The sequence below is a fragment of the Tenrec ecaudatus genome, chromosome 8 (assembly GCF_050624435.1).
Source record: "Tenrec ecaudatus isolate mTenEca1 chromosome 8, mTenEca1.hap1, whole genome shotgun sequence".
NCBI classification, from domain to species: domain Eukaryota; kingdom Metazoa; phylum Chordata; class Mammalia; order Afrosoricida; family Tenrecidae; genus Tenrec; species Tenrec ecaudatus.
In genome coordinates, this window is record NC_134537.1 from 2,974,314 (window position 1) to 3,118,492 (window position 144,179).

The following is a 144,179-nucleotide window of genomic DNA, read 5'->3' on the forward strand; positions in this document are numbered from 1 at the left end:
TCTAATCACACCGTCTGTAGAGTTTTAGGTTGGCCTTTTCTACTTGGTGCGTTCTCTGTAAGGAGCTGTGGCGGGGCAGTGGGTCACATGTTGGACTGTTAATCCCAAGGCCACTTGGAACCCCAGCCGCTCCCCCCAGGAGAAAGATGAGGCTTTCTGCCCCCACAGAGTGGCAGCCCTGGAAACTTAACACGTGGCTTCTCCGGGGTCTCCTTGTGCAGCTCCGGGTGATCAGGTTCCTGTGGGTTCTTTCTGGCAAGGTCCACGTATCTAGTCATTTCCAACATTTGTTGAAAAGTTATTTGCAATGATTAAGTTGTTAATTTTTCAAAACTCTATCATAAATTTCCAGTGCCATTTCTCTCACCAAAGTTATAGTTTCCAAATGCTGATCCTCTTCCTTTGCTTCCTTTTTTATGTTTTATTTAATCTTTTTTGACATGCTCTTATCTGTGGTCAGATGGTGTCCAAATTAATGTTAAGTGTCATTCATGACACATATCTGTTTTCCAAGTTTCACTGTTGTTTAATTATAAGTTTTTCAATATGATTTAATAATATAATTTTTTAAATCCCTAATTGAGTAGATTTTGACTCATAATGACACTATAGTTCATATGATTTTGATATATTTAAATTGACTAAGATTCGGTTTAGAGATTAGCATAGATCCTGGAAAATGTCCAGTGTGTGCTTGAGAATCATATACATTCTGTTGTTTTGAGGTAAATTATTCTGTTGATATTTGTTAAGTGTGCGTAGTTTACACTGTTGTTTGAGTCTTTTGTTTATTTGTGATCTTCTGCTTAGTTATTTTGTTTATTATTGAAAGTGAAATATTAAAATTTTCAACTCTAATTGTCAAACAGGCTATTTCTCCCTTCCATACTTACTAAGTATGTCATCAATTTTACATGGAACAATTCATACACATATTATTTCATGTCACTCATTGAAATTCTCGCAGTGCAGCATCATTTATAACACGCCTTATTCCCATCCCTCAGAAGGATGCTACCACATGGAAGGGACAATTTGGTCCTCTTCCACTCCCTTCTTGATGAGAAGCTGTACCCCGATGAGGCAAGCTTACCCTGGAGAAATGGCCTTTGTGATACTCACATGAGGAAGGTATACGTTGGAGTCCATATTGAATGACTACATGGCCCGAGAGTCACTCTCTCTTATTGTCTTGGCGTTTGTCTTTGAAGCAGTGGTCTCCTACACTGTGTGACTTTCTGTGATTGATGAACTTCGCTCAACATAATCCTCTCCAGGTCCTGCCATGTCATGAGTTGCTTCCTGGTTTCATCGTTGTTTTCCAGCAATGCAAACTATTCCACTGTTTGAACATACCTGAGGTTCTTCCTCCATCTGTCTACTGATGCGCGGTTTCCAACTTCTTGCTACATAAACTTATTATAATGAACACCAGCATTCCTACCTGTTTGTGTTACGTCTCTTACTTCTTTAGGGTGTAATCCCAACAAAGGTATAGCTGAATCTCATGGGAGTTCCATTCCCAGTTGTTTTAGGAAGCACCATGTCACGTTGAACGACGGCTATCCGTGTTTATAGAGCCATCAGCAGTCTATGAGAATTCCAATCTCTCCGCTTCCTCTCCAGCATTTTTTATGAACAATAAATAAAAACAAAATAATAAAGTTTTTGTTTTAATTGGGTTGTCGTTGTTGGTGTGAAGTGCACCTCCAGATGGCTATTACCCTGAGAATATGAGTGCATTGGCTGCGGGAGCGAACTGTCTCCTCATGTCTTTTTCCCACTTTTGATCGGGCCTTTATATTTTCCTTGTTAAGGTAGTGCATTCTTCTATAGGTTTTGTCCATTGTGTTATTGAAGATTTTATTCCCAGTCTGTATGCTCTCTTTTTACTCCTTTGGTGTCTATTAAGTGCCTCATTTTTAGTAGGTCTCTCATCGATTTTGCTTTTCTGTGTTTCCTTCATTGTATTTGGTGTTATGCCTGTGGATGCCTTGCAATAGGGCACTTGAGTTTACCCCTGTCTTTTCACCCCTGCTGATCACCGTAGCTCTGAGGTTTACATGTAGGTCTTTGCTCCATCTTGTACATGGGGGACACATGGAGCCTTTTCATGCTTCTGCAGATGGAGATCCCATGTTGTTAATACCGTTTGCTAAAAAGATTATTTCGCTCCCATATTTTCTGTTCCTTTGCCAAGGATCAGTTGTCTATGGGTGGATGGATTTATTTTGGAGATTTCTTTATTTCTGTCATGATCCAATGTATCTATCATTGTTCCAGTCCCAGACTGTCTTGAGTACTCGTGCTCTGTAATAGGATTTGAAGTCAAGAAGTGTGAAACATCCTACTCTATGCAGCTTCTAAGGAGTTCCTTGCTTATGCTAGGTCTCTTCCTTCACCATATACTGTTGGTGATTGCTTTATCAGCTCCTTAAGGAATGGGCAAATTTGGATCAGAATGCATTTGGGCAACGCGCTTGGTAAAGTAGAAGAGCTGTGAAAAAGAGGTAGACCCTGCACCGGGTGGATTGCCACAGTGTCCGCTGCGATGGGTTCAAACATGACCATGATAATGACAGGGGTCAGAGCTAGCAGTGTGGAGGAGGAGCGTCCACCCACCACAAAACATACTTTATTCCAACAAGTATGAAAGCCTAGAAGAAACTCAGCAGAGTGTGCATGTCTGCCGGTGGCAAGGGTCACAGGAGAAATAAGGAATTAGGAGGAAAAAGAGAAAGGGGGAAAAAAGGAGAAAGCATTGGGACTTCTGCCTGGAGCAATCAGCTCAGTCTATTCTCCCCATCAGGCTACCAGAGGATGGGTCATTGAGGGATTCTGCACAGAATTGGCTCAGACTGCTGGTTCGTGGTGAAGAGATGTGTACCTGCCTCTTCCCCTTGCTCTAGCCTTGCCTACAAACTCTGGCTTTCCGAACTGTCGGTCTACTTGGCTGTAAAGTTGTCTTTCTGGCTTCCGGGGATGCAGGGTCTCCTTCTTGCTGGGGTGTTTTTGGTCATTGTCGGGGAGGTCTTGCAGTGCTTGTTACCTGGTGGCCATGTTCCCCCACAAAGTCTACTTTCACACTTTTTGAACTGAAGGAAAGAACATAAACCATGCAAATGCAGAAAACCATACTGCCAAGAAAAGGACAGCTCTTTTTTTCACCCTTTATGACTGACAAAATCTCTACTTTGGCCCACTACTGGCTCTCAGTACTGTGGCAGGACACTTGTTCTGCCTTCCAAGTGAGCCTCATAGACTCCTGGCGGCCGCACCTGCTCCCATGGGTGTAAATAGTGAAAGTCTTATACTTTCCTTCCATTGAACAAGAGATAACCATTTTCAAGTACGTTAGAACAAAACCCTTTCAAAATAATGTCAGGTATAAGTGAAAGTAAAGCTCCAGGGCAGCGGTTCTCAACCTGTGGGGCACAACCCCTTTGGGGGTCAAACCACCCTTTCACAGGGGTCACTCGATTCATAACAGTAGCAAAATTAAAGTTATGAGGTAGCAACAAAAATAATTTTATGGTTGGGGGGGTCATCACAACATGAGGAACTATATTAAAGGGTCGTGACATTAGGGAGGCTGAGAAGCACTATTCTAGGGGAATATTTCAAATGTCACAATGAGCTAGGTCTTTCATAGAAAATGAGCTCCCTCCCGGGCATTAATTTTTTACTTTAATTAGTAACAAGGTCCTTATAAGATTTTCACCATTCATTCATAATAAATGATGTGGTCTTAAGTATATGTGGGTAGTATATTCATATACCATAAGCACATGAAAGTAAAAATGACAAAAATAAGACTGCCATGAATATCAGATCATTTGATGACGTCTTAATCCTTAGTCTGTATTCCTAGTCCATTGAAAAGGCATCAGATCCATGTCTCATGACACAGACTCATCTAGCCACTCGCAGTGTTTTCCTTGCAGTGCTGTTTTCATTCTTTAAATAATCATGACAGGGCAGTGAATTTTTTAATGTGATTTTTCTAGCCATCGTCTCTGTAACTGCAACCAAATGACTTTTTTTTCTGATAAGCCTTGGTCGGAGAAAACGCCACTCACTGCCACTGAGTCCCTGCCAGCCCCTAGTGACCTACAGGACAGAGTCAAGCTGTCCCTGGGCATGTCGCAGACCACAGTTCTTTACAGGAGTGTGAAGCCTCATCTGTTCCCTCTGGGTAGGGGGAGGGGAGGGGAGATACTAATAGGCTGCAGTTGTGCATGCCGCCATCCTGTTGCCCATAACGTCAGCACCCTCCGCAGCAGAACAAGGGATCGCTCTTCCTGAAAGAGCCAGGATTTGGGTGCGCCTTTTGGACCATGGGATCCCTGCACAGTGAATCTCCGATTCATGAGAGACCGTTGTGACATCAGTAGAGTGGCAGACAAGCAGCAGCAGTAGCAAAACCAAGAGCCAGAGCTTGAGACAGAGTGGCTGCCTTCCCAGCCCACAGAGCCAGGAAGGCTGAGCGGTTGGGGGCGTGTGGCTGATTTATAGGGGGCTTCATGTAGGCGCTTCATTGAAGAATCTGGATTTGCTGGCCCACAGAGCTGGATCTGAACATCTTTGGGTTGAGGGTTTCAGTAGAGTGGCGTGGTCTTTAGGCGTTTATTTGCAACCCTGAGAGAACTTTGTAGCATGTTCCGACTGAACAAACCTAGCCTGACGGATCTCCGCCTGAACTGTTACCTGTTCCCTTCCACAGTCAGCCCTCGAAGTGGTGGCCCTTGCCTGCAAGCTCGGTGTGACCACTGCAAGGAGCTGCCAAACTCCGTCGCTGAAAAAGTAGAGGGCTGAGCATGGCGGAGCAATCCCCCATTATAAAATCCAAAAAAAAAAAAAAAAAGAATTTATTATCCTCTTCTTAGTACCTGAGAAGGGAAACTAATTAATGTCAAACTTGTTTTACTTCAAAGGATTTATTTATTTTGCAATTTCAGGCTACAACTTCCAGAAAAGGGGCCAAAGTAAACTGCTCACTTGGAGTTGATTAGCATGACTCCTTGTTTTTAAATTGAGAAAAGTGTGTACAAATGAACTCATGCAATTTAGGCCTGTGTTGCTCAGAAGTCAACTGTGTAGCACACTGAATTGATATATTTGCAAAATGTATTCTGATCATACCTACCTTTCTCTCTCTCTCTCTTGTCACTCTGTTCATAAAACATTCACAACTCTAATAACAGCCTCAAAGATCCATTGCTTAGGAATTTCATAATCTGAAATGTTAGTCATGCTATGGAATTTTGCTACAGTGAACAATGTAAACTCATTTGCACAATATTTATATAACATCTATACAGAGTCATAAACACCTATACAGAGTATTTCCAGAGTCTACATCTATTTACTGAAAATCCATATAAATGACTAGATAGATACTTGGAGTCTGATTTTATGAAGATAAATAAAGTGAAACCTCTACCTTTGACAAGATAGACTTCTAACTTTCTCTATGCACAGATGATAAGATTCTATAGCGTAGAAAACTCCAAAGAATCTAAATACTATCGAAGATAATGAAAAAATACACGCCCAACAGAATAGATACATGCTGTTCTTGTTATTAGTTGCTGTCCATTCAGTTCTGGCTCATAGCAACCCTATGTACAACAGAACAAGAGCCTGCCAAGTCCAAGGCCATCCTCACAGTTGTTACTATGCTGGAGCCCATTTTGCAGCTACAATGTTAATTCATCCCACGAAGGCCTTCCTCTTTTATCTTTTATATAAAGTCCCTCCACTTTACCAAACATACTGTTCTTCTCCAGCGACCAGTCTCTCCTGACAATATGTCCAATATATGTAAGACAAAGTCTTTCCATAGATAAATCGAATCTCCTAAAAATAAACTTGTGTGCATCGGCGGATTTTACCAACATAGGAAATGCACACACATACACACAGAGTCAGTGGGTAAAGACAGTGACATAAGAAACAAGGGGCCAATCTCTAAAATCTATAGGAAACCATAACACCTCAATAAGAAAAAGGGGAATATCATATATACTTGTGTATAAACCAAGTTTTTCAGCACATTTCTAATGCAGTTTTGTGGTAAAATTAGGTGCCTTGGCGGGAATCCTGATCGGCTTATTAAAAATGGGCAGTGGGCATGAACAGATGGCTTACCAAAGATGACACTCAGGCAGCCAACAAACGTGAAGAAATGCTCAAGATCACTAGCCATCCAAGAAATACAAATCAATACAAGCGCCAATGCTTTATCACCTTCCCCGACATTGATAAGTAAGGTTCTAAAAAGCAGGAAACAACAAATGCTGGAGATTGTGGGGTGTCTGTAAACACTCACACACTGCTGGAGTGAGAGCCTCAGTCCAACCACTGTGGAGAGCTCTTTGGTTCTTCCTGAAGCAATTGAGAACAGAAGCACCGTGTAGCCCAGTGGGAGTGACACCCAGCTAGAACGAGCGTAGCATGAATAGGTAGATGTCCACCCATGTTGCAGCATTATTCACAATAGCCAGGAAATGCAAATACCCTACGTACATTTCAGTATAAAAATGGATAAACCAGCTTGGTCCAGACACACATGGAATGCTCAGGATCACTACAGAGAAATGATGAAACTGGGGAACTCCTGATGACATGGATGAACTTAGAGGGTATTGTAAGGAGTGAAGTTCATCCTGAACAAAAGGGCTGAGGGGACATTCTGCTACAAGACCACTCTTTTAAAGAAGAGGAGGAGGAGGAGGAGGAGGAGGAGGAGAGATTTTCCTATCAAAAGGCCCCGAAGGGTGGGAGAGGAAGGATGGAAAGGGTAGGTGGATGTTTATTGTGATAAAGGGAAAGATAATACACTGGAGAAATACGAGGCGGGGAGTGTGTGAGCCTGGGCTGACGAGAGAAACAAGTGCATACACACTCCTATGTGTATAAGAAAGAGCTTCATATACAAGAGCAATTGAATATTGAGAAAACATCTCAGCCCTGTCCAGATCAAGTCCATAAATCCGATATTAACCCATATGTCCGATACCAATCTATAAAGTCCTCCTGATTCACAAACACATGCAATGATGCTGAATGCAGGAGGATCACAGGCCAGTGGGTGGGAAGTCTTGTGGATCCAGTGGCATTGTAAGCACTGGCAGGGGTCTCCACGTGGTTCCTTCAGCTCCAAGGCTCTGACCACCATCAGCATAGCCCCAGGTGTCTTCAGTAGAGAGCATCTCAGGGAGTGAGCTGATACAGAGAGAATGTCTCCCTCCTCCAAGGAGGAAGACAGGAGCTCCCAGAATCCTCAGGAGAAAGCCATTACCACACAGAGGCCCCATTGGCTACGATCTGATTGACAGGCTAGACTCCACCCCTACACTCTTAATCCTCAAATTGACACCAGATTATGTAACTACCACAGGGAGGGAAACAAAACTACCCACGGGGAAGTTTGATAAGTTGTTTAGAAGAATGGATGCAATAAAAAAAAAAGATCTGAGATATAAAAACTCCACCTAATTCCCAATAAATGAGGGCCGTCTAGTGGGTAAGACAAAGATGGCAGCCTGCCGCACAACGCGAACATTGCTAAACTCAAAACATGAAGTAAAAAAAGTTAACTGACCTAAAGCAGTTCTGAGTCTACTTTTATTTCATAGTCACTTCTGATATAATGTGACCTGATCTTTCCAAGATTTTCTTATCTCTGTAGCCACTCCTGATTTCTAAATAATTCCAGAAGCAAATCCAGTGTATGCAAATCAATGCAGAATTCACTGAAAGGAACAGCTTCTCACAGAAGTTATTAGCGTTTGTTGTGATTGACAGTAATTGACAGGGAAGGTGCATCCAGCATTTGGCTGGATGAAAAGGATTCCGGGCCATCAGATTGCTTGCTGCTGTATTTCCTTCTGTTTCTCACACATTGTCAATTCTCCTGAGGCCACGCCTGTAATATCTCAGAGTCAACAAGTCATGGCAGCATTTATGTATCCGGAGCTGCAATATGATCTGAAAATGAGGTGGACATTTTCAACAGGGCCAGATAGTTCCTGCAGCTAAAAAAAAAAAAAAAACTTCAAAGAGTAACCACCTTAAAGGCACAAAGCAAAAGCTTAGCTATTCTACAATGCAGAGAGCCGTTTTGACCTAGAAGATTTTTCAGAGCAGATTTGCAATGGTTTTCTATCATATGCAGAAGTCAGAAAAATAAGACTTAAAATAAGAATATTTTTATTCAATGTAGCTGCCATTTGAACACACATGCTGTGTCTACAAGAGAAAATTGAAGAACTAAATCAGGATTCTTTCTCTTAATGGCTGTTTTCCTTGGCCAGCGTTGACTCGAGGCCCAGATTGGATTTCACTTGTGGGCACCTTCATTTATCAGGATTCCAAAAGCAGGTACTGCGGCCATTTGGTTTTGTCACAAACAAGCTCTTGCTGGTCAGAGGTTATTTGTCTTAATGTCGTGTGTGGAAGGGGAAAAGTTATGCTAGTGGAGCTCTAATGGAAAGGTACTTCAATCAAAATTTTGAACTACTGGTAAAATGCTTGGCCAGGTAGTGCAGGTCATAAAAACAAGGTGTTTCAAAATACATGTGTTATTTCAGTACCAGTATTTTTGACCCGTCATGCTTGTTATGAGGCACCATATCCATATTGATGGTAATAAAGAGAAAACATTCAGCTAGAACTTTTGCGTGAAAAATGCATAGTTTCTGGAATGGCATATCCTTTGCTGTGTGTGTTTTAATTAAATTATTTTAAGTACTCATTGTTTAATTCTACTTTGTAAAACATATTTTGAAAATACATATTTGTGAGCCAATAGTGAGTTCCTCTCTCTGCCAAGCATTGTGCTAGGTGCTAGAAATATAGTAAGGTGCAACACAGACCTCATACTTTGTGTAGGCCATCGTGAAGATAGATGTAAACAGCACAGGTGATGGATAATTTAGAAAGGGAATAAAATGGATAAAATAGTACACAGATGTTTGTCCCCTGTAGCCTGGTACCTCAGAAGTCACTGGATGCCTTTAAAGGTCTCTGTGGCATGTTAGAATCTCATAAACTCCTAAAAACCAGACTCCCTGCCAACGAGTCAGTGACGACTCACAGTGACCCTCTTTACAGGGATAAAAGGCCCATCTTTCATCCAAGAAGTGGCTGGTAGTATCCAAATGGTGACCTTATGCATCACAGCCAAGCAGTTAACCACTACTCTACCAGGCCACCAGGGTGGCTTAGCATCTCTTAAGCAATGATCACTTGCAGTAAGGTATGGGAATCGAGTTTTGCATTTGTGATTCAGAATCCCCACTTACGGTGTGATTTGCAGCAATCACGTCCACTTTCTGGGCTCCATGGCCTCCATCATTAGTGGGAAATTGTGAAATGAAAAGAGGCAAGGTATTAGGAAGTACATTGTAAATGGGCAGGGTAGACTGTGGGCAAGTGAACCGTGCTATGGTTACTGTTGTTATTATTAATGAATCCTCTGGGCCAAATAAACCCTTTATAAAAAAAGTAAGCCATTTAAAGGGAAAGAAGCTATAAATCATGTGCAACAGAGCTTCCTGTCTGCCTTCCCATGAGAAAAATATATCAGAGCCCAGTTTGGGTCTCTCCCTGGCCATGTCAAGGCAAATAGACCTGACCCAATTCAACGCTGGAGAAACGTTTGCAGCAGGCCTTCTCTTCATGATTTGGGTCCAGTTTTTCCATCTTTCCGTCTAGATCTCCAGAACTGGGAACAAGGATGGAAGTGCTGTGCAGCCCAGCAGCACTCGGGAGACCAGCTGCGTTGGGGGTGGGCTGCAGAAGCCTGGAGCACTAGGTAGACCCTCCCTAAGCATTAATCACCAAAACAATAAAGGTCCTGAAATTATCATTAACTCTAATTTAATTAACCAATTACCCTTTACTATTGATGAGTTTTACACAAGTCAACTCAATCAGCATTTGCATTTTGACACTTTACTTTCTAATTATGTATAATTTGCTCTCTGAAAAAGGAATTTCAGGCATCAGCAAGTAGAGCAAGCGATTGCTTTCCTTTCCGGACACGGAAGGTCTGATCAGAAGCCGCTTCTGATTCTAGTTCCTTGTTTCTTTTAGCGCGGCTTCCTGACGGCTATTCCCTTGGAATCCCTGAACTTGTTGGAGGTTTATTTCTAGATTGTAATCCGAGTATAAAAGTGATACTACTGTCACCCATTTCTTCGGAATCTGGAAGCCCTTTGCTCTTGTGGTGGGACTTCCCCTAATTTTCTTTCCCTTTCCGCTTCCTAACCTTAGCTGAGCCCCTGCTTTTCTTTCCATGCAGTATCCGGATACTGGTCAGGGTTCAGTGGAAAACGGCAGATCTCTCAAGAAAGGCACGCACCGCCTTACTGGTAAATCATGTAAGGAACGCAGTCACTCGGCTAGCCGCTAACCAGAGATGGAAAGGTGACCGAGAAAAAAGGTCTGACGTGCTGCTCCCCCCAAAATCAGGCGTCGAAAACTCAATGGATCACAGTTCTTCTCCGACACAGGAGGATAAGGGAATACCTGTGAGTCAGGATCCGCTAGCCAGCCAGTTTTCCTAGTGACTGGGGCTACAGGATTGGGCTTTGGGAGAACCAACCCTGTAGGTGACTTTGAATCTTGCACACCTTGATTGGGGCAGGCAACCTGGCTGTGGTAGAAAGCGACTACTGTGTCATGCCATACACCTTAGTCCTGAGTCCAATTCCTGACAGAACCCGCCTGTTGGCAGAACTTAAGCACATCTGAAAAATCTGTCCACAAAGGTGTAATGGAAATACAATGGTCCACTCTCCGGCCTCTGTATGGAAGTATGGAAAGAAGCTCATCCTCTGACTCTGCCATGAAGCCACTAGAGACAAGTCATCTCTAGCAAGTATACACACATATTTGTGTTTTCATGACAAAAAAAATCAGCCTGCACTACTAGAACACACCCTCTTTGTTAATGATGTAGTACAATTAACAGCCATGAACTTGAAGTCAATGACTTGGAGTCTAGAGTTTTCTCTGCCACTAATTAGCTATTTGAACTTGAGTCAATTGATACACTTTTCAAAACCATCCTCTGTTGTACTCAAAATGAGACGATTACACTCAATTATAAAATCCTTTTAATAATAGGCTCATGTCTATAGTTTTGTTGCTGGCATAACTAAGTAACTTTATATTTGATTAAAAGTGATATGCCACCTCTTGGTATTTTTATCAAAACAAAGTCATTCCAATTAATGCCAACTGAGTGGTCTACAAGGGCAGAGAAGAACAAGCAGTGTTTTTTCCATGTGCTCCAGAGGTTTGTAAAAGCAGTTGCTTTAACTAAAGAACCCCTTTTAAATATTTTCTCTTTATTTCTAATCTTTCTAAGCCCGTTTGAAAAATTAATCAGCCTGTTTATTCCCTCTCTAACTTCCTCTGAGCTCTCATAGTAGATTTCGAGATGCTAAAGGGAATCATTTGCTGGAATTTCATGGTGTTTGGGAAGCCAAGGAAATGCCAGGAAACGGGTTCTCTGTCCCAGCAGGCTTCACAGTGCAGACACAGGCCTGGGCAGCAGCAAGACAGGTTTCCATGGCAACTCCAGGCTCTAACCCTTGCCTATAATCACCCATATGAATTCTTAAACTATGACAATAATACGCATTCGGCCCTTCCATGAATGCCATCTAAAGGCTTCCATGCCAAGATAGTTTAAGATAGATTAGATCACTGTGAACAAATTAATTTATTCTTTAGTTGGATTTTTAAAAAACAGTATCCCCAAACTCTCTGGACGTTTGCGCTACTTGAGACACAAAACCGATCATTTGAAAGGCAATTGGATTGTAGATAACAAAATATCATTTCTCAGTACACCTATCTAGAGTATATATTCATTGTGTTTCCTCCCACATCACGGCCACCAGGACTCCCAATGAAGTCCTTCAGGACAAGGACAATACAGTTGGAAGTGAGCATACATTCTCACTATTATATTTGTAGACGGATAAGGTTACAATGGTTAAATTACCCCCAGATAAACCATATTTTGAAGAAAATGCTAAATGGTGTCTCTCAGTAAACACTATTCTTCCCAGTATTTTGAAAGTGTCCACTTCAGCTCTTAGAACACTCTGTCTTCAGATTTTTCCCAATCAGAACTCAGTCGTTCATAGGCAGCTCTATGCCATTCTAAATGCCTGCTCTCAAAACCCAGCAATATTATCTCCTGCTTGAAAACTAAAACACACATAACGTTTTTCCTCAAGTACCAGTTTCCCGAACAGTAAACTCTTCAAAATCATAGTATAATACCACAAGGCTATTAACACATATGAATACAGCCACGTTACAAAACCTTCCATCGCCACAAGGACTCTCCTATTGGCCTTTCAGGACCACACCAACTTTTATCTTGCATCCTTCCACTGCCCTTACTCTGTTCCCCATTTCTATAATTTGGGCCTTTTGAGGATGCTATGTAAGTGTAACTATATACAAAATGTATCTTGTGTTATTGCTTTTCGCATCTGAATTTTATTATGTTCTTCCTTCTGTTTGGTTGGGCGCATAGCACCCTTTCTCTCAGGTGGGAGCTGAGAATACTGAGTGGAGAGGATTCCCTTTTCTTCGTGTTTGCAATCCATGCCATAAATTCCTCCCAACCTTGCTGTCACTGCACCGCATGCATGCTGACCTACCATCTTTTCTTCACCTCTCAGAGTCTTATCAAGTTGCTTTATAGATTATGTTTTTAGGTGTATTTAATGGTACTTGGTCCAAAAGAGAAGTAAAGAAAAGTAATTTTACTCCAAATTTGTATCGTGACCTCATTTTAAAGATTATTCAGAAGACCTAAACCCAGGCTTAAAACATAACAAAATTCTAGTTCAATGCCATTATCATTCTTGACATGTGTCCCACTATTTTGTCTCAAACGTTTATAAAGTAAATTACGCTTAGATTGGAAAGGTATTTGTTTTAAAGAAACTTATTTTTGAACTTTTTGTTGTGAAGTGAGTTCAACTTGACAGAACATATCACTTTCCAACTACTCACTCACAGTTTGTCCCAGCTCATTGATGACAATTCCCACAATGTAGCATCACTGACCTCCTTCTCTGTTTCTCGTTCCCATTCTTCCATTGTTCTACCCTTCTGAACTTTATGCTCGAGTAATGGCTGCCCGATTTCACCTCGAGTACGTTGATTGTTCTAAGGAGGGCCTAGCTCAACTCGTGTTCTTGTTCCCTCAAAGACTTGTCCATTATTTGGCTGAAAATTGTATCGTGGATTGAGATTTCATATCTGAGGAATAACAAAAGGCCTGAGGAGTTCTAGCAATTTCTATCAGGCAAGAAATCCCGATTTCTTATGATTTTGTGTTCTGTGCTACCCTTTTCCACAATTATATACCAGACCACCTAATGTGATCCTGTTCAGGGCAGCAGGTTCTGATATGCGGGTCATGGGGACTAATGTTCATAGGGTCCATTAGTCTTCTGGACCACTTGTTTATGAGTATCTTTGATTTTCATAACTCCCCCTCCTCCATGCCTTTGATTTTCATCACTTCTTATCCCCCTCCAGACAGGGCGCAAACAGAAGTTTCAAGTTAGATGACCACTCCCCAGCTTTCAAGAATCAGTGCTCACCACAGTAAGATGTACAGCATTGTCTTTGTGGGCCACAGTATGCTAATTGATCTTGCTGCACCCAAAGACCGTGGTCCTGAACTGCCATGCCCAGCAACCCAGTTCCTCAAGGTGTCCAGTGATGTTTAAGGGGTTTCATGACCTTTCCTCCTGTGTACTCTACTGCACAGATGGTATATTTGCAGCAAAACTAAATACTCACGTACAGATATCTTCTGTTGAACTTATAGCTATTTCTGGGTGCATACTCGCATTCCATCCTGTGCTCACTTAGTCCGTATGTCTATCCATGCATTTACTCTTAGATGACAGCTAGTTCAGGGTTGTACACACTAATAGTATTGACCTCTGTTTTCTTGAACTCTTGCGGACTTCCCAGTGCCTTCCCCTATCTCCCTCATTTTTTCCCAACTTCCCTCTTGTTTATATTACCATTTCCTTCAACCAAGTAACTTCCTGTCCCATACTTCAACATTTGGTAGCCAACAATGAGTTTCTTTTCTTGACTTTTTATACTAGTGATCATGGACAAAAGTTGTCCTTTTGTGGTTGAAGAATTTCACTCACAAGACCATTTGCCAAGTTCATTCATGTCATGAAGTGTTTTGCATATTCATTTTTATTCTTCAACTGAACCATATTTCACTGCATACACATACATACCATAGTTGGTGTACCGATCCATCCACTGCTGGACATTAGGTCATTTTCATCTTTTGCAATTGTGAGTAGTGTTGTGATGTACATGGGAAGGCATGTATCGGTTCATGCCATGCCTCCTAGTTTTCAAGGCACATATCAAGTAGAGGGACTGAGAGGTCATGTAGTGTTTCTATTTCCAACATTTTCAGGGTGCACCATTCAGTTTGCACAGTGGTTGTGCCATTTCACAGTGCTACCAGCAGTGTGGTGGTTCCATTCTTTCTACAACCACTCTAGAACTTGTTATTTTCTGTTTGTTTGACCTTTTCTATTAATGCCAAAGTGAGATGATATCTCATGGCTGTGTTAATTTGGAGCTCTGGTGGCACTGTCTCAAAAACATTGGACTACTAACAGCAAGGTCAGTGATTCAAACCCACCAGCTGCTCCAAGGCAGAAAGATGAGACTACTGGGCTTGTGAGGACCCATAGCTCTGGAAACCCAACATAGGGTCCTTTGAGTCAGAATCAACTGAGTAATCATGGAGTTTGGGGAATTGCTAGTGATCATGAGTATTCCTTCATAGGCTTGTTGTCCACCTAAATATCTCCTTTGTTAGAATATCTCTTCATGTAAGGATTCATTTTAACTCACTATTATTAAATACACACACACACACACACAACAAAAAAGGCATTGTCATGGAGTAGATGCTGACTCATAGACACCCTATACAGGATTTCTCAGGCTATAATTCCTTAAGGAACTGATAGCCTCAACTTGCCCCCATGGAGCAGCTGGTGGATCTGAACTGTTAACCTTGCAGTTAGCAGTCCAATGCTTCCCTTACATTTCTGTTATAAATAGAAGAATAAAATTAAACCTATTCAAAGAATGTAAGAACTGTCACATTAATATCTGTTGAAATATAATTCCTGCAAAAATGTGTGTGGGTGTGTTTTCCTGTGTGCCTATGTCTGTGTTTGTGTACTTAAGGAGAGTTGTTGCTTAAAGTTGTTATTGAATCACAAAGATTTGTAGAAAAAAAGTACTTCCTAGTACAGTAAAAATTGTGATCGTGCATCACCAGTGAAGCACAACAGCAAATCAGAGTAATTTATTTCTCAACGTACCAACTGTTAATTATGTATTAGAATGGACCTCTTTTATAGTATCAGGGTTGTAAATGCCCATGCTACAGATCAGTGCTTTGCAAGGTGTGGTCCAGGGAACCCTTAACCATCCCAGATAGTGAAAATTTATAGACTTACACCACATAAACACAAAAACTCTTGGGGGCTCTCTGCAAGTTTTTAGAGTATAAAGAGGACCTGAAACCCCCAACCCCAAATGGAGAACCATTGCTATCAGCAAACAGAAATCTCTACATGTTACTAGACTTGGTATCTAGTGTCTGACAGTTATAACACGGGTGGGGATGTTAGAGACATTGTTTCCATAAAGTTGGGTCGGTGTCACTGTTTGGGGAGTTTTCACATGCTTCTTGGAAACTGTCCTTTGACAGTTTCTCTGTTGAATCTTCTGCTTTCACTAATAAAGGAGCAATGCAGCCCAAAGAGATTCCCTTTGGGAAACCTTACAGAGCCCCACATACTTTCAATAAATAACAAATGTCTACTTGGTTTAGTGGGTTTAGATTGGTAAAGAAAAGACAGATACCTTTGCTTCCATGGACCTTATCCCTGAGTTGCAGGAAAAGAAAGGAAACAAATAATGATAAACTTTGAGCTCTAAAGAGTGAGTAAGCATGGAGATCCACAGCCTCTTGGGCACCCTCGCTTGCTCTGGAAGTAAGAAGCCCTGCGTGGGAAAGTACGTTCTGGAAATACAATCATAGAGAAAGCAGACTTCTACTCATAGGGCACAATAGCGAAACGATCATGTAGCTTATCCCTGTGTAACAGTCCTTTGCCTTGCTGTTCTTCCAAGTAACTCTGATCCAAACTTGGACTTTATAAGTCCTAAGATTTGCATGACTGCACTGGAGTGTGTTACTGACCGCTACTCTTCAGGGAGTTAGAAAAAAGGACGTTCACTTACATCAGGAAGTAATCCATCAACCTTTCCTTATTCTCTGATGGTTTTAATGATGATACAACAAACAGCCTCACATTTTTTAAAAAATATAAACAAAAATAGCATTTTTATGAAGAATGCATTTCCTGCTGACTGTGGGAAACGAGGTCCTAGGTGGCATGTTGGCCTTTATTTGTTCACATGTAGACTTCTCTGATTAAGCAAGATCCTGGAAGCCACTCCCGCTGCAGTTGACCTGGTCCAAGGTCTCAGCATGTAAACGCCATAAGAACAAGCAGTGGGGCAAAAGCCAAACCATGCAGAAGTCCTACTGGCTGGATAGGCCATTGCTTTCAATAACTCTTATGACATTATGTTTGTTTGTTTCTTTGTCATGTATACCCTACCATAATCATCTTTTTCATTTGTATTTATGGACAAGCCAGAGGAAAAACATATGTTTTTTAATGATAGTATAGTCTAAATGTATGGTTATTATGCTTATTATAAAAGTTTGCCTTCTCAGCTAATATTATCACTAAGCATTAGCATGTGCTCAATTGTGTGAGTGTCATATACTCAAGATTCTAGATTTATTTTTTGTTTGTGATGATGATGCATTATAACTATGCTTTTTTTTACATGACTGTCAAATTAATTCTCTACAAACTCTGTTTTCAAAATGGGCTTCTAGGGTCCCCCAGATTTATTCTGGTTCAGGGATAGAAATTCAAACACATTCAACTTCAACCTGTCCTTCCTCCAAATAGTACAGTACTTCAGTTTTCATTTTCAAATACTGAATTTCACGTAAGATTTTTGTTAAAAAGGGGCTATAAAGTTGATAGAAAAGGTCCCTCCTCTGCTTTAAAAAGAGCAACAAGGTAAAAATATATTTTCTTAAGATTAACTTATGTTTATTATTAACGGCAATATATTAGATAATAAAGTACTGGTAAACCAAAAAAATCATTTTAATAGAATTAGCCAAAAAGGAGAGACCCTCAGACATTTTATTTCAGGATATTAAAAGTTTGGTGAGGTTCCCAGTGATACTCTTTATGAGGGTATGTGTATCGATGTATTTAACATCAGAAGTTAAAACTTTTAAATAGTTAAAATTCATTCTTAAAAATACTAGCTATGTTACACATTAACATGCATAAAATGACTTTATTTCAAGTAGAGGAAAACAAGGTAACATTATTTTATATATTTCCAAATCACTCCATTGTGCGGTATAACAGAAGTATAATAGCTTCCTCTATCTCCTGTTATATCACATGTCATGGGGAACCTGGAAAACTCTCCCAAAAGACAAGTAACATCTTCCTAGTATTTTTAACAAAGCCTGGATCTTACCAAATCCCCGAATGTGCTTCAAAGATTCCTGTAACCAATCACACTTTGATTTGATGACATAAATGAGTTATCCATCAATGTAAACAGTACCAAGTATTTATAAGCTAAAAAAAAATGCTCTCCTATTTGCAGAAGGCATGACTTTCTGTGTAGAAAATTCCAAGGATTCTGCAGATAACAGAAACAACATGCACACTATGACTAAGTTAATTCGACAAATTTGCAGGATAAAAGAACAATGCAACAATAACAAAAAAATCAATCGCATATCTCTACACAATTCCACTTATGTTCATTACAAAATAATTAAATGCTTAATTATGAAATAATAAGATAAAATGTGGCATCTATAGCTAAAACAACAACAACAATAACAACAACAACAAATCAATGACCTAAATAAGTGGAGAGTTATCCGGAGTTCATAGATGGAAAGACTCAATTTAGTGAAGATGTTATTCCTTGTAGATAGATCTATAGGTTTATGCAACTGTTACCATAATCCCAACAGTGTTTGTTTGGTTTGGGGCGTTGTTGTTTATTTTTTGGTATATTTGGCCAACAATCTTAATCTTAGATGTATACTGAAATCTGTGTTATTCTGGGTAGACTAGAAAAACAAATCCATAGAAATTCATATGTGTATAAGAGAGAATTTTATATAAAGGGTAATTGTGCATTAGGAAAACATCCCAACCCAGTCCAGACCAAGCCTATAAGTCCGTTATTAGCCCATCTATCCCATACCAATCTATAAAGTCCTCTTCAGAGCCACAAAACACGTGTCATGACTCCGAATGCAAGACGATCAAAGGCCAGTGGGTCTTTGGATTCAGTGGCATTGTAAGCATCTCAGCACTGGCAGGGGCCTCCACATGGCTTCTCTGGCACCCAGGACTGCCTCAGGGTAGGACCATGAGGCTTCTCCTCAGGGATGTCTCACAGGGAGCCAGCAGAGAAAGAGAAATGTCATCTGTCTCTAAGGAGGAGAATACAGGAGGTTCCCAAATCCTCAGGGGAAGGCCACGCCCACACAACATCCTCATTGGCTGTAACCTGATTGACAGACTAGACTCCACCCCTTTACTCTTAATCCTCAAAGTGACACCAGATTGCATAATGATCACAAAATGGAAAAGATTCATAATCACTAAGATAATGATAAAAAGGAAGGTAGGCTAGATAACAAGTACAGTAAGAGCTCCTCAACAGCTATCAGCAGAGTTCCACGAGGAGAGAGAGCCTACATTTCCCAGCAGCAAGAAATTCAACTTAAAAGCTAAGTAGACCCAAGTTTCTTAAAGTGGGAGAGCAGCCAGGCCTGCTAGCAAACTCCCCTTTACCATTGACCAGCCCCTCAAGCCGCTTCTGTGAACCTGTTCCTCCCCAGCAGAGCTGGTTTTTCTCAGACACTGAGGAAACCCAGTCAGCCAAGTCTCTTCTCTGCAGGCCTTTGAGGGCTCTGCTGGAGAGGAGGTCACACGGCCCCGTGGTGTAGACGTACTCCCTCCCCAAGCCACGCTTTCCAGAATTTGTCCTCTCCCTTTCCTTTCCTGCTTTGTTCACCAGGCTCTCCCCTCCTCGTGCCCACCTCCCACAAGCAGCACGCACGTACACACCCCAGCACTACCAAAGGAACACGAATCCCCACCCACCAGGTAGTTTTCGATACTAGTAGTTTAATTTTTTATGATTTTTGTACTTTTGTTCGGTGATAATACTTTCGTTACTTTTTTCTAGTTCTCCATTTCCTACTCCTGTGGCCTCTTTTCTAGTGAGGACCCAACCTCTTCAGAATGCCCATCCCCTTCCCCAGCCCAGGCGGTCCCAGGCAGGCCTGTGGCTCACAGCACAGCCACCAAACCAGGGGCGTTCTCTCCCCGACCCCACCCCACCCGAGCGCACAGACATGGATAAGAAAATTAGACCCATTGATATATTGCCAATTGAAAATCACACTACTGACACAAAGACAAAAATAGATTAAGGAAAAAAGAGAAAAAAATTAGCAAGTTAATTGTAACCAAATAAAACATGCAGTGGCAATATTAATCTTTGATAAAGAAGACTTCACGGAAAAAACCATTGTTAGAGAGAAAAAGGAACACTACAAAATATATAAAGAAACAATAGAAGAAAAAGACCTAAGCATGATAAACATATACAAACCCAATGAAAAACTCTTGAATTATGTTAATCAAATTTGTTCAGAATTGAATAAAAAGATCCAGACAATTCAGCAATAACGATAAATGCTACCACTGAGTCAATGCTAGCTCATAGCAACCATACAGAACAGAGTAGAACTACATCTATGTGTTTTGGAGACTTAAGACCTCATCTTTCACCCTTAGAACACTTTGTGGTTTTGATCTGCTGACCTTGTGGTTAACAGCCCAACATGTCATCCACTATATTATGAGAGCTTCTAGCAATAAAGTAAGAGTCTTCAATATAGCACCTTTGAAAAAGGATAATCAGGGCGAAAATAATACTCAGGCATGAAGGAGCATAGGCAACGTGGAGCCCTCAAAACTACCTTTAAAATAATTGGACAGTCCCTCACAAAAGAGCCACATGGAAAGGATGCTATACCAAGGGGACAGTATAGCACTGATGAAACACATATCTATCCTCTGGTTCTTTCCTCCCCCTACTATTATGGTCTTAGTTTAACCTCATTAATCCTGTTAAACCAGTGTATGCTCATTTGTATAACTAAGATCGTTCAATGCATGAAATCCAAGATAGATAAACCCTCGAGAATTAGTAATGGAAGTAGTGATTCCTTGAGGGTACAGAAAGAGAGGGGTAGGGGAGAGGGGAAAGAGGGAACTCATAGTAACAATGATTATATAACCCGACTCGAGGGGAACGAATAACAGAATGGTGGGTGAATGGATACATTGGATGATGTAATGTATGGCAAAAGAGAATAACAATAATAATAATGTTTAATATAATAATAAGGGTCCCTAGGGGGTGGGGAAGGTGGGGATAAAGGGGAGCTGATATCAAAGAGTGCAAGAAGAAAGAACATGTTTTGAAAATTATGGTGGCAGCAATTGTACAATCATGCTTGATCTACTTGAACTATGAATTGTTATATCTATAAGAGCTCCCAATAAAATGGGGGGGGGATTCAATATGATACAAAAAAATGAAAAAACACAATGAACTAACTTGGCTTCCTAGACATTTTCTATAATAGACCATATATTAGGTCAAAATGCAAGGCCTAGTAAATTTTTAAATATCAAGATTTTTGCACTCCATTTTCTACATCACAATGCTACCACAATAGAAATCAACAACAGGGGGAAAAAAAGGATGCCCCCAAATCAAAGGCATAAATGTCGTACAACACACTAAGTAAAAGTGACTGGGTAATAAGTGAAATTAAAGATGAAATGAAAACATTCCATGAAACAAATGAGGAAAAGTCTAAACATTCTAAAACCTTTCCTTTGTGAAACATCAATAATTCGTTGTCATAGGGCAATTTACAGCAATCGTTGAGCACATGATGTGAGGGGAAAGCCCAAATCAGTCCTTTCTCCCAGCAGCTTCGACTCCTAGAACAAGAGCAACCAAATAAAGCTTCAACCAGAAAAAAGAATTATAAAGATCAAAGCTGAAATAAGTCCATTGGAAAACAGAAACACAATAGAAAAGATAAGACATGAACTTGGATTTTGAAAGCATTGACAAAATCAGCAAACCACGGGCAAACGTAACAAACCAAAAGAAAGAGAAGATTCTGATATGTAAAATTTGAGATGAAAAGGTTGACATTGCAAAATAACCAAATAAAATTAAAAGAAGACATTATTAAGAAAAACTGTACTCCAACCATTTGAAAACCTAGATGACATGGAAAAATTTCCAGGGACTCACTGTCTGCTCAAACTAATACAGAGCAACATAGAAAATCTCTACAGACTCAGTGTAAAACTTCCAACCAAAAAAAGGACATCACCAGTTGTCTTCACCAAGGAATTCTACCAGGTGAAGTGTTGACACAATTTCCCACAGACTGTTCCAGAATGTAGATAGGACAGCAGTCTCCCAAATTCAAGCATAACGCTGATACCACAAGCAGGGCAAGACATCTCCAGGAGAGAAAACTACAGCCCTATATCCTTTATTAATCTATCTCATAAATATAAAAATTCCTCAACAAAATCCTGATTGATAGAAAGAACAATATATTAAAATTTCAAACGAAATACTGACTAATAGAGCCAGCAATATACAAACATAAAAGACTATGTGGGGTTCCTGTATGGTACACAAGGATGCTTCACCATTAGAAAAGCAATCCATGTAATTCACCATGTAAACAAAACTAAGAACTACATGATCATATCATCTATACAGAAAGGTGATTTGACAATATCTAACACCTTCCTGATAAAAACACTCAACAAAATAGGAATCGAAGGGAAATTTTTCAACATAAGTCCATATATGAAAATCCAATGGCCAACATCTCACTTGATGGGGTGGGGGGGGGGGGCTGAAAGCATTCCCTGGGACCAGGAAGCAACCAGACAAGGATGCCCTAGTCAGCCCTCTTATTCAACACTATGATGGAAATTTTACTTAGAACCATTTCACAGCAAAAAGGAAACAAGTGGAGAAAGAAGAAATAAAACTTGCACTATTTTCAGCTGATATGATTTTAAATGTAGGAAACTCCAAAGACTCCACACACAAAATTTTTCATTTTGGAAACAATCAAAATACTTGGCAACTTGATAGGATACAGGATTAACACATAAAAATCAATAGGATATATGTATGTTCATGAAGATAAATATGAGAAATCAAGAAAACAATATGATTTATAATAGTCACACAAAAGATGAAATACTTAGGGATAAACCTAACCTAAATGTAAACCCAGAGCTCTAAAGATCAGAGAGGAAATAGGGGCACATTAAGGGCCCTATCTCAAGACACAGACTATAAAACATAACAAATGAAGCAACGTCATACAAGCCAAAATAGATTACTGGAACCTAGTAAAAATAAGACAATGATGTACAAAAGTGGGTGAAGGGAGACATCGGTCAGTGTAAGATATGAAAAAATAATTCTTAAATTATGGGTCCAACAGGGAGGGAGGGGGAAAATGAGCTGATAAGGGCTCAAGTAGAAAGAAAAGCTTTTGAAAATGATGATGGCAACAAAATGTACAAATGTGCTTGACACAATGAATATATGTATGGATTGTGATAAGAGTTGTAGAAGCCCCCAATAAAATTATTGGAGGGAAAAAAGAAGACTGACCATAGACTGGGGTAAATTCCTTAGCGATGACACAGTAGACAATGTCCAAAATCTATAAAAAGCAGCTATACCTCAGTAAAAAGAATGAGTAATCCAATTTAACAGTGGGTAAATTATATGACAGACAGTTCACCCAAAATGACATCCAAATGGCTAATAGCATAAAATATGCTCATGGTCACCAGCCGCCTGGGGGACGCAAGTCAAAACAACAATGAGAAACCACCTTACAGAAACGATTTAAAAAAAGGAAAACCAGTAAACAACAAAGACCGGAGAGGGTGCTAAGAGACTCAAACTCTCATACAGTGCTGGTGGGGCTGTAAATCTGTATAACCATTGTGGAGCAATATGGCAATATCTCAAATAATGGGGAATGTGCTTCTAAGGAGCCGCCATATGCCAGCTGAGTGTACGCCCTAAAGAAGTCAGAGCCATAACACAACTGACAAATGCACTTCATGTTCAGTGCAGAACTGTTCACTGGAAAGAGCCCACGTGCCCATCAGCAGAAGAACAAAGAAAGCTGGAAAATGCACACAATGGAATAATATGCATTGCTAAAAACAGTGATTAAACCCCCAAATACCTCATAGCAAGGGTAGGCCTGGGGCACAAGAGGCGGAAGGGAGTTATTTTAGGTTTCTGCAGTGGGTTATACCTCGGTTCTGTGCTTCGCATGCTGAAAGAATCCACGCCTGCTGAAGCATGTGGTGTTATCCATGTGGGTTTTTATGAAGGACAAGCCAAGTGTCAGGTTTGACAGTCTCAAAAGGGTATGCTGCTTCCGGGAAGCTTGCCCAGCCATGTGGAAGCGCACTGAGTTCACAACTGGGCACGAACAACCATGTGGAAAAGAGCAGATCTTGGGGGTGTGGGGTGGTGGATCCTAGGAAGCTAGAAGCCCAAGAACCCTAGAGGCTAAGAGCATGTGAGCCCAGAGGCCATGAGCCCCGAGTAGGCCTGGAGTGGGAGCATGTGCACCCACATGGGGGAGGAGATCCTCCCCCTCCCCCTGCCTCTGACCAGGAGTAGGGTAAGAGAGAGCGCGGTCTTCCCACAGCTGGGATATTTCAAGGCTCTGGCTGGGGAGGCATGGTTGATGGTATTAGTTGACCCATTGGCTGAATTAAGCCCACCTGGATGATGTCATGATCCTGGGCCAGGTTTGGGTACCCAGGTGTACCTCCCACCTGGCTGGGGAGATTGAGTATAAGCGTGTTCCTTTTGGGGTATTCATAAATATCAAATGGTTGCCTGATGTCTTTCCAACCTCCTTTATGGGGGCCTTTTCAGGCACGGAAGGGACAACCCCCCTGTCCCTAAGCTACCTACCTAACAGGTAGTCAATCACAAAAGGTCAAGTATTGCATGAGGCCACTACCATAAGGAGAAAAACCAAGAAAAGGCTGTAGACCAAAAGGAACAGACTTTGGGGGTTCCAGGGGAAGGGAGGTCAAGGTGGACAGATGAAGCAACGGGCTAGAATGTTGACATGTATGAACTTGGGAGAAACTGAGGATAGAGGTCTGTAAGAGAGAGAAGAGAAATCAGAGGAGTGAGAGTAGAATAGAGAGAGAGGTGGGGAGGGGCGGCATTGATGAATACTTTTAACTTTTGAATGCAGGGTTGATGGTCTGAAACATAAATCCTTCATTTAATTCACAATAAAAATTCATTGTAAAAAAGGGAGAGAGCGATCTGAAAATAATTCAAATTGCTCCTGCCACACAGATAGATGTGATAGATAGATAGATAGATAGATAGATAGATAGATAGATAGATAGATAGATAGATAGAGCTAGACAGATAGTAGATGATAGATAGATAGATAGACAGATAGATGATAGTAGATAGATGATAGATAGATAGAGATAGACAGATAGTAGATAGATGGTAGATAGTAGATAGATAGAGGTAGATAGACAGATAGATGATAGATAGTAGATAGATGATAAATAGATAGATAGATAGATAGATAGATGATAGATAGATAGATAGATAGATAGATAGATAGATAGATAGATAGATAGACAGATAGATAGACAGATAGATAGATAGATACTATGTTTGAAAAATAAGCAAGGAGCCCTGGTGGTGGTGTGGTTATGAGTTGCGCTGTGATCTTCATGGTCGGCAGTTCAAAACGAGCAGCAGGTGAGCACGAGAAAGACTGGGCTTTCCACTCCTATAACCATTAACAGTCTCAGAAACCCACAGGAGGTCACTATGAATCAACATTGGCTCAGTGGCAGAGAGTCTGGTTTTTGTTATTTATGTTTAAAAAAAACAACAACCTTGAATTCTGCTGATGTCTTTGAAATCTCTTGGAAGTGCTAAAACGTAAAGATGCCACTTTCAAGATGGTGTGCCTGATCCAAGCCATGCTGTTTGACTCGCATGAATGCATAGAATAATGAATAATTGATTTGGATAATGAATTTAAAAGGCTGAGAAGAATTGATATCTTCGGATCATGGTGCCGGTGGAGAATATTAAACAGATTGCCAGAGAATGATTAAATCTGTGTTTGAAGGAGAGTCAGTATACTCTGAAAGGGAAGTGAGACTTCCTCTCACATTCTTAAGAAATGAGTTTCTGGAGAAAAGCACCATGCTTGGTAGAGAGTCAGCAAAAGAGTGTGCTCGGCGAGGTGAACTGACACAGTGGCCACAACAAGGACTGGGCACCGCTTCCATTCTTTGGAGCGCAGCCTGCCCTGGGTCAGAACTAAGTCTACGGCCCCCCAGCAGCAGCAGCGATGCCCTCCCGTCAGACATGCCATTGCTAGCAATCAAGACGACACCACATGTTGACACATAGACGTGATGGTGCTGTTTTCACAGCAGCCAGCGTTTCCTTAGTTGGAATTGTTAAAATTTCTGGTGTTTGGGCTACACGTTTATGTAAGTAGTCTATATCAACTTTATTTTTTGAGAATGATGGAGTTAAAGGAAAAGAAGTTAAAGGCTTCCCTGAAGTTACCAATCATGTTGTAGCTAGCAATGCTTTAAGTAAAGCTAAGAAGATTTATGAAACAACGTTATTGATGTTCACATTGTATAAATCATATATTTCGTTTATCCTGTATCAGTGTGCTCATGAAATTGATCATAAACATCACTAAGTATTCTACAAGCACTACTACAGGAGATGGTCCATGGAAGGGAAGGAGGAGACAGACGGCAGGAGTTATGAAATTGAACTACGCCTGCCCTGCAAGCGGGAAAGCGCTGCACACTGCTCCCTAAAAGAAAATCAGGAAGTCTGACTCATGGCCTTCCCCAGCATCACCCCAGTCCAAAGAGGAACCTTCATTTAACGTCTGAAAGTAAGCTTCCCACTGACCAAAGTGCACAGTTCTACATTGCAGTTTCCAGGTCGTGGAAGTGACCACTTACCACAATCAGAAACGTCAATATATTTAATTTTATTTTATTGGAGGCTCTTAACAGCTCTGATCACAATCCATACATATATCCATTTTCTCAAACACATCTGTCCATATGTTGTCATCTTTTTCTAAAAATGTTCTTCCTACTTGAGCCACTGGCATCAGCTCCTCAATATTTTTACACACAAAAAAATGGGTGTTTAGTTTTTTAATTCATCATTCAAATGTGCTGCTACTAGGATAGGACATTATGTACAATACATTTAAAATAAGTAAATATATATGTATGTATATATAGTTGAAAAAGAACCTTACGTGGATTCCAACCAGTCAAGTATTATTTTAGAAACTATTTCTAGACCTACCCATTTACATTTGGATTCTCAGGCTGGTAAACTAGGGATTTCGGCAGGGTTTTGAGGATTGCATGACTCGCTTTCCCTTCTCGGGCTGGGAGGAGGGTGACAAGCATTGGAAATAAAAATAAAAATGCATTAAAGATGTGTTTTGTCTAAGGGAGTTGACATCTAGGAATTAAGCTATTATTTTCCCCCCTTTTTCTTTCTACCAAAGGAGTACAGAAATGTCAAAATGTCAGTAACTGCTCAACAAAATGATGGTGTTGGCCTTAGAAGGACAAAATTAAATTCCTCGGCGGTGTCTTCTTATTCTTTATTTGACTGGTGTTGTGAAAATTACCAGTCTCTTCTGCAATTTTAATGAAGGCTTCTTTTCGAAGAATCTCTAACAGCAACCCACTGCAGTTGACACAGAGTTTCTTGGAAGTGTTTAAATTTTCAGCACAATTTAAGATTTCCATGTTGGGGTTTATATATCAGTAGACATGTCTGAATTCAAATCCAAGCATATCGGTAAAAAACATGCCACATTTAGATATAAATATAAGTAATGGACCTGAGAAAGACATACCATCACACATACTATCTGATAAACTGATTTTTTTAAAGGCGCCAGTTACAAAACGCCCTGGTCTCAATCCACCAGCAGGAGTCACTGTAGTAGAGGCTGCACTGGGGAACCGACCAGAGCACCCTTTTTGTCAACCCAACAGGAGTATGTGGATTTTTTTAAATCCTTCTTAGATCCGTCCCGATTGGTACACAACAAATGTCAATGGACTTACCCTATTGCTATGAAAGTGAAAATACCGTAACAGAGTTACTGCACAATTCTTTCCAAATCAACTCAGTTCAAGCACAGGCGGTGTGAGACAGCTATCTGCCTGCTAGATGTTAGAGCAGGAACAAAGGAGTGAGGCGCTTTGCCCCTCTCTTGACGCGCTGATCTGCTTTCTGAGGCGCCATAAGCACAGCTGCATCCTCAGTGTCAAGTCCACGGAAACTCACGGGGCCTCCATGTGTTTCAAAGTACTACTGTGCTCCACAGTAGTTTTCAATGACTAGGATCTTTCGGTAGATCGCCAGAGAGCTCCTCTGGCGTGCCAATGGGTAGACTGACAGGGCCAACCTCTGGTTAGTAGCTGAGTGTGCTAACTCCTTGCATTATTCTTAGGCTCACCTCCTGTTGCTGGGTGCTGTGGCATTAGTTCACATGCCTAGTGACTCTGCGCCGTGCAGGACAAAACACTGCCTGGTTCTATGTCAACTTCACCGGTGTTTTATGTTTGAGCCCAGTGTTACGGCCACTTTATCAATTTACCTCTTCAAGGGTCTTCCTCTTTTTTTATCTGACTCTGCAATTTACCAAGCATGATGTTCTTTTTCATGATGGTTCTCTCATAATAGGCCCAAAGTACTTGAGTTGAAGTCTAGATATCCCTACTTCTAAGAGCATTCTGGCTATACTTCTTCCAGGACAGGTTTGTTTGTTCTTCTGAAAATTCATGATCCTTTCAATATTCCTCACCTGCACCACAATTCAATTATATTAATTTTTCTTCAGTCTGATTTATTCAGTGTCCATCTTTCACATGCATATGATTGATTGCAATTGCCCTGGCTTGGGAAAGGCCCACCTTAGTCCTCCAAGTAACAAAATATGGGAGATGGAGGTTCATCATCCTTGCTTCCAAGGTGCATTCTGGTTGTACTTTTTCCAAGACAAATTGGTTTGTTCTTTTGGAAGTCTATGTACTGACAGTACTCTTCACCAGCACCTTAATTCAAGTGCATCAACCCTTCTTCGGTCTTCCTTATTCAATGTCCAACTTCTACATACATATGAGGCCATTGGAAATGCCATGGGTTGGGGGAGGCCCACCTTAGTCCTCATAATGAATATTTGATCTTCAACAGTTAAAGTGGGCTTATCAGGAGATTTGCCAAATGCAGTACATCTTTGATTTCTTGACTTCCTTTAGCATTGATTGTGGATCAAAAGATCAAATCCTTATCAATTTCATTTTTTCCCTCAGTTTGCCATGATGTTATGTTTTGGTGTAATTGTGTGAATCTGGGTTTTCTTTACACTGAGCTGAAATCCTCACTGGAGGCTGAAATCCTTGATTTTCCCCCACAAGTGCTTCAAGACATCCTCCCTTTCAGCAAGTTAAGTTGAGACATCTGCCTATCATAGGTTGTTAATAAGCTTTCCTCCAAATCCTGACATCATGTTTTTATTCATATAATCTAGCTTCTCTGATGCTTCGTTCAGCACACAGATTGAACAGCTATGTTGACAGGATAAAGCACTGAGCCAGACCGCTTCTGATTTTACATTATGTAGCATTCCATTATTTTGTTCAAATGAATGCTCTTGGTCCATGTCCACCTTTGGCATGAGCACAATGAAGGGTTAGGAATTTCTAGCCTTCTAAATATTACCCAGACTCTTTTGCTTTTGTTTTATGATCCACACTGTTGAATGTCTTTGCATGGTCAACAAATCAACATCTCTCTGGCATTCTCTTCTTTCAGTCAAGTCCTGACTCCCAAGTACCCCCAAACAAAGGACAAGTAGTCCCCACTGCATTGACTTTGCTTCATGGTGAACCCCTGTATTTCAGATTAGAATGTCCCTCCACAGGGTTTCTATGGCTGTGAATTTTTAGAAGCCAATCAATAGGTCTTTCTTCTGAGATACTTCTGTGTAACTTGTCGCGAGTGGTGCGACCAATAGTTACTTAACGCTCTTTGACATTTTCAAATGCTCAGTTTATTCACCGTAAACACACATCAAACAATCTAACAATCCTACTTTAAACTCAAACTCTAATGTCATTTCAAACAAATATCAGGTATAGGGGCCACACACCACATTATTATTTCAGCCTCCGAGTCCCCATAAGCACTGCCTTCATCGGCGTACTCACCCCGGGGAGAGCTGGGGAGAGCAGGAGTGGAGCTCTGGAAAGCCAGTGTCTCTACCCAGGTTTCTATCTGCGGTTCAGCTGTCTCCTTGCCATCACTCTGGTCTTCTCGGGGTCCTCCAGACTTTCTGGGGTGGCTTCTTCAAACCATCTGTTGGCTCATGACAGTGGCTCAACTTTTCTGCCGAGCCTAAATGTCACGTTGTATTTCTTCTCCGAAATGGAGTTTCTTGTGTTTTCTTCTTGCAAAGTAGTTCAACGTCTTGCAAGGAAGTTTGGAGTGCTCTCATCAGTAACTTCAAGCTATTATCCCAGCAATCCCTTTGCACTATCCCAAGACTCCCATCTCCAGGGGGTGGCTGTTATTGCTAGGTGCCTTCCAGTCAGCTATGACTAACAGAAACTGGCTATTAGTCAGGGTCATCTTCACAATCATTGCTGCGTTTCAGTCCAATGTTACAGCCACTGAAACAATCCTTTTTGCTGACCCTTAACTTTGTCAAACATGATATCCTTGTCCAGGGCCAAACACGTCCAAAGCATCTGAGGCAAACTCCCACTGCTTTCAATTGTAAGGATCATTTTGGTTGTACTTTTTCCTACACAGATTTGCTTGTTCTTTTGAGAGTCCATGATACTTTCGAAATTCTTTCTCAACACTGTAAATTGAATGCATTAATTCTGTCTTCTTTATTCATTACCCAATTTCACACGCATATGAGGTCATTGAAAATATCGTGGCTTGGGTCAGGCACACCTTAGTTCTCAAAGTGACATCTTTTATCTCTAATATTTTAATAAGCTCTTGTGCAGCAGACTTATGCAGTGCAATGGGTTGTTTGATGTCTTGGCTACTTCCATGAACATGGGTTGTGGATCCAAAGTACAATGAAATACTTAGCACTTGATATTTTCCGTGTATCATGATGTTTTCTATTGGTCCAGAGGAGAGGATTTTACCATTGGTAGCTAACCGTAAGGTCAGCAGTTCAAAACCACAAACTGGGAATAAGATGAGGCTTTCTACTCCCCTAAAGAGTAAATTTCAGAAACCCACAGAGGAAGTTCTACCATTTCCCATAGGGTCAGCAAGAGTCGGAATTAGCTGGATGGCAGTGTGTTTTAGTTTGGTTACATGGACTTGCTACCCGTGATGAAAGCTGCAGTCCTTGGATTTTCTCCAAATGCTTCAAGTCCTTTCATTCGGTAAAAGGTGTGTTATCTGCACATCACAAGTGGTTAATAAGCCCCCTCCATCCAGATGCCTTGTTCTTTTTCACTTGGACCACTTTCACAGACTATTTACTCAGCATACAACTTGAGTAAATGTGTTGAAAGGCTACAACTCTGACTCACACTTTGCCTGGTTTCTAAAGGATGTGGTATTTACTTGTTCTGTTCCAACAGCTGCCCCTTGGTTCCTGGACAGACTCCACATGAGCACTGTGTTCTGGAATTTCAGTTCTTTTCGATATTATCCAAGGTTTGTTATGATCCGCACACTCGATTTCCTTTGCACTGTCAGCAAAACACAAGTAAGCATCTTTCTGATACTCTCTGCCTACAGAGAAGATCTCTCTCAATTCAGCACTGATATCTTGGCTTCACATCCTGATGAATTTCTGGCAGCTTCCTATCAGTGTCACGCTTCGGCCCTTTAAAAATTTATCTTCAACAAAATTTTACTTGCATGACATGTTAATATTGCTTGGTAACTCCCACACTCTGCTAGGTCACTTTTCTTGGACTGGACACAAATATGCATCTATTACAATCAGTTGGCCAAGTAATTAATTGTTTTTTTCATTTCTTGACATAGATTAGTGAGTGCTTCCAGTGCTGCATTGACTTGTTGAAATATGACGGTAGCCAAAGTCTTGATTTTAACTAGTGCCTTCTGTCTTCGGTGCAGCTGGATTTCTTCCTTTAAGACCTTCAGTTCTTGATCATCTGCCACCGCTTGAAATGGTTGAACATTAACCAGCAATTTGTGATCCAGTGTCTCTGTGTATCCCTTCCATTTTGGGGTGGTTGGGTGGTGAGATCCTCCCAGCATCTTTCAGGATTTTACCCACAGAATCTCTCCGTTAACTCAAAGCTTGATTTTTTCTTCAGATATTTCAGCTTGAACTATGTTGAGTCTATCCTTCCTTTTTGATTTTGTAACTTTAGGTCTTTGCATATTTCATTGCAATACTTTACTTTTCCTGAGCTTCCCTTTGGCATGTTTTATTCAGTTTTCCTGCCAGTATTGCTTCCATTCTCCTTGCTCCTCTACATTAAGAGCAAGTTTCAGGGTCTCTTCTAACATTCATTTTGGTCTTCCCTTTAAAAAAATGAACTTCACGTTCTTCATGTTTGATGTTCTTGAGGTTATTCTATAATTCATCAAGCCTTTTCCCTTAGTTTTCAGAGTATCAGATCTGCTCTTTAGAAAGTCTCAAAACTGCAACCACATGCAAGGGAGCACCCAGTAACAGATGAGTGGTGGAACTCCTAAGTAAAAGGCAGTTTGCGGCAGTGCCATATGCATCCATTGATTTGTCTTATTTTCAAGGCTGTCACTATAAATCCAATGTCCAGACAGTCAAACAAAGAGTAAGAAAATCATTTACTTTTATTTTACCAAAATGAAAAGTAAGATTGCATTCAAGGTAATACACATACGTTCTCATAAAACTTTATTTAAGACAGTCTCTGAACCCTCATAAACTTCATGATCCAGGTTCATCTACAGTTGCTAAGTGCCATGGCTTTACAGGGTGAATTACTATTTGCCCAATGCTAGTTAATTCCTTTGTCACTTCAGATGCAAAACTGCACTCACCATAAATGCAAGGTGATTAGACACAGTGTCCCTACACTGCTTGGAAGTAAGAGTAAATGCATAATGTGTGAACTGAATATAGCAGACAACTGGCTTCAGAGTCCTGATGGTTGCTTGGTAGTGAAATATAGTGTGTGTGTGTGTGTGTGTGTGTGTGAATAATGACATTACATTATCCTCAAGAGCAATGAGATTTCTACCCACAAGAAAAAGGAATGCATTAAAGTGTCCCCCAAAAGGCCATCTTAACAGCCTTAAGGAGGATCCTCCTCTCATTCTGACCATCTGGGAGGCAAGGGAGCAAACACCATACCTGACAGGACTTCCTAGCAAGCACCATACCTGGCAGACATGGCTTCTTAGAATTTGCCTGGGACAGTGTGGGCTCCAGCGGTAGCAGCTCAGCAATATTTTAACCAGAGATTATTTTGCCAGTAGTCAGTGTGAGGAATGTGGCTTGCCTCAAGCTCAAGAGTCTAGAAAATTCTGATTTTTTTCACAGTAACAATATTTTTATTCATAAAATAGACAATCATTACAATATTTTAAAATTTGCATTCATCAGGAGACTACATAACATTCACTTTGAAGATCTTCTTTTTTTCCTTGTTGTCAAAGATTTCTTTTCTTGACAATGAAGGAAGGACGGCCGGCAGTAGATAGACCTTTTGATGAAAGCATGTATGATCTGTTCTGAACCCTTATCAGCACACGTTCAGTGAGCCTGAGTCCCATTGCTGACGATGTGAATTTGGGAGGCATCAAATTAAGACATGGCTTCATGCAGCCATTTCATTAACTAGGGAGTATATGATTCCACTTTGATATTGTTAAAGTTTCTAAATCAATCCAGAGAGAGAAAATTAAGCAGTAAAACAGCTATTTTTTAAAAAGAGCAACTTTTCATTTATAGAGGTCTGAATACAGGCATGCACATATATAAATATATTTGTATGTATGATGATGGAGAAATAGATCTATGTACATATATTTATAGGTTTAGTATTAAGGCAGCAGATGGACATTGGGCCTCTTCTCAAGTACTCCCTCAACACAAGAATATTTTGTTCTATTAACCTGGTGTCCCATGATGCTCACCTTCCCGACAGGGTCGCTGAAGACAAAGTTGGTGCATAAGCAAATGTGGTGAAGAAAACAAATGGTGCCTGGCTATCAAAAGATATAGCCTCTGGGGTCTTGAAGGCTTGAAAATAAACAAGCGGCCATCTAGCTGAGAAGCATCAAAGCCCACATGGAAGAAGCACACTAGCCTGTGTGATCACGAGGTGTGATAGGATCAGGTATCAGGCATCAAAGAACAAAAAATTCAGATCATTGTGAATGAGGGGGAGTGCGGAGTGGGGAACCAAAGCCCATCTGTAGGAAACTGGATATCCCATTACAGAAGGGTCGCAGGGAGGAGACGAGCCAGTCAAGGTGCAGTATAGCACCAAAGAAACATACAACTTTCCTCTAGTTCTTTAATGCTCCCCCCACCCACATACACTATCATGACCACAATTTTACCTTACAAATCCAGCTAGATGAGAGCATGTACATGGGTACAGATAAGCGCTGGGAAACACAGGGAATCCAGGACAGATAAACCCCTCAGCACCAATATTGAGAGTAGTCATACCAGGAGGGAAAGGGGAAGGTTGGGGGAGATAGAGCGAACCGATAGCAATGATCTACCTGTAACCCCCTCGCAGGGGGATGGACAACAGAAAGTGGGTGAAGGGAGACATCAGTCAGTGTGAGACATGAAAAGAAATTTATAAATTATCAAGGGTTCATAAGGGAGGGGAGAGCAGGGGAAGGAGGGAAAAGGGCTAAAACCAAGGGCTCAAGTAGAAAGAAAATGTTTTGAGAATGATGATGGCAACATAGGTACAAATGTGCTTGACACAATAGATGGATGGATGGATGACTTGTGAAAAGGGTTTTACAAACTCCCAATAAAGTGATTTTTTTTAAAAACTAAAAAGGAAAGCCACTTTTACTGACATTCTCTAAGCACCAGAGAGTAGAGGTGGTTTTTTATTTTTTTAAGTTTACTAGAATGAGCATTAAATGTAATAGGGGGAAAACTTTTTTAAAAATTGAAACACCTTTCTATAAAAATTTAACATGACCTTCAGTTCTCAGCAGCTTTTAAGAGTTGTATACATTATAGAATATCCTTTCATATATATGTATAGACACACACATATCTATATATCACATAGTATGTCCATTTCTTGGCAAATGCATACCACTGTACAACCCTGGAAGGGGTTGTCTCTGCACTGAACCCAGATGTCTTTCTCCAAGGAAGCCTCGGCCCTCCTTGATAAAGTGAGATGAAGTAAAATGTTTTCTCAGGAACAACAAAGAATTCTCTTACCAAAAAAAAAAAAAGTATGTCTGGTGATTTCATGAGTGTCATCCATAAAACTTAACATTGAGATTTCACTATATTATGGGAGGTGATTGTAGTTGATTGAAATGAGGAACATTCTGAAATCTTTAGTCCTTGGAATTTTTAAGCATTCCTTTCTTGGGAAAAGGAGTGTTTTCAGATAGAATGGAGTGAATGATTTAGAGAGGAGGACGTTACCTTGCATTCTTCCGGTGCACAGACATCCTCGGCCATGAAATGCACAGCGGGGGGTCTCACACAAGGAAGCGCAGCTGAAGTGGGAAGCGAAGATGGGGTGATGCAGCCTCCAGAAGCTGGAAATGTTGGGAACAATTCTCCCCTAAGGCCCCAGAGTGCACTTGATCCTGTCACATTTTAGACTTCTGCCCTCCCCACTGCGAGAGAATGACTGTCTTTGTCATCGTGGGAACTAATGCAGGGATTAATCAATCACCATATAGCGTGTCTGATTAAATATTCAAAAATAAATATAATTATACCAAAACAAAAATAAGCACCATTATACCGAATATAATTTCAAATATAATATTATTTGAGAACTATCATTGTTTTGAAAGAAACCAAATCAGAGGGGTGGTGGAGATATCAGGAAATTAGACAAAACAAAAACTCGTGAGAAACTCAGGAGAGTGGTAAGAAGATACTGAAAAGGTAGAATGATTCGTTCGGAAGGTGTTTGGGCCACCATCGCAGTCGCACTGCTTTCTCGGACCTTCTCAGTTCTTCTCGGGTCCTGGCACTTTGGCCCCCATAGAACACAGCTCCACACGTGAGAATGGGGTTAGACCATGAAAAATACCTCTTCTGGAGATGGCTGTGAGATTTTGGAAGTCCCATCCGGCTGAGAGGAATGTTGATGCAGCCATTTAGTCCATTGAAACTCACAGTGACCGCTGTGCGTGCAGAGTGGAAAGGCTCGTGACGCTGTGCGTGCAGAGTGGAAAGGCTCGTGACGCTGTGCGTGCAGAGTGGAAAGGCTCGTGACGCTGTGCGTGCAGAGCGGAATGGCTCACAGGGTTTCCAAGGTTGTGACATGTCAGCTTCTGTTTTGTAAACTCGTCTTATAGGTAGTTCACATATCATATAAACCAATGATTCCAATACATAAAGCACGTGTGCAATCATGGCCACTGTCAATTTGGGGGCATTTCCTTCATTCCTTATCCACCGCTGTCCCCTTTTCCTGTCCCTCCAGCCTCCCGTGTCACCAAGGAATCATTGATCTACTTGTAGTATCGTAGGTTTACCTCTCCTGGAGTCCAGTTACAGAATATCATACAATAAAAAGAAAAACAAACAAAAACCATCAGCAACAGTAAAATAAAATACAGAAAAATCTCTTCCAAAAGAAAGTAATACAAACTAGGAGAGGTGAGAAATGGGCCCCAAAGGAAAACGAATGGTAAGATGTTAAATGTAAACCAAACCGCATGTTCAGGAAAGCACGTTCCAATTCACCCTGCTGGCAGACAAGACTGTTTGCCTCCCTGCTCCATGGTCAGAAGGAATCCAATAGAGGTTTCACCCACATGGGGACTTTGCACGTGGACTGATGGCGGTCACTGTCATCTTTCACCTTCTGCAAACTGGGTGTTCCGAACTGAAGCTCTAATAGCCAAGATGCTCTAAGCGGTTCTCAACTTGTGGTTCGCGACCCCTTTGGGGGTCAAACAACCCTTTCACAGGGGTCACCTGATTTATAACAGTAGCAAAATTATTAGTTATGAAGTAGCAATGAAAATAATGTTATGGTTGGGGGTCACCACAACATGAGGAACTGTATGAAAGGGTTGCAGCATTAGGAAGGTTGAGAACCGCTGCCTCTGATCTTGGGTTTTACCATTGCAAATGCTTGGATCAAACGAGCTGATAAGCTTTTTCATGTGAACTTGGCTGGCAGCTCACTTAGATGGCTGCTTTTTTTAGCCAGATTTGAAGATCCAGACACTATTCTTTCTACTAGTCAGGCACCATCAATTTCTTTACAACACTTAACTCTGGCAATGAGATCATTCAGTGATTATTTCATGATGGCAAGTATGAAGCAGGGCCATCATAAGAACGAAAGATTCTTAGATTGTATGTGTGTGTGCTTAAACCCCTTCAGAAATATCATATATATCTCCCTGCTTGACTTTAAAGGGAGCATTATCAGGTTCTTGGAAATTACCATATATACTGGAGTATAAGCCGACCTGAATATTAGCTGAGGCACCTAATTTTACCACAAAACTGCATAGAAAATATGCTGGAAAACTCTGCTTATGCACGAGTATATATGGTAATATGAGTAGCATATGGGAGATATTTGGTGATTCTGTCAATAAGAACCTTAATCCAGCAATGGCATCGAGTTTAAAACACTAGTGTGAAGAAGACTGTGTGCCTGGATAGGAAAGCTCAATAAACTAAGCAGCACGGAAGCTCTGCTTGCCCAGGTTGAGGACTTAACCGACTACACCGCTTAAGCAAACAATGGGCTAGAGACAGGGCAAACAGGTTTGCAGCGTTTACTCACTGAGCAAGGATCATGCCTCCAGAACTAATACACGAGGGCTGTGCTATTTTGGAAGCAAATAGTCAGACTCGGTTCCCAAGAGCTTCTGAGTGGGCTCAAACCGCGTTCCTTGGCCTAGTAGTTGAGTGCATAAACACCACCATCAGCAACACATTTGCCATACACACGAGGACAGCTCCAGGAAGTTCACAGAACAATTCCATTCTTTAAATTCCATTTCTCGAGGCCTCCTTGTTAACACACACATACACACACACACGCATACACGCACACGCATGCACATACAACTTTATATATATGCATGAGTTGGGCTATGATTCCCAACAGCCAGCAGTTCAAACCACTCGCAGCTCCACAGGAGAAAGACTGGATTTCCTTCTTTCTTTCTTTTTTTATTAAAATATTGTTTTATTGGGGATTCTTATAGATCATATAACAATCCATAGAGCAATTGTATCAAGCATATTTGTACATATGTTGTTGCCATCATTCTTTTCTAGACATTTACTTTCCACTGACAGTTACAGTCTCAGAAACCCACAGAGGGGTTGTTATGAGCCAGCATTGACTCAACAGCAGTGAGTTTAGAGAGTCTGACATATATTTATAGGAATTACACACATATTACACATATATGCAAATATAACACACAAATATTTCATATAACACACATCTACATACAGATATATATTTTTCTCATATCGCTTTCCAACTGAAAATAATATGTTATTTTAACACACATATTGTGTTAATCCAGTTGACTAGAGAAACAAATTCATTGACACTTATATGTGTGTAAGAGCTTTATATCAATGAGTAAATGTATATTAAGAAGACATCCCAACCCAGTCCAGATCAAGTCCATATGTACAATATTAGCCCATATGTCCAATACCAGTCTATAAATTCTTCTTCAGACTCACATAGCAAATGCAATGATGCCCAATGCAAGAAGATCACAGGGTGGTGGGTAAAAATTCTTGTGGATCCAGTGGCGTTGGAAGCATCTCAGGCTCTGTCTGCCATCAGCTTGGCCATAAAATCAAGCCTCGATGACCTGGCAATCTGAAACCTGAAAATCAATATTATGTTTGTTTCTATTGATATCCTCCTGGCTCTGGGATCATTAATCAGAAGCTTGAAACTACTAAAACCTGCTCATAAATCATGTGTTATTAATATGAAGAGAAGTGGAGCCTGCCTTCTCAAAAGTGGCAGGGAGACGCCATCAGAAGAATCTTGATTCAATCTGCATGGCCATAATTAGCACAGTCATCTCCTGACTCTGGCTTCTAATTGGAGGAATACATAGAACAAGATGGATACAGGATTGCCCTCGGCTGAATGTGAAGAACGTATTTGATCATCTTAAGGCAAGCCATTAAACTATGTTAAGCCTGCTTATTTCATAGTCTAATTATATCTTATTAGCATCAATGCCTTAGATAAATGATCATAAATTACTTTAGGCAGATGCTTGAAAGCAAAGGAAAACCGTGATTCGTGTACAACTCACATATGAATTGTGAGATCTCTTTCAGCTATTTAAAATATCAGGGCCACATTTTTCAGGCTATATATGTAAATCATACAGCCCTGTAGGATCATGTCAGGAATAAAACTCAACCTTTACCCTGCCAACTTCAAATGGAAAGTTGTTGTGAGGGCCGTAGAAAGAAGTAACAGAGCAGCAGTATAAATGTACACTGGTACAGATAGGAACTGGAAACACAGGGAATCCAGGGCGGATGATCCCTTCAGGACCAGTGGCAATACTGGGAGCATAGAGGGAGAGTGGGTTGGAAAGGGAGAACCAATTACAAGGATCTACATGTGACCTCCTCCCTGTGGAATGGATAACAGAAAAGTGGGTGAAGGGAGATTTCAGACAGGGTAAGATAGGACAAAATAATAATTTATAAATTATCAAGGGTTCACAAGGAAGGGGAGCGTGGGGAGGGAGGGGAAAAATGAGGAGCTGATGCCAGGAGCTTGGGTGGATAGCAGATGTTTTGAGAATGATGAGGACAATGAATGTACTAATGTGCTTTACACAATTGATGTATGTATGGATTGTGATAAGAGTTGTTTGAGCCTCTAATAAAACAACTTAAAAAAAAAAGAATGTAGTTCTTTGAGAACGAGAAGGGGGAAAGGGCACTCTTTCTACTGTTAAGTGCATCAAGTCCATTCTATCTCATAGACACCGCATGTTCAACAGAAAGCAAACCGGCCTGGTTCTGCGCCATCCTCACAATTGTTCCTCTGTGAGAACCCATTGCTGCAACCACTGTGTCAGCCCCTTCCTTTGTTGTGCTGCCCCTCCACCTCACAAAGCATGATGTCCTTCTCTAGGGACTGGTCTCTCGTGACAAAATGTCCTAAGTATGTGAGACCAGGTCTCACCATTCTTGCCTCTAAGGAACATTCTGGCTGTACTTCCAAGGCAGATTTGTTTGCTCTTTTGGAAGTTCATGATATTTTCAACATTTATCACCAGCACCGTAGTTCAAATGCATTGATTCTTCTTCAGTCTCCTTTATTCAATGTCCAACTTTCACATGTATATGAGAAAACTGTAAATACTATGGCTTGTTTCAGATACACTTTAGTTCTCAAAGTAACATCCTTGTTTTTCAACACTTTAAAGAGGCATTTGTGCAGCAGAGTTACCCAATGTAATGTGTCATTTGATCTCTTGACTGCTGCTACCATGAGCATTGACTGTGGACCTAAGCAAGACAAAATCCTTAACAACTTCAAACTTTTCTCCATTCATCGTGACAACGTCATCTATTTGGTCCAGTTGTGAGGATTCTGGTTTTCTTTACATTTAGTCATAAACCATACTGAAGACTGCAATCCTCAGCAAGTGCTTCAATTCCTCCTCACTTTCAGCAAGCAGGGTGGTGTCATCTGTAGATCCCAGATTGTTGATAAGCCTTCCTCCAATCTAGGTGCCATATCATTGTTAATATTTTCTGACTTCTCTGATAATTTTCTCAGCATATAGATTAAATGAGTTTGATGTGAGGATACAACCCTATTACACAAAATTGTTGCTGTTAAAACATAGTATTTACTTTATATGTCCCCACAACTGCATCTTGGTTCATGTACCAGTTCCACATGAGCACAGGAAGTGTTCTGCAATTCCCATTCTTTTCACGCCTGCCCACAGTGTGTTATGGTCATGCCTTCAAATGCCTTGGTATAGTCGATGGAGGACAAGTAAACATCTTTCTGATATTCTCTGCTTTGAGCCAAGATCCAACTCACATCAACAATGATACCCCTTGTTCCATGTCCTCTTCTAAATTCAACCTAAATTCCGGTAGCTCCCTACCATGTACTACTGCAACCGCTGTTGAATGATCTTCAGAAAAATTACATGTGATATGAATGATATTGTGTGATAATTTCCACATACTCTTGGGTCCCCTTTCTTTGGAATGTGTACAAATATAGATCTCTTCCACTCTGTTAGCCAAGTTGCTGCCTTCCAAATTTCTTGGCAGAGATTAATGATTGCTTCCTGTGCTTCATCAACTTGTTAAAACATTTCAGCTGTTATGCCATCAGTTCCTTGAGCCGTGTTTTTGGCTAATGTTTTCCGTGAAGCTTGGCCTTCTCCACTCAGTACCATCACTTCTTGGTCAAATGCTACCTCTTGAAATGACTGAACATTGACTAGTTCTTTTGGGCACAGTGTCTGTATTCTTTGTATTGTCTTTCAATGCTTTCTGAGGCATTTAATAGTTTGCCCATAGAATATATTGTAACTCAAGGCTTGTTTTTTTTCTTTAACTTTTTGAGCCGAAGATAGACTGAACATATTCTTCCATTTAGGCGTTCTATCTCTAGGTCTCTGCACATTTCCTTGTGATGTTTTACTTTGTCTTCTTGAGCTGCCCTTTGACAATTGTTGATCAGCTCTTTGACCTCATTCTTTCTTCCATTTGCCTTAGCCAGTCAACAATGAAGAGCATGTTTCAGTCTCTTCTGACGTCTGCTTAGATTTTTTCTTTTGTCCACATCTTTTTAATGACCCTTTGCATTCTTTCTGAATGATGTTCTTGATCTTCCAACAGTCTGTCAAGACTTCTGTCACTAGTGTTCACTGTGTCCGCTGTGTTCCCGAGATGGTCACATATTTTGGGTGGAATATATTCAATGTCCTATTTTGGCTTTCATGGACTTGTTTGGATTGTCTTCTGCTCCAACCTGAACTTATATGAGCAACTGATGGTCGGATCCAGAGTCAGCCTGGTTTTAGCTACTGATACTGTGCTTCTTCGTCGTTTCTTCCCACAGATGTAGTCAATTTGATTAACTATGTTTTCCATCTGGAGAAGTCTATGTGTATAATCATCTTGTGTTGTTGGAAAAAAAAGGTATTTGCTATGAAAATGTCGTTGGTCTTGCAAAATTGTATCATAGGATCTCTGGTTTCATTTCTATCACCAAGGTCATATTTTGTAAACAACACCTCCCTCTTTGTTTCCAACTTTTTGAATTCCAATCATTAATAATTATCAATGCATCTTAATTGAATATTTAATCAATTTATGTCTGACTACATGGGTAGAATTTAATTTCCAAACCTCTAGCTTAGTATCGTCTTGCCATACGTATTCAAACTGTGTGTTGAGAAAATCATAGGAGAAGTTGGCTTATAGGAAGAAGAATATGTCATAGAGATGGAAGGAAGGCTTATTAACCTGGGATTTGCAGATGATGCAAGTTTTCTTGTTGAAAATAAAACTATAAGGGACTTACTAACAAAGATCCAAAACTGCATCTTTCAGTACGGATTGCAACTCAATGTAAAGAAGACAAAAATCCTCACAACTGGACCAATGGCTAACATCATGATAAACGGACAAAAAGTTGAAGTTCTCATGGATTTTGTCTTGCTTGGATCCATAATTAATGCTCATGGAATCAACAGGTAAAAGTCTAAAGATGTGTTGCACGAGATACATTTTCTGCCCAAGACCTCTTTAAAGTGTGGAAGGATTGATGTGACTTTGAGGACTTAGGTGTGCCTGACCTAAGCCACGGTATTTTCAAGTGCCTCTTATGCACGTGAAAGCTGGACACTGAGTGAGGAAGACTGGACAACAGTGGATACATTTTAAGAGTGGTGCTGGCAAGGAATATTGAAAGTGTCGTGGACTGCTGAAATGACCAACCGATCTGTTTGGGAAGAAATTTGGCCAGTGTGCTCCCAAGAGGCAAAAGATGGAGAGAGTTCATCTCAGCTACTTCGAGCATGCTGTCAGGAGAGACCAGTCCCTGGAGAAGGACATGGTGCCTGGACACGTGGAGGGCAGTGGAAAAGAGGAAGGTCCTTGAAGAGACGGATGAGAGAAGGACTGTAGCAATGAGCTCAGACATGGGCACAGTTGTCAGGGTTTTGTTCTCACACGTGTAGGGTTGCCATGGATCAGAACCGACTCCAGCACCAACAGCTTTAGTGGCTGGTGCATACATTTGAATAGTTGATGGATTGCATTTCCCTGTTTACGGATAGATATCACCTTCTCAAAGACAGAATTCTACTTCACGCTCAATCTTGAAGTGTCCCATTTGAAGATCAATGCCACACCATTCCTCTTGAATTTCCCAGCTTAGTAGACCATCCGATTTTCTGATTCAAAATGGTCAATTCCAGTTGAGTTTAGATCAGTGACCTCCAGAATATCTATCTCTATGTGTTCGTGTTCCATTTCACTTTGGGTGACTTCCAATTTTTCCAGGTTCACTCTTCATACCTCCAAGTTCCCATTATTATTAATGATGTTTTCATCCCATCAATGATGTTTGCAGCTGTTTCTGCTCACTTTGAGCCGTCCTATCCGCAGACGAAGGTCCTGAAGACTTTGCCGTGCAGGCTTTACTTACCCCATCCGTGACATTGTGTCCAACAGTTTTGAGAAGGCAGCTCTTCCTCAGTCATATTTTAAGTCTTCCAGACTGGGAGACTTGATCTGGATTGGGCTGGGACGTTTTCTCAATATCCAACTGCTCTGGCATAGAAACCTCTTTCTTATGCACACATGTGTGTCTATGAATTTGTTTCTCTAATCTACCCAGACAAACACAAAAAAGAAATGTTTTACCAAACTAGCAAAGTCTTTATGCTAAGAAATTTCAAAAACGTTCAATAGCAAACTGGCTGTAAGAGATCCATATATGTGCCTATTGCAAAAAAGGAGTTCCAACTGAGTGTGGATATTATCAAGCAGTATTATTACTATCACATGCAAGTAAAATTTAGCTGAAGATAATTTGAAAATAAAGGCAGCAGTACATCAACAGGGAGCTGCCAGTAATTCAGGCCAGGTTCAGAAGAGGACATGGCACAGGGATTTCATTGCTGAAGTCAGATGCCTCTGATATGAAAGCAAAACACACCTCAAAAATGGTTATTTGTATTTATTGACTATGCAAATAAATTCAACTGTGTAGATCTTACAAACAAATCATTAACAATATTAAGAAGAATGGAAATGCCAGAATATTTTGCTGTGCTCCTGCAAACCTTGTACATGGATCCAGAGGCAGTCCTGCAAACAGAGAAAAGGAAACGGTGACTTTAGATCTGGAAAGATGGAGGTCAGGATTATACCCTTTCATTATACTCAGTCAATCTGCATGCTGAGTGAATAATCTGAGAAGGTGAACTATATGAAGAAAAACATAGTATCATAGTTGAAAGAAGTCTCATCAATAACCTTTGATATGCAAATGATACAACCCTGCCTTCTGGAAGCAAAGAGGATTTGAAGCACTTGTTCATGAAGAACTGAAGCATCCAGTATGGATTACAACCTACATAGAAGACAAAAATCCTCACCACTGGACCAACAGACAATATTATGATAAATGGAGATGAGGCAGAAGTCAGAGATTTCATTTCACTTACATCCCCAATTAATGCTCATGGAATCACCAGTCAAAGTGGTCTGCTGCATTGGGGAAATCTGCTGTGCAAGACCTCTTTATGTGTGGAAGAGCAAGAACGTCACTCAGAACTTGGGTGGGCCCGATGCAAGCCATCTTGTTTTCAATTTCCTCCATCTACCTGTTGAAGTTGGTCTCTGAAAAGGAACAGAAGAAGGATGAAGGCATTTGGATGTCGTGGTGGTGAAGAACCTTGAAAATACCACGGTTCCTTAGAAACAAGCATTATTAAACCTAGTCCCATGTACTTTTGGCATGTTATCAGGAGATCCCATCCCTTAGAAAGGACAGCATTCCAGGTAAAGTAGATGCCAGTTGTTGGACTCCTGAAATCATCAACACCAGCTAACATCACATGACTCACCAAAGAGAGTCTACACATGAGGGGTAAGTTAATTAAGCTTTTGACCAGTATGGCCCAGGAGCAGTGTTGTAAATATGCAAATGGCAGGGGGGAAAAGGTCTCACACCTGTGAAGTTGAAAATCAGGGGAAAAGACAGACTCTTAATGAGATAGACTGGCTTACAACCTTTATATATAAATATATATATATAAAAATCTCACCAGGACAAAAAAAAGTTTGTGGGACCTTCTCATGAAACTTTTGATTCCATGAAGTGTTTTGAAAGCCCTCCTTACGCATCCATAAGTGCTGGGACAATTGTGTTTTTGCGTGTACGTTTATAACCTATAGATAACTACGCCCTAAGCAAATAACCCTGAGTACATCTAGAATGAGAATCGATTATGGGAAATGGATGTTTCATTTTATAAATTTTGGATTTTATATTTATATAGTGTATGAAGCCTATTCAAAATAATGAGTAAATTTTAAAAATATACAAGAAATGTGTGGTAAATTTAGTATTGCTAGCTCATGACAAGATTTTCAAGCACTGTGAGATATGTGGAAATGTCCCATTTCAACATGAACCTGTAAGAAGACAAAGCAGATTCTCTGTCAGAAAAGAAATAATGTGTTGGATAAACTTCTGGATGAATTGTCATGGATTTTCTTATATTCTAGTTTCGACTGGAACAGGCCTGGCTGTAAGGGCGTCTACTAAAAGCAGACAATGTAGGCTTATGCGGGCCCTTAGTTTTCTGATCCATTAAAGGTTTATGTTTGTGTGTGTGTGTGTGTGTGTGTGTCAGAGAGAGAGAGAGGCTGCAGATAATAAATGGGACTTCAAAATAAGAAGGGGCACAAGAGACAGGTTTTTCTATTCATTAGTATTACTTTGAGGCTGTTTTTCTCTTCTTTGCCAAATGGCTGCCTTTTAGTACATTATGGAGTAAGCACTCTTGTAGCATTTATTTTAAGCGTTGAGAAAAGGGTACATTAAGAACCTTTTATATTGGAAGGCATGATTTTATTTTAAGGTGTGTTTATTACTGCTTGGCATCACCAGTGCAGAACCCACTTGGATAAATAGATGGCGTTAGAAACAGAGAAGTGTTTTCTGGAATTCATACCAGAGTCTGTACGGAGACTGTACTCACCAACCTAAGCAGACAGCAGCAAGTGCTTGATACCCAGCCAAGTGTGTGAGATTCGGTGGCTTGTGCAATTACTTTGGATGTCCATTGCACTCCTCTCAACCTATAAAGTTCGCTGCAGTCGCACAACCCTATTCCCACCTCTTTTCCTATGTGATGATTTAGTTAAGTAGTGAGAGAGACTACTGCGATTATTGTCCCTTGGTTCACACCCATCGCATTGTGGCTATGCAGATGGTACCAACTATTACCTATTGGGTCAGAGGATATTGACTGCATCCTACAGAGCAGTATCTCCCCTTGAAGAGTATGTCTTTCCTAGCCAGAACTGTAAATGTAATGTTCTGTCATCAAAATAGCTGGTTGAAGGAAAAGGGAACAAACTGAAGCAATGAATTCCATGGGCATGAGTTCAGCGCTCCACTTGATGTAAAATGAATTGTATGGTTAGAGATGATGTTTTATGAAATATCATGGACGCAGCAATCTGTGATCCATGAATCAAGATTTTGACATCAGCCCTGAAGTGAAGAAAGTAAATAGGTTTCTGAGTCAATACCTGTGTCTCCCGGTGCTGGCACTCCACTATCATCAGGGGGCCCGTTGACCCCTTAGCAAGTAGTGTAGCAACATCCTGTTGTCCCTTCGGTTTCCAGGTCAGACCCCCATGGGGTGTCTGAGACCAGATGAAAGCAGCCTCGGTGAGGGCCAGTCTATGTTGCAGAGAGTGCACAGCCTTCATTCTTGACCGCATGGTCATTGTGTAATGGGCTGAAGGAACGCACCAGGGCGCCTAGGAAAAAGAAGTGCACTGACACGCAGGGTGCATGGAATTGCCAGCCTCATTATTAAGAGCCTCCCCTACTGAAGTCCTCTAGCATGCATTTATGGGGGATATTTCACACTCTGCCCATCGTAAGAGCCATGTATACACCGTGTCTGAGAACTCCTTTGTTTCTATTCTTCCCAATGTGTCCTTTCAAATTCATGTCTAGCCCACCAACCCATTAGCCATGGCTCATGAATCAGACAGATTTATACATCCAGCCATTTTTCCTTTTACAATAAGCTGCAACCATAGAGGCCAACCAACATTGGGCCCATTGGGGCCATTTCCTTTCACCACTACCTTTTGGGGCGGCCCCTGAGTGAGTTTGCCACTGTAGAGTGCTCACCTCCGGTTTAGGCTGATTTTCCCCGTCTGAGACAGAGAGCAATGGAGACCTTTTCTTCTGCATACATGCTCACAGTCTATCCAGGTCACAGTCGCTTCTAAGACTGCTTACTGGCTTATATGGAGAAGCATTTATTTGTATGTACACTTGCAAAAACATATTTATGTACCTATACGTGCACACCTACAGAGAGAGAGAGAGAGAGAGAGAGAGAGAGAGAGAGAGAGAGAGAGAGAGAGAGAGAGAGAGAGAGAGAGAGAACATGATAACCAGCACATATACACTCACACCAGCTTTGACCATGAACTCTTATTTCAGAAGTGTTTCCTCTCATATCGTGGGGCTTTTCCAGAGCACTAGGAGCCAACTAGAAGTTTCTTTGAGAAGTACGAGTTAAAAACTTACCAGATTTCAGAGCTACACTAGTCTCTCTCCCACTGGAAGTGAACTCACTCTAACAGGAAAGGGTAAAACTGTTGGGAAGGAAAGCAAATCGTTTTCTCCGATGTAAACAGCCTCATCTGTAATTCATTAACCCGCTACCCTTGGCCTCCTTGAAAAAGCGTCCCGTTTATTAGCTTCCCATCCCAAATCCATGTTTGTTTTTCAGTTCTAGGGAATTACTAGGTAGTAAAGAGCAAAGATGTCCTATCTTCGGTCACGTGTCTTACAGAGAGAGGGTCACCTTACCCCAATGGCACATATGTACGAATCCATTTTATTTTTGCTGGATTGACTGTCCCACTAGTCTCTGTTATTTGTGCAAAGGAACTTGCAAAAGTTTGCGAAAGTGAAAAATCAAAGAAAAATAGATAAAAATGTAAACGTTTTTGTTGTTGTTCAGCATCAACACTATGAAGGCCAAGATACATTTGTAAGCAATCATAACAGCTATCTCTAAAGAGCCAAGGGTCCTGGAAATGTAATCATGTCAGTGCGGTTTTTGTTTACTTTTTTTAACATTATTATGTGAAGAAAAACTGATGTCTTTTAAAGTTCTTAATATTAGGGAGGTGGGGAATCAGGAGTCAAGCCGAGGTTGTAAGCGGAATGCCCAGTAGTGTGCCATCAGAAGTCTCCCCAGTCTGCCCTTGTTTGGGGAGGGGATGGGCAGAAGCCTAGTGATGGCAGAGAGGACTTTGGTTAGCTTTCTCCAAACATGCGTCTACCATGCAGTGGCTACCATTCTTGGGCAGTCCCAAGAGTCAAGCAACATGCCTTGAGGCGCTCAAAAAGCTATCGCTGTAACATGTCCTTTTGACAGGCCTGCTTTGACTTGAATTGGATCGTGTATACCACTTAGCACCCAATGCTCTGATTGTGCATCCTCTTCAGGGTCATCCTGGCAAAGCCACATTTCATCTCCTGTTCGCATTTTTCCAAGAAATGCTTCCAGATTTTGAAGGATGTTGAAATTTTTCCATCAAAAGGTCTGCTCGGGTCTGCTGTTGACCTGTGCACATGAGTTCTGGCACTCTCTGAGCAGAAAGCTTGCTCAACTCCAATCTTTCGATCAGAATCCCGTAAGTTGCACCAACTGAATTTGGACTATGGTGCTGGTGGATCATGTTGAAAGGACAGTGGACCGCCAAAAGGGCAAACAAATCTGTCTTAGAAGAAGAAGTACAGCCAGGATGTCCCTTGGAAATGAGGTGGTACTCCATCTCAAATCCTTTGGACGTGCTATCAGGAGGACCAGTCCTAGAAAAGGATATCACCCTTGGCAAAGTGGAAGGGCATGGCAACGGGCAATGCCCTGCAGGAGACGGACTGGTACATAGATGCAATAATTGCCTCAAACATCACTACATGTGTGGACAGTGGAGCAGCAGGCAGTGTCCCAGTCTGTGGTACTCAGGATTCCTATGAGTCAGAAGCACATTGAAGGTACATAACAACAACTGTGTTTGTCCGGGTAAACCAGAGAAACAAATCCAGAGACACTCATATGTGTATAAGAAAGAGCTTCATATACAAGAGCAATTGAATATTGAGAAAACATCCCAGCCCAACCCAAATCAAGTCCATAAGTCTGATAAAAGACCATATGTCTCATACCACTCAATAAATCCCTCTTCAGACTCACCCAACACATGCAATGATGCCGAATGTAGGAAGATCACAGGTCAGTAGGTGGAAAGTCTTGTGGAACCAGTGGTGGTGAAAGTATTTCAGCGCTGGCAGTGGTCTCCACTTGGCTCCTTTAGCTCTAGGGCTCAAGCGTAGCTCCATGTGTCTTGTCCACAGAAATATTCCTCAGGGAGTGAGTGTGTGTCCTGCATCCAGAGAGCTATTTATCTCCTTAGTGCCTCCAAATGAGATCATTAAGCTGCAACCTGACTGACTCCACCCTTCACTCTTCAGTCTCAAGTTGACAACAGATTATGTAATTACCACAGTGATGTGTTAGGCTGGGTTGTTTAGAGGAAGGGTCATAAAGCTGTGACTCTGAGCCATATGCAGTTATTTTCGGTACGTAAATGTGGCTCAGAAGTAAAATTGAAAAAAAAAAGGATGTTGTTTAGATAATGATGATTTCATTTGTTTGTAAAAATATATTGACGGCTCCTGAGGGAGGGGGAGACGGGGATGGAGCAGAAGAAATGAGGAGCTGATACCAAGGGGTCCAGTAGAAAGCAAATGTTTTGAGAATGAGGATGGTAACAAATGTACAAATGTGCTTAACACAATGGATGGATGGATGGATTGTGATAAGAATTGTATGAGTGCCCAATAAAATGATTTAAAAATATGTATATTGATGGCTCTCAAATAATTTTTAAATTGTGAGAGGGACAGGATTTGCTGACCCCTGGTGTAGAGAAACAAAACTAGTGACATTCGTCTATGTATAAAAAAGAACTTTATCTCAACAAGTAACCTTCTATCAAAAGAAGACATCTTGGCCCGGTCCACCTCAAGTCCAAAGTCCAATGTAAGCCAGGCCTCTTCAGACTCACGTAGCTTGAGGCTGATGAGGCAGACAGTTGATGTGAAATACGGGAAGGTCACAGGGCAGTGGGTACAGAGTGGAGTGGACCCAAGGTCGGGACAGCGTGGCAGCGTGCCGAAAGTTCTCCGAGGCAGGCAGAGTTCCAGCAGCAGGGAGGCAGAGACAGAGAGGAACGTTTCCAGTCTCTTCCCATGAGAAGGCCATGCTCCCCACAAGGCATCATCGGGCTATGACCTGATTGACAAGTGAGACTCCACCCCTACCCTCACATCAAAATTCAAGTTGACATAAAATCATCTAACTACCACACAGTATGTCTATGTATGAGTTATCTGTTGTGTGTGTTTTTAGGAGAGTAGACGTATCTTGACTTTTTGCCACCCCCACCCCTCCAATTTCTACAGTATAAAGTGATTATGGTATCACTGTCACATTTCAGTGATGGCTGACCCATCACTGCCCAGCCAATCTATTCTAACGCCGTGATCTCCCAGAGCAGAGTTGAACTTCTTTGGTTTTCCAAGGCTTTAGACCTGTATAGGAGCAGAAGACTTCGTCTTTCCTCTTTGCACTGACTGCAGAGTTTCGGCTGCTGAACTTGTGGGTAGCAGCCCAAAGCACACCTCACTAGGCCACCAGCTCTCCTTTTATTTTTCCCAGCAATGGTTGGCTATAGAATTCATTACCCAGGTTTCTGTAATCCTAATTTTTAAAGCTAGGTATATGTATGTATGCATACATCATTTCTGTCCACAATCATTTAATCCTTAAATTTCACCTTAGGATATCAGCCATTATCTTCAATAAAATATGATACACTGTTTAGTGAACATGATGTTCATGAACATTTTCTGTTTATGTGTTCTCTGGCTTTAGAAACAAATCTTAATAAACTCATCTTATTGAACTAAACGTGTCTGAAGATTTTCTTCTCCCAAAAGAAAAGAGATCGTTGGGATGTCATATATAGGAATAGTAGAATCTTATTTAAACGTCACTAGTCTTATTCAGTTGAGATTCAGGTGAAAGACTATATTTGGTGCAATTTGGTATTGCTTATGCAGTACTATGCAAATTTTTGTTAGTTAATTTCACATTAAAAACTGATTAGGCAGACAAGTCGAGATGAAAGGCTTATAGAGGTTTAGAATAACATATTTTTCATTCACTATTGTCAACCATTTCTTTCACAGAGTGGAAAACTATCAGAGGATTGTTTTGTCATTTAAGGAGCATAGCTTTGGTCATGTTTCAGTTTTTGGAATTCCACTTCTTCTCCCAGTAATGATCAGTGCATTCATCACCAAAATGTCACTGGTGGGGTACCATACCTTTAAAACTGTCCCAGACATTCCCTGTGGCACAGTAAGCTCCTTTCTTCCTCAGACCCTCAAAGTCAAGCTAAAGCTGTTGTGCCCTTTGAACACAAATTACTGTCAATAGGCTTCTTTCAGCGTTGGTTTTGGAGATTGGATTCCATTTTCCCTCTCTCATGGAAAAGAAAAGACAGCTTTGCCATATGTGCATGAATCCAGAAGGGATGCTGGGAAGTCTGTCAAAGAGATAAGTTAAGTACCGTCAAATAAACAGATGGACACTCTGGCAATGACGAAACTTTTTTGGAGAAAAAAAAAAACAGAGAGAGAAACAGACAGAGAGAGAAATCATTTGGATTATGCTGGTTCAGTGTGTTGGTCACCTTCAAATTTTTGCTCTCTAATAGAAAGTGCATTTGTAATGCATTTTAAAGCTTAATAAATGTGTTTTGATGTTGAATTTGTGTTTAGAGTCTCGCAGCTGTCATAACCAGAAACTAGGAATCATTTGTGACTCATCATGGAGACTGCTTCCTCCAAACCCTCAGCAGCTACCACAAAACAACAAAAAACACACACAACAAAACAGAGAGATAAAGCAGCTATTTTCCCAGGTTGTTTTTCTGTATGCTTTTTTTCCCCACTTAAAAACCATGTGCTGTGTGAATCAACTATGTCATTCAAGACGTGCTTCATATCTGAAACATGAGGGGACTTCAACAAATTCCTAGAGCTATTCCATTACCTTTTCGTTCCATTTTCCCATGAAATGCTGAAGCCCTTTTGAAGAGCTAGGGCTTCTGAAGACAGTTATTCTCAAGGAACAAATATCTTGAACCCCCCTTTAAATAGCATTGTACCTGAAATACACGTTTAATTGAAAATTCAGTCATTTCAAAGGAGCCTAGCAGTTTGTAATCAGCTACACCCAAAGGCTGGGGGTTCAGACCCACTCAGTGGGGCCCCAAAAGAAAGCCCCGGAAAACTGTCTAAAACAAGACAACACCAGGAAAGTCCTAGGAACAGTGCTACTCTGTACACATGCAGTTGTCATAGGTCAGGGACCGAGCAGATGAGCGCTGGCAATAAACCAGGAGAACATTATTGAATAAAGAAAGACAGCCTGAACCCACAGAGCGTAGCACATAGCTGACACTGAGATCCAATCTTTCCATCTACATCAATCTGTAGCCTATCTTTGGATCTTTGGTGTCTGGATAGGTTCAGAGTGACGCTTCACAAATATTTTTAAGGAACAAGGAAATATTACTTTACAATAGCTGATATAGCCTGGTGAACATGCAGCGTTTTACATGAAAGAATGATTTTATAATAAAGTCAGAGTTACACAGACTCTCAGTATCTGTCATCTTCTCTCAGAGAGATGCTGACAATGGAGATAAAGATGGAGAGAAATTAAATTCAGAGAAGAGAAAGGATCCTGGAGGTTGTGTATTAGGCAAGATTTTGAAGACTTTATATCTGAAATGACAGATTTTTCTAGGAAGAAATATAATATTATAATCAACCCAGCATCCAGATATCTTTATGATATTTTTCTCTTAAATCTTGCAATTAAATTAAAGTGATTTTCAAGCCAAATTTATTAGTTGAAATGAGTAGAAGCCAGGAAAAAAAACAAACTTGAACTGACTTGCCCTGTGCTATCATTTGGTTTACTGTGTCATTTCTTTTCCCAGCTGTAAGCAAGTCGTTTTTCAGAGCTTGTGAAGATTTCTAGTTTGTGGCACATTATTTATCCTCAGTTCCAAAGATGACTTACTCGGCAGATTACCAAGACTGCTGTAAAAAAGAGATCATGTCAATACGAATTACTGTTCCCAACACTTAAAATTGTATTTTGAGGATAGAAACCTTGACCCTGGGTGAGAGAGCCCCGGTACAGGAGAACAGCAAGAGGAAAGTCAGGAAGGCTAGGCCAGCTTTAGGGGTTATGCTCACTGGAAATGCCATTCAACACACAATCCAGTGGTGAATGCGCGCTGCAGACTGCTGCTTGTAATCACGGTCTGGCTGTGTGTCCTTTAGCCGCATATTTATTTTTGTTTTTCTTCTCTGTATGTGTTGCTAATATTCTAATGCTTCCAAGTGAGGCTGTATGCTTCCAGTTCCCAATGTGGCCTGAGCCCAGGTTTTATCTCCTTTACTTTCCAAAATCTGATTTAATGTTGACAATAAGAAAAGCAGAAACTAAAGTAACAATAGTTCAGCACCTCTGGCGGTAAGTGCCAAGTTGGAGCTGCTGCACAGGAGAAAGCTGAGGCTCCCTGCTCTGAGACAGATTGACACCTTCAGACACGCCCTGGGCCAGATCTACCCTGACCCACATGGTTGCCATGAGTCAGAATGCACTTGATGGCAGTTGGGAAATTTCTAATGTGCTCCTACTGTGGCTGGCTCTCTTCTACTTATATAAGAGGGTTTCAAAAAGAGCATGGAGAAATTCCATTACTTTCTCCTCCAGCCATGAATTTTTTAAGCCCCTTCATATATCCCTTCATCTTCAAGAAACTGTCATTGCACAGATGATGAAATAGAAAGACAAGAAAGCTAAAAAATGACATTGAGTCACAAAACCAGTTGAATTGTGGAGCCAGGACCCATGAGGTAAATCCCAACACTGCATTGCAGTTACGGATATTAAAATGACAGTAATAATAATTTGACCAAATAAGGAAACATGAGAAATAGTCCTTTTGACCAGTCAAAAATATTAAAGAATTTCTGGAAGATGGGCAAATGGATGCAAGAAGCATAATTCAGAGAGCAATCATGAGAAATCTTTAGAAGGTCTTTAAGAATTGTCTGTAGTCATCCTAGGTTAGTCAATCCTTCCTCCTCTGCTAAATACACATGGGACTCACTCCCACCTCAAAGGAGATGGCTGAGTATTTACAGGAGAGGGGTTTAACAAAATATGGATTGCACTGGGGTTGGGGCTGCTTAGAAGCCACACTGGGGAGGTGCTGGTGGAAGATGACATTGAATCACTTCTGGCTCATAGCAACCCTGCAAAAAACAGAAGGCAACACCGCCCGATCCTGCGCCATCCTCACCCTTCTTGTTTTGCTTGGGCATAGGATTGCCAGTCCTGTACCAATCCATGTCCTGCAGCGTCTTCCTCCTTTTCTCTGACCTTCTGTTGTACCAAGTATGATGTCCTGTTCCAGGGACTGCTTTTTCCTAATAATAGCAAACTCAAAGTATATGAGACACTGGACACGGGGGACAACCAGGAAGCTGGAGTAAGGATGAGCTCCTGAAGACCGTGGGTCTGGTCTCTCAGCAGACGCTAGACACGTCCTGTGTGGGGAAAGATGAAGCTCTGGGTGGCAGACAGATGAGGTGGCTTGGAGGAGAAAGGTAATTTCCCCTTCCTTCCTGCTCGCCAATTGGTTGCTACTGCATTCTGTTGCTTGCACTGGTCAGAACTTTCTTAGGAGAGACCCAGGCAACACCGTCGGCCTGAGTCAGCTGTTCATGATGCAAAGCAGAGCAGAGCAGGAGGAGGGTAAGAAGAAATGAATCTCCACACACAGGCCTCGGGGCAGCAGGATATTTCTAAAGAGAGTGAAAGACCTTCCTGGAAAGCAGTCCCAGCATGGATGTTAGGGCCAGAGATTAACAAAACAGAGCTTGACATAAACCTGGACTCCTGACGTCATCAGTCACAGGGCTGAGCTTACCTGCCACACTCTCTAGCGGGAAGCTCTTGCTGAGTGAGCCTTCCCTGCTTCATCAGGTCTGCACACCTGCAAAAGAGCCCTGGTGTTGGCTACCCAGCCTCACCCAAGATACCCGGGGAACACGGAGGAGCCAGCCAGCAGCCAGAGCAGAAATCCCCTGCATGCAAAAGAACTGTGAGGAATCAACGGAGCCAGAACCCTGACAGACACAGATACTACAGAAGATGAACTTCAGGTCACTCCAATTTCACTTCAGACACAATCCTGTATCTTTGGAATCTTGGGCGGAAGAGGGACAATGAAAGAAAAAGAATGAGTCTTGGAAGGCAAGTGGTAATATTCCTGTTATTTGACAGTCATGTCAGCCAGGCGGCCTCGCAGAACGAACATTGCTGAAGACAGACCGAGTGACATGGAAGACAAGGGTCAATAAACCTCCTAGAATCAAAATGAAATCATAGAAATGGAGAACAGAGGAGAAAGAAATCCCAGAGGGACACATTGGGGTTTGAAGATGGAAGGAACGAATAATTAAATCAAGGCAAGTAGAAGACACATGTCCAGCTTCAGCTCGACAGAACACCACTAGTGTTCTGGAGGAAAAGAAGAGGAGAAAGAAGTCCACTGTGGAGGACTGGGCCACTATTGAGATATTTGTGTTCCTCTCGGGCTGGGGGCATACTTTCTCAAAACAATTGTGACCCCTAAATGAATTCCCACATTTATTGCAGTAATACACAACAAGGCACAACCTACATGAGAGGGAAGGGAGGACACGGGAGTTTCAGGCAATGTGGTCTGGTCTGGTATCTCAATCTGAACATGGCCTTCAAGAAACACAGGGGTGGCCATTGGTTTTGCGAAAGAATATGGTAGTCCTGAGTGTTCTGAGGGAACTGAAAACTCGAAGAAGCCGAGGACTCAGAAGGCTACAGATCTCAGCAAGTGCAAGAGGAGTGGTTAAGACTAAACTTCCAGATGTGAGCCAGTGGATACCGCTGTTAACATCCAACCACACCACACAGAAGACAAGTGAGGAACCCAGTCTCTCCCCCTGCCAGTGCTGCAAAGGTGAAAGGGGTTACCCGCATCCACTTGCAGATTTGGAAGGGGGAAAGGAGGCGAATGGCCTGAGAAATAAGAATCAGTCTCACAGAGCATTGACCTTCAATTTGACCAGGGTGTTTACCCTCAAGGTACACCTGAGGTGTCCTGCTAAGGACCATAAGCTGTGTTAAGCTAGAAGAATTCAATAAAGTTTGAGGTAAACAAAATTTTTGCACTCAACAGCTATGAGATCTTGAAATAAAGATGAGATTGATGATAGATAATAAAGCGATCTATTTGGAGGGGGGAATTATCAGGCATTCAGAAACTCGATTAGTGGGCTTGAGAGGTGGACTTGGAAATAGGTTGGAGCCAGGAGATGTCCTGGGGGCCAAGAATCAGGAAGGACATGAACTGCCTGATGCAGGTACAGCCCTTGGGCAAGGTCTTTGCTAGAAATGAATGATGCTATTTGTCTAGAGTCAGCTCTGACTCATAGCAACCCAAGTGCAATAGAAGGAAGTACTGTCTGGCCCTGCATCATCGTGTTACAATAGTTAGTACGCTCAAGTCCATTGATGCGGCTATTGTGTCGGGGCTTCCACACTATAGAGTTCATCTCCCAGCACTTACAGACAACGTCCTACTGTGATCTAGGAGGCTTTTTTCAGCTGGGTTTTGAAAGTAGGTTGACAAGGCTTTCTACTTAGTCTGTCTTACTCTGAATACTCTGCTGAAGCCTGCCCACGATGGAGAAACCTGCTAGTCCCTAAACAGTGATGGCATAACTTCCAGCATCACAGCAACATGCAAGCCTCCACCATACAGCCAAGTGTCCAAATGGTGATGGGGTAATTAATGAATACCCACTGTTTTCTCACATTGTGTCCAGGCAAGGAGTGCCTGTTTGACTGAGCTTGGTCGGGGCCCTTCCTTTGCTATGGAAAGGGTAAGCTACCTGATGCACTCTTACCCCACATTATGAAGAACAGGAGATCTCTGACAGGAAATTGTGCAAGCGTATACGTGTGTGTATGCACACACACAGACACACATATAGCCAAATATATACACATAAGGAGTTACCAAAAAACCTCCCCCAAACAGATATTTTTTAAGTTATGCATTTAAATATTTTTACAAAACAACCTTATCACCTTCAAAGTACTCTCCATTACACTTAATGCATTTGTGAAAGCTGTGATTCTGTTCTTGGAGATATTTTCAAACTCATGTGTGGATGCTGACAGCACCTCCCTCAGTTTTTTCTTCACCTTTTCTATGTGGTCAAATCACTGTCCTTTCATGTTCCTCTGAATTCACAGAAACAAAAAAAGTTGCGCGGAGTGAGGTCAGATGGTAAGGTGTGTGGGGCAAGAGAAGCATGTTGGTTTTTGCCAAAAACTGGTGCACTGAGAGGGCTACATGAGCAGGTGCATTGTCATGGTGGCAAAACCAGTCCTCCGTCTGCCACACATCAGGCCTTTTGGGTCACACACTGTTACACAATCTTTTTAGACCCTCTAAATAGAAAGCTTAATTAATGGTCGGAACAGGTGAAATGAACTCTAAAACAATATCCCCCTTAACTGATGTATTAGTCTGGGTACTTTAGAGAAACAAATTTTAATGGCTGAAAGCAAGTGGGCTTACAAACTTTCTATTTTCATATTTCCCATATGTCTGACACCAATCCACAAAGTCCTCCATCTCACATAACACACGCAATGATGCCGACTTCAGGAAGAAATCCGAATCAGTGAATGTGTAAGCCTCTCAGTGCTGGCAGGGTTCTCCACATAGCTGCTCCAACACCCAGGACTGCATGCAGCTTCTCCTTGGGGATGTCTTGCAGGAAGTGAGCCTTGCCAGCCGAATCAAGGAACTGGCTAAGACAGCTGAACCCTGATCAGACCATCACAAAGCAAGAGAACCGAGAGCTAGAAAAGCAAGGCTTACTAAGCCATGTATCCCTCTGCTTTTCATTTAACCCCACATGTGTTTATCATCCAGGTTGGCACAATAAACTACCTCCAGCCACCCCTTGTAAATTGACACATGTACATAATTCTTTAGCTTCACAATTGCAATTAAGTAACACCTACACCTCAATCCTAGAATCCTGTGAATATGTCCCCCCACCTATGAAAATTTGTAAGCCAACCACTTCATGCCTTATCCCCCCAATTTGGGATATCCAATTCCTATGCTGCGCACTTACAACAACCCAGTGTTCTGAACAGACAATCATGTTTTTTGACAGGAAGAATTTTCATTCCAATTGCAACCTTGTGAATTATGTATGCATATGCAAAGTCAAATCAGGACAGGCCATCCATGAAGTCAACAATAATATGCATCAGTTCAAAGACTCATAAAGCTCCATCTGGTCGGGTTCTGGTTAACTTGATGTGGGCTGCCTCACTCAGCCTCCCCTGGGTACCCATTGGTCACCTAGCCTTTAGACCATGGGCTCTCACCAATACTCAACAAACTTAGGCCCCCTCATATTAGGTCATGAACTTTAGACCAGTCAACATGCTCTTGTCTTTTCCTCTTTTTCCTGTAAACCAAGTCCACAGGTGTCAGTGGAATTTATAGATTGGTATGAGATGTATGGGATGTATGGGCTAATATCGGACTTATTGACTAGATCTGGACTGGGATGGGATGGGATGTGTTCTCAATAGTCGATTGCTCTTGTATATAAAGCCCTTCCTTATACACACATAAGTGCCTATGAATTTGTTTCTGTAGGCTATCCAAACTAACACTTGACAAGCAGGATACTGCACAAATAATGAACATTTGGTATAGTTTTCAACTATACCAAAACATTTACCAAAATCAAGTAATGGTGGAAAAAGAGAAACACATGGAATTTTCCCAAAAACCAAACCAAAAGATTTTTTTTGATCAAGCAAGGAATAAGTAATGAAAAGAAAGAAGCCATCCAGACTTTGATAGAAAGAGGTTTTATTTACAAGGAAAATGGAGGAGAGAAATGATTCCAATAGGAAGAGGGATGTACGTGAGCAGGGAAAACACTCTTATCATAAGGTCTGCAAGCTTCTCAAAGAGTTAGGAGAAAGGAGGGTAGGTTCTTTTACAGGGACGAGAAACCAACAAGGCAATGAAAACCCAAGTGTGGGAAGTGGAGTGAAAGGGTGGTGTTAGCAACCAGTGCATTATGTTTTAGGATATTTTATGATGACATCAGAAATTCTCCACAGTGGCTCACTGATACTGGCTCAAACTACAGGAATAATAAAGACCAGTGATTTGCTCTTCAAAGATATATAAGCATTTTGATGAGTGTGAACAAGTAATTTAGTTACTCACTTGTAAGGCAAGGAATGGAAATTTGGAGTTTCTAGCACTGGGAGGTTGGCATTGGGCTGTATGCCACAAGGTCTGTGTTTCTCAGAAACCCTGTGTATAGGGCACTATGAGTCAGAATCATCTCTCTGGCAATGGGCATGGGGTTTGGGTTTGAGTGTCTGGCCTAATAGGTAAATACCGGGGCATCCTGTGTCTTATCTAAGTAATAAGAATACGAGAAGAGTGATTATTTGCATTAAGATGTTTTTCTGAACACAAACAGTGGGATATTTCTTAAACTATCATTCTTTTCTAGTATCACAGACTTCAGATAAAATTCCAAATTAAGCAATGCACTTCTAAGTAATGCAGGGATCAAAGAAGAGATTGCAGGGGAAAATTGGAAAATACTATCAGTCTAATGATAATGAAAATTGTATAAACCAAAATTAGGCAATTTTATAAACCAAATGGCGTCAACACTGTGGCAAAAGGGAAATATGTGGCCTTGAATTTATGTATCAGAAAAGAAAGCTGAAAATAATGATCAAGCATGCATCTCAAAGAGTTAGAAAGGAAAAATTAAATTAAATTGGAAGTAAGAAGGAGAAAGGAAAAAATAAAAAGGAGAAGAGAAATACAAATGAACTTTTTCAATATACGGATGTTGAATTTCTCAAATTTAATTATTATTATTACAGTCCTTCACACAAGGAAAATTCAAGGGACAGATGGCTTTACTTGTAAATTCTACCAGAAAGTTATGAAACCCGTGTTGTTGTTACTTGCCATCAAGTGAACTCCAACCCATGGTAACTCTTGTGGAACAAAAGTTGCTCTCCCCTGCATTTTCATTAGCTCTGCCCTTTTTAAGCCCATTGTTGAGGCATTGTGACAATTCATTTTCTTGAGGATTTTCTTTGTTTTATACAGACCCTTCCAGAGAAGAGTTAAAGAAAACAAAACACAAACTAACTTACAGCCATCAGTTACATTCCCACACACAGCAACTCTATAAAACAAGGTAGAACTGCCTGCCATTGTAGGTTGGTTAATTCTCCACAGAGAAAGAAAAGAAAAGGTAACAGAACTGACTATTGCGTTTAGCAAGGACATTGGATTTAAAATAAATGCAAAAAAATCTTCCTATCTTTATAAGTCAACAACAATAAACAGAAAATATTTATTTACTGTGGCAGTTACATAATCTATCAACCTGAGGATATTAAGAGTGAAGGGGTGGAGTCTACCCTGTCAATCAGGTCAGTCTGATGATGCCTCCTGATGGGTGTGGTTTTCTCATGAGGATTCTGGGAACTCCCTCTGTGCCTTCATTTTCCTGTGGACAAGCAATGTGGAGCTACACTGAGACCTGAGCAAGCCACGCGGCAGAGACCTGCAGACACAGGCCTGTGATGCTTCCACTGCCACTGGATCCACAAGATTTTACATCCACTGGCCTGTGATCTTCCTGCATTGGGAATTATTGCAAGTGGCTGCATGAGTCTCAAGAGGAATTCATAAACTAGTATTGGGTATTTGAGATAGTACCAGACTTATGGACTTAATCTGGACTGGGATGGGTTGTTTTCTTAATATATTATTACTCATTGAGATAAAGCTCTCTCTAGCACATATATAAGTGTCTCTGGATTTGCTTCTTTAGTCAACCAGAAAACACATTTGCAATAGCATCACAAACGTTAAATGCTTACAACAAACATAGCAGGGATCTCTATCCAAATGAAAGCTTGGTCAAAGGCCACAAACTGTTATAAATATAAAGCATTTTAAAAGAAAATAAGGAACTCTGGTGGGATAGTGGGTTATAATAATACTGTGTTGGGCTGCTAGTCACAAAGTCAGCAGTTCAAACTCCCCAGCAGCTCCTCAGAGAAATGGGACTTTCTGCCCCCTTAAGGGTTGATGGGCTTGGAAACCCACAGGGGCCATTCTACATCCTTGTACTGAGTTGCTATGGGTCAGAATAGACTTCATAGCAATTAGTTGAGATTTGAGTTAAAAGAAAATTTCCATAAATAGAAAAATATGTTAACACTTCATTCTTGTACTAAGACTCAAGTTTATAAAACTGTGAGGGTTTTCCCCAATTGATCTTTAGAGTCTATTAAATTCAAATTCTGGAAAAAAATTTTCTTTCAAACTGACTCTAAAATGTGTATGACTTAAAGGACCAAGACTGGGATTAGAGAGGAGGCAATCTTGAAGAATAAACAAGATACAGAACTATAACAATATATTTACTGGACACGAGGGCTTATAATTAAACTATAGGAGTTAAGAGAAAGTTTTTTAATTTATATTTTTCTCAAAACCATTTTATTGGGAGCTAATACAAATAGCATGTAATCTATAGTTCAATCACATCATGTGGTATTGTACAATTGTTACCACATTCAGTTTCAAACATTTTCATTTTTCTTGTACTCCTTGCTATAAGCTCTCCTTTACTGCCACGCACATAACCCCATACCCCCAGGAACTCTTATTCTACTTGTTTTCTCTATAGACTTATCAATCCTGGTTTCATATAACAAAAAAAAACAGAAAAATATATCATCAAAATTTAAAAAGGTTGAAGAGAGTTGTTATTGGTTCAAAAATAAACAACCATAGCTCGATCAGTGCAATCAAATAAACAGGCCCACATATTTGTGGAAATTTGATCATAATATAGGTGGGTGGTAGTGTACAGCAGTAGGCAGTACCCAATTGTTTCAATAAATGGTGCTAGAAAAAGTAGCTACCTATATTTCAAAAAGAACCAGACCCCTTTCTCAAATCACATAGAAAAATCAATTCCAAATGGATTTCAGATGTAAAGATAAAAATGACAAAAATCCAGCCTGAAGAAGACCACATCAGAGAATGCGGTTATGACCTTGTGTCAATAAATAAAGAAGAGTTAAGTACTATATGAAGAATACTAACCCTAAGAGAAAAAGTTGGTTGGTTAGATCACATAAAAATTAAACACTATGTTCAGTGAAAGACTGTATTTCATGGTCGAACAAGCAAGCCACAAATATAGAGAAGATAATTTTCACAGTGAAGGTAAGTCAGCAAGTATTCCCAGTAGGGTTCCGGTACCAACACACATAATAGGCTTATTCCAAACCAAATGTGTACGAATACGTACCTGCAATTAGTGGATAGCTGCAAACAAGTTCTCTCAGTAATACACTTGTCTTAGTCTCATTACAAAGCCTTCTAAAAAATAAAAAGATGGCCCAATTACAGTCGTGACTTCCCAGGGGATCTGCCGAGCAAGTTCATTTCAAGGTAGAGAGGACAGCTGTGAAGTTGATGGCAATGGTTTTTGATTCCAAATGGGTAATCCGCATAGAGATTCTCAAAGGCTCCAGGAAGGTTATGGGGCCCAAGGAAGTTGCCATGAAACATTTGCCATCATGACAATGTACCTGCTCCACTTTGAAGATAACAAGGCTGACTCACAAGAATTTCTTTGGGAAACCCTATCTCATTCACCCGATTGCCCTGAAGTTGCCCCTTCGAACTTCTTTTTGGCCCCCAAATGCAAAGAACATTGAAAAAAACACAATTTGAGTTTGGTACATATGTCCAAACTGCCTTTATGATGTGGTATAAATGGAAGAGCACAGAGTTCTTAGGGGAAGAATTGAAGAGATGGAAATGCGGCCTTCTAGAATATGCCAAGAAACAATATCTACACATTAAAATATATTTTTGGTTTAATGTTTCCATGATTTTTAACAATACTTTTTAATTTATCTTCCTGTTAACAAAGGGCTTTTATATAAAATATACAAAGAAGTTTTACAAATCATAAAACAAGACAATAGAAAAATTGTCAAACAACTATTTTAATGACTAGTCTATATCCAAATAACCAATAAATGCATGAAAAGGTTTCCAATCTCACCCATCATCAAAACTCGATTCCAACTCATAGCAATCCTATACAGGATTGTTGAGGGTTTAAAAGCTTGACAGGTGCAGACAGCCTCATCCTTTCCTACAGAGTGGCTGATGGGTTTGACCCACCCACAAGGAATAGTAAATTATATCCAAAGCACAATATCACTCTACATTCAACAAAATGCATAAAATGTAAAGAAGACTTACCTAGCCAATAAGACCGTGCCTTGGGTCAGGCACACCTTAGCCTTCAGAGTGACATCCTTGCTCTTTAACACTTTAGAGTGGTCTTGTGAGGCCCACCAACTACCAACTGCCATTGAGTCTGCAGAGCCAGCGTTGCCATGACAGAGTAGAATTGGTCTGTAGAGTTTCTAAGGTTGTAAATCTTCACAGGAGGTGAGAGCCTCATTCTTCCCCCATGAAACAACTGGGAAAGCAAACTGCTGACCTTGCAGGTAACCATCCAGTGTACAATCCACTGCATCCCCAGGCTCCTTCTGCACAACCCAAGCCTGGCCTTTTGAGTTGTCTCATGAGCATGTGGAAGCTGAACAATGAGACAATGAAAAATAAAAGCTACAGAAGAACTGATTCATTTGAATTGTGGGCTTGACGAAGAATATTGAGACTAGTGTGGACTGCCCAAGAACAGATCTATCTTGAAAGAATTATGGTCAATTTGCTTCTTAGAAATGGCAAGACTTTGTCTCACTTACTTCGGATATGTGTGATCAGGAGAGACCAATCCCTGGAGAAAGAACGCCCTGGTGGATAAAGTAGAGGGTCGGCAAAAGTGAGGAAGACCCCTATGAAATGGATTGGCACGGTGGCTGCAACAATGGACTCTAGCATAACAGAACACGTGAAGATGACACACAACCAAGAAGCACTGTCTACGCAGAGTCACTAGGAGTCTACATTTGACTCAATGGCACCTAACAGCAATCATAGCTGAGCCAAATTGTAGCAAGAATGTAGAACAACTGGAAGAGTACACACTGCTGGTAGAAGTGGTAACTGGTATAAACTGATACTATTTTAGGGGAAAAAAAGCTAAAGGGATATATGCATACCTCTTGACCCAGAAATGCCACACCTAGACATATAGTCACAGGATAGGGTGTTTGTGTTCATCCACAGGCACACATTCTCACAGCGATATTCTAGTAGGCAAAAATGGAAAAGAAATGAAAAATCTATCAATGATAAAAGTTTAAATCATCTATTTTAGCCATATTGAATACAATACAAAATTCAAACAAAGAGCTATGAATGGTTCCCAAACATATGCTTACTATAACCAGCAAGATGCAAACACTGGCATTCTATTGGGTACCATTTAAAATCAATCAAGATTAATCTAGCCAGAAGGCAGAATGGTGCCACCTTCAGGAAGAAGGTTGGCAGTCTTATTGGATGGACAGTAGGGCTTCTAGGGTATTAACAGTGCTATATTTGGCAATTAGGTGGATGTACTTACCGTGTGACCATTCATGGAGTCACATGTGTGCCTGTGCTTTCAATGTGCAGGAATGCATGATACTTGAGTAAGAAGGAGTCTAAAGAGATGCAATCTTTAACGTGCCACTCTTCCTGCATCTCCTCGATGAATATTCCAAAGAGATCATAAGGTCTATGCAGTCTCAGACTGTTATTATTTATCATAAAAACTTATCTGCTAAGCGTTAAATTGAGAAGGTTAGATGGTTAGGTCAAAGTGGAAAAGAAAGAAAATCACAAGCATATCAAGATATCAGTATCAACGCTACAGGGGGCTTCAAAAAGATTGTGGGGAAAATGAAATGAAAAGATATTGGAATTTTCCTATGAACTTTTGGAAGAGCTCTCATATTAAGATATGAGCAAACAAAATAGCCAACTTACATATTACACCTTATGGCAGTTACATAATCTCCTGTTAACTTGCGAAGGGGTGGAGTCTGGCCTGTCAATCAGGTCTCAGCTGGATGACATCATTTGAAGGTGATACAGAGATAAATAGCTCCCTGGCAGGATACATACACATTCCCTGGAAGACATGCCTGTTGACAAGCCACATGGAGCTATGCTGATAGAGCCAGGACCCTGGAGCTGGAGGAGCCACGTGAAGACCCATGCCAGTCAGAGATGCTTCCACCGCCACTGCATCCACAAGACTTTCTAGTCACTGGCCTGTGGTCTTTCTTCCTGCATTCAGCATCATGGCATGTACTCTGTGAGTCTGAAGAAGAATTTAAAGACTTGTAATGGACATATGAGCTAATATCAAAGTTATGCACTTGCCCTGGACTGGGCTGGGATGTTTTCTTAATGTGCAATTGCTCTTTGATATAAAGTTCTCTCTTAAACACATATGAGCCTCTCTAGATTTGTTTTCCTAGTTTACCCAGACTAATACATACTTCAAGTATGGTTGGTTATCCCTAAGACACTTTACTGTATTAACTTGATAAGAAAAATAAATATGATACTTTCAACACATAGAAGCTCATGCATGAATTATAAATTCCCTATGTTGATCTAGACCATTTCAATGCTTTGCTTGTATACTTAAAGAAGATAACATGAAGGAAGTGTTTGTAAAAATAATAATCAACATAGTTAGCATTTAAATAAACGATTAAACTGGTATGAAATGAAAATACAGTTCTACCATTACATGGGTCTTTTTTCCACTAATGAAAAAAATGTGTAGACAAGGGTAGAATAGGTCTGGGAGAGAGAGCATGGGAATTGCTGGAACCGAGTAACTTAAAATGAGGAAGTTAAGCATTTAGTTCGAAAAATCACTAATTCATTTCAAACGTATAATAGCACATGTGAAATAAAAACAAATTATTTACTCCCTCAAAAGGAAACCATTCAGATGTCATTATCCTTTATCTACAGATGATTCTTCATTTAATACTTTCAGCAATACTTTCATTTAATACTTTCAAAATGTGGACTGCATATTGCATACACCAAATGCTCACAGGGTTTTGAGGATATTTTGATGAACTTAAAGCTGCCAGTGGTGCCAAGTCAGGCAAAGCCTGGATCCCTGGGGTAAGCAGTATAAATGGTAACAATAGAAACAACTGGAATTCCTTCAAGCTGACTTACCCCCACAGGAATATTTTACACGAACTTTCATTTTTAGCATTTGAGATCCATTGCTTTGTTTGGATTTGATTTTGTCTAGATGTATAGGGATTAAGGAGGAAAGTTTGGCTAGAAAGGTTGAACAATTTTTCCTGGGTGTCCATACATTCCTTCAGAAGCCAATCAAACAATAATTTCTTCCTAGTTCCGATATCTGGAAGAAGAAGCAAAAGTCCACATGACTTACAGTAGACTGGGCTGCAGTTAATTCCTTAAGTTATTCTGGCAGCTTCCAGTTGCCACACTGGTCTTTAAGCAACATGGAGTCTGTTTCTCAAAGTACATTTTATTATGTTAAGACTCTAACTTAAATACCACACTACTATGCTTTGGTTGACTATGGGAATTAATATAGTCCATCGTGCTTAACAATGCTAATTATTTCTCTCCATAAGCCTACGACTGGTCAGTGCTCAAATCCAGCCAGTCCCAGAAAGCCTGGGGAACATAGTGACATGTTCACTGCTCTTCAATGCTTCTTCCCTTGCTTCATGTCGCATATTACTTGTTTTACTAGAATATCTTGAATGATAAAACGTATGAGGGGGTACCCCCTTCAAAAAAATGGAAAAAATAGCTCTCCTGGGGGGAGCTTCCATAGTACAATTTTCCCTGCTAGGCAAGCATCCAGCAAGTTGCTCTGAGTTAGTGCACCCAGTGGTGTTTCCTGGGGAGGTTCTCTGGTCACAGTGAATTTTTCATAAAGGCAGTTTTGCTTGAACCTCATTTTTTTGTGATGGCCAATTTAAGAGATCATTGTGCAGCTGTGAAATTTTGTTTCCTCCTCAGGAAACATGCCACAGAAACTGTTGTGATGCAGAACACAGCTTACAAGGACAGCACTAGGGGAAATACTCAAATGTATAGGTGGTCTTCTCTTTTCAAAAAAAGGTGAAATGTCGACTGATGACAACCTCATTCTGGATGTCTGTCAACTTCCCAAATGGATGAAAACTTCAACAAACTCCATGCGCTTGTGCTCACAGACCGACAGTGGACCATTGAAGCGATGGGGAAGTTACCTGGCCCATCTTGGAGCTCAGTTAGCAAATGTTCGGGGAAGACTTGGGAAGGAGAAGGGTCACTGTGAAATTTGTGCCTTGGGTTCTGCTGGCCGGGAAAAGAGCAGAGTGGAAGTATGCTGTGCTTTGAAAGAAAGCTTCAAATCAACCCAGACTTTCCTCAAGGTCATTACTGGTAAGGAGACCTGGGGCTATTCTTACGACCCTGAAGCAAACGTCAATCAAGCCAGCGGAAGACGCCATAGTCACCTCACCTCCCCAAAGCTGGCCAAGTGAAATCGGAGATGAAGACAATGCTCATTTGCTTTCTGACATGGGAGGGCAGTGCACTGGGAGTTTGTTCGCCAGGTCAGACTGTTAATCAAGCTTTCTATTTAGAGGTCCTGAAAACATTGCATAACCATGTGGGACAAAAAAGGCCTGATTTGTGGCACATGGGGGACTGGTTTTGCCACCCTACAATGCAGCTGCTCATGCAGCCATCTCAGTGTGCCCGTTTTCGGCAAAAATAAAAACCAGCATGCTTCTCTTGCCCCATGTACCTGATCTCACTCTGGGTGATTTCTTTTTGTTGTCTCGAATGAAGAGGGACATGAAAGGACAGCGATTTGACGACCTTGCAGAAAAAATGAGGGAGGTTCTGTCAGCCATCCAAACAGATGAGTTTGAAAAATGTTTCCAAGAATGGAATTGCAGATTTCACCAACATATTAAGTGCAATGGAGAGTACTTACTTTGAAAAAAGAATCCGGGTTTGGGGATGTGGGGGTAGTATCCCCTCATATTTTATTAAGACAACTTGAACAGCAAGTGTTCTGGCCAAACCTCATTAAAAAGCTGATGGTCCCAATGGCATATAAACAGGAGTTTGAGAAAGAAGAAATCAAGCAGCGACTGGGATGAAAATCAGAGGAAATATTAGTAAATAGTTAATGTCTGTCAACACATAAATTCCAAGCTGGGAGCTTGCTCTATTTCTTAGACACTAAGCCCACTACCTGGTACATAGTAGGTGTCCAATTTGAAAGAATGATTCTCAAAAGAAACACGGTGACAAGATTGAGAGATTAAGCTCGCCAGACTGCCTAAGGAGCCCTGGGAACAGCCACCTGAAAAGTCGGTCCATTCACTGGAAAAGATGTGACAGTCTGCTGCTGTGCAGGTCGTTGCTTGAAATTCCTGGAGGGCAGTTCTACTTTGTCCTCCAGGGTCTCTCAGAGTCAGAATAAACTCAATGCTTGTTTGTTTTCCTAGTCAGGGCAACTCGATCTTCTGACGCTCAATCTTTTCATCAACAAAAATGCATATGCATACTAAAATGTCATATTCATATTTATCACATACAAAATATGTATTCATATATTCAAGGCAGGAATATTCATAGACACCCCCTCCCCCAAATGGAAACAACCCAAACACCCATCCAATGATAGATAAGCAAAATGTGGTATATCCTCAGATGGAATATTATTTTAGTATAAGAGAAATGAGGTGCTGATATATGTTATCATTGGCTGATCCGTGAAAACACTGTGACTAGTGACAGGGGCCACCACCAAAGACCATGCGCTGTATAATAATCCCATTTATGTAAACTGTCCAAACAGGCAGCTCTGTGCAGAGAGGAAGCAGCGGCTGCCTAGGGCCGAGGGCGCTGGGATGGGCACGACGAGAAGTGACTGCGAATGGGTACGGAGCTCCTTTTGAGAATTGTGAACATGTCCTAAAATTGGATTGTGGAAATAATGGTACAGCTCTGTGAAAATATTAAAAATAAGTAGTGTAGTTAAATGGGTTAATTTTATGGTATATGAATTATATCTCAATAAAACTGTTAAAAAAGGTGACTGTGAGCAATTTACATAACTTTAGCTTACTCTCATCTCATTTGAAAAACATACTACCACTATTTACAGAGGGGTTGTGAGGAAATTTATGGAAAGATACTGGCATGAGGCAATTGCTCATTATTTTTTCTTAATTTCCATATTATCTCTTCCTTCTAACATGTATTTTGAGTCCTAGACTCAATCTATTCTGATTGAGAATTAAGTTTCAATTTCTATTAATTTGAAGAATATTCTCAGGCAATATAAAGTAATATAAAAGGCACCCACTGCCCATGGATTCTAACTCATAGTGACCCCATGTAAGATGTCCAAAACTGTAAATCTTGTGTTAGTCTGCATTGACTAGAAAAACAAAATCATAGACACTCATATGTCTCTGAAAGAGCTTTATATCAAAGAGTAATTATATTTTTTTTCTTTATTATTTAAAGATCATTTTATTGTGGATTCTTACAACTCTTGTTACAATCAATACATCACTTGCATCCAGAAAATTTGTACACAACTTTAGCCTGGCTCTTTGGGGACAGCTGATTATTGTTACTTCATCTTTTGTTTTATGTAAAGTTTGAATTCTTTCGAGTGTCTAGTCAGTATTCCTGATACGAAGAAGATACAGTCACATGATATAGGAGCTTGTGCTCAGGAGAAAAAGTCTTCCAATGATAAGAACCATTGCTAGCTGAGTCCAAAGATTATGTCATGTCTCATTGATGGCCTTAGAAAATCGACCAGTGTGAGCAACATGAACATTATTTATTTTTAGTTAATTTTGTTATTCTATTTGTAATACTGATGAGAACAGTTTGGCTGCTAGTGCCAAATTGTAATAGTGCTGATTGACCCAAATGAACATAAATCATGCTTAATTTTCCATTTGGGAAGTTCAAAGTTCCCTTACTGGAGACAAAATTAGTTTATTTCAGGAATATAATATACAACTGGACATGTGGGTATAATGAACACTAATGAGTACTAAGAATGTTGAAATGAGGATAAACATCCACAGGGTCTTCAATTAGTCTATAAAACATAGAGACAGATGCACCTTGGGGAGCATCTAATCTACGCCTTCATTGTAGAGATGAAATAAGTGAGGTCGGAGAGGCCAGTCCACTGGTGAGTGGTTCCTGCACATTTGGGTCAGTTTCTATATGCTTCAAGGAATAGACCCTCACTCAAATGAGCTCAACAGGGGAGCAGTGGAGCATGGGGCATAACGGAAGAAATTGTAACATATTTGGACTTCGGACACACAGTACTGAAAAGAGGATGGGGCCTGGGAAGGCCAAGCATCCAGCATGAGGAGTTGTGTACTTTTCTTTCTCTTACTGTATATTGTTGTTCAGCGGCAGCTCGGGTCTGCTCTCCTCTGGCTTGGCACTAATGGACAGATTCCCACCTGCTATTCTCTAGCTCGAAGGTCTCACAGCATCTGTTGGCTTGTGCTTGTGCTTCTTCATAAATTAGGTTTGCCAGGACCTTGGTGGCACAGTGGGTTAATCGTTGTGCTGTTAGCCAGAAGGTCAGTGGTTCAAACCCATCAGCCACTCCACCAAAGAAAGACGAGGCTGTCTGCACCCGCAAAGATTTCATTTCAGAAACCTTGTAGAGTAGTTCTACTCTATCCTATCGGGAGGCTGAGTCCGAAATAACTCAGTAACAGTGGTTTCATTTTTGCTGCTGTTGGTTTTTGATTTTTATTATCTGGGTGGTTTTTTTTTTTAGCAGTCATCACTAATTCCTTTACCTGGTAGTTTAGATGTTTAAATCTCTAGACTTTCCAAGCAAAAGAATCTGGTTGGCTTGGCTCATATCTTCTTGCTAGTCCACATTCTGAATGCTTCAGCCACATGTCCTTAGGCCAGGTTTTCAATGCTAGTCCCATCACCTGTGGTCAAGGAGGTGGGGAAGGTAGAAGCACAGTTTCTTAGCACAAAACACAGTTCCTCAAAGTGTTTTTGAATGGATGTGTAGGAATGACAGATGCCTTAAAAAGCAGTGTATTGGAGTTCTTACAGGTACCACAACTGCCCGTAGTTCAAGCACATCCAGCAGTGGTGGACATGGGCTACCACAGTCAGTTTCAACCTTCTCTTTCTTCTTGAACTCACAGCCGAGAGCAGTGGTGACTGCACAGCCCCACTCGATGGGCTCCGACAACAGATTTGTGTGGGAAGGGATGCACTGGATTGTGTAAGAGATGGCAAAAAAAAATATCATAGCAAAAAGAGAAGAAGGGTTCCTGCGTTATGGTGGGGGAGGGAGGGGATAAACGAGAGAATGCACTTTTTCAAACATCATGGGAGTTCTTGCTGGCACTAGTGAACAAAAGTGAAAAGCTATACAAACACCCTGCTCCTTCCACTACACCATAGAACCCATGCCACTTTCTGAAGAGACATCAACTAAGTGAACCCTTCCTAACTACAACTATGACAGTGTTCGAGATGAGATGACTCATTCTAAGAGAGCCATAATCTCTCGTTGTTGTTGTTAAAATCTGCTGCCATTGAGTCCATTCTAATTCATAGAGACACTATAGGACAATGGCCTCTGTTCCCTGGACTTTTAACTCTTCAGGAGTCTCATCTGTCACCGGAGGGTCTACTGGTAGGTTCGAACTGCTCACCTAGCTGTTAGCACCTCAGTACATAAATCATTACATCACCAGGGTTCCCTTCTGGTGGGGGGGCTGCTAGCCGCAGGACCAAAGCTCAGGAAACCTAGGAGGCTGCTGGCTGACTGAGCGTGATGGTTCAGTGGTAACGCTGGCCTGCTAACGCCATCAAGATCCTCGGTGGAAAGATGAAGCTTTCTGCTCCCACAGAGTTACACTTTTAGAAACTCACACGGGTGGGTCTCCCCTGTTCTGTGGGGTGAGGGTGAGTCAGAAATGACTTGATGGGAGTGAGTTTGTTCTCTTTTGTTTCCCACCCGCTCCCTTTAAGGTTTATTGTCTTGGAAATAGGGTCATGAGGAGTCCGAATTGACTAAGTGACAGTAACATTGCTGCGGTTAGGTGCCCTGGAGTAGGAGGCAGTTCATAGGGAGCCATGTGCCATGTAATGAAATAGGGCGCCCTCCTGTGCCATGCTCACCGCGGATGCACCCATGGGCATGTTCCACACTCTTGCACCCACAGGGTCTGTCCCTTTGCCGAGTCTCTTCTTGTCCACTCATCCTCCAGTGACACCTTTCTCCCTACTTCCTATTCTGTTTTAACAACTACTTATTTGTCCGTGTGCAGGTTTGGCATGAGCAGAATAGAGCGTTCTGGAATGCCCACAGTTTGCTATGAACCACACAGTCGAAGGCCTTTGCACAATGAAACATGGGCAATTATCTTCCTGGATGCTATTCTCTGTTTTCTGCCAAGATCCATCTGATATCAGCAGTAATATTCCTACTTCCACATCTTCTCTAAATCCAACTCGAATTTCAGATAGTTCTGTGTCAAGGTACTGACACTTTTGTTTCTTTCCTTATCTTCAGGGGAGCTTTACTTGTGTGTGATATTAATGATCATTTTGATCATTTCTACATTTCATTGCATCACTTTTCTTTAGAAAGAGGAGAAACAGGCACCTCTCCCTGTCAGTTAACTCGGTAGCTGTCTTCCAAAGTTCTTAGCATAGATGAGTGAGTGCTTCCAGACTTGCCTCTCTGTGGTGACATATCCCGATCGATTTTCCGACAGTTCCTGCAGACTAATGCTTTGCCAATGACTTCGGTGAAACTTGGACTTCTTCCTCCTTCAATATCATCTGACTTTGACTAAATGCTACCTCGTGTAAAGCTTGAACATCAACCACCTCTATACCCAGTGACTCTGTGCATCCCTTTCACCGTCTTTTAATGTTTCTTTCATTGTTCAACGTTTCGCCCACAGAATCCTTCAACCTAGTACTCTGAAACTTGAATTTTTTCATCTCTTCTTCCAGCTTGAGCAACACAAAGTAAGTGCTTCTGGCATTGCATCTGTTGTTGGTTCCCTAACTTAAGTTATTGAAACGTTCACTTTTCACAGGCCACCCTTTAAGGTCTTCCATTCAGTTCTTCACTTCATCATGTCTTTCATGGGCTTTAACTACCCTGCATCCAAGAGCAAGCTTCAGAGTCTCTCCTGACGTCACATTTGGTCTGTTTTCTTTCCTGTCTGTTTAATTACATTTTGCTTTCTTTCTGTATGTTGTGTGTGATGTCATCCTATGGCTCATGTGATCTTTAGTGATTACTACAAATATAATTTCAGACAGTATCTAAATTCAAGTGGGATATACTCAAGGTCCTATGCAGGTTATCAAGAAAAATTTTTTTATTTAGCTTCAATTTGAATTTGAATAATTTGAATATAAGCAATTGATGGTCTCTTACACAGTTGCCACATGGCCTTTTTATGACTGATGATATTACACTACCCCATAGTCTCTCTCTGCAGATATAGTAGATTTAATTCTGTGTTCTGTCTGGCGAGATCCATGAGTGTAGTCGCCATTTGCATTGTACAAAAGAGGTATTTCAAATGAATAGTTTTGATCTTGCAAAAATCTGTCATGTGATCTCTAGCATGATTTCTATCACCATTGCCACATTTTCCAACTATTGATGCTTTGGTGTTTCCAACTTTCAATGTTTTAATCACCTGCAGTTATCAGTGCTTTATTGTCTGTGAGTCAAATTCAGACTGCAGAGTTGGTGAAAATCTTTGGTTTCTTCATATTTGGCATTAGTGATTAATGAGTAATTTGAATAATAGTTGTATCAACTGATCTTCCTTAAGCATATGGCTATTATTATAACATTGACAGCATTATACTTCAGAATGAATCTTGAAATGTCCTGTTGAACAATGATGGAAAGCCATTCCTTTTCGATGTGTTCTTCCCAGCATAGTAGACCAAATTAAAATGGCCAATATCAATTCATTTCATCTTACTAATACCTAAGATATTAATCTTTAGGCATTTCACTTCATTTTGATGACTTACAATTTTCCTAGATTCATATTTTCCATATTACACATTTTTATTAATTGATGTTGCTCTTGTTCTTCTCATCTTGAGGCATGCCTCTTCAACAAACAAAGATCCCAAAAGATTTAATTTAATCCATGTTGTTTTAGGCAGGGTTCTCTAGAGAAACAAAACCAGGACACTTATGAATATAGATAAAGAGATAGATAGGTTTATTCAGCAAGAGGGAGCATAACAGCTAATAAGTCCACACAGCAATACAGAGGGCTCAGTTCAACTCACTTTCATGAAACAATTAATAAATTGAAAGTCCTTAAACTCACATGGGCTGCAGGGTCCAAGGTCAAGGAAGCAGACAGCAGAGTCATCTTTTGGTCAAGGCAGGCAGTCTGCCCACAGGCAGCAAACAGGGTGGGTCAGCAACAGTCAGCAGCTCAGGAGCTTGGGGAAGCAGTCCCAAATGGTATATTGAACTCAAGCAATGCAAGACAACAGGATGCACCAGCCTCAAGCTCAAGAGATATAAACACCAGCAGCTAGGGGAAGCAGGTGTCAAAGGAGCCTCAGCTCTAGCAACATGACCCATGATCCACGGGTTGGCTTGGTCCACAGTGGTATAGCACACAGGATGAGGCAGAGAATTAGCTAAAGCAGCAGCACACTGGTCCGATCACCAGAGAGCAAGTGAGCAAGAGAGAGACCGGGGCAGGCCTTGCAGAGTCATTTAGCCCTTTTCCCTCCAGTCAAACTGCAACCTGATTAATCCCACATGTTCCTATTGGTCAGGTTGGCACAATAAACCTAACCATCACACATGCCACTAAGATCAACTCTACTTAGAGGAGAATTCACTTCTCCAGGAATATTTTGAGTTGTCCATTGAGTGCCATCCAATTCAAGGGGTGTGTCAGGCTTGGTTGTCCAGAGAATCAAAACCAGTGATGCTTGTATATGTATGTATATAGACAGGTTATATCAGGAAAGGACTCACACAGTAGTACAAGAGGCTAAGTCCAACCCAGTTCAAGTCATGGGTCACAGAGGTAAGCTGAAGACTTCTCCTGACGTCTGTAACTACAGGGACTGACAAAGAGGAAGCAGGAAGACCACAGCCCAGTGCATACAGAGCTGAATGAACCTGCGAATGGACAAATGAATCTAAGGTCAGCAGTCTGCTAATGGCTCCTGAGTTTGGCAGGCAATGTGACAGGAGGTGCTTATCTACTGTCCATAGGCAGTCTCCTGTCCAGTTTCTTCAGAAGAATGCCACCTCTTTCCGCTCCCTGCCCCGCCCCCCTTGTAGTCTGGGAGTTCTGCTGTAACCTGTCTACCACGAGCAACTCTTCTGGTATTTTAAATATTTGGTGATATAGCACATGCCACTACACTATGACAAGCTGACAGGGGCATGGTAGCACAGGTTTTCAGCTCAATATCACTGAGTGGATTCCAGCTCACAGTGACCCTATAGGACAGGGCAGAACTGTCCCCATGGGTTTCTAAGGCTATAACTCTTGACAACAGTAGAAAACCTAGTCTTGATCCCAGAAGTCAATGGTGGATTTGAACTGCTGACCTTGCAGTTCTCAGCCTTATGTGTAACCACTATGTCATTGGGGCTCTGCAGAGGAGGTTATTGGACCTTCCAAAAAAGGAAGATCAAGCAGCATGTAGTGTCAGCCAGAAAGTAGCCAAAAAGGAGTACAATGCCTTTTACACACTGTCAAGAGTGAGAGGAGACCAAGATACCAAATCAGATTAGAAGCATTGTCATTTTCATGTTACCTCCATGGCTTTATGGACAAGGACAAATGGTATTCCCAGCCACTCAGTCGATGGTTGCAACCAAGTGCTGAGCACGGGGAAACTGAGTTGCAACTGACTAGAACATCATTGGAGTTGCTTCATGATGTTGCTTCTCTTCATCATAGGTCTTTGGGTGGTGCAAATAGGTATGTGTATGATTATAAGCCAAATGACTGGTGGTTAGAAGTGCTTCAGAAGGCAAGCCTAACTGTTTGCTTCCAAAAGGCTACCCTTCAAAAGCTTCTGGAGTAAGTAAGCACACGTGGGGTCCTCACTATGAGTAGGAATTGAGTTGATGACAACCAACAACAAAAATTCCAAATCACAGCTTAAACCGGGAATTTTTTGGCACGGAAAAGAAGCTGCCAATGAAAGTGCCCCACAATTTCCAATGATAAACTACAATAACAGCATAAAGTGCATTCATAATTCAGTAGAATGCTTTATGACTAACAGGTGCTATCAAATAAATGGTTTATTAGAGAAGTAAATAAATATATGTCCTAGTTAGAGATACAGGTTGACTTATACACTAATTAGTAAGAGTTAGGGCTCAATGCACTTCTACTCTTAAAGGGATGCACTCTTCAAGAAAATATAACCATTCTTACTGCCATCAAGTTGGTTTGGACACCGGCAAGTGGGATTGCTACACATTTCCTGAATATTTGCAATGGATATCACTCTCGAGGCCACTGCTCAGACATGAAGGAACACGGCCTGCATGGCCATTCCTGCACAGGCAGAGGGGTCTCTAAGGCACGAGCCGACTTTATAAAAGTGGAAAATTCAAAATGTGCCATGGTTTTGAGTTCTAGTAAAAAACAACCTGTTCTCAACAACAACGGTTGTAACATTTCTGGGAGCTAAGAGAACGAATCCAAAAGCTGTTCTCGGAGGAGTAGGGTCATGTCACCGTCCTCATGAAGTTTCCTTGGGGTGCAGTCTATTTCATATATAAAAGGAAACAGAGGAAAGATCTAGGAAACAAAGCTATGGATAGAGGTATAACCATAGGGGTGTACATATGTAAATATATTAATTTATAAAAAGAGAGGTATTGGCCTATGCACATATATTTATAAGGTAGTGGATGGACTTCAGGTCTCTGCTCAGGCCCTCCCTCAATGCAAGAACACTTTGTTTTAACAACTTGCTATTCTGTGATGATCACCCTCCTGGCACAGTCACTGTGGACTAAATGGGTGCATAAGCAAATGTGGTAAAGAAAGCTGAGAGGGCCCAGCTATCAAAAGATATAGCATCTGGGGTCTTAAAGGCTTAAACAAGCAGCCATCTAAGAGAAGCAACAAGCCCTCATGGAAGAAGCACACAAGCCTGTGCAATCATGCAGTGTCAGTGGGATGGGGTAACAGACATAAGAAGGCCCAAAACAAACAAGGAAAAAACAAAACATATTGTTGACAATGAGCCAAAACCCAAAACCCAGATGTAGACCATGGAATACGCCCTCACAGAAGGGTCACTAGGAAAGGATGAGTCAACCAGGACACGCATAGCATTGATGAAACACACACTATTCCTGTGGTTCCTTGAGGCTTCCTCACCCCCCACTATCATGACCCCAGTCCTGCCTTTCACTGCGGGCTAGAACGGAGCATGTACACAGGTACAGATAAGCATTAAGAGTTCACTACACATGGAATCCAGGAACAGGAATGAGAGTAGTGATACCAGGAGGGTACAGGGAAGGTGAGGAGAGGAGGGGAGGAATAGAGTACTGATCACAATGGTCACCTCATAACTACACACACCCCTCTCCCAAGAGGAAGGGAGGGAGGAGGGGACAGCAATTTGGTGTAAGATATGAGAATGATAATAATTTATTAAGTGGTCCCGTGGGTGGGGAGGGAAGGAGAGAAAAAAGAAGAGCTGATACAAAAGGTTCAATAGAAAGTAAATGTTTAGAATATCATGATGACAGTGTATGTATAAATATGCTTGATACAACTGATGGATCGATTGTTATAAGAGCCCCAATAAAATGATCTTGTAATTTAAAAGAAGAAGAAGCCTGTGCAGAGCTTTTTTGTTTCTGGCTTGTCTGGGTCCTGCCTCTGCCTCTTTGACCTCCAGCTCTTTGGACTTGAGCAAATTGCCTGTCAACTCTGGGAGTCATCAGCAGTCTGACCTGCTAACTTCGTATTCATCTGCTTCAGCATCCATCCACCTGTCTTCCTGCTTCCTGATCTGTCAGCACCCGCAGCCACCATGTGAGAAGAAGCCTCCAACTTAACACCTGACCCATGAACTTGAACCAGATTGAACTTGCTGCATCTACATTTCCATGAGCCATTTTTCTTAGCATAAATCTCCATATATCTGTATGGGTTACAGCCCATAGAGACCCGATAGAGCAGAGTACAGCTGCCAGATAGGGTTTCCCAGGCTGTAATCTTTACAGGAGAGGTTCAGCCTGGCTCATCAAAGTCACGTACGTCATGGCACAATGGAGACTAAACCCACCTTCCCAAATGTCTCTGAGTGAGTTCGATGCCATTTAGAATGAGCTTAAATGACTGCAATACAAGGATGAGAACAAGGGTCATTAGAAAGGTCCAAGTGAGATGCTATGAAAGTGAAGACATATTGATCATCTTTGGGAAAGAGATGGGACATGCATTTCATCTCAATAGCTAAAGCTCCCCCTTTTCGATGCTCAAACCAATTTTTAATATAATTTATGTCAATTTTTGAAAATAGTATTACATTCTTCCCTGTGTTTTTAAAATAAGCAGCTGTGGAACATAATTTTGCCTTTTTGGTAACTGTGCCCTCACTGTGAACCACAGTCCCTGCGTTACTCTGTAACACGGACAGTCCTGAGCCTGCTTCTCCATTTGCTGCTTCCTCCTGCCTTCCCTAACAATTGTCACCTCCTGCCGCCACTTTACTGTCCTCTCACATTTCCCTCGCCCTTTACTAAGCTGTTACTTAAAACTGACCCTGAGCTGGGAAACCAGAAAACCCACAATGATTATGACCTTGGTTAAGTAAAAATAAACCATCTCCAAGTGACAGCACCAGGAAAGTCCATGGCTCTAGTTCAGGGACATGGAAACTATTTTGGGGACTCAAAGGCCCTTTTTGCTTATTTCTAAGTTTGCATTCCAGAGAATAGAGGGCTCTGGGAGTCTGACCTCAGGTTAAGTGGGGGATCACTGTGTGTAAACACTGTGGACTGGGCCTCATGAAGAACTGCAGGCGACAGGGGATAGGTGAGTGCGGCTGCTGTGGGGATCGGCTACTACAGAAACACCCACAAGTACACTATTGTAGACTACTTCCTGGGGGGTTAAGTCTTATTCAGCTGCCATGTTCTTCTCGCGAGTGCATGACTGGGACCCGAACTCCCAGTCTCCTAAAGGACTCAGTTACTCTGGCAGGATCTAAAGTCAAAACAAGGAGTTTCTTGCTACCACGGAAGTCATTTAATATCCCTGCAAACTAGAACAAGGGAACAATAAGTAGTCCAAAATCAATGGTGAGGAGGTTGTAGGAGGCCTGGTAGGGCCTGGTAGTGCAGTATAACTAGAGGAATTACTGAAACCCAAATGAAGGCTGAGCATGATAGTGGGACAAGAGGAAAGTAAATGGAAATAGAGGAAAGAACTAATCGGCAAAGGGCATTTATAGAGGTCTCAATACAAGCATGTATGCATGTAAGTATATTTATATATGACGATGGAGAAATAGATTTAAGTGCATATATTCATAGCTTTAGAAATGAGGTAGCAGATAGACATTGGGCCTCCACTCAAGTACTCAATGGAAGAACAATTTGTTCTATTAACCTGACATTCCATGATGCTCACCTTCCCTATACAACTGCTGAAGACAAATGGGTGCCTAAGCAAGTGTGGTGAAGAAAACAGATGGTGCCAGGTATCAAAAAACATAGCAACAGGGGTCTTAAACGGCTTGACGATAAAAAAGCGGCCATCCAGTTCATTTGCAAAAAATCCCACATGGAAGAAGCACAACAGACTGTGTGAACACGAGGTGTCAATGGGATCAGGTATCAGGAATCAAAGAACAAAAAATCATATCATTGTGAATGAGGGGGAGTACAGAGTGGTAACCCAAAGCCCATCTGTAGGCAAATGGACACCCCTTACAGAAGGGTTGCAGGGGGGAGATGAGCCAGTCAGAGTGCAGTGTAGCAACAATGAAACATACACTGTTCCTCTAGTTCTTGAATGTTCCCTCCCCTCCACTATCATGATCCCAATTCTACCTTACAAATCTGTTTATAATTTAACTGCTCATTTCTTATATTTTAAATCTATCTGTTTATAATGTGACTGTCCATTTCTTGTGTTATATATCTATCTTTATATTTTATATATATATATATATAATTATCAGCAATCTGTTTTTATCTCTCTAGAGAACCCTGTCTAACTCATTTTGCCTTCCTTCTACTACCCATTCTGTATTACCTTTGCCCTCAGCAAGCACCTCAGCTGGCTGTGGTTTTTAGCCTGGCGGGGTGACCCAGACCTTTATTCCTGAGGGGTCTGGGCCATTATAAGTCCTGTCAGGATTGGGTTGCTATAATTTACCATTTACTTTAATCACAGGGCATGGTAACACTAAGAGTCGGCCTATGGGATCTCCTGAATTCCAGACATATTCTTCTTTACCTCCTTTATGTAACACCAGTTCAATTTCTCCTTGGTAACCAGGATCAATCACACCACTCAGTACAGTGACACCCTTCCTGACCTGTTGATCCAAAGGCATGAGAAGCCCAAAGTGCCCAGGGGGCATTCTCAGCTGTCAGTTCAGTGGAATTCGTGCTGTGTTTCCAGGTGGGAGAGTTCCTTCCTTCGGGACCAGGACCTCCAGGCCTGAGGAACACAGGGTTGCTGAGACAGGAAGCAAAAATGCTTCAAGTGGATCACTAGAAGTAGTAGTGAGTGGTGCCACTCCAGCTTCCACCCCTTGGGTCCTAGGCCCATGAATTCTAGCTATTGGAGACACAGCACCATATATTGGCCGCTGGTTTAGAGCGTATACAGCTTCCTGGAGAACATTGCCCCAGCCCCGCAAGTTGTTGCCACCTACTTGGCACCATAATTGTGTCTTTAGGAGCCCATTCCATCGTTCTAAGGTGTGGATTGTGAATTAATACTTTCAGCTGGGAGGGGTGGATCTATTGACTGGGGTGAGTCAATTGTTCTAAGGGTTCAATATCCTCCTCTTCTAGATCATCAGCCCATATGTTCCCATCCCATTTTTCAGGGTCTCAACTTTTCCCAATCAATGCTCTTACTTTGGTTTCAGACACTGCTCTAGATCTGTAATTCAGCTGCCGTTGTAATTCAGCCACTCGTATAATGAGACTCTGGACCTGGTTCTCAGCAACGTCAGCTCTTTTACTAGAGGAGAGAAGGCTCTCCTTGTAGCACAGATGGAAGTTTTCAAATCTGTTAATCTGGACCTAAGGTGCGCTTCTGAGGCTCTGAGACCATCCCTCTCCTTAATCCCACTTTCCATTGTAAGAAGGACCAGCCAACCAGCTTCCCTATACTTGTCATCCTTACAAAACTCCTGGAAAATATCAAACATATGATCACTCAGAACCTCTCCTTTAACCAGTACCTCGTCTATCGGTGGTGTTACTTTAGGTATTATTTTTGCTATTTCACACTATGTCTTAGGAAGAGTAGCAGATTTATCCATGCTTTGGGATGTTGAAGTAGCATCACTAGTGTTAAGACTAATCAGGCTAGAGAGCCAATTTAAGAAGCGCATATTTATGATTTTATTTCTCTGGAAGAACTCCTGGTACCAAAATATGTTAGACAGGGTTCTCTAGAGAGATAGAACCAGATTGCTGATAAATAAATAAATATATATATATATATATATATATATCACAAGAAATGAACAGTTAAATTATAAACAGATACATAATACAAGAAATGAACATTAAGTCATAGATAGATATATAATAAAAGAAATGTGCAGTTAGATTATAAAGCAGTACAAATGGCTCAGTGCGACTCACTCCCATGAGAGAGTTGTGAGACACTGGCAGTCCTTCAAGTCTTGAGGGCCGCCCGGTAGTCCTCTGTAGAGAGAGCTAGGCTATCCCAGCACAGGCAGCAAAACAGCAAGGCAGGTCACCAACTGTCAGTCCCCAGCTCAAGAGATGTAAATTTCAATCATGTCGTCTTAAAGGGACCTCAACTTACAGCTACACAATCGACAGGCTAGGTATCCCACAAGTAGTGTAGCCTATAAATTGAGGCACAGAACAAGCAAAGCAGCCGCACACTGGTCCGATAATCAGAGAGCGAGAGACAAGAAAGGTGAGGCTCACCGAGCCATTTATCTCTCCTACCTTCAAGTAATCCCACTTGTGTTTATCGGCCAGGCTGGCACAAAAAACTATCTCAATCCACCCCTTGCCAACTTGGCCCCTGTGTACAATTCTTTAGCCATATATACTTATATAATTTCCAGACATTGATGAAATCACACTTATCATCAGTCATCTATCATACATATAAATGAAACACACTGAGTCTAATTGTATCTGATATATCATACCTGAACAAAGGAAAGATATGCAATAAGCACATAAAAAGGAAATACATTGACAATTACAAGCCTCACTTTTACAATTGATCACATGGTCGTAATTGATAGGTAGAGTTGTCATCATCATTCTCAAAACATTTTCTTTCTACTTGAGTCTTTGGTATCAGCTCCTCATTTTTTCCACTCCCTCCCACTATCTCAGCAACAAATGTACAAATGTGCTTGACACAATGAGTGTATATATGTAAAGAGATAAGACTTGTATGAGCCCCCAATAAAATGATTTTAGAAAGAAAATGCCTGCAAACCACTGTCCGTGCTGTTGGACCACAAGATTTCAGGCCACGCCAAAATTTCCAGTTCATTCAACCCCCAAATATCAATGTCTATTTCAGTACTGGGAGTGTGGTGGTTATGAAAAAATGGAACCATATCAAAAACATACCTCACATTTCCTGATATGACAGCATCATAGGGGGTACCACAAAAAAAACAGATTTTTTTTTCCCTCAAAGGTATGTATTTACTTAAAAAAAACAACACCTTATCGCCTTCAAAGTGTACTCCATTAAACTTATCACATCTGTCAAATCTGTGATTCCATTCTTGGAAACATTTTTCAAATTCATCTGTTTGGATGGCTGACAGCACCTCCCTCGGTTTTTTCTTCACCTCTCACACGGTCTGCAAATTGCTGTCCTTTCCAGTCTGTCTGCATTCATCGAAGTCTCGTGGAGTGATGTCAGGTAAGTAAGGTGCATGGGACAAGACAGTTATGCTGGTTTTTTTTCCCCAAAAACAGGCACACCTAGATGGCTGCATGAGCAGGTATATGGTTGTGGTGGCAAAATCAGTCCCCGTCTGCCACAAATCAGGCATTTTTGTTACTCACGGTTACACAATCTTTTCAGAACCTCTAAATCGAAAGCTTGATTAGCAGTCTGGCTTGGTGGAAAGAACCCCAATGCACTATAAGTAGACACTTTAATCCATTTGGGAAGTTGCTGGTCATCCAAGATGAGGTTGGTCATCAGTCAATATTTTACCTTTTTTTTTTTTTCCCAAGAGCAATTTGGTACCTTGTTTCAGGATTTGGAATATCTCAGTGAGACTGAGAGGTAAGCTGGGTCAGGAATTGGGCCAGGACAGTAGTGAGCTCTCCCTGGCAGTTAGTCCATAGAGTCTGGGGACTTTGTTTCTTGGTTGGTGAAAGATCTAGTTCTTTGTTGACAGTTGGAACCCCTGGACATCAACTTCTTGGCAGACTCGGGAAGGAATGACCTGTACCCCTCATAGTGTCACAGCTGTCACTCTGTCCTCCAGCAACCACCTTTCCTATTAACTGGAGTCCCGGTGTCAGTTTTCCAGTGGCATCCACTCATCCTCCAAAAAGATGTAGAAGACTCGGATATGGGTGGGCAGAGGCGGAGTGCTTCAGTGAAGCTTCAGAGCCTGGTGTGAGGTGGGAAAGTCAGACAGCGTGGTGTTGGGACATCAGTTTCCGCCGACGTCAGGAGCACATCTCTTCACCTCTCTGTTCTCCAGATTTCAGTTCTACTGAGGCCAGGTTTCCGATAGTTTCCATCATCACGTGTCTATAGAGCTTCCTCTAGGAACGATCCAGCAAGGCCCACTCTTCCGGGGAAAAGTGCATAGCCACATCTTCAATGGCCATGCTATCCAAAACAGCCCACATATTCCAGTTCAGCAAAGTTCCTTGAACTCCAAAAGGTGAAAGGAGGGGAAACATCCCAGCTCCAGCTTCTGAACGTCTTGTTCAACGTGCTCCTTGAGGTCAAGAACACACTCCACAAAGTGGGCTGAGTGTGGAGACAGAGCCACTAGGCAGTTTGGACATAGGTTAAAAATGTGTTTTGCAGTCAGTTAGAAGGGCTAAAACGCTGGCTTGGGATTCCAGGGAGGAGCAAAAATGTCGCCTTAGGTCTCCACTTGTCTAGAACATACCAGGTCCCTTCACCACACCTGTAACTCCATTGGGACCTTCTGCTCAGTGCCTTCCATACTCAGAAGTCGGTTGAGGGGTAAACTGCATCATCCAACTGATTTCACCTTTTTTTAATGAGAAGACCATTCATACACTTGAGTTTTTTCCCCATAAGGCTTTCCTTGGAAACTGATCAACATAACAACAGTTTCTCTGGCATTTTTCCCAAGTAGGAAACAAAATTTCACAGCCTCACGCTGTTCTCATAAAACAGCCATCACATAAAATGAGATCCAAGTGAAACTGTGACCTGAGAGAACCTTCCCAGGCAATACCACTGGGTGCACTAGCTCAAGATGAGTTGCTCAACAGAAGAATATGTACTGGGAAAGCTCCGCTCTGACCAGTGCAATTCCGGTTTTTGGGGGGTACCCCCTCTGTATATAAAACTTGCAGTCTCCCAAAAATTTATCATCAAGTATTTGTGGGAATCCACAATGGGGTCCACACAAGAAAGCAAGATTATTCTTGTGGGCTTCTAAACTCCCTAATAAGCCATGATACTGCTTTCCTGCTTCCAAGAACTGACCTGCTACCCAATTTGCTCTTTATCCCATATCTCCAAAGTGCTGGAGTTCTTCCTTACATGCGGGATGGCACAGATGTCAGGGAGGGTGTGTCTCATGTCTTTCCTCCCAGCTTCACTGGGCTAGAAAACTTAAAGAAGGTGCTGGTTGCTTGGTAAGAATGTTAAGAATCCAACTGAGGGCAGCCCCGTGTCCATCAGGACTATCTTCCACAGGTGTACAATGGCTGTGATCTTTTGGAAGTAAAGCACCAGGGACTTTTCCCCCAAGTGGTCTCTGGGTGCATGCAAATTGCCAGTTAGCTGTTTGCCTGCAACTGTTTGCATCACCTAGAGACTCTAAACATCCCTGCTCCTGTGGAATGCCATCAGCTCAATCCTGAGGGGTTGTATCCCTCAATGTATAACAGAATGAAGTGGTGCTCAGTCCTGGGCTGTTCTCACCATGGTTCCTGTGTTTGAGCTCATTGTTACAGCCATGGTGTCAATCCATCTCATTCTGGGAGGAGGGATGGGGATCTTCCGGTTTCTCAAATCTTTCCAGGGTGACACATTCCTTGTCTAACCTGTTATTTGGTGCCATCGAGTCAGTGCCAACCCACAGAGACCCTCTGCATGACAGAAGCAAGCACTGCCTGGTCCTGTACCTCCTCACAGTTCCTCCTGTGCCTGAGCCCACCATTGCAGCCAGGGGGTGGATCCATCTCATTGAGAGTTTCCTCTTTTGGGCTGCCCCTCCACTCTACCAAACATAAGGACCTTCTTCATAATTGGTCTCTCCCAACAACAAAGTTGAAAGTCCAAGTCCCTTCCTCAGAGGAGAACTCTGGACCTCCCACAAAGGATGCACTCATAAACCAAGAGTATTCAAAGGAAAAACAACCTCCCTGTCAAGTCACTTCTGACTCATAGTGGTCCTTCAGAACAGAGTAGAACTACTCCTTTGGGTTTCCAGGCTGTAAATATGTATGAGACCAGACAACCTCATCTTTCTCCAGCTGAATGCCTCATGGGTTCAAACCACTGACCTTAAGGTTAGTAGCTCAAAGCATAGGTCACTATGCCCCCTGGGCTTTGTAAAGCAGGAGTAAGGAGGCTTAAACTTCCCCATTAATTGTTACTATACTATCCTCAAACTTCGGAATTCCTCTCAATTTAGCTATGGAGGGTGGGAGGGGAGAGTGTTTGTTGAAAATGTTTAAGTCCCAAATCTTGTCCTTCACTTACCTTTCTTCTACAGTACTTGCATGTTGTAAACGGCTGCTAACTTGCATCATGGGAAAATGCCGGGTGACCTTCTGTAGCGATCACAGCCCAGAGAAACCTACTAAGTTTATTTCTGCTCTGGAATTGGTGCACGTAGGAGTTGACTTGACAGTGAACTTTTTGTAAGCTTTGCTGCAAGTGACCTTCACCAAACCGTGTCCTCTACATTTCGCCGTTCAGTGTCTTCCTGTCTGTCATTGAGTCGGGTAACTCGATGAAGACTGCATGTGCACAGGTAGACATCTAAGAGAAGTCCCTAATGAGCTGATTGGACAGGGAAGCATTGCTCTGCTCTGAGGCTCTTCACTCCTTACAACATTTGCTTCACACTCAGCTAGTCGCTTGATCCATTTACTAAAAATGGTGCTTTGAGTCCCAAGTAGGCAAAAAACAATCAAGGAAATAGAAGAAAAACATGCGTGCGCTTATTGCACCATGTTTTCTAGAAAAGTATATTTGTAATGAAAAAGAAATCCATTCACGGTGTTGTTAAGCGCTGTCTAGTCGGTTCTAACTTCTAGTAACAATGACAGAAAGAAACACTGCCCAGTCCGGGGCCATCCTCACGATGCTCGCGATATTTCAGCCCCTTGTTGAAGTCACTTTTCCACTCACCCTCTGTCCGCCAAGCATGTTCTTCAGCAGGGCTTGGCCCCTCTGACGCCAGGCCAAAAGCGAGATAAAGGTTCACCATCCTCACTTCCAAGGCCCATTCTGGATATACTGCTTTCAACATAGATTTGTTTGTTTGTTTCTCTAGCAAACCATGGTGTAGTCAACATTCTTTGCCAAGGTCACAATGAGCAGGCATCAATATCTCTTTGGCCTTCCTTATTCATTGTCCACCTTTTGTATGCATAGGACGTGATTGAAAATATCCTGACTGGGGGCAGGCACATTTGATTTCTCAAAGTGACCTCTTTGCTTTTTAATACTTTAAAGAGATGTTCTTCTGCAGCGACAGGTTTGCCCAATGGAACGTGTCATTGACTTCTTGATGGTCGTTTCTGTGGGCATTGACTGTGGACTTAAGAAGAATGATGAAACCTCCCTTCACTGTCTTCTTTGCCGATCCCGATGTTGCTTCCTGTTCCAGTTGGGAAGGTTTTTGGATTCTTTATTTTAAGATGCAATTCATTCCAAAGGCCACTGTTGGATCTCCGTCAGTAAGTGCTTCAAGTCCTCTTGGCTTGCAGCAAAGCAAAGTTGCGTCATCTACATATTTCAGATTGTTAATGAGTCTTCCTCTAGCCTTGATGCCTCGTTATTTTGTATACACATATTTTATACATATATATATATTTTAGTACAGCTTCTCAGATATATACTCGGTATCTGGATTGAATAAGTATTGTGAAAGAATATAATACCTTTCTTAATTTTAAACCACAAAAGACCCCTTTGTTTCATTTGGACAACTGACTCGGTCTATGTATAGGTTCTGTATGAATATAATTGAGCGTTTTGGAATTCCCATGCTTCAAAATGGTATTCACATACAAAGGGACTTCCAAAAGTTTATGGGGAAATGTAGTGAAGAGATAATGGACTTGTTCCACAGACTTTTTGAAGGCCTCCTCTGCACCTTCAGATATAAGAGTCATGATTTTGACACAAGTAATGCCTATCTCCTCTCTTCCAACGGTGAGAAACCGTGCCCCTTCATAGAGACACTGTGCCGCACAGTTGAAGGCCAGGATACCCCGGGCGATGAAAGCCTTTTCTAACCACATGGGGGATGTGTTAGAGACGCACTCAGAATTTGGGATAGCCAATAACTTGGAGGTTTGTAAAAACGCATTGCCTCCACCTGTATATGTGGCCAATCCCACAGCCTTGTCCTGCCCACACTCTTCTCCAAGAACACTAAGCCCAACTCTTGTGTTCCTTAGGCGTCTGCCACACTGGGGTCAGATGCCCACTCGGTGCTCCGGTAGACTAGCAGAGCAAAGACGGAACACGTCCTTGCCTGGGAGCTCACGTGCACCCTGTACACATGATTGCTGTAAAGTCAACCTCCGACTTATGGCGGCACCACATCTAGCAGGGCAAAACGCTGCCCAGTCTTATGCCATCCCTGTGATTCCTGCGCTCCCTACAGTTTCTGCTGGCTGATGTTTGGATGCAGAATGCCAGGCCTTTTATTCTTAGTCCTTCTGAGTCTGGAAGCTCATTTTTGATGGCAATATACATTATAACCCAGGGCAGCAACACACAAGCCACCACGGACTGATCTGTGATGTCTGTACGTGAGGTGCGCTGGTTGGGAATGGACACTGGCTCTCCCATGTGGAAGGTACGAATTGCAAGCCTGAACCACTGTTCCCACTCAACCATGAACAGACTTTGCATTCGTTCTCTAAAAGGCGCTTTGACGCACGTGATGCGAGGCAAGCGTGTTTTACTGAGACGCAGGGGCGTGGCCGTCTGATGGAGTTCTTCTGCTCCTCCTCCGCTGCTGATTTTCACGTTCCCTTCTTCTTTCTTCCTTCCTCCTGCCCTGCCTTGTCCCTTCCTCTTCTCCCTCCACGAGGCCTCTGCCTCCCATTGTCCACTTTCTTTCCTTATCACGTTCTCCTGGACTGTGGAGCCAAGGTCCTGAATGTAAAGGGTGACTTCGGAGGCCAATGCAGACTTACAGGGTGACAAATAGCAACGTTTCTTAAGAGGATGGATGCTGTTGGAATGCAGCCTTGCATGAAGAGCGGTGTTACTGCCTGAGTCACAGGGAGCACAAGAGGAGATGATCGATGTCCCAGGTCACCCAGTGCTCCTTGCAGACATGAGGCGGTGAGAGTCCCAAGCTTTCACAGCCCTCAGGCACTGGCCCTTCCCTGGCAACTCTGGAGAAACGTCCTCTGAGCTCTCAACTTGCACCTCCTGGTCCCAGAGCCACATTTTGATTTCACACACTTCCACGACTCCTCTACCCCTGTGTCAACACGACATCTTTTTCATCAGCCTCTTGCTGTGTTAATCAGTACTTCGAGGAAGACAGAGAGAGATGGGGGGCTCTGTTTAGAGAACAGCTCATTTTGCTCCAGTGCCCGGAGGGTCAGGTGAGCCTAAAATGTCCATTTTTCACTCCCATTCATGACTGACATTATTCCACTGAAATACCAATACAAGTGCTTTACAAATCTGTTCAAAAGGGTGTCTTTGGAAGCCTGGGCCCTTGTGCCTCTCTTCACATAAATGTACAAAAGACATGAAGATTTTAAAAATAATAATCACGCTTTTGTTACTTCAGTTATTTAGTCACCAAACTGCGTGTTCCTTTAGACATTATTCTCAAGTCTCTTGTGAGAATAGGATAATGGGAGACACTTTCAGGGATTTTTTTTCCCCAATTAAAATGAGTTGCAGAAAACTAAGAAATGTAACACTTCATTAGCAAGCATTTAATTCCCTAGCTTTTTATTTTTAAGGAAATTAAAAACCGTATGCTCTCTGGTACCATTTGTGTTTTTCAATCGCAGTATACATTATAACCTAGAACAGGGAGTTGTTGATAAATATGAAGTATTAACGGAAGACGTCAACCAGAATTACTAACTGAGATTTTTGTCGTTTAGTGCCGATAAGTGTATGTGATTCTTTTGCTTGAGGAAGCAAGAAGAGTGATTAAAAAGCATATATTAAAACTCCCCCACACTATGGATATAATATTTTAAGTTGTCAGCTTAAAATGGTGGATGTCAAAATAGAGTTATTCTATTAAAGTAATTCTAGTAAATAAAATAGTGTAAGCCTGCATAGTAATGTCCTCTGTATTAAAACTGAGCAGCTTTTGCACACCACTTCAGGAGATCAAGCCTGGTGCAGTAAGCTCAAATACATTCAGAAGGGTAGCACTAGTTAATTTAATTTTTCAATCAGCTGAGAGATGTTCCACATCTCACATACATAGTCAAGATTTTCACGGAATTGAAGTGCAGTCAAAACATTTCGTTGGCCACCCAGCAATAAAACTTAGTTTCTCAGGACAAAGTCAAGTACCAGTTAGAAGTCTGGCAGTCTGTGCTATTGTGATGTACATCAATTGACCCAACACAATGCACGCTTTCACAGTCTGTGGACTGGCATTCTTACTGAATGCAAACATGCAGTAAAATGAATGTGACATAAAGAGAAGTTTTGCATAAATTCAAATTTCCCAACACAAATGAGCATGCCTTTGGAACATAAAGCCACTTTCCAAACAGAAGGCTTGTACAAAACATCTCAAGGAAAAAAATACATATATATAGATGCACACACAAGATATGTAGGGAACTAAATATATATCACCTTAGTTTCTCCCATAGAGCTTCATATAGCCCTTTGTTTTTTACTTTTTTTTTCCTTTCCAAGATGCAGTTTTTTTCTTGTTTGGTGTTAATAAAAATTCTCGTGCTGCCTATCCGCCTTTTAATCTTCCAGGAAAGAACAGCCCTCAATTTCCACAGGGAACAGTCCCAAACAGGACGTTTTTGGCTATTGAAATTACAGAGGTTCAAGTCCCCGATTGAAAGTTATATTGTTTGTTGTTGTTGTTTGCACAGAACCTACCAGATCCTCCCATATACTTCAAACAGTGGTTCTCAACCTGTGGGTTGCGAACCCTTTGGAGGTCAAATGATCCTTCTACAGGACTCTCCCAAGACCGTCAGAAAAGACATAAGTATTTCACAGTATATATATAATTACATATTGTTTTGTGATTAATCACTATGCTTTAATTATGTTCAATTTGTAACAATTAAAATACATCCTGTAGATCACATATTTACATGATGATTCATAACAGTAGCAAAATTACAGTTATGAAATAGCAACAAAAATAATGTTATAGTTGGGGGGTCACCACAGCATGAGGAGCTGTGTGAAGGGGTTGCAGCATTGGAAGGTTGGGAACCCCAGCTTTAAAGCAGCTCTAAAAGGCTCATCTCCATCACCAGGTCAGTTCTGGTAAACAGCTGTTTGTGTTCCCTCTTATGCTGGAAAGGATTCTTTTGACCACTTTGATTGTCTTTCACCCTCTTCTCTGATATCTCCCAGCTGCGGTTGATTGACTATGCAGATGCGGGTGGCTGGCTGTGGAGAACCTACTGTACTGACAGTGTTTATATGTGGCCTTCAATTTGCATCTGCAGGCATACAGAATCACCACAGGTGGACCACAGGAATTTCCCGTGTACCTAAACCACTTGCATATGATTCCAAAAGCTTCCTTCGAAGGCATCAGTGAGACCTCCTCCAAAGGAGGTTTTCAGAATTACTTTCAAGGGAAACATTATACCTAGAGTTCCTTTTGAGGTTGCCCAGATCCTGGTTCAACTGTTCACTTCTTCATTCCTTCTTCTGCAGTGCTGTTATTGCTGGGGAATCTCTCACTTCTTTCAACCCATTCACCCAGTAGACTACCCTCCAGAGACTTCAACATACCCATTCACCCATAAGCCTATCTAACAATACCTGCTCACCCACTAGACTACCCTCTGAAGCTTTAAAAACACATACCCAAAACAGTGGCAGGTCTTTTAACTCCATGTTTCCTGTCTTTATTTCCTTTAAATAAAATATTTTCTATTTCACACAACTAATCAAACATAATGAGCAATTGGTGGCAAAAGGGTGACAATTTAAGAGAAAGTATGTTCATTTCACACTCAGCTTTAAAAAAAAGATGGAAATTTCATCTGAGCTCTTTATCTGCCACTTAGCAGTCAGAATAATGGCTGATAATGACAGAAATCACACTGGCTAATGGCACTGTTAACATTTTCCGTGTTGACATATATTCTTTCTATATGTGAGTTCCTTTTGTAAAATTTGTTATAGTCTCTCTGAATTTTCTCTGTTGGGGGGTGGGGAGGAAACATGACCATTTGGGGAATTTAATTCATAAACCACAAACATGCATTAATTTACAAGTTGCCCTTCATCTCCAGTTTTCTTTCATTCAAACCAGGCTGTATTGTCTTCATGTTCAAATTGTACATTTGTTTTCCACAATTCTTTGAACCTGACCTAAGAGATTTCCTGTGAATCTTGTGGGCCATTACAACAATCATCAGACATCATCTTTCTGAACCCACGTGAGGCCAAGAAGCAACACCGCAGGGGTATGCATATGTGCTTTTGCACAGACTGCGGATTCAGACACTCCCTGGGCATTGGCAATCCAGGACTGATGTGACTAGATAGGCATTTCTTATTAAAGAGACATGGCTATGGTGAACAAAATGTCCTGAGACTATGTGAGTGTGTGAGTGTGCGTGTGCGTGTGTGTGCGTGTGCGTGTGCGTGTGCGTGTGCGTATGTGTGTGTGTGTGTGTGTGACTGGCTAAAGGACTTGATTAACTTACGGAGAGTACACAGACTGGAAAATTGATTCTGAGTTTATTTTATGTAGCTCTTTCCCCTGAAGACTCTTTGTACAATTTATTTTGGCCACTTTCTGTTTCTGATGATGAATCATGAGGTCTTTGTAGGAAAATCAGCTTAGGTCTCTTGAGCCAAGATGGTTAGCTGACAGGAATGGATTCAGTTCTTGAGGACGGAATTGAAAGCACAGTAGGCACAGCACAAGAGAGGGGTTTGTTGCCCAAGAGTAGCATGACTTTGCTTTCTGTGGGCAATTCTGGGCACTGACAGTCCCTTGAGGCAAATGGCTCCCCAGTTTATTGTTGATAAACCATCCTCAACTTAAGCCAAGGAATCTGCTCCCACAGGATACGTATGTAACTCAGTTAAGAAGACCTCAGAGCCTGTTTCCTCACTGATCAAAGATGATGGGTATCAATTAGGCAGCAAAGCAAGTTCACCAAACTCATTCCACACGTGTCTGTCACTTCAACATGTGTTTGTCATGGACCAATCAAGCACAGTCTAAGAAACTGGCAGGGATAAAGCTCTTCTTCTCCAGAATTTCAGACTAGAATAATCCAGGCTGTTCAACATTGACTTAGATGAACAACAATAACACTGGCAATAAAACACTTCAGGCATACAATTCAAGTGGAAAAGCAAGAAGTAGAAAATCAAGTCTCTTGGTCAATTCTTGCTACAGAACAAATGATGCTTTTGCCTTGTGATGCCCATGCAACAGCCCATGCAACAGCCAAGCACAGAGAAGCACAGACAGACCTGCAGGTGCTGCAGGTTTCCCAAAGCATGCCTTATCTCGGTTATTGGACTGCAGCACTCTCAAACAATTAATTGCAGCCCCAGGAAACCCGGGTGGCTCTGGCTGACGAAGGAGTCAGGGTACCGTGGTGGTTCCTGCGTGGAATCTTCTCCTTTCATACAGGAGACCCCACCTAGATTTGATTCCCGGCCTGAGAGATGGCATACGCTATCCGTGGAAGCAGTGTGGAGTTTCCAGACTAAGAGTAGTGAGAAAGCCATGCCTATCTATTCCAAAAATCAGCCAATGAAAGCAAACCTTATGGGTCACAATGATCTGGCCAGCACCTGCTCGCTCCCGGGCTGGTGCAAGATCAGGCTGCCTTCTGTGGTGGTGTGCTGAGAGCTGCTAATGCAGTGGCAGGACAATATAGAGCTGCTACTCCTGGTAACCGCCGTCAGGGTGTCTGAGTCTTATGCATCGCTTATGAATTGCTAAAGGCACCCCTGTAATTGTATAAACCAGATTCATTGAAGATTAATTTCCCAGTGCAATGAGTAGAGAGTGCAGGGGTGGGTATATTTTGGCTTTGGTTTATTCATTTAATGTCTCAGCATTCTCTCTTATATTTTACACAAACTTGACAGTGCTTTGAACTTTTCATCAATTTCACAACAGCTAACTTTGGTTCCACTACAGCTGCCTCCAGGTGAGATTTCTTTCACTAGCTTCACCACTTGGATACTGCTCCTGATGTCACTGGGGTTATCTTAGGAGACCCCAAAGTATGAGTACCAGGGAGGTTAAAAGAATGGTCAAGTCATTTCCAGAATGACCTTGAGACAGAATGTCCACAAGATAGTAACAAAGATTGCCGATGCTTTCTGCTTACAAAACTGTAGGAATCTCAATACTTTGCAACCTCCCAGGCCACCAGCATGAAAATTCTGCCACTCCTGATTTTTTTAATCATTATTTTGGGGGATCGTACAACTCTTATCACAATCCATACATCCATACATTGTGTCAAGCACATTTGTACATTTGTTGCTATTATCATTCTCAAAATATTTTCTTTGCACTTGAGCCTTTGGTATCAGCTCCTCATTTTTCCACTCCCTCCCTACAACACCTCCCTCATGAACCCTTGATAATTTATAAATTATTATTATTTTGTCATGTCTTACACTGTTCGACATCTCTCTTTGCCCACTTTTCTGTTGTCCATCCCCCGGGGAGGGGGTTATATGTAGATCCTTATGATCGGTTCCTTCTTTCTGCCCAACCTTCCCTCCACCCTCCAGGTATCACCACTCTCATAACTGGTCCTGAGGGGTTTATCTGTCCTGGATTCCCTGTGTTTCCAGCTCTGATTTGTACCAGTGTACATTCTCTGGTCTAGTCAGATTTGTAAGGTAGAATTGGGATCATGATAGTGGAGGGAATGAAATATTAAAGAACTAGAGGAAAGTTGTATGCTTCATTATTGCTACACTGTACCATGACTGGCTCATCTCCTCCCTGCAACCCTTCTGTAAGGATATGTCCAGTTACCTACAGATGGGCTTTGGGTCTCCATTCCGCATTCCCCCTCATTCACAATGATATGATTTTTTGTTCTTTGATGCCTGATGCCTGATCCCATCGATACCTCATGATCATACAGGCTGTTGTGCTTCTTCCATGTGGGATTTGTTGCTTTTGAGTTTGATGACCACTTGTTTATCTTCAAGCCTAAGACCCCAGATGCTATATCTTTTGGTAGCCAGGCACCATCAGCTTTCTTCTCCACATTTGCTTATGCACCTGCTTTGTCTTAAGCAATCGTGTCTGGAAGGTGAGCATCATGGAATGCCAGTTTAATAGAACAAGGTGTTCTTGCATTAAGGGAGTACTTGAGTGGAGGCCCAACGTCCATCTGCTACCTTAATGCTAAACCTATAAATATATGCACATAGATCTATTTCTCCATTGTCATATATAAATATATTTACATGTGTACATGCCTGTATTTAGACCTCTATAAATGTCCTTTGCCTCCTAGTTCTTCCCTCTATTTCCTTTTACTTTTCTCTTGCCCCACTATCATGCTCAGCCTTCATTTGGGTTTCAGTAATTCCTCTCAGTTATATTGCACTTCATCAATCCCTACCAGGCCTCCTACACCCTCCTCATCATTGATTTTGGACCATTTGTTGTTCCCTTGTCCCTGGGTTTGTTAATATCCACTTCCTTTCCCCCACCTCTCCCTTTCCCATGTTCTACCTTCTACCTCCACCGGAACTTTGGGTCAGTTGTTTTCTCTTCCAGATTGTTTATCCTGTTTATCTTATCTAGATAGACATGCAGAGATAATAATATACACAAAACAAGACAGAGCCAAACAAAGCAACAAAAGAAAACAAAACAATGACAAAAAAAAAAGAAAATCCTGTAAATAATTCAAGGTCTGTTTGTTGACCTTTAGGAGTGTTTTCTGGTCAAGTCTGATAGGGTGCCAAGCCCTGGGCCCAAAATCTATTTTTGGTAGTCCCTCAGGACATCCTTGCTCTTCTCCCCCTTGCTGGTCTGTTGCATGTCCTTAGTGTTTGCCTCAATGTGGTGGGGTCAGATCAGGTGAAATTCCCACACTGTATCTCCAATGTCCCCTGTAGGGCTATGGGTCAGTGAGTGATGTCATGTCTCATAAGGAGGCCGGCCCTATGGTCCTCTCTGTACATTGGCTGCTCTGAGCAGGGGTGTCATCCTCCAGGCTTGGTGGGCCAGGATGTGCTCCACTCTCTCTTCCTCCCCTTCATTTGCCCCTGTGTGCTCTGATGAGACATGTCCCTCTCCCTGAGCTGTACCCTCAGTGCTGTCCTCTGATGTAAATTCTTCTGGGGGGAGGGGCGGTTGTATATGTAATTGGGATTGCGGTCAGCCCCTCAGTCCTCTCCACTGGTTCCCTGCTTCATGCCGGTTTGTGGCATTCAAGCCTTGGAGCACCAGGTTGAAGTCTGGTGCCTCTTTCCCTGTGGGCCACTCCTGATTGTTGTCATTGTTTTCATTTCCCTTCCTTGTTGCTCTTGGCGTTTTAATGAAAGTGCATTGAAATACTCTCTTGATAGTCACTTTCAGCATAAATTCAGGACAAAGAGACAAGGCTGCAGGACCCTCCTGATCCAGGCCTCAAGAGGGAGATCTCAGAAGAGTCACTATAAGGATGTCCCTTGATCCCCAGGGTAACACGGCATTAAACTTTCTTTAATATTTCAAATGATCACAATTCAAACGTGTATAAAATGCAATCAATGCCAGTTCCCAGAAGCCCTCGCTGGACAAGTGTCCTATTCTTACTCGCCGACATCGCTGGGAAAGGTTGAGATCACATTGGGAAGGAAATTAAGTCTATAGGATTAGAGGAGGGCGTGAATGTTGAAGTAAGAGGAAGCAGGAGTGAGGCCAGAGGCCAGAGGGAAGGAAGACCTGTAGGCGCTGAAGTTTGACGTCATTGGACAAGGTCCCTGCCCATGGAGCTGAAGCAGAGGTTAGCTCTTGCCCATTTGGGTTTAGGCAAGGAGGAAGCCTGGACCGAGTGCAGAAGGCATCGGGGAAGCACACATCGGGAAAACAGGCATCAAAATTCAGACCCACAAGGCATATTCCTTAAGCTTCCCATGACCAAATTATTGTATGCTTCTTCGAGCTGGTTGATAGAAGATTGTATGCCTTTGGACTAATTGAACACTGATTTTTTGTTTAGGTAAGATGAATTTTGGTTAATAGTATGTCGGAAACTCCTATGCCCTCCTGGACTCTGTAGGTAGGGCAGGTGAGAAAAATCATTGGTTCGTAGCTAACTTGTTTTATTGTAAGAAAGAAACCTTACTTCTTGCGCGTATCTGCTGCTGCTTGGTGCTGAAGTCTGTGCCTAGCTGTCTGGATCCCTCCACAGGGGAGCGCTTCCAACCTGCAGTAGTCTTCGGCAGTTGACACCCCACCTCCCCTGGAACTCTTCCTGCTGTGGGGAGTTTGCTGACCCACAGCACACTGTCTGCTGAGAGCAGCCCTGAAGGAAAGCATGGTATGCTGCCCCGGTACATGGAGCTAGAAGCCAAAGTGGGCAGTACCACCGAATCACAACATTCAGACGACCCTCAGAAACCTGGGCAGAGATTTCCACACCTGACACTTCATGCGAAGACCACAAAGATAAGAGGAAACTCTTACACGTGCCCAACCACGGGATGCATCGCCTCGCTGAGTACCCTGGAAATCCCCGTTTGGCGACACTGGCGATTTCCTCTTTTACAAACAGGCAGGGAAGTGACCCCAATGCCAGCACCCACGACAGGTGGGGCACCTGCGACACAACGCACAGGAAAAGGGAGAAGATCGCGTCTGCCACATCGGTTAGGAAAGGGTTTTCAAAGAGGAAGGTTTAAAAGCTCCTTTACTGCGGACCCAGGCGAGTCTTCTCTGGAGAAAGCTCAGTATTCAAATGAGGAAACCGTAAATGTGGAAGAAAGGGCGTTTGTCCAGGACGTTGGCAAACACCATGTATTCGCTGAGCCGGTTTGAGGAAACCGCTGACTGGCAACCTAGATCTTCTTTCTTTGAGCTTTGCCTATGATTAGCATCCTCCCCCCGCCCCGCCCCTTCTCTTATTTCTTTTGGTTTTGATTAACCTTAAATGGCCAGCATTGTTGATGCTGCGTTCTGCTTTGGTGAGCGGCACCCTGTCTCTACCTATACAGAGCCCCACCACAATTTTCCAAATCCTTTCCTAACCCCCTTTGTGTCAGCCTGGTGCGTTTATTTGTGCCTCCTGGAATTGTTTAGGGGGTTCGGTGCTATGAAAACCGATCCTGAACCCTTTACATCCTTGCGTCCCCATATCCAGAGCTTCGTTTCCTCTTTCACGTTCGCCTAAGGCCTGTGACGGCACCTTCTTTTGAGTTTACTTTCCAGGATCGTGACCTTCCATTTCTGTATAGTGAATGACATGGACCCCTTTGTCCCATCCGATGGGGCGCTCCGTAGGCAGCCAGGGCCCTCTGCTCGGTGGCATTTATGCTGAGCCTGTTATGTTCATTTGCACTTGGCATGACGTCACGTCCTGCCCAGTCTCCATGCTTCCCAGGATTGTGTACAATACAGCAAAGTCTCCTGAAAGCATTGTATTCGAAACCAGGGCTTCTTAAATACCTCGTAATGATGCGGGGCGCTTTCGTACCCAAGTCTGCGTTCTCCCTCCCAGCGCACACTGACCGCCCCCAAAAACGGCTGCGTGTAGAACGTGGGTTATTGCGATGACGTTTAGAAACACAAGGAAACAAATCCCACGGCCACAGTGGGGCTTCTCTGTTCAGTCTGCTTGTAAAATGATTCCTATTCCGTTCTTTCCGGTAAACTTTCATTTTGTTCCAAACCACGTTATGAGATCCTCCTGGTTTCCTCTGGGCACAATTCCATAATGATATTGATTTCCGAAATGTTTATCACATGGACTCTCAAAATCTGTGCGCGCGTGCATGCACACGCGCGCATGCACACACACACACACAAACTGCCCGTTTCCCAACTTCTCATTTTCTTTGTTTGCAATTCCTTGCATCTTTCTGTGATTACATTTCTAAGTCAAACAATTAAAAGGTAGCTCTACAAGATTCTCTTTAGACTGAGCTCCCCGAGGGAAGAGACTGGCTAATTTATCTCTGTAATTCCAGTTCCCTCTAGGAAACCCCCCTGCTAGCAGTACAAAGCACAGGTGTCAAGCTGGCTGGAGGAGGCATTGGTTGGGCGCTTTCCCCACCAAGAGTTCAGTGCAGCTTCTAGCTCCTGCGACACTGGCAGTCATCCTCCGGCTTCACCTCATCCTGTACTCCCACGGTGTTGGCACCTTGGTGGGTCGTAGAATCGGTTATTTTGATGATCTAATGAAACTTTGGCAGTCTATGTTCAAAATTGAAAATAAAACCCCCAGTTCTCCCGCAGAGAGATTCACAATATATAGTTTTCGGGCTATGGGGTGAATCCTTCCCCTCTGCTTACTGGTGTAACAAACTGAAGGCAACTTCAGAAAACCCATGGAAAAATTCCCATGCACTTTTGAGTCCAACTTTCCATGAACTTTTTGATGTCCCCTTGCCCATGGGATAATGCACATTCTGCAAAATGTGGAGCCATCCAAATTTACATTCACTGGGTCACCTTGAACTGCCCCATGAGAGCCCATGCTCTTAGTGATGGCATGCTGCCTCACGGTAGCACTTCATCGCATTGTTTTAAGTTCTGTCACCACTGTCTCCATTCCCACCCATGGATTTCATCTGCCCGTGGTTGATTTAAAACTTGGAGCACATTGTGGTAGTTGCATAATCTGTTACCAATTTGAGAGTTATGAGGGAAGGGGTAGAGTTTAGCCTGTTGATCAGGTCACAGCTGAGGACCTCCTTTGGAGGCTCTAAGGAGATAAATAACTCATTGGAGGCAAGACACATGCTCACTCCCTGAGAGACATTACAGCTGAGAAGATACACAGAGCTACACTAGAGCGCTGGAGCCAAGGGACCATGTAGAAACTCCTGCCAGCCCTGAGATGCCTCGATAGCCACTGGGTCCACAAAACTGCACCCACTGGCCTGTGATCATCATGCATTCCACTTCATTGCATGTGTTGCATGAGTCTGAAGAGGACTTGATAGATTAGTATCAGACATGTGGGCTAATACTGGATTTGTGGGATTGTTCTGGATTAGGCTGGGATGTTTTCTCAATATTCACTTGCTCTTGTATATAAAGCTCTTTCTTATACACATATGAGTATCTCTATGAATTGGTTTCTCTAGTTTACTTGGATGAACACGCATTTTTTAGGAAAGTATGGCTCCTCAGCTGTCATAGGTAAGCAAGAGCTCAGTCAATGAGGGGGTCAGACTTCCATGGATTTCCCACCAACTGAGCCACCCACTCTTTTGTCACCCTCCTATGTCCCCCTCTGGACACTTTCCAACTCAGCACAGTCCTTTCTGTTGTCCTTCCCTTGAGGTATTGCCTCTGAGTAAACAATGTCCTGTTTAGTATAGGAACTTGGGAAGGTTCTTCATGGTCATGAAAAACTGTCATGGGTTATCACTCTCATGGGGAATGATCATTTTTATACATTCAGCATTGTGCGCTCTTCTGGGTGTATTGTCAGTTCTTGTGTTTGGTTTTTCCTTAGGGCAGTGGTCCTCAAACTGTGGGTCAGAACTCCTTTGGGGGTCGAATGACCCTTTCACAGGGGTGGCCCAATTCAGAACAGTAGCAAAATGACAGTTATGAAGTAGCAATGAAAATAATTTTATGGTTGGGGGCTCACTGCATTAAGGGGTCGCGGCATTAGAACTGTATTAAGGGGAACTGCATTAAGGGGTTGCGGCATTAGAACTGTATTAAGGGGAACTGCATTAAGGGGTCACGGCATTAGAACAGTTGAGAATCACTGCCTTAGGTTATGGACATCAAATGACTGTCGGGGAGAATTGTTAAGTCTCTTGACTGATACCACCACATGACCTTCCAAAATGTTTACAATTGTCCACTGGTTCCAGCAAATCCTGAGAGCTGTCCGATTTCCACGTGCCAGTCTTCCTTGCCTGTTTCCCTGTGGACGACAGTCTTTCTACTGTCATAAAATAAAATGATCAAACTACCACCAGAAAAGGGGGGGCCTAGGTGGGAGAGCCTAGGCTTGTATACATCTGCATTTCTTTGAAAGATCTGATTCTTTATACATTTTCCCCCTAATCAATTATAGTGATCCTAGGAAGGAACCCCAGTGGTATAGTGGGTTATGGGTTGGCCTGCTAATCACAAGGTCAGCAGTTCAAAACCAGCAGCTGCTCCATAGAAGAAAGATGAGGCTTTCTACTCCCATAAAGAATTACAGTCTCAGAAACCCCCAAGGCCAGTTCTACCCTGTCCTGTAGCGTCACTACTAGTCAGAATTGACTAAACAGCTAGGAGAGTGCACAGTAAGGGGGCCTGATGGGGTATGGGATTATGTATTGGACAGCTACCAGCAAGACTGGCAGTTCAAAACCAACCAGCAACATCACAAAGGAAAGATGAGACTTTCTGATCCCATAAAGAATTATCTCTGCTCCCACAAAGATTTATGAGTGGGCATCACCTTGTTGGCAGTGGGTTGTTTGCTGTAGTGGCAGCCAAGTCAGCATCAGCTCGATGGCAGTGAGTCTGGTGAGTTCTGGGAGTGATAGGTTTCCACTTTCGCCTCACAGGCTGCTCTGAGGAAGAAAGGTGAGGCAATCTATCTCCATGAAGTTTCCAGTCTCAGGAACCCTATGGGACAATTCTTCTCTGTCTCTTGGAGTTGCTGTCCATTGGAATCAACTCAATTACAGTGGACCATACTTTCTAAAACAGTTTTAGACTTGGAATTTTCAGCTTACCCAATATAATTAATAATAAAAATTTTACTTTGCCCCAAGATTTCTCCAGCTGCATGTTGACTTTGTTGACATTCTTCTCATATAGTTAAGTAAAATTAAAGAAAGAGAAGCTACGTATATTTTGCCCTTTAATTCCTTAACTTAAAGCATATGGTATATGATTCTGTCAGGTGTGATCGACTTGCTTCCAGACCATAGCAGCCCATTGCAGACCATAACGAAGCACTGCTCAGTCCTCTGCCAGCCTCACCATTCTCGTTATGTTTGAGCCCACTGTTGTAGCCATGCGTCAATCCATCATGTCCAGGGTCACCAAATTCTCTCTGGCTGCTGGCTTTAAGCTAGAGACCTGGTTTACATCTCATGTCTTTTAAAAGAAGTGTTATGACTCAAGTAGGTCATGTTGGTTTCTACATAGCATAGACCATTGAAAGAGTTCTCTAACGAGGGAAGAGAAAAATATTGTAACTGTTGTTGTTTTGTTAGGCGCGGCAGTCAAGTTGGTTCAATTCATGGTGGTGCTGTGTTTACCAGAACAACATCCTCTCCAGGACAGCACCATCGTCACAGTCCTGTTGTGTTGGCAGACACGGTTGTAGTCACTGTGTCTGTCTATCTTATTGAGGGCCTCCCTCTTTTCCTCTTCTCCATCATTAAGCATGATCTCTTCCCCAGGGACCAGTCCTTCCTTCTAACATGTGCAAACTACTTGAGGCTAAGCCTTTCCATCCTCTCTCCTAAGGGGCATACTGACTATGCTTCTTCTGACACAGTTGATCACTCTGGGCAGCCCAGATTATGCTCATGAGGCTTCATGCACATAAAGACAGTTCTTTTGTCTTCCTCATGGATTGCCTAGTTTTCACATCCACTCAATGAGGCAATTGATGAGACCATGGGTTCAATCGGATGAGGCTTAGTCCTTCAAAGGATGTCTCTTCTTGTTAACACTTGAGAGGCCTTTTCAGCAGATTCACCCAATGTACTCGTCTGTCCATTTTCCATTTGGTGGTGGCTTGCATATTGTTGGGATGCTGGAAGGTATGCAAGGTTTGTATTTCAAAACTCGCAGGGCCATCCAAGGGCGATAGGTTTCAGTGGAACATCCAGACAAATCAGACTGGGTAGAAGGACCTCATGCAATACTTCGTAAAAATTGAACAAATAAAGCTAGCCAGTGAAAACCTTAGGAATAACTGGTGTGGTGGAACCATTAGATTCTGACATTCTATATAAATTGTTAGACCCCCCATAATCTATCCCAGTTCTCAATGGTCACTCTCTGAGAGCTAGAGAGCCTAACAGTGTCATTTGTGTTTTACTCCATGCCTATCACAGTTATCCTCTAGACCTCTAAACAATGTGCAGATGCATTCCTTACTCTCACAACTAAATCTACAAGTTCTCTTTAAAATATATGCCATGCAATTGTTTTCCTCCGTGACATTTAAGTTTACATTTCCCCAGTTATACAATCAATTGAGAATTTCATTATCCTAGAGAAGATTTCAGTTATAAAGAATTAAAAAAATGTTGTGTGTGTGTTCTCTAATTGAAATGGTCAAGGCAAAGGAAGACACTGTATTAACACAAGTGCTAAAGGCAATATAACACGCTGCCATTGAGTTGATCCGGGCTCAGAGTGACCCTATAGGACAGAGTGTGATTGCCTTTGAGTTTCCAAGACTCCCACTCTTCACAGCTCATTTTTCCTCTGTGGAGCAGCTGGTAACTTCGACCCGATGAGCTTGTGGTTAGCAACCCAATGTGTAACCATTAGACAACCAGTTCTCCTTAAAGGCGACAGAGACAGATGCTGTGACCCACACAGAACTCTGATGGACTCTACTGGTCTATGTGGTCAGCCTGCTAATTGCAAGGCCAGCAATTCACAAAGCTCCAGGGGAGGTGAAGCTTTTTGTTCTTATGAAGATTTACTTGCTGGGAAGCCCAATGGGGTAGTTCTATATTGTTCTATAGGGTCTCTGGGTGCTGCAGTGGACTTAATGGCAATGGATTTGTGGCTTATTATAGACAGAATCCTGCAATGACAGTAACAATAAAAATCTATGAAAAATGCATATACAGACATGAAAACTGGTGTTTGAAGACAAATGAGACTCCACTCCTGGGGGGAGGATGAAATGTACGTGTGTGTGTGTGTGTGTGTGTGTGTGTGTGTGTGTAAGAGGATATTTCCACATATGTATTTATATATTCTGCAAATACTTCATAAATATTAGAGTGCACAAGGAGAAAAGTTATGAAACGTTTTTTTCCAAAACCAGGAGATGTGTCACTGGATCTATGGGCTCAGTACCATAGTCTTAGGAGACATCAAGGTCAATGGATATAATATAGTCCACAGAGATAAGACACTACATCTTGACTAGGAATAGCGTCTTACAAGGTGCATCTAAGGTGCAATTCTTGTTCTATCTCTATATAGCACAAAGAAAATTAACTATATTTTTAAATCAAAGATTCATAGAAATAATTAACCCCAAAGGTTAATAAATAACCTTGAGACTAGAAGAACTAGATGGTGCCTGGCTACCACTACCAAACGTTCTGTAAAGCTTCACAGGAAATGTCCCGAAAAGAATGGAAGCAAAGGGTGAAAGAAAACTCAAAGTAATAAAAGCATGGCTGGCTTGAGAGGGACTGTGCAGCCTGCAGGCCTGGAGTTGAACTCACCCCTTGTGGATTAGCTTTCAGCTCGACAGGAGACGGTCTCTGTAAGGAGTGTGTACTCCTTAGAAGAAGAACTGGCCAGAGTCCAGAGAGTAGTCGCATTTGCACAGGGATAAAGCTCAGAACACAGAAGGGACCGGAACGATGGAAGCTGCAAGCACAGGGAGGAACTGGGAGGAATTATGTTGTGGCGTGAGAGTGCAATTAGTATCATAAAGCAAAAGGGGTATGGAATAGTGAATGGAAAACCAAACTGTTCTGCATACATTCACCCCAATCATATTGAAAAGCTTTAAAAATAAAAGGGAAAAAACGACCTTAAAATAAATGCGGTTTATGATCATCGTATCACATATGTATATCAAGGGGCCTGAAAAAGTTTGTTGGGGAAATGGAATTAAAAGATATCAAAATTGTGTCACAAACTTTTAAAGCCCTCTCATATTAACTTCAGACATAGTCAGAATAATGCTATATTCTTTGCTTGTGTAGACAGGCTTATTTGAAAGAGACTGTCAAAATGAACACACACCCAGGTGAGTGCTGTGTTCTCCTCCCCCAGTAGAATCTTGGAAGTCCTGGCAGCATTCAAACCTCCTTACATGAGACACCCTCTGAAATAATTCACTTGTCTGCCAGAAGGGAGCGATTGATGAAAGGTGCTAGCATCAGCATAGACTGCAGCTCCTCACCGATGAAACTGTTGTCTGTCATGAGAATCAATAGATACAGACGAGCTGGGGTTACCTTATGAATCATATTTTGAATTGTGAATTTTTTCAGGTGACTAAACAGAATGGCAGAAGACGGGAAGTCATTTGCCATGTGATCAGTTTCATTTAAAGGATCACTAGCTGTATTTAATGACCTCCCAAAATAAACCCTTCAGATGCTGAAGTTCAATGGAGAGGAGGCAGGAGTTGAAAGCAGGAAGGTTATTCTAGTTTTATTTCATTTTCTTGAAGGGCAAAGGCAGCTTCTCGTTCATAATAAGAAACTGACCCCAAACAGACAGAAGATGAAACACTCTCCCGGGCCTGTGGAACCTGAGCTGACAATTGATATCTGTCCCCAAGAGTAGCAGATTATTTCCTTCCGTAGGAATTCAAGGTGGGCCCTGCCTCTGATAAAGGTAGAAACTGCACCGTCTACTCATTCACCTGCATAATCTTAGAAAACTTTATGTAGCAAAATATAAGCAAACCAAGTGCTTCATTCCATGCACACAGGTCATAGGATTGCATAGTGCACATTAAAAAAAAAACCAAAAAAGTGAGACACACCAGGGGTCTGTTTTGTTGAGGATGCCCAACACCCATTGTAATTGTGCCTTTTTATTCAACAGTCCATGAAGCGAATTTGCATTGGGAATTTGAATAAGAACATTAAGTTCTACAACTTTCTTCTTGTATTTTTTATCTTGAATTTGCATATTAGTATCCTCCCAGGTTCTGCTGTTTTGTTTCGGGTGCAAAAAAAAAAAAAACCCACCCATCTAGATAATACCTGTCAAAAAGCTGCCTTGGTAATTAGGGAGCTTTGCACAGTTGGGTGGCTTAGGGGAAATAGGTATATGATATTTTTAAAACAATTGCTTAACGGAAAATAGCTGTCTGTGTTAAAATACTGTGAGTTTTTCTCACTGTCTGTCCTCCTCTCTAGACCCCCTGCGTTCTAATGTATTGCCTTCTCCAGTGTATCTCCATGCACCCCCACTCTAACTTATTTAGGCCACGGTCGAATATTGAAATCAGTCATTCTCCGTGGAACACAGCATAGAGACAGGGGCTGCCAACAAGTGTCTGTCACATCACATTTGTTCAGCTGCTTGTACAGACACCATTCTCGAGAGAGCTGGAATGGCTTCCCCTGGCAATGCTTGCAGGGTGGGGGTGGGGGGGCTTGGTACGTCATTCCCTTGAAAATAATCAACCAAAATGAGTCACAGTTGGTAACTGTGACTATGTGGCATCTCCTAATTACGTGCCCATAGAAAAGAGTGGAAACCAACTCTCCTAAGCTCCCTTCCCATCCCATCCCACACCGATGTGTGGCTCTCTTCCCCTGCAAGCAGCCTTCCTGGTATCTAAGCAATATATACGCCTTTCTGGTATCTAAGCAATATATACGCCTTCCTGGTATCTAAGCAATATATATGCCTTCCTGGTATATAAGGCTCAGGTTATACCATTGGTGAAATGAGCCACTCACTGCCTGAATAAATGTCAGCATGAGGTGGACATTTAAATGTTTATATGATGCTTTCATTGGCTTACCATAGTTATCTGAAAGATTGAGCCTAAACTCCCTGAAATCATCCTTGGAGACGAGGTGAGGTCACAGCAAACATGGCTTTGAAATCAATGGATCAAAGAGGTCCGACAGTGAAATGGTCACACAAATGCTGGTGATTTGGCGTCTTGATCAAATGACAATATCATCCAAGTCAGAGCCTTGTTCGTGCAATACTTAAATGGTCTCTTCTTCCAGAGGCCACCGATGGAGACTGTTGAAATTGATCTTCCTTTCAGTGGACCCACGTGTGCTCAGAGGAAAGCAGAGGTAGGATCCACCTACCATCCACGCCTTCTCTGGTCATTCACAGCCTCCTACAACTCCTTCCACTCAAATTTCAGCCTTTTGTTAATTATGAATCATTAACTAACAATCAATCACTAATGCTAACTAACATGACTAAAAGAGCCATCAGTTCCTTAGGGCTGAGGGGACTAGCTGTCTACCAAATTAGGCATTCCTCTGACAGAGCTGTTGGGTTAGAATCGAAATGCTGACCGTAAATAAGATAGGTGGTTTAAGCCCCCCCCCCCCCCGGGAGAAGATGAAGCATCTGCTCTCATAAAGATGGATAGCCTCAGGAAACCAATGTGGGGTCAGCAGAAATAGCAAGGGACTCCATGATGGCAAATCCCTTCTACAACATGTTATGGAGAAAAGGGTCTATGTTTCCCAGTTCTCCTTGCATCCGGGTGGGACCAATCAAAGTAAGCCTGGCAAATGAAATGTCAGCACAGTAAGACACGCCACTTCTTAGCTAGGTTTTTTTTTGGGGGGGGCGGGGGGCTAGGCGATTTGAAGGGATAGAAATGCCTTCTCCTCCATTTATCTGCCAAACCATCTTCTCTTTTGCCATCTGGGAAGCAAAGGCTGAAATGATAATGGAACCACAAGATGGGAGGGGCCAGGTCCCTGAATCATTACAGAGACAGAAGAAAGATACTCACCAATCAGGTACACCTTCATTGGACTCTCATGTAAAGAAGGAATAAATATATGTTCTAATAAGCACAGGACATTGAAATTTGTTTCAGTATCAAGAATTATACTAACAAACACAGTCCCCTACCTATTGTGTTTTATGATTCACTAATCACAATGTAAACACAATTTCCCACCTATCTTTGGCCAACATATATTTTGTTGCCTCCAATATAGCACTTGTTTCAAGGTATATTTGACTTGAGGATCCCCCGAATGCCACTAGTTTCCCCTATCTGCTCTACTTTTTGAGATACAGACCGTATGCCACTTACCACTCTACACTCTGTTCCTCCAAAAGAGCAAGATGGGACTTCCTGATCCCACCAGGGTTTATAACCTCCGAAGCCTCCGAGAAGTTCCACTCTGTCCTCCAGGGTTGCCGTGAGTCATGATCAACTGACTGGTAGTGGGTTTGTACACAAAATAGAGATTCAAATGTCCCGATACACAAAACAGGTCTGCCAGAGTTCAAACTCCTTTCTTACAATTTAAAAGATCCAGTTCTTGTTATAAGATGGCATATATTCTCCACCTGTGCATAGACTCTTAACAGAAAAGTGATCCACGTTCTTATAAAGCAACATGAAGTCATCTTCCCCACATTAAGCAGGGATTAGCCATTGACTTCTGTATCTTAAAATGTGTTCTGAAAGGTTTACTGCCTAATTTGAAGAAAATGTAGGTCTTGAAAATGTTTCTTCAAATTGTCATGAAGTCCTACATGTTCAGCAGTCTAGACCATCCGCACGCCTTCCACACCTGTGCCTCTGCAAGGTCCTTGTTTATTTCCCCTCTTCCCAAGCCTTCTTCCGGCATTTCAGGATTCAGCTTGTGGCGTCTGTATACATGGCACAACCTCCCAGATCAAAAAGAAAAACCCGCTGCCAGCTAATTGATGCTCACTCATAGTGACCCTGTAGGACAGAGAAGAACTTCCCCTTTGAGCTCCCAAACCTTTACATCTTTCACAGGCTGCAGAGTGACCAGTAGGTTCAAACCACTGACCTGCCGATTGGCAGCTCCATGCATAGCCCACTAGCCACCCTGAGTCCCCATTCAGCTTCTGTTGGAATTCCCCTAACACCTAAGTCTTTAAAAAAATATTTCTTATCTTTTTGTTTAACCCTGTAATTCTTTGGGGGGTTCTGATTCTTCTCCTATGATGACATATTAATAAATTAGTAGAACGTCATAGCTAAAAATAGAGGGGAGCACCATATCTAAGAAACTGCAGCTGAGACAGCGCAATGCAGTTTTCCGAACCATTGCCCCCGCCCCTCCAATAACCCCAGGAGCAGGCCTTAAAACCAAGAAACCAAGAAGAAAATACTTTGTGGCTGGGCTGAGTGTGCCGTGCTGTTTCGTGCGTCTGTGTGCTTGCACATGCACGTGCTGACGCTCTTCCTTTCAATGCCTCCTTTTCTCCACCTCGCTCTCCTTCCAGGACCTTTGTCTTTGCCCAACTCTCAGTGTTGCTTGAAAGGCCCACTCGCAAGCTTCTCTGTGTTCCTAAGCCATGGTCCCCTGCCCGCCCTGCACGTCTCTGCTTTAATCTGTGGTCCCACGTTAGGACCTGCATCTCGCCTTCTCTCTTCCAAAGCTCCTAGCAGAGAGGTGATTAATAAGAGATGATTTCTGATCTTGTCTATATGGCATTAGTTAATCTGATCAATAAAGGATCAGAAAACTGTTATCCTTAACTCTGTTAGCCTTAAAAGTCAGCAAGAAGGGGCTGCTGGTAGCAGCGCTGTGGATTATCACTGGGTGAATCATGGGAAGCTTGCAATAAGAAAACAAAAGAAAGTGCGTGCGTGTGTGTGTGTGCATGTGTGTGCATGTGTGTGTGCGTGTGTAGATTTACAAAATCTGCAGATACTCAAGAGACACACAGCCTCTAATGCTGGGGAGGGGTAAAGTCGGATTTTCAAGGTAAGAGCCAATCATTCAATATGTTTGCCTTTTAGAATAAATGGATAATATTTTAAATACATAACCCCACCCTACCTCCTTTTTCTTCTTTTTTTTGTTTTGGGTTTTTGTTAAATAAATAACTTTATTGGGGACTCTTACAGCTCTCACAACAATCCATACATCAGTTGTCTCAAGCACTTTGTACATATGTTGCCATCAACAATTTCTTTCTACTTGAGTCCTTGGTATCAGCTCCTCTTTTTTTCTTTCCCTCCCTCCTCCAACTCTCACCCTCATGAATCCTTGATAAAATACAAATTATTATTATTTTCATATCTTATGCCATCTGCTGTCTCCCTTCACCCATGATTTTGTTATTAGACACACCCCCCGGGGGTGATATATATCGATACTTGTAATCAGTTTCACCTTTCTCCTCCTTCTCCCCCTTCTCCCCTCACCTTTCCCCTACTCTCCTGGTATCACTACTCCCATTACTGTTCCGGGGGTGGGGGGGTATCTGTCCTAGATCCCATGTGTTGAGAGCTCTTATCTATACCCATCTAGATGGATTTGTAAGGTAGAATTGGGGTCATGGTAGTGCAGGCGTCAGGGGAGGAGCATTAAAGACCTAGAGGAAAATCGTGTGCTCTGTCGGTGTTATACTTCACCCCGGCTGGCTCGTCCCTTCCTTGTGACCCTTTTGTGAGGGGATGTCTAATTGTCCACAGACCTCCTTTTTTGCTGGAGCTTTTGGGAGGATTAAATGACACTGCACACACACACACACACACACACACACACACACACACACACACACACACACACACACACAGCTAGTCCAGGGCCTGGCCCCTGCTGAATCTGCAGTGAAAGAAGGGCGCAGTGAGAAGGCAGGGTCATTGTCCTCCCTGGGTTTCATTCCTGCCCATTCATGCCATGTGACACCCACCTTCCAAGGGGGATTTTGTGTTACTGAGATGCTTAAAAAGTTTCAGCAGAGCTTCCAGACTGAGAGGAAGGAGGAAGAAAAGCCGGGCACTCTCCTCCCCACCTGCCATTGAAACATCCTATAGATCAGAATGATTCCGTTTGCAACGTGTCATGGATGGCACGGGACAGGGCAGTGTTTCTCTCTGCATGGTGACAAGTTGGCATGAGATGACAGCAACTTGGCAGTGGATCACAATGATTAAAACGGACCAGCAGAAGAATGCCATTGACCCAAACTTTACGTATTTTCAAAAACCTGGATCTGTCTGACTTTCAGATCACCAGAACTGACTCGTTTTTTCATCCTTCCTTTGAGGCAGGAAGGGAGGAGAATAGGAGAGACTGGTGGCGCCGTGGGTGATGCTTTGGTGCTTACGGGGCTGTCTACTCCCCTAGAAGTGTTGTCTTGGAAACTCGGTGCTGCCGTTCTCCGCAGTCCTGGGAGGTTGTATGACTTAGAGCGGACTCGGTGGCCATGGGTTTGAGGTGCAGTCATCAGGCATCAGAACACCAGAGGGTCATGGATTTGAGGAGCCATGATGTCATAAGGATTAGACTCTAACCTGTGGGTCGCGACCCCTTTTGGGGGTTGAACAACCCTTTCACAGTGGTCACCAAAGACCATCAGAAAACATATATTTCCGATGGTCTTAGGAACTGAGACACCACTCCTCTATCCATCTCCAGGTGGGCCCATGTGTGTCCTCCCACATGCAGACATGCCCACAGAGGAGTACCTGGTGTGAAGACTGTGACCCAAGCTACACCATGCTTCCAGACAACATTTCATTGATTTGTCAGTAGAAATAAATATTTCACAGTATATTTTTGTGATGAATCACTATGCTTTCATGATGTTCAATTTGTAGCAATGAAAATACATCCTGCCTATCAGATAGTTACATGACAATTCATCACAGTAGCAAACTGACAGTGATGAAGTAGCAACGACAATAATTTGATGGTTTGGTGTCACCACCACAGGAGGAACTGTATGAAAGGGTCGCGGCCTGAGGAAGGTTGAGAACCACTGCATTCGAAGAGGAGGGGGTGGGTTTAAAAACTTCTGAGTTCTTCATTAGATGCAAACTTGAGGCAAGTTGTTTTTGCAGATAGGAAAAAGAATCGCTCATTGAATTTTTTTCTTTTTATATTATGTTGTATTCTACTGACTAGTTTAAACTGGCTCCCATAAAATGTACATTATGAAAAAGCATACAAAACCTCATTTTATAAGCCTATTACCTTCTGTTCGAGGCTGCCAGCTTTGTTCTATTGAATTCAGATTTGCCGGTGGCAGTGCTTCCTAGCTAATTTGTGACTTTTACAAGGTGAACCCTGCACCGTTTGCCTTTGCCTCCGCTTTCATTTATCTAAATGAAACCAGTTTCTCTTAATGCATAGGTTTGCTTGATAACCATTAATACCACAGATGGGCCCTGAAATGCTCATAAAAAAGAAAAACATCACAATAAATATTTATTGGTGCTTCACCCAGACACACAGACCCTGCACATCTTTCATATGGCTGGCTACTTGGTTTCTCTTTTAATAGGTCTTATTTACTTGATTTCATTTTCTCGAATAATTGTTCTTCCTCTGAGGGTTATTTGAAAGGAGGGGGCCGCTGACGGAGGGGCATGAATATTGAAATACGTGAGCTTGCAGTGGGAACGACACTTAAATCGATTAGAAGAAGACAAACACCGAAAGGAAGGTCAAGTGTTTTGTGCCTCGATGGATGAATTTGTATGGAATTTATCAGACTCAGGCCAGTATCTGTGTCAAACACAGCATTTCGTAAACACAGCTTAGGGAATAAACAAACACAATTCTTGGCTCGCTAAATTTCACAGCGAATACTTCTCCATGGCAAAACAAGTCGTGGGGAGGCGAGCGGTGTTTTATTTCCCTTTTAAATCCTTTATGGTTAGCACCCAGTCTGTTTTTAAATCAGAGTCACATTCCAAATGACTACTGAAAATGTGATGGGCAATATTTGTTTAAACTCAGGGAAATCCTTAAAATGATATTTTGAACAATGCATTTTGTTAAACAATACCCCGATGGATTCAGAAACCCCACGCTGATGGCTCGATATTATGGATATGACCCTCACTGGTCAATGAGCAGCAGACAGCCCAGGGCTCGAGGTCTAGAGGGAAGCATCCCATAGGAAATGTGCTGCCTAAGGGCTGGTGACGCTATCGGGTAAGTGTTTGACTGCTCTGATCCAACAAGGTGGGTGGTTCAAACCCAGCAGTCCTTCTGCAGAGAACGATGAGGCCATTTGCTCCCATGACGATCGACAACACCTGGGGAACCCTAGGCAGGCTTGTGACCACTTGGAATCTAGTACATGCAGTGGATTTAGAGCCGGTGGGCAGAGAAGGAAGTGGGGAAAAGGACTCCTGGCCGAGGGAGAAACATGACACAAGGGTATCAACTTAGAACATTTGGGAGAAAAAAACAGTCGCCGTGAAGCAGATTCCAACTCATGATGGCCCCGTCTATGTGACAGTGAGACTCTTCCCTGCCGCTTTCCCAGGCGGATCTTGGAAGCTGACTCCCGGGCCTTTCTTCTGAGGTGCTTTGGTTAGACACGGAACTCCCGCCTTTCAGCTAGATGTTGAGTTCATTTATCTCTCCCAGTGCTGGTTCTTACATGAGAGCTTATTTTTAGTAAACTGTTATTTTTCTTAGGTACAAACAATTTTGAGTATAGAGATGTGAACTCTTCTCTCGCCTGTCTCTGGTAGTAAATGAAACTGTGGATATTTATGTATGTGAATGTGCCTCTGTGTGTCTATATAAATACACACATGTACATGAATCTGAGACATTTCTGTGGAAACTATGTTAAATAGTGAAATATATGAGAAGGGGGTAAAGTGTGTTTTCAAAATCAGGTTTCTTTTTGAGAGGATGTTTATAAAAACTATGAAAATGGAGAGAATGAGGGATTTAGAGGCAGTTATATGAAAGGACTGTAAATAAGTGTAAATTTCACCTTTTCAAGCTTAGGTACCAACAAACAGCAGCCGGATTGGTTTGGTTTTGGAAGCTTCGAGTTAAGAAATCCCAGGTGCATCATTTAACCCAAATGAAAATTACCTCCTGTAGAGTCCTCCAGATATTTCCCTGGAAATGCTATCTCCTGGGAACCAAAAGAGTTCTAACTGATATCGGGAAACATACCGCCCGTCTACAGAGAAAGCCGTCCCTTTCCCTGGGACGGCCCTGGCTCCTGGTGCAAGATTGGCTTGTTCACAGGAGACATTCGTGTATTTACTTTCTCATTTCTGACCCACTCCGTTTCTGGAGTGATGTGCATTTTGCATTTATTCCAACTCCTAGCAAGTAATTAAGTGTGGCTCTTTTAATTAAAGCTTCCTAAATTGAAAGAGTAAATAATTTACATTTTATCAAAAGAGTCATGTTTGCAGAGTTTTATAGGTGGAGTGTGGGTGCTAGAAATAGCATTAATCTTGCACAACCAGACTCAGAAAAAAAATTCATTTCTCTGCATTGGGGGAACTCAGACATACGCAGAATCTTTCATTCGGGTGAACTGTAACAGGTAACCCACCTAGCATATTCCAGTAACTGGTTAGTATAAATGTTGGTTTTATAACTTGATTGTGGATACCTTGACGGTAGAAATGATTATGCCCTGGGTCATCACAGACATGATTTTCTTGGGGAATAAAAGCTGTATTTTCAAATTTTGTATTTGTCAGCAAACAGTGATGCTATTCAGTGACATTTGGTAATTCCAAAATCATCTTTAGAGCAGTCCTTGAATTAGGTGACCGATTCTCAAGCACAGATTAAAAACATGCAGGCTAAAGGAAAGCCAGGCTCCCATAAAGAATGGATTTGGCAAAACCTCAGCAAAGGTGTAAAGCAGTGATGCTCCACACCCTCCCCCAGACCCCCTACAGCCATTGCTCAGGTAAGGCACTGGGCAAAGGGCCAAGAATACACGGGTCAATACAAGGATACAAGGGTCAAGAGTTGCTTCTGATACCCTAGTACACAAAACACCACATCGTCACACCAGGAAAGCAGGACAGAGGAGTGTCGAGTGACTATTGGAATCCGGGCCCAGTTATGTTTCACAGAGAGTAAAGAGAGGTTTAATTGCTTCGTTATTTCACTGCTTTTTAAATGGAAAAAGATCAGACTAGATGGATTCAATAGAGCTCACCTGGATCTTTTAACCTGCAGAGTTAAAGTGATTGTTACGGAAGACCAGCAGAAGTCTTCAAGACTGAAAACAAGATCCAAACTATAACCAAACATTAAAAAAATAATAATATTGTGACCTGGAATAATGGCAACAATGAAAGCCAAAGGATGTAGGAATGAAAGTCCCCATAGTGGCTATTGTGATGGATTATTGCTGCCAAGCCAATCGCAATTCACAGCCACCATATATATTCCAGCAGAGAACTGCTGCTTGGGTTTTTCTCCATTACCATTTGACCTTGAAATAGCTTGCCAGACCTTTCTACCACAGTACCGCTGGGTAGCTTTGAACAGCCAAGCTTCAGGCTAGCCATCTAGCACAAATCATTTGTGCTCCTCCAGGTCCCCATGATGTATGTCACCATGCTATTCACCGATCTGACCATTACAAGATGCAGATGCACATGCACATATCATAGCAGATTAGGCTGCCACAAATTCAACCAAGTCATAGCGCCCTTTGCGACTGTGCAGCAGAATTTGGTATATTTGTTGGAAAAGATTAACACAGCCCCAGTTACATGATGTGAAAATATTGATATGGTCAGAGTTTCTTAATACCTTTTGTGATCCCTCTCAGAAAAGAGGATCAGAGTTTAAATATATTTGGAGTTGATGGCCATGCACGTTTGGCCTGCCTCCAAATCAATGCTAATCATCTTGCTCTCTGACACGACATAATCTAAAGAGGTCTGCACAGTGGAAGCATGCACACAACGTCATGTCATATCGATACCTCGTGTTAATCTGACCCGACCTGAAATGTAAAAATGGCAAGTACTCTAGATCCCTTGGGGTTGTAGGTTGGGGTTTCTAGAGAAGAAAATGTGTGAAGCATGGATGTGTCTATCAAGAGAGTGGTTTATCTCAAAGAAATGGCTCCCAAAGGTGGAGAGGCTGTCAAGTTCCAAGTCCATGGATCAGATATCAGCTTGGAGGCTTCATTCGACTCACAACACTGCATGGTTGATGAAACTGGGATCAGCAGGCTGTTGACCCAAGTCCAAAAAGACCAGAGGTCACATGGTAAGTCAGATTTAGGATCTAGACTCAACCAAAAGCAAAAAAATATTGCCAGAGTATCCCTATGTATTGAAAGCAGGTCATAGCCCCAAGGAGCTATCTTTAAATCCACTGACTGCGTATCTTGAAAATGATTACACTATATTAGATCTTATCATGGAGGATGACTGCATCGTAACTGACAAACTACTGAAAATGCGGAACCAGCCAAGCTGACACACACCTAATTATCATGCTCAGTAAACACATGAGATTTAGATAGTGGGATATAAATCCTGCATGTATTGAGGGATTTTCAGAATAAGTCAGGTTTTTGTTTATGTTAGTTGATTGGTTAGGAATGTTCTCTTACAATTTTTGTTTGTTTGTTTGCTTACTTGCTTTAAAATAATATGATATTGAGTATTCAGCAAAGGTTCGATAGCAATTTCAGTTTACGTTCAACAATGATACAAATTGTTTGGTGACACTGGTTACATTCTTTAAAATTTGTGAACATTCTCAGTATTTCTGTTCTGGTTGTTCAGTTTTCATTCATCTAGCTTCCCTGATTCTTTCCTCCTTTGTTTTAAAGTAATTGTTGACTGTGAATTCACTAGTGACCCTCTTTATTTTGTGAACCAGTCTGTTATTTAGTGAAAAGATGACCTTGGGTTAGTTTCAGTTCCAGGTTTAAATAATATCTCTGAGTAGTTATCTCTGGTAGTGCTTCAATCTGGTCCTGGAAGCCTGATTTTGAATGTTTTATTTTATTATATTTTCATAGAAATTTAAGGTTCTGTTCCACATTTTTCCCTCATTCTATCAAAATGCATCGTCTGTGTACCTGGGCAGATTTTTTGGTAGCAATAGCTGCGCACCACCCAATTTTTCTTGTCCTGAAGCAGAGGAGGCTGTGGTTCATGCCGACAGTTAGCTCTGTAAATCAGTTCCTCTCTTGAGTGTTTGGGATCTTCCTTCTCGTCTGATCTAATCAAAGTCTTTAGGGATCCAGCAGTCAGGGGTATATTGGAATAACCCCTTCAAAGTAAAAGTTGCCTACTACTGCTAACAGCGATACTTGGTGGATTTTCTGGACTGTGTTGTAAGAATCACAGTGTCATTCAGAAATACAACTATGGGTCTTTTATTTCGTTAAACAAGATTTTGGCTGCTCTGAATGGAGTCCAGAGAAATAGGGCATCATGAGAAGTCTTTGGCACCCTAGGAGTGTTCGGTAAAGATTGTTTGTGTTTGACAGCAAAACCATGTCATCTAAATGGAATGCACCTGAACCCTGTTAGACATGAAAGGTCATGGCCATCATGATCAGGGGCATCAAATGAGTTGGCTTCCGTGTTTCCACAACTCTCTCACAGACAGGGGAGGCGTAGTGGCAGAGTTAGAAGCACTATCTGATTCGATATCCTAAGCTCACGCTCATCAAGATGAGCTGGCCACTGCCACTCCCGACCGATAAGCAACAAAGGCCAACACTGACATTCCTACTGGGTAGAATCTTTCCTTGGAAACATTCAGGCATTTGGTGACAAGTTGATGACTTTAAGTTCCTTTCATCCAGGTTTTATGCTAACCCAGAGTGAGATATATTCAAGAGACTGGCTTTAATGCAAGGAGAGTACTTGCAATTAACTTTGTTGCTACCAGAAGTATTTCGATCTGAGTTCTACTGGTTTAGCAAGTTGTAAGAGTACGTTGTACCATTACAAACACAGAAGAAAATAAGACCAATTGAACATAGAAACCGAGTAGCAAATGTTCTTCAAAATGGGAAATGTGCCTCTGTTTCTTACCTTCCCGTAATAGGACACACAGTAACATACATTCTGCTCTTTTAAATTGAACTTGCCAATGCACACTTTTCTAACTCAATCAAGTGTAGCTAATGATTATGGATTGATGAGCACTGCTGTTGATTGCCACTCAGTCATCAAGATGCTGCCTCCATGAAGTTTGCAACAAATGTTGGCAGAAAACACTTGCTTTCTTCAAAATTTCAGAGGAAAATTTTCCATGCTGTTCATTTTCAAAAATGTTTTCTTGCTATAGTTTTGTTATCATCCTCATAATTTCCCTATAAATAGCATATATATATTATGATACTATTTTGCTGTTCAAATCGGCTTTGTGAACATTTCACATGATCCTCAATCTTGGGTAAGCCTTGAAAGAGTAAGGCTTTATTTCTCACCCCAAAGGCTTGTCCAACTACCCAGCAGAGACCTTCACAGCCCCGGCTGTCCAGAAAACAGTGCAGCAGAAACTATGCTCCTTCTCTTGAGAGCAAAAAATGTTGAATCTGGTGAGATTGTCAATGATTTTATCATATGAGACTATTGGAATAAGAAATAACCTGGGCTTTGGGGGATGGAAATGCCTAAACCGTTACTGGAAAGTCTTGGGATGGTGTTCCACCTTCTATCCTGATTCCAGAGCCTCCAGATTCCTGTTAACTCCATAGAAACACAAGGGTGGTAGTTACATAACCAGGTGTCAATTTGAGGACTAAGAGTGAGGGGTGGAGTCTAGCCTGTCAATCAGGATATAGCCAATGAGACCTCTGTGTGGGCATGGCCTTCTCCTGAGGATTCTGTATTTCCTCCTTGGAGGTGGGAGACAATCCCTCTCTGGTCTCACTCCCTGGGAGACATCCCTGAGGAGAAGGCACATAGACCTAGCTTGATGCAACCAGAGCCCTGGGAGCTGGAGAAGCCACATGGAAACCCCTGCCAGCACTGAAATGCTTACAATGCCAATGGAGTCACAACACGTCCTACCCACTGGCCTGTGATCTTCCTGCATTTGGTGTCATTGCATGTGTTTCGTGTGTCTGAAGAGGACTTTATAGATTGATATCAGACATATAGGCTAATAGAGAACTCATGGACTTGATCTGGACTGGGCTGGGATGTTTTCTGAATATTCAACTGTTCTTATCTATAAATCTCTTTCTTATACACATTTGAGTGTCCATGAATTTGCTTCTCTAGTCTACCCTGACTAACACAATAAGCTACTAAAATGTTATACACTGTATCTTCTTTATAGAAAATAGACATGAAGTTGAGGAGGAAAGTTCAGACGCTTCAATTAGGCTTAGAATTTGGTTGGCAATGATCTCTCTTCATATATTTCCCCACCTGACTTTTGTTCTTCCCACCATGCCCAGGCTCCAAAACAAAAATAATTTCACTGCCATCGAGTCAATTTTGACTTAGTGACCGTTTAGGACAGGGTAAAACTGCCCTGTGGGTTTCAAGGACTACAGCTCTAACTGTAGAGACACTGGTGGATTTGAACTGCTGCCTTCGTGGCTATCAGCCCAATGCATAACCATTATACCATCAGGGCTCCTGGAAGCCCATAATGGCATTTCACTCCTGAATAAAATTGTTGCTGTGAGTGGAAGTCTGAGATTGCCTGTCATTGTTTCAGCCAAGAATAGAGACCAGGTCGTAAACTCTACAAACAGGAGATAGAAGGAAACAATGGGGATTGCTACCTCCAAATTGCTTCAAAAATCCATTGAAAAGCAAATGATATACTTCCAAACGATGTGATAACAAGCAAATTTGGCAGTGATCACAGAGAACAGTGATCTATATCTCTACTTTTCCAGGGGTTATCAGCTTACCCCTGAAGAACTGTACTCTGTTGGTGATTAAATTTGAGTGCCTTGTACCTCGATATTTATCTTAATGGCCCTGCTTATCACTCCTTTTTAACACAGAATATCCCTACTTATTAAACTTAAAAGAATTTTTACTGCAAAAGAGATGGCTGTTACATTTTGGATTTTCAACAAAAAATCTTAAATTTTGTTATATTTATAGTATTTTGATTAACAGCAAGCTAACTTTTTTTTGCCAATGCCAATACCACATTTACCTTCTTCTTACGAAATTCCCTTGTCCTTGGTCTCTACCTGATAAACCAGGTCAATAACTTGTCACTAAGTATCATCAACTTAGTTCCAACCCATAGTGGCCCTGCACACAGCAGAATGAAGCACTGTCTGGTCCTGCACCCTCCTCACGATTATTCCTGTGCGTGAGCTCCTTGTTCCAGCCATGGTGTCAGTCCACCTCCTTGAGGGACCAGTCCTCCTTTGCTACCCCTCTACTTGAACCAGCACGACGTCCTTTTCCAGGCCGAGTCTCTTCTGACAACTCGTCCAAAGTATGTGACACAAAGTGTCATCATCCTTGCCTCAAGGAGCACTCTGGCCTCACCCCTTCCAAGTCGACTGGGTTTGTCTTTTTAGCAGTCGGTCCGTGGTACTTTCAGTAGTCTGCCCCAGCACCACAACTCAAATGCATCGATTCTTCTTTGATCTTCCTTATTCACTGTCTAACTTTCATGTGCTTACGAAGCAATGGAAACGCCATGGCTTGAGTCAGGTGCACCTTAGTCTTCAAAGTAACACCTTTGTGTTGGAACACTCCAGGGAGGCCTTGTGCGACCGATTTACCCACTGTAACGCACCTTTTGATCTCTTGGCTGCTGCTTCCATAAGCATGGCCAACATAGAAATGTTGCCTTTTATGGTCTCAGAGCTACAAAAGTATTTATGGGTAAGAGATCCATATTACATGCAATATTTTATCCCCATGTAGTCTCAAGCCAACCAACAAAATAGGCTACACACTCACTATAGAAATCCTTAATTCACCCAGCTTATGAAGAAATTCCCAGACACACCTGATAAGTCTTCCCTCTTCTTTCCTACATGCCTATCCCGACCCCCCACTCTCCCTCATCTTGTGGCCATGAACGGGGCTCAGGATGGCCTGTCATTGTTCGGGCCAAAGACAGAGACCAAGTTGATTCAAGAAACTGTAAGTTTGTTGTTGTTGTTTTCTGACAGGGTGGGACAGAAGGAATAAGTGGGGTTTACTACCCCCAAATGACTTCTAAGCTCCAACGAAAGGCAAGCAAGTATATATCAAACCAAGTGACCAAAAAGCAGGTTTTACAATGAGCCCAGAACACAAGGCTCTATACCGACATTTCTCCAGGGTTCTCGGGGTTCTCCAGGGGCAGCCATCCCTTGAAGTCTGCTGCATTGTTTATCGACATGCGGAATGAGCTGTGCCTGGCTGCTTCTCGTAATGCCGTGTCCACAGCCTGCCCGCATTAGAACATCCCTATTGAAGAAACTTTAGATTCTGTGTCGCAAGGGAGAGAGCTGCTACATGTTGGATTGACAACACACTGGATAGTGAATTCTGTTATATATATAGCATTTTAATTAACATTAGGCTCCCTCGTTCACCCCCTGTAGCACTTCATGGAAGTGCTCAACCACGGCATCACTCTCCTTCCAATTCCCCTGGGACATTTTTCTTTTTCTTTTAATCATTTTATTAGGGGTTCATACAACACTTATCACAATCCATACATACATCAATTGTGTAAAGCACATTAGTACATTCATTGCCCTCATCATTCTCAAAACACGTGCTCTCCACTTAAATCTCTGATATTAGGTCCCCGTTTTCCCCCTCCCTCCCCGCTCCCCACTCCCTCATGAACCATTGATAATTTATAAATTATTATTTTGTCATATCTTGCCCTGTCCAACATCTCCCTTCACTCCCTTTTCTGTTGTCTGTCCCCCAGGGAGGAGGTTATATGTAGATACTTGTAATCAGTTCCCCCTTTCCAACCCACCCTCCCTCCACCCTCCCAGTATTGCCACTCACACCACTGGTCCTGAAGGGATAATCCATCCTGAATTCCCTGTGTTTCCAGTTCCTATCTGTATCAGGTAAATCCTCTAGTCTATCCAGATTTGCAAGGTAGAATTCAGATCATGATAGTGGGGTGGGGGGGGGGGGAGAGAAGCATTTAGGAACTAGAGGAAAGTTGTATTTTTCATCGTTGCTACATCACACCCTGACTGGCTAGTCTCCTCCCCAAGACCCTTCTGGAAGGGGATGTCCAGTGGCCTACAAATGGGCTTTGGGTCTCCAATCTGCACTCCCCTCCTCATTCACTATGGTAAGATTTTTTTGTTCTGATGATGCCTGATACCTGATCCTTTCGACGCCTCTTGAACGCACAGGCTGGTGTGCTTCTTCAATGTGGGCTTTGTTGCTTCTGAGCTAGATAACCGCTTGTTTACCTTCAAGCCTTTAAGACCCCAGATGCTATATCTTTTGATAGCCGGACACCATCAACTTTTTTTGCCACATTTGCTTTGTACCCATTTGTCTTCAGCGATCGTATCATGGAGGTAAGCACACAATGATAATGATTTTTTGTTCTTTGATTCCTGATAAGTAATCCCTGTGTCATTTTTCATGAATAGGACTTACCTTGAATCCAGAATCTTCCTGAAATATTGATCCACTTTTCTAAGAAATAGTATACATGGTGACAAGTCCTTTTGACAATCCAAGGAGCCTTGCATTGACAGCTTTGTTTCCCTTGCATCTTGCAAACTGATGCTTGGGGCAAATCTTTCTGTAAAACTTAAAACACTTTGACTATTGAATAGAAGAGAGGTGAAGGTCCCGAGATCAGCTTGATTCCTCTATAGCAAGAATTCAGAGGGGAGGGTATGGTCAACATTGGACCCCGCTAAGTCTTCCTGGGAGCCTGCTCCTCCTTTCAGCTCATCAAGAAACTGATAGGAATCGGTGTGTGGGAGAGCGTTCATCAGTAAAAACCTTCCACCCTCACTCCTTTCCTGCTCTGATCTCGATATTGCTCCAGTCCTTGGAGCACATCCCCGCCAATTCACATCTCCTTTCCAGTCTTCTCGTGGTTTCCCATAAGATAGAATGGATGCCCATATCTTCTACTTCTGGTCTGAATATTTCATCCACCTCTTGGAAGAGTTCAGCATTTGTCTCGGTGTACTCCCTCTCCATCCTCAGTTTAAATGTCATCAGACGCCTCTTCTTGGTCTTTTCATATCCAGTTCTCCTTCAGTCAGCCAAAGCTCTAACTAGGGGCAACCAGAAACTACATGCAGGCATCCACTTCGCGACTGCACCCTTCTCTCCAGCCATTGTTCTCCTGCCATTCCTCATTTTCCTGGGTCTTGACCTTTGGGGGGCCTGAAATGCAGCACCCCCTCCACCTCCTTGGAGGCTGTCGGTGCCTCATTTTCTCCCAGAAGGTTAGCTCGCCAACAATCACTTGCCGGGATTTTCAGCTCATTTGAACCTTCTCTCTGTATACCACCCACCTAGCAATTTTTAAAAAATCAATTTAATTTTTACTGTTCAATTTTTACTATTTTATTCCAATACTTAACATGAGATAAACCATGGAGTCTTTGATCATATGTATTGCTTTTTAATCCAATAGGTTTAATATATATATATATATAATTACTTTTAGATTATTTTTACTGCTTATTTGAATTGTTATAATCTGATTTAGTACAAAATACCACAAATCCTTGAAAATGTGTACAGAAGAAGGCATCTTGGGGCTAAGATGGTTTTCAGCCAGACTGTAAGCCTAGCCAGACATCATGAAGCATAGATACATCCCTTTGTTTACAGGCCGTGGAAAATGATCTGACTGTGTCTTCTTGAAAGAAGTATCATTTTTCTAACACATGTAAATATGGAGAACCCTTTCCCCATAGCCTTAAAGAGTTAAAAATAATTGATACAAATGGCTCGCACCCAGTCCCTTGCTGAACTCCACCTCTCCCTTTTCTTTGCCTCCACGCGGAGAAAACCAAAACCAAACTCCCTGCTATGAAGCCATTTCCTGCTCAGATGGACTCTGCAGAAAAGCTACCTGAAAGGCAGCTCTGTGTCGTGTATGGAGTCAGACATGCATGAGTCTGAGCCCATGTCAGGCCACACAGACGCGAACACTGGACACAGTACATGGACAGTGCAGGTCTCAACTTCCTCCCCTGTAAAACGGTGTCTATAACGATGAAGGGAAATCAAGGAAGTGAGACCTCGTACATCCAAACGCTAATTCACTGTCCTCGAATCCATTCTGACTCCTCCCAGCCACAGCTGGCAAGCACATGCGATGTAGGAATGGGGTGCAGGATGAAGGGGTGGAATTGCCTTCCGATGCCTCGAGATGCTCTTTTCCTTGAGAGAGTGGCATGTGATCCAAGTCACTTAACTTGTGTCCTGTAGAAGACAATCCTAAGAAGCCAACAAAAGAATTCTTTTTCATGGCCTTTATTTTTAGATTTGTTCCCTCATATTTTTTTTTGGCCTACCTAAAACATTACTACTGCAGAACAAGACGTTATTTGTGTCCTGGTGGTGAGGGGATGAAGGAGTGAGACTTCTGTTCGTCAAAATACTAGAAATGTAGCATAAGTTTAAGATGTAGTTTGTTGGGAATCCCAAACGGAACAGCCATGTCTCTCTTTGGGAAATTCTAACTGGAGGTGGTAAGCAAAGCCATTTAGATGGGTAGCCGGGCACAGAGCACCCCCGCTGAGCTACACAATGGGGTACAAGGATGGCAGTCTGGTAAGTACAGATCATTGTTTCCTGTAATCATGACAAAAATATTTAAAATGTGCTCTTTTGTGACATTGTTTGGGCTATCAATTGTTTCCTGTGACCCTTGTGAAGCCTGATTTTTGGCCACATAGTTTGGGGTGTATAACTTCCCTGATTTTCAAAGCAGTTTGGAGGGAGCAAACATCCCTATTTCCTGCTGTCTCACACCGGCAGGATGAACTAGAGTTTCTCCAGTCAACTAGTTTTTGTCTTTGGCTGAAACAATGGCAGCCAATCCCAGTCGCATCTTCATTGCAACAGTAGGGCACTGTCTGTCCATCATTCAAGTCTCTGAAACTTTCTACTCAAACTCATCCACCTTAAGCATTTTGGTGAGCAATTACTGCTTTCCCAGTTTGCAGACACATAATGCCTGGGTTAGGGTGGGTGGGGGGAGTACCTGAATTAATGTCAAGTAGAACACACAGAAAAAGAGAGTATTAATTAACTAATTAATGAATAAAATAACTAGAGAAATAGTCTCCACACTTCATGAATGGACGTGTCAGCATGCTTTATCTATGAAATTTTACAACTGTTACTCGCTGATTGTGAACGCTGACCAAGAGAGTATGATTAAGTTCTTGATTCTTAAACATGACAGAGGCAAGGTGATTGGATGATTTCTGACATTTTTTTGTAAATTGTGAAACATGACGAGTAAGCAGATTGCACTTGCTTGCTGACCTAGAGGTTGGCAAGGTGGATTCCCCCGGCAGCACGGCGGGTGGAAAGAACTGCAGGCCATTTTCTTCCCTGAGAGCAGCTCTGCTCTGCAGCGCACGAGTCTGAGGGTCATCCTGAGTGTGCGGGCAGCAGCAGACAGCAGCCTGAAATTGTGGATGATGATTGGACATATATGAATCACGCAACAATAATTGCTACATTTAGATGTTCTGCTTTGACTCGTTTCTCCCTGCCAACCATGCACACACACAGAGACGTTGAACAAAATTAAAAATGATTAAAATATAGATACCACTTTCAAAAGTAATAAGAAGTAAGTGTTGCTGATTTTAAATATCTTATCAATGCAAAGAGATTTCAGTTGAAACAACAGCCTATGAAATAATATATTAGCATTTTCATGTATATATTAAAAACTGTCCAAGACAAAGCACGGGCAAGGGCTTTAAAGTGACTAAATTATTTCACATGAAAAAAGTAGATTGAGTGGTCTCTTTAAAATCCCAAAATATTAGAACCAGAATAAAATTTGTCATAGTTTCAAAACTGAGAGGTTAGTCACATGCAAGCCTCGAAACTGTCCCAGCAACAGTGTCGTCATTCCAAAGCTCCTTACGAGTCCATCGGGTGTGTCGGGTGCTGCTCTGTGTGATGGAGATTCAGCCCAGCAAACACGCCAGTCCCTCTGACCTGTGTACCTCATACTCTACTGTGAGAAGAAGAGCCAGACTTTGCTTGCTAACTCTTGTTTGATATAGTTTTATTGACATATAATCCACATATCATGCACCTCAACAGTTAGAGCTTATGAGCAATTGTGCAGTCATCACCACAAGCAGTTCCAGAACATTTCCTTTCTTTCTTTCTGCACCCACTGCTACCAGTGTCCCCATTCCCCTCCATGCCCACCCCACCCCCACACAAACACACAATAAGCCATTAATCTAGTTAATATCTCTATAGATACAACTTTCCTAGATTTCACACACTGGAAAAACAATTTTAATAGCAAAACAAGAAAAAACCCAACTAACAAAAATAATACAACAATAACAAAATAAGCCAGAGAAGACCCCAATTGAAAAAAAGAATGGGAAATATATATTTTTACAATAACTTTTTTTTAATGGACCACAGGGAGATCATATAATAAAGTGCTAGATTTTAAACTAACTGGTTCTGCAGCAGTCCACGTTCCATTGTGCTCTGCAGGATAAGAAGGCTCTTCACATTCCCGGTCCACGGCCAGAAGAGATTCACAGGAGGCTCGCTCAGTCCATGCCCTTCACTTAAAAAAAAAAAAGTAACAACTTCAAACCTTCTACAAACCGAGTGTTCACAATTAAACTCTGATATCATTCCCTCCTTCAAATTTGGACTTTGTTACTTATAACCTCTGGATCACACAGGGTGGTGTGCTTCTTCCATGTGCATCGATTTGCGGTCTCACTTAGATGGCTTTTGCTTGAAGACAAGTCTTTAAGAGTCTAGATCATCAGTTCTCAACCTGTGGGTTACAACCCTTTTGGGGATCGAACGACCCTTTCACAGGGGTCGCCTAAGATCATATTTCTGATGGTCTTAGGTACCGAGACACTGCTCCTCTATCCGTCTCCAGGAGGGTCTGCCCACATGCAGATACACCCACATATTGGGTCACCACAACATAAGGAACGGTATTAAAGGGTTGTAGCATTAGGAAGGTTGAGAACTACTGCTCTAGACACTATTCTTTTGGATAGCCAGGCACCATCTGCTTTTCACCACACTTTGCTGTAGCACCGTCTCTTCAGTGATCTTGTCATGAGGGGTGACAATACAGCAGGACCATGTCAAAAGGATTCCTTGTTCTTAGATTGGGGTTAGAATTAAGTGCAAATCCCAAAGTCATCCACGTATCTATAGCTTCCATACATCTCTGGTTCACATCAGAGACCTCATTATTGTTATATGGTAGAAAATATTGTAAATCATTCCCCTGGACGTACAGTGACTCCATTGTCATCATTTTAGCCATTGGTGTAGAATTTAACACATTGTCGATAAAAGGAAATAATACAAGTATAGACTGGCTCAAAAGTGTTCATTTGAACAGATTCAGCTCTTAAGTGACTAGGCACTAGTTACACAACAATGGGGGCTGGTGATAGGGCAAACTTTCCACTAGCGTTCATTCACAAAGGCAGAGCCGTGTCGATCAGATTAGTACATGTCATAGGAAAACAAGGAGGGCATTAAGATAGTCAGTGTATTCTGTACCGCCTTTCATTGAGAACTCTCAATGCACGGCATCCAAACCAAAGTCCAGTGACCACCATTCCATAACACTCGGAGAGCAGCCGTCTGTTCTCACACTAGGAGGTTTCAACCTTAAGTCCAAGGGCTACAGGTCAGTTTGTAGTCAAGTCCAGGTCACGTGGGGTTTCCACATGGAGTCCTCCTGGTGTGGCCTATGCAGCTTGTTGTGTACTTTGAAAGGACGGAGTCTAAAGTCCCAGTGGCTTGTAGCACACAGCCACGGGGTGGATAGAAACTAGGTCAAAAGCATCTAAGTGGGAACACAGTGCTGGGATTACTTTCCCTTGGGGTTCTACATAAATAATGTTATGATTTTTTTCCAGACGGGAGATTACTCCTACCCATTTTACTCACCAGCAGATATGTAAACGTCTTCTCTGAAACGGATATGCTTCCCTCTCTGCGTCTGGGCTTGACTTTCAAGTCAGGTTCCCTCCTCACTCGTGTGTAGTGGCGGTTGGCTTGGGATGACTTTATCACAATAGTGTAGGGCAGCAATGAATGGTTTTCTCCCTTCCCCCCTTCTTGAAGGATGGAACCTCACTCGGCTGAGGTGAGGTCTCCTCTGTCACAGCGGCTTTCCACATGGATGTTTAGAGGGATGATACACGGTTCACGGACACTTGGCAGGATGGGCACCTGTTTGTTTGAGAGACTGCATTAGAAGTGTCCATGATCTGAGAGCAGGAGCTTGTTCATATAATATTTGCCCTTTCGTGATTGACCGACTTCACTCAGCATCATGATTTCTAGATCCATCCAGGTCACGGGTGTTTCATGCTTTTGTCACTGTTTTCTTAGGGGTGCATAGTAGTCCATTCTGTGTATGGTCCACAGTTTCCTGATTGCTTGCTAACTCTTAAAGCCTTGTGAAGAAAATACTGAGTGACTCTTTCAGAACTTCTGATCAAATGTCCTGAAAACTTGCAAAGAGGAGGAAGATGCCTATTTAAGAAACAAGATTAAATTATTTTGGAAGCATATTTGAAATTTAGATTTATGTTCTAATTTCATCTCCTAATATAGAAATAAGGAGCAATCTAGAAAGAAAGCTCTTTAAAAACATTATTTTTTTAAATTCCTCCTCCAAAACCTGTTGTGTTACATTTCCCTATGATCCCATTCATCTATGAATGTACCATCAAATAATTATGGATTAAAATATATACATATTGAATATATACCCTATCCAAAGGTTTTAATTTGCTAAGAAGTCTAGAGTATGATGTAGAAGTTATGGAAATAACTGAATAATTAAAGTAAAACATGAAATACATCATGAGAAATATGGAAAGGTCCTGGCCACCTTGACGTTACCAAAGAATATGGACAGGGGATTCCTGAGCTGAGTCTTCAATGGTTAGAATGTGAGAGCATATGACGAATGACTAATAGTTTTAGGAATGGTGGCAGCACAGGGTGTGTGGATGAGCATTGAGGGAGTTAAAGCTCTGTTCTTGGAAGAAGACTACATTTTACATGTCATGCTTAGAATACCTTGCAATCTCCACGAAAATGTTGAACAAAAGACAGGTGCTGGAAAGTACATTTTGAGTAAGGTAGGGTTTGGATTCTCATTCGCTCTGGGGATCTAATTGGCGGTAAGGACAACGGCCAGTCCAAAGATGAGAACAGGTGAAAAGTAAGGCAGTGAAAAATGGACCCGAGACTGAGGAAGAGGATTCAAGAAAGCGAGAGATGGTTAAATGAATTGGGTTTTATGACTTTTTAAATGTAGAACGTGTTTGAACTACATCGGTGTCTTTAATTGTAGCCTTCCAATAGTCATGTCTGTTTATGGTAATCTTGTGCTTCCTACACCTTCGGGAGCAGCCCTGGTGCAATAGTCATTAGCACCTTGGGCAGCAATGTGTAAGGTCAGCAGTTTGAAACCACCAGCCCTACCACAGGGTTGTCTACTCGCATTAGCAGGCACAGTCTCGGAAACTCACAGGAGCACTTCTACCCTGTCCTGTAGTGTTTCGATGAGACGGAATCAACTCTGTGGCTGTGAGGGTTTGGTGTTTTTTTTTTTACACCTACTGAGTGGTCATGTGATTTGCTTTAGCATCTTAAAAGGCTTGACCCAAGCAGAATAGAACAAAACCACTTCTTCTCTTGGAACCTGGTCACCTCTATAAGCTTAAGTCCAGGTAATCCTATTGAAAGATGTCAATGTATCTGCAGAACAGAACACAAGAGTCCCAGCTGATACTGCGCTCCATTTGTCTGAAGCAAACCGATTCACATACATGTTAGAGAACCCAACCAAGTTCACCTAGCCCAGAGCTAACTGAATATGCGAAAGCGCCCAGCCAAGACCAGCAATAACTCCCTGTGAACACATGAACTGATAAGAAGTTATACGTGCGTATCAGGTAGTTTGTAATACAGCAATAGCCAATTGATACACAGATGAAAAGGGATCAAAGATAATGCCCAGCAGGTCTGAGGACTACATCCAAAAGTAGGCCAGAAGTATTGTTACTGGTAATTCTGGATGGACTCAAACAAAATGCATCTAAACACATCTCAGCATATCAGTTGGTAGAAAACAATATTTCCTTTAAAAAAAAGAATTCCACTGGGCAGGCTTACTCATCTACCCTACAACCCTAATCTCACCCCTTTAGACTTTCTGTTTTTCAGTCTCAGACAACATTTGAGAGGAACATGAGTTGAGTCCCCTGAGGATGCGTAGACTGCTGTCTTGATGTGGGTAAACCAAAGAGCTCAGAATTCTTGAGGAATGGAGTGAGAAAGGGAAGCGCTGCCTTCCTCAGGGCAGAGGCCTGCTGCTGCTGCTGCTGCTGCCAGGTGCCATCGAGTTGGCTCAGACTCGTCCTGACCTCACGTGCAACAGCACAGAACACTGCCTGGTTCTTTGCCACCCTTCAAGTCCATGGTTGCAGTTATGGTGTCGCTCTATCTCCTTGATGGCTTTCCCATCTTCACTCATCCTCCACTTCCCCAGCATGCTGTCCTGGTGCACATCAAAGTCTTTCCGCCCTCAGAGTGTTCTGCTTCTGCTTCCAAGACGGATTTCTTGACTCTTCCAGCTGTGCTCCACAGCAAACTAGCCCACATGCATGGATTCTTCTCCAGTCTTCCCTACTCCCTATCCAACTATCACATGCTATGAGACAATCACAATACTACTATGGGTTGGGTTGGGTCCACCTTTGTCCTCAAAGGACAGCTTTGCTCTTCAGTTCTTTAGAGAAGTCTTGTGCAGCAGTTTTCCCAGTACAGTAAGGCATCAGACTTCTTGACCATTGCTTCTAGGAGCACTGATTGTGGATCCAAGCAAGATGGAATCTTTAATAACATAGATCTTTTCTCTCTTTAGCATGATTTTATCTACTGGTCCCATTGTGAGGATTTGGGAGGATATGCCAAGAAATAACAGCTTCCTGTCTCAATATTTTTTTGGTTTAATAAAGAGGGCAATGATTTTGTAGCAATGCTCCTTTTACTTCTTCAGTATGTACTAAGAGATAGATGAGAAAAAGTAAAAACTGTGCTTTGGCTTTATTAATGGTGTTCTTACAGGAGTGCTATATTCCCCTAATGTCACATGAACTGTACAAACAGTTCAGCGGTTAGCTTGTAGAGAGTCCTTTCTACCCTATGTTCACTCTCTTCAATATCCTTGATAAAGTGTTCGATCTTCCTGGTGTCAAACTGTGTCCAAGGAACGCCTCCCTCATCATTCTAAGCTCTTACTCAATCAGGACTCAGTCACAGAAGCACAGAAACTCTCTCCTCTCAAGTAATGACTAATTTGTTATCTGGCATTTTGCATTTATGAAAATAGTAATAAAAATCTACTCCCCAGCTATTTTTTCATAGCAAGGTGTACATCTGACATAACACAGTGTGAGGCACAAGCAACACTGGCTGTGATAGCTAAGCTGTCAACTTGGCTGGGCTATGACTCTCATTGGATTGGCAGTTATTTAAAATGATGTGAATTCATAGTTACGTGACAAGTTAGGCACCCTCAATTTTGGAATCTGAGGTGGTCTTCCACTTTTGCCTAATTCCAATTTTTGTATAGTGATCTTTTCTTTGGAATATAATCATATCAATAACAATGTTATTGACATGGTTAGATTATATGTGTGTCTACACACACAGGTTAGGTTCCAAAGACCAGGTCTTTGTGCAAGTTATAAACATATAATTCATTACAGAGTGTTATCACTTCAAGAGCTGGTCCAGAAGCTTTGGAGTTCTAGCATTGACTTCACATCTGGCGGCTGACACAAGAAGCCATACTTTGGGATATACAACCAGGAAGGAGAGATGAGCGCAAAATAGGGGGAAAGAGAATATCTACAAGCCCACAAACGCACACTGGATGACAGCCTTTCATTTCTTGCCACTCTGTCATGTGTGTGCTGAAAATCAAGAGAAAAATCTTCTATACTTCAGCACAGACGCTGATTGACCCTGCTTGAGAAAGCAAAAAGAAAATTCAAAGGACCATGGAGCAATGGCCGCCTGGCTGCTGTCTCTCCCTGCGACTCCTGATGTGCATGAGCTGCAATGCCGTCTCTGTGTTGGCTCTAAATGTCAACATAAGATGATGGCTGCGCCTTTTCTACCCTCCAAACCCTGCCAAGCAGGGGGAGGGGCGGGAGGAGGAGGAGGAGGAGGAAGGAGAAGAATAAAAGCACCAAGAAAATCTTTTTACAGCTACCCTGATTGGAAACACACAGTAAAGGGAATTCTGGGAAACTAAGCTCAAGCTAAATAAGTTGGCACATTATAAAGCCCTCATCGAAAGTTTGACAATGTAGCACCCGTCCACATCTTGAAACCAAACTTGCAGATACTGACAAGTCACAGGATTGCTTCCAGCAAGCATACAATTGGAAAGAGTGTCCGGAGGCTCTTTGCCATCACTGGATGGTGTGCATTCCGTGGTCCCTGATCATGGCAGGATAAGCCTTGGCCTTCCCCTAACCTTGCAGGATAACATCTCCCCCACCCAGAGGTTCCCACGCTGACAGTCTTCCCTGTGATGCTGACAGATTGCTGTCCGCTGCTCCAGAAAACTGGGAACCCACCAGCAAGGCCCCTGTCTCTGGGAGATCCTGCACCCCACACTGACGCTTCCTCAGACCTGGAGTGGGCCATTCCCCCCATCTGCGCAACAACGTGTCCTTTTGAAATCAATCCGTTCTCACGAGGAATTTAAGAATGTATTTCCTAATAAATACCTCTAAAATGTATTCAAGATAATGTCTACTATGGGTGTTCTGAAAAAAAGAGCCCAATTATTCAACTGTCCACAAATCAAAGGATAGCTGTGTGGAACATTATAGAGAGTTTTGAAATATGGAGCTCAAATGCTTTCCTTTATCTGGAAATTGAATTTTTCTCTCCATTGTACATATGCTTTGATTTGAAGCGTTGATAAACAAGTTACGGTGTTAAGTTGGAGGGAGGGATTTACACAGTGATCAAAAACCTTTCCGTTCTATTAAAAATATCCTGTCTACTTGTTGCTGATCGATTCTCATTTCCTTCCTGTTCACATGCAAAAGTACAAACTATTTTGCTAATCTTCACATGTTTAATTGCTCTCACTGAACACTGGACTCAGGCCAAATCTACTTTCTTTTTTCTTTTTTGCCCTCTGTGCTTCTGGCACATGGTGCACCGTTGGGAGTAAGCTAAGGAATACTCATTAGGACAAATAAGGTTATATTGGTCAGCTGAGCTGGGAGATGAGAGGGATTCTAAGGAAGGAGAGTCCTTAGCCTGTTTCTTGAATTTGCTGCGCTCCTCCTCAAGATACCCGTGTGAACTTGTTTAAGGAATTTCCTCTCCTTAGTTTTCTCAGCCTCACGTACACAGATGGGGTATTTCAGAACAACCTAATGTTATCCCATTCTTAATCATTATTCTTGTTTATAAACTTAAGCCTGCAACCTAAAAGCATTGACTTTGCAGTTGTTGAAAATATAGGGGGATTATTCTAGCTTCATGTAGTTAACTCTCCTTACATAAATGCCGAGGCAAGTGCTACGATGATATCTCTTTTGTAGATGAGAAAACAGAGACCCCAAGAGGTAGCTTGCCAATAAATGAAAGAGACTGTACCACAATTTAGTTCAAGAGTCACTCTTACTTCTATGCGCTACTATGTAGTAATAATACGTGGTGTTGTACAAGACTTTGCAGGTAGACTCTGCCCCATTATCTTCACACACACCTCGAGGAGGCACACTGCAGAGAAGTGAAATGATCGGGCCCAAGTCAAGCGGTCGGTAATCGATAGTTTCAATGAAAGATCCCCATGTCCCACTCACATTTTTCTCCTATATCCTTTGCTTCCTATAAAACACATCTGCAATATCAATCTATAAAATGAATGGCAATAGTAAATACTCTCATTTTCTGGTCAAATCCCATTGTTTAATTTAAACCATCCCATTTGTTATGGAAGTGGTCTTGTGTGTATGTAAAACCCATTGCTCCCCTGATAACGCATATGGGTATCTGTCTGGGGGAGTAAAAGCTCTGTTTTGACTAGTGGATTATTTCTTATTTGTCATAACTCTTTATGACTCGAATTCATCTTTTGAATGTGTGCTAACTCACAGAGTACTGAATGGGGAGATGAGTGCTTTCACTGCGACCTGGATGGTCAGTCATTTGGGTGAATCTGGATGTCTCACTTCACTGCTCTGGGCTTTTTTTTCAATTCATTGCTTAGCAGAGAGGAGACGAGCCAGTCAGAGTGCAGGGTAGCAACGATGAAACATACAACTTTCCTCTAGTTCTTGAATGCTTCCTCCCCTCCACTATCATGATCCCAATTCTACCTTACAAATATGGCTAGGCCAGCAGATGTACACTAGGTACAGGTAGGAACTGGAAACACAGGGAATCCAGGACAGATGATCCCTTCAGGACCAGTGGTGTGAGTGGGGATACCCAGAGGGTGGAGGGAAGGTGAGGTAGAGAGGGGGAACTGATTACAAGGATCTGCATATAACCTCCTCCCTAGGGGAGAAACAACAGAAAAGTAGATGAAGGGGGATGCCGGAAAGGGTAAGATATGACAAAATAATAATAATTTACAAATTATCAAGGGTTTATGAGGGAGGGGAAGCAGGGAGGGAGGGGCAAAATGAGAAGCTGATATCAAGGGCTCAAGTAGAAAGCAAATGTTTTGAGAATGATGATGGCAACAAATGTACATGACACAATGTATGGATGTATGGATTGTGATAAGAGTTGCATGAGCCCCCAATAAAATGATTTTTTTAAAGAAAGAAAAGCAGAAAGCCTCCAGAGTCCCCCCATACTCATAGTGTGGGGTGCTACTCAAGTGCTTGACTGAGTCTGCGGCAGTGAAGAGAAAATTCTACCCAAATTGTAGGAAAGCAAAACCCGTTAAATAAAGAATGGATCAATGAATCGTGATGCACCACTTAGATGGCAAGCGTGTCCCCAAGGAGATGGAAAATGGACATTGCAAATAAACATGCAGTTCTTTCTGTCTTTGAGACCCTGTGCTCCACACGTTCATGTGTATGTTCTCTTGTCACACGACTCAACGTTTAAAGGTTGATCATGCAGGTGCAGCCCTGCTTCCGCTTGAGCCAAGAGCAGCCAGGCTGCTGTTGTTTAAGAGTCAATGCTACTTAAACCCTATTTCAGCGTTGACATCTACTGTAAGCTTATTTTCCCCTTGATGTCAACGTGTTTCCACTTTGTTTCCCTTACCAAATACTGAACCTGTAGCATAATAGGAAAAGTCAGTGCTTTTGAAATAGCAACAACAAATGTATGCTTTCGCCTGGGTGGGCACAGTTAATGTAGATAGCTACAAGACAGCAGATTGGAGGTTTGAGTTGGCCCAGAACTCCTTGGAAGAAAGGCTTGACTTGTTACCAGATTGCCTTTTTCAAACAATGGAGCATTGTTCTGTTCTACTTTGACTTACGGTAGATTGTTATGAGTTTGAGACCACTCTCTGTGCAACGAGGTTGTTGTTGATGTATATACATAGATAGATGATAGATAGATATTAATATCTATTTCTCACTCAGTTCTGGAGCTGTCTTCCTAAAGTATATCTATGTATACAACATTAGATTTATTCCAGATTCTCAGGATTGTCCCTTAAGAACTTTAAGTAATGGTTGCACAATATGGGTGATATCACTGGTGATACTGAATTGGGCACGGGAAAAGCAGTTAAAGGTTGCATTGTATAATTTTTCCAATAAAACACATAAATAGAAAAGTAAAAATAATTATTTTAAAACTATTCCAGATTCAGTGATGTCAAAGTACTGCTGAGTCTCATTTGTACTGCAACATGCATTAAATCCCCATTACATTCTCTTTCTTTTCCCTAGGTACAAATGTTGCTGTAATGTGTTGATACAAATTGTATTTAAATTTGTTCTCTTTATTTAAAAGCCTTCTGCTCTGTGTTAAGAGAGGACAGTTGTAAAATTATTAACTGTACATTAGTCTCATACTGATTTCAGAGGCTATTAGGCAATACAAACAGCATCTTGGTGGTTGGGAATTAGCCCTGCCGCAGTGTGTTCCATAGGAGTCCACTGTCACAATGTTTCATACTGAAGGCAAAACACTAGCCCCGTAAGCAACAGAATGGCTACAATAGCAAATGAGTCTTTTATTTTAATAAACAGTTGCAAGATATGAAGACATAGTATGGTTGCCTTCAATGAAGGAATAGCATGTTGCTCTCTCAACAACTTATGGTTTGTATTGATTATCTACTTTGTGTCTAGCATTGCCCCAAGCAAGAGGAATACAAGAGACAATATTGTAAGTCATTTTCCTTGGGGCTAACTCACCAAAACCAAGAGTTGGCATATTATTTCAGATGCACACTAAAATGGATGGATTTGAAGGATGTTGTGATAGTGGAAGTCCTGTGGTTTGGCAGAGATTAGGTAATCAGTCACCTTCACATTATAATCTAATATGAGGAGCCAATGAGTGGAAAGGAGAGTTTCTTTGGGGGTGTGGCCTGCATCCAATATATATGGATGTTCTGGTGAAGCTCACCCTCTTTCTATTCTTCATCTGGGTTGTCATCCTCTGACCTCTGATCCTTGAGCTAGTAAATTGGTGTCTGACCTACCAATTTGGAGTTTGTCAGCCCCTGAAGCCATGTGAGAAGTCAAGTCTCCAGACGGATGCTTCATACATAGACTTGGGACTTGGGAGAAATATCTAATCTATTTCCCTTCCTATCTCCTCCTACAATGAACTAAGTGTGCATCACTGATTTTGATCCTCTGGAGAAATGACTCTAAGACAGCCACTAACTGAAATATTTTGGCAAATAAAATATTCACCTTTTACAAGTAGAACTACTACAATAAATTTCATCTTTGAAGTAACTTGAATAATTTGGTCCTTATTTTTGTTGTATTTCCTATATAGGTATATGGTCTTCAAGTCTTTAAATTTAAAGAGTAAAGTATTTACGCATAAATATTTGATGTTTGCTCTCACATTCAGAAATAACAGAAATGATATTAGGGAGCACATATTTTTGTGTCATGGTAAAAAACCTACATGTCACTCTTCCATTCATCTTCAGCTAGTTTCTGAAAAGTAACTTCTGTCGTCATCGAGGTGGGAATTCTGTAAAATCAGTGTGCTCGGTTCAGGATTATATCGTAGATTAAGATGGGTGGGGAGGATGAAGAGTGTCCATTACAGATCTGTAGCATCAGCATCACGTGAGAACTTATGAGAAATGCAAACTTTCATGCCTCACTCTATGCCTACTAAATCTGGAACCCAGACAGGAAGGTCACCATTCCGTTATAGCAACCCCTTCAGGTGAGCCCGATATGCACCCAGTTTGAGAATCAACTTGTTTACCTGGGTCTAGACCAGTACATCAAACATAGAGTAATCAACAGCAAAAATGCTTGTACTTACACTGGGGTCTGAACCCAAAGGGGCAGCAAGCAGCTGAAGAAAAGTGTTATATCTGTTTTCTTCCCCCAAGTTTCAATGTTGTTCTTTTTTAAGCATAGACTATATGGCAAGTTCAGGTTCTTGCAGGAAGTCATCATATATTTTTGGCTTTGTTACCACTTGTAGGAGTATGCATCTTCTCTGCAGACCAGAATGAAATGATATCAATTAACAGGCAAGGGAATGGTATAGCTGACCCCCAAAAAAGATAAATATAAATAAATGCTCATTCAACATACTTCTAAAACTGAAGTAAACTAAGGAACCCTTGAATGTTAGAGAATGAGAAAGCCATGAGAAGTGTCAGTAGTCACCACACCTCTCTATTTTGGGATAGTAGCACACTTCACCCAATACATTTTAATTCACTTCATTTATTGTATATCATCGACTGCTTAATAACTCTAGCCAATCTTTGAGGTCTTCTTATAGATTTGAATTTTCATGTGGGTTTTTTAGAAAATTATTTAAAATCATTTAACCTTAAATTAAATGTGACAACAATCCAAGAAATCTGAACAGACAATGTAAATAGGAATATATATAGATATATATTTGTATTTAATAGAAATTTTAAAACCAGGCAGGGTCCGAGCAAGAAACAGAGTCTCCACAGATGGGTCAGGTAAAAGACCTTTGAAGAGGTTTACAGAAATGTTGGTAAAGATAAGAAAACAAATGAGGCTTGGTAACATGATTCTAGACTAGCAAAAGTGGAAGCCACTGCCATCTGAAGCGATAAGACAATGGGAACCAGGGACAGCTGGAGCCGTGAAAAGATGTCTCACAGGAGTACCTAGAGTTGGGGAAAATTGGAGTTAGTTCCTGAGATACAAGGCCAAAGCTGAGAGAAAGCTAAAAAGAAAGTTTCCAAACATTCTCCCTCAGATCTCCAGCTGCTGCCTCCAAAGAGCCCAGCCCAAGAAGAGACTGATCCAGAAGCCAAAGATACACCCCCACCCCCACTGCTCAACAGAAACTAGGAGTCAGTTGTCACGAAGCCAAAGTGAGAGGGTCAGTGGGTGTCCATCTCCCAGGGAATAATAGAACAGAGAGTGATATATTGAATGGGTTTGGAAATTGTGGGTGTGAAATTGGAGATTAACAAGTACAGTAGGATTGCAATTCAATTCCTTTCAGTTTTATATAATAATTGGGAAATTACACTGAATAATCTTAGGAATTCACTGGAAGACATCAAGAAAAGAAAACGCATGTAAGTGCATTCCTGTGGTGGTTATATAATTGTTTGTCAGTTTGTGGATTAAGAGTGTAGGGGTGGAGTCTAGGCTGTTGATCAGATCATAAGCAATGAGTCCTCTGGTGTGGGCATGGCCTTCTTCAGAGAATTCTGGGAAATCCTGTTTTTCCTCCTGGGAGACATTGTAGCTGACAAGACACATGGAACTACCATAGTGCCCTGAGCTGGAGAAGCCACATGGACCTACCCTGATGCAACCACACTTCTGAAGCCAGAGAGCCATGTGGAGACCCTGCTTGTGCTGAGATACTCACAACGCCGCTGGATCCAAAGACTTTCTACCCACTGGCCTGTGATCGTCCTGCATTTGGTGTCATTGCTTGTGTTTCATGAGTCTGAAAAGGACTTTATAGATTGGTATCAGACATATGGCTAATATCGGACGTATGGGCTTGACGGACTGGTTTGGGCTGCTTCCTTAATGTACAGTTACCCTTTATATAAAACTCTCTCTTATACACAGATGGGTTTCTATGGATTTGTTTCTCTAGTCTACCCAGACTAACACAATGCCATTCACTAAGAGAGTAGACAGGACAAAGCGATTACAATGTGCTCCATTTATAGCCTATGCTCTTCTGACAAGAGCTCATTCTCTGCTAAAAGTTTTGACTCACATATTGAACCAAAAATGTATATACATTACATTTCTAAAATAATTGAAACTTAAAAAGTATTATTTTAGCAGATCTGATGCCCCAGTTAGTTCCTTGGATGGTGTGAACAATTAATACTTCCTACTAAAAAAGAGGTGGTCTGCTTCCGGAAAGATCATGGTCAAGAAAGTCTTATGGATCTCACCCTGAGACATGTAAGAACACTATTGGTCTGAATTGAATCAGCATCAATGGGTTGGGGTTCTATGAGCCAAGCATGTCATTTTAGGTCAACCTGTTTGAAAAGTTTATACACAAGTGAAGACAGATACATGGATATTCATGTGAGCAATATTCATAATAGGTACAATATCAACCCATGTATCTAGCTAGCAATATAGCCTTACAATGAAATACTCTGTAGTCAGGAAAATAAACAGACTAAAGCTACGCAGAACATAGAACATTCATTCCCACCTTATGTTGACCCAAAGAAGCAAATTGGAAACAAGTAGATTAATAATATGGTTTCACCTATATACAAAATAAATTGTTAAGAGAACCATGTATACTGAGGGGATGAAGTCTGTGGAATAATTTTAAAAACAAAACAAGGAGAGAATGACCATGAAAGTCAGTGTATTGGTGACATCTAAGGAGAACAGAATGTGACAAAAAGGAGCTTTGTTAGTGGGGGAGAGGCGAAGAAAGGGTCTGAGACTCTGGCAAGTTTGATTTTAATTTGAGTGGTGTCTACATGGGTGCTTGTTTTATAATTATTTATCACAGCACATTTTATACTTTTCTCTTTGTGCACAATGGTTCCCAATGAAGATGCTTTCTAAATGAATAGCCAAACTTCAGTTATTTGCAAATTTTGCATTTTGCAATAGAGAGCATCCTTGGCAATTAGACAGATAATCCCCTTCCAGGAAACTTTATGTATAAAATCATTTCCTTTGGTGTTTAATCCTTCATTAAAGCACTCACCGGACACAATAGATAGGAAGGGAAAATCCAAAGCATTTGTTCATGCAAACTCTTCAGGAGGAGTGCCTGGGCAGCATCCTTATTGATCAAGATCATTGTCGCATCTGCTGTTGGAAATAGAAGCAGCATAATAGACGTAACTGCGTGGCCAGTTCACGAAAGAGAAGAATGATAGCATGGAAACATGATTAGTTCATAGCTAAAGTAACAAAAAGCGTAAGATTGACTTCTGGAAACTCTGGGCTCAAGGATGGTAAAGGTCAAGGTTAATGATGAGAGAGCGATGACCTCAAAGATCTGGACAGAGAAGTGGAAAGAAAGCAAGCGTAGAACTGGAGGGGAAGGCCACAAAGTTAAATACGAATTGAAATAGAATCCTAGTTTAGTTGTGGAATCATGTATCTTCAGAATAACCGAATGATCACAAAACACACTGGAATTGCTTGAGTTATTAAAGTTCCACTACCTAGTCTTTTCATATAGTAACCCTACCAGTGGTAGGTACTCCCCCTAAGACGGACTTCATATGTGCCAGGGTGGACCTGTGCTGAGTTTTCAGTAGCTGATCTTTCAGATGCAGAGCTCCAGGCCTTTCTTCCTTTCTTCTGAGGCACCTCTAGGTGGACTCCAGTTTCTAGTCCTTCACTTGGTGATTGAGCAGGTTAACCAGGTGTACCACCAGGGACATGGTCACTTACCACAAATGATAGCAAATTCTTACCTAGTAATTTGCACAGTCAGCTAACTTTGGTCATTTCCCCCCCATCTGTAACAATACACATTCTATAGCTAGACTAATGCTCCTTTTCTTGTCAGAATTTTTCCTCGTGATATAAAAAGGTTTCCCCTGCATTAAGTATGTCTTTATGCCTGTTGACCTTGTGTTTTTAATGTCTTTCCCCATGACCCTCCCTTGCCTTTCATTGTGAGTACACAGTAAAAGTTTCCTAGACTTGAAAGGGCTAGGAATTGTTGCATGGCTAGCTTGTTGTTGATGATGTTGTTGTTGCTCCTGATGTTTTACTGCTGTTGGTGATCTTGTTGATGATGTTTTTGTTGTTGTTATTGTTGTTGGGTGCACCCCGCACAGCAGAATGACACCCCACTGGGTCCTGAGCCATCTTTACGTTGTTATCCCCTTTGAGCCCATCGTTACAGCTACCATGCCAATCCATCTCACTGGGGTGGGGGTGAGGCCGGATGGGGGATGATGGCGTGAACTCAAGATACTAGGAAGTGGTTCTTTCTCCATGGTCCTGTTAGGCAATATCATTTCCAAACTGCCCCGGACAGGTGGAGACCTAGCCCAATTCAAACTTCCAGAAGAAAGAATGTAGTTCTAAAACAGGACTGCTTGTGTTCCTGAAATATTTGTGGACTAGATCTCTCCAACATTCCTCACTTTCTTTTACTGCTGGAGAACACAAAGATGAAAACGTGGATGCAGTCCACGTTAAAATGAAGTAGCGCTGGTGGCGCATGGGAAAGGAAGCGAGCAGCCAATATGGACACTCGGTGACTCAACTCTGAAGCACCCAGCAAGCTTTGAGCTTCGTAGAGAGTAGAGTGTAGAAAAGAGTGAGAGCCGTCGCTCCATCACCAGGAGTGGCTGTGAGCAGAAAAACGAGTTGAGGATGTAATAACAATAGTGCTCAATTTAGTTCAGGCGGAATCATGTCAGCTCTCTTTGTGCCTTTTCAACCATTCAAAGGCATCCCTTCATTTCTGGAGAAACAAGCTTTGTGATCATCCCACCTTCAGGTAGGATTCACTGACGTCATCCCAGACTGATGAGAGGCTGGAAAGAAGGAGGCAAGCCCAGGCAATTGTCCTACTTACACTCTGCCAAGCAGGCCGTCGCCGTGCGCACGGTGAGCTGCATGGAGCCATGTGTCCAAGAATGGTAACTCACGATCCTCGAAGATCTTAATAACTAAAACCCCAAACAAAAGCAATCTGACAAGCCAGCACACATTACAAAGTATACAATACAAAGCAATTTGTACTAGAAAAACGGTCTTCGGAAGACTGGTAGGGAAGGATTTAGGAAGAGCGTTTCGCAGAAGGGAGATCTGAGAAAGTTTTTGGTTTAGGATTTGGGGAAGTAGTCATTATTTGTAGATGAAAGAATTAGAATTTCTTGTGGAGAAAAAAGAGAGTTTACAAATAAATGTAGAGAGTCCCTAGCTTTCTTCGTAGCTTAATTTCCTCTCATCGCTCTGTCATGGTCTCCACTGAGAAGACCGCCAAATCTCCCAGCACAGATCCTTTGGACGTCCTTCAGAAAAGCAGGCAACACATCCCAGTGACACGTGTCCTTCTTGTAGAATCGATGCTGTTGCACGCCTACTAACAGCAAATAACACTTGCACTCATGCAGCTGTTCGGTCTAGAAATCCATCCCTTCTCTGTGTCCCTCCATCCCCAACCCATGGAGAGACAGATGATAGAGAGAGAAGAACAGAGTCCATCTGGAAGCATGGGGAGTGGCAGGCGTCAGCCCAGGATAATTGTACATCTTAAACCAGCAGGCAGCGGCCCCCCGGGCTGACTTTAAACTTCAACATGAGCAAACCCATCACTCTTCTTGCTGACCCACAATTTGCTGACTTCCTTGCCCACCTGTGTTAGCCAGGGTAGACTAGAGAAACAAATCCAGAGACACTCATATGTGTGTAAGAGAGAACTTTAGATCAAAGAGTAATTATATATTAAGAAAACATCCCAGCCCAGTCCAGATCATGCTCATAAGTCTGATATTAATTAGCCCATATGTCTGATACCAGTCTATAAATTCCTCTTCAGACTCACACAACACATGCGATGACGTTGAATGCAGGAAGATCATAGGCCATTGGGTGCAAAGTCTTGTGGATCCAGTGGAGGTGGAAGAATCTCAGCCCTGGCAGGGGTCTCCACATGGTTCCTCCAGTTCCAGGGCTCTAGCTACATCAGCGTAGTGGCATGTGTCTTGTCAACAGGAATGTATCACAGCAAGTGTGTGTCTGGCTTCCAGTGAGCTATTTATCTCAGTTGCACCTCCAGATGAGGTCATCAAACTGTGACCTGATGGACAGACTAGACTCCACAGTTTTACTCTCCATTGTCTCAAGTCGACACCAAATTAGGTAACGACCACACCACCCATGACTGGGAAAGATCCAGCATGGGCAGCATGACCAGGCTCAACAATGGACCTGATAAATATGGCCAGACCTAGGGTTGGTCCATTCATAACCTGGAGACACTCCCCATCCAATAAAAGCCCAGACATTCAGAGACAACTCACTGGATCCCCCACCTGCTGCGTCCGGTGCTTTTCTTTCCTTTCCAAAGAAACTCTGCTTCCCGCTTGCCCTTTGTGGTCCCTGGGTTCATTCTTTGGCTCAGGAGGCCAAGATCCCAGGACACCTCAGAGCAGCGCAACACCGCCAATACCTATCTTTCACTGTACTTCCTGTCTGTCCCACCAGGCACAGAATTGCCACTCTGAGTTAAAGTCCTCTTCATCTGTCGTCTGGGTTCTAACTCCTCTCGATGCGTCTGGCCCCAGTGGGATTACCCTCTGCCTTTCCTCCAGAATGCCTGTCCTCTTTCTGAGGAACAAAGGGAGCCATTGTACTCCCTGCATGGCCTCTG